The sequence below is a fragment of the Myodes glareolus genome, chromosome 26 (genome assembly GCF_982192425.1).
Source record: "Myodes glareolus chromosome 26, mMyoGla1.1, whole genome shotgun sequence".
In the NCBI taxonomy this organism is placed as follows: domain Eukaryota; kingdom Metazoa; phylum Chordata; class Mammalia; order Rodentia; family Cricetidae; genus Myodes; species Myodes glareolus.
Genome location: NC_142051.1, coordinates 41,153,902 through 41,289,238, shown reverse-complemented (window position 1 = coordinate 41,289,238; position 135,337 = coordinate 41,153,902). Strand labels below are relative to the sequence as shown.

Below are 135,337 nucleotides of genomic sequence, written 5' to 3'. Positions count from 1 at the left end.
AGAGTGGAAGGACAGGACCTTAATCCCTGCACTCTCCCGATGAAGCCTTCACTAATACACATGCACGCCAGCCTTGGCTGGGAGAGCCCTGTCTGCCTGACTCCATCAAACACGATTGTGATGGGCTGGCTGTCTTATGCCACACAAGTGGATCTTCCAGGCAGCTGCCTGGTATGTGGCAAGACAAAAGACAGACAGATGCTGTCTCTGGCACCGCCTACCCTTCTCGTGTTGTTTCCTCTCTCCTCAGCTGCCTTGTTCCACCGATAACAGCGACATTCAGCGGGGACATTATTTTTCTCCCACGTGGCATCATCTCTTCGTTTGATCCACAATCCACCCTTCGCTGTGAGATAGGCTGTCGGGGTTCTGGTCTCGATGCCACTGCTATCCAGGTGGTATGGTTTGGGCAAATTAATTCTCTGCTTCCGTTTCCCCAACTCAACAATGAAGTCGTGAATGGAGCCGATCTTGTAAGGGTATCACGGGGATGAATTTTGGAGAGGTAACAGTGGGCTGTAGCTACCGTCATTAGTGTCTAGAGGTCCTCAATACAACCCCTTTCGAGTTATGATTTTTACCTTCTAAGTGGCCACCTGACCTGTGTTAGCCACATGTGACACACGGCAGTAATCCAAGGAAGGATTCCTTCCTTTCTTCCTCTTTTTCTCCCCTGTATCAGAATCAGTAACAAATCACATCTCCTCTACAACTTCATCCAAACGTATCTGCTTCTCCTCCTCTGTAGCCGCTACTCCAGTCTAGGCTACTCCCTTTCACCAGGATGAATGTCCCTGACCTTCCACCGGTGTCTTTGCTTCTACCATGGCTCTCCTGCAGACCACAACTTGCTACGGAGCTCCTTAAGACATCAAGCGGGTCAGGCCATCCTTTGGCTTTGAGCTCTCAATGTCTCTTGACTAAGCTTCAATGAAGTCTATCTTCTCACCCTGTTCATGAAGCTACCAGCGGGTCCCTTGCCCTTCTACCTTAGCTGACGATTCCTCTCAAGAGATTCCAGCTACATGCTAACTACGCTATTCTTTCTTCTGCTGTGGGAGCTTTGCACAGGCTGTCCCTGCTGCCTTTAGTGCTCTTCCCCTTGTCCTCCACCCGCCATGGCATAGCTGAGTGAGCTCCCCCTGCACCTGCCCTGACACCTCTGACCTGCAGCTGTGGTCAGTCACTGTTGCTCCCAGGCAGTTCTCTCAACAGCACCCTGCTGTGGAACAATGGTCTTGTACGCTGTAAAGGTTTGCCAGTTGTACTGGTTTAATCAAATGCTGATTGGCCAGGATCCAGGCAGGAAGTATAGGTGGCATGATCAGAACAGGAGGCTTCTGGGAAGAGGAAAGGCTCAGTCTTCAGTCGTCACAGAGGAAGGCAGACACAGAGGAAGCAAGACGTGACTGCCTCACTGATGAAAGGTACCAAGACACCAGGCTAACACAAACAAGAATTATGGGCTAATTTAAGATGTAAGAGTTAATAAAAAGCCTGAGCTAATAGGCAAATCAGATTATAATTAATGTAGACCTCTGTGTGTGTCTTTGGGATTGAACAGCTATGTGACCGGGCAGGGCAGAAACCTCTATCAACAGCACTCATCACACTTTTTCTAATTATTGTATGCGATCATTTCTCCACATGGTTCTGTTGCTCTTTTCTCTCTGCGTCTAATGAAACTTTCGTGAAGCCAATGGCCATGTCTTATTACCACAGTAGAATGTAAGAACAATTTGCATAACATAGCTCGAATGCCATTTGTCAAATACTTTTAAACTTTTAAAAGCCAACAAAATTCCTAACTGTATTCTAAATACTTGTCCTGACACCCACAGATAAATGTAAACTTTTGTCCTCATCAAAGAACCTTCCTTTTGCAATGATGGAGATGGAGACCAATGTAGAAAACCCCCAACTGGTCAAAATGCAGGGAACAACTGTTCATGAGGTGCCCACTCCCACTGGAAACATCTAGAACACAACTCCTGTCCCCCAAATGCAAGGAGAAGCAAGGAAGAGGGGGTGGAAAGACTGTAAGAGCAGGCGAATCAGGAAATCTGCAACATTGTGTGTGTCCTAGAAACCATGGGCAACTTCACCCAGAGTATTTCAACAGCATGACTGCCTGAAGAAAGAGGAAGTCTCACAGCCTCCGACTCCTACACAAAGAATTAAAGACAACTGAGTACCGCTCCTGTCTTCCCTAAGAATGAACCCCCACATGATCATGCCTGATTCATATACATATGAGCAACACTAGATGGACTCGGCAGATTGTTTTATATCCATGCAATTATATAAACCTACGTAGTCACAGCAAGTAGAGAACAGAAGCCACGAATTTGAGATGGAGCAAGAAGGGGTGGACATGGTACCCACGAGAAGGAAGAAAGGAAAAGGGGGAAATCATGTCATTATATTTTAATTAAAAACAAAAAACAATTATAGAATTTCAGAGTATCCATCAGGCCTTCTAAGTCCACTAGCCCCTCATTCACCAGATGAGGAAGGGGGTGGGTGTGACGACGAGGCTTGGAAAATATTTTGGGCATTTGCTCTGCGCTATGACTCCCTTCCCTGCTACCCACTTCTACTCTGCAGATCCCCCAGAACTCTCAGCCACCCCTCTCGGTGAGAAGCAAGGTTCACAACCTGTCCCACAAGATTACGTTCAAGTTCAGACTTGATCCCTTCTGGCCTGGGTCTTGCTTTCTCCGAATCGCATTCCTCCACTGGCCAAAGGAAAGCGAGAGCATTGCTGACTGAACAAGATGCTGTGAACAGAGCGAGCGAGCGAGCGAGCGCGGGATGTGTGCAACGCCTCTCACAGGGTCACAGCAGCCCCAGGGAGGGCTGCCTCAGCCACCCTCAGTACGATGACAGCCCTGGCCTGCTCCTGCCTCTGTGTTGGAGGGCTCCACACTAGGAATGCCCTGCCAGAGGCCTTGCCTAGCACCTCACACCACACCACTTCCTCCTTATCTGACACGCACGGAGCCTATGTGGCCGGCTGGTCATGCCGCCCTGCCCCAGGCACGCATCTGCCCAGGATCACAGACATGTCAGGGGAAGCTGCTCTGCCTTGATCTCTGGCACAACCTGACACTGGAATCTCTCATCAGGCAGCGGAGGAAACATGTGGGATAAATTAGCAGAACCAACCACGGAAGCAGGAGGCAGCTTCATCCGATTTTCCTAGGTTTCTGGACAACGAAATGGAGCAAGCTCACTTCACCCCAGCACTTCAGGGGGCTCCTTGCTACGCCTGAGCTCTTCAGCACCCAAGAGCTTCCCTTTGGCCAACCCTCAAGCCTAAACATGCTGGTTCACCACCGAGGGAGAGATTGACCTCTCTGTGTGTCTAAAGGAGCAGCAGGGACCTCAGGGGAGGGACAGACTCAGCCGACAGCTCCAAATTTGCCGGTCAGAAACGCAAGCAGGGAAGTCACAGCTTGGAATACTTGCAGCCACGGGCTGCATGCACCCAGGAGCGTGTCTTTTTCCGTCTCTCCTTGCCCACAGTTAAGCCTCTGTGCTGACACTGCTTAGGTAGTGTTTACAGCCACACATTCCTCTGAGCCCTGGAATTGTTACAGCCTTTTCCTCCTTAGATGGGCCATGCTGGCCCAGACCTTCAGCGTGCAGTGAGCTTTTCCGCTACTGCCCCAGCTGAGGGTAGGTTCTCCTTGGAGGCTTTGTCTGGCCAGGTGATCCCCAGGTTGAAAGCCACAGCCTGCCTGGCACTGCAGGTGCCTGCCAAGCACTTCTCCACACCCGCGGCGGAACATCCGCTGCTTCCTGGGTGCATGGTGATTACGGAGCACGGGGGGGGGGGGGGGGTGAGAAACAGGGTGTCCTCGTTTCCAAAAAGCACTTGAACTGTGCAGGGATGGCACTCTCCCATCTGTCTGGCTGCCAGGCACAGCTAAAGACACTTCTGCGGACCCAGCGGCTCCTGACCAAGTGGAATGACTCTCTCTCCTCCGGGGAGAAGTGCTTGCGTGCAACAGTCTTCAGGGAATCATCGTGATGACGTCATAATGCATGCATATAGTATCTGTGCACGCTAATACCATAATGGACCCATTTAATTGGTGCAATTAGTATGTGTCAATAATTTTTAACACATATATGGAAGGCAGAAACTTAGAACAAGATTAAATACAACCAGCCCTGGAACCTTGGGGGAGAAAAAAAAAACAACTTTAGAAACTGCATTCCTTCTGTTCTCCTCAGAGCTCCACATCCCCATTCCCTGCCAGTGTGTGTGTGTGTGTGTGTGTGTGTGTGTGTGTGTGTGTGTGTCCCATTTTCCGCAGCTCCTCCAGTCCCGTTCCAAAGGTGATGCTCCCCACCGAGGCTGTCTCTATGATGGATGCTGCTCTCATTCATCCCTTCCCAGGAGCTTCCAACTCCAAATGTACCTAAGACGCACGCAGGAGAAAGAATGTGTTCCGGAGAACCGGCCTTACCCCCCGGGGTCAGGGAGAGCACGCGGATGCTGGGAAGTATGGAACACAGAAAACCACAGAGTTCCATTTCACACAGGCTTCCAGGAAGAGGAAGCCAAAGGGTCCATGGAGGTCTGCCTGGCCTGACTTCATGGGGGAGGGACCTGGATGGTGTGGACTTCCTTTCCTTTCTTTATCACTTTTAAATGTATGGTAAAATAAGCAGAGCATAATATTTACACCATTAGCCCCCTTTAAGTGCACAACTTGGCAACTTTGCCGTTCTCACCGTTGGACAACCGTCACCCCTGCGGTCTCTCCCTGTTCTTTCTTGTCTTCTTCTCGTCTTCTTCAGATGAAACTGCCTATCAAACACTAGCGCTCCATAATCCACCGTCTCAGGTCCTGAAATCTGTCCATAGATTTAGCTAATTCTGCATGCCATAGAGTAGAAATGATATCATATTTGCCCTTTTATGTGTCTGGTTTATCCCTTTGGGTATAGTGTCTTCAAAGTATCGTGATTCAGACCAGACTTCCCAGGCAAGGCTATGTGGTCCTCAATCGTATGTCTATGCCATAGCACTTGGGTTGTTTCTATTTATGACTGTTGGGACCAAGGCTGCCGTGAGCTTAGATGTCTATGCAGTATCTCAAGACTCTGCTGGTGGTGCACTTGGGGTCTGTACCCCGCAATGAAAGTAACTGATCTTGTGCTATCTGGTGTTAATGGTTTCTTAAAACCACCTCGCTGTTCTCTATTAGTGGAACCATCGTAAATTCCACCAGTAGCACAATTTACAATTTCTATGCGTTCTTACCGATGCATGTTATCTTCTGCTGTTTTTATATTTGTTTCAAAAAAAGGGATTTCTCTTTTCTTTTTTCCTTTTGTCTTCGTGGGAGAAGCATCAATCTATCCATCTTATCAATGACAGTCTATTACTCAATATATATTGTATCTAAATTTGTTACATGTGTGTATACATACGAGATGTATTCAATAAATATTGCACTGTATACTCAAATCTAGATATCCACACACATTGTTTGGGGTTCATAAATGTGCCATGGCAGTCAATTCAAGCATACTAAAAGGCAGTTTTGCCTAGTGGTCAGTGCTTGGCAGTTGAAATGAATTATGGATAGATGTTGTTTTGTGTCCATTTGTCTTCTATCTTTTTTGGAGAAAATAGAGTGCTGTTGCTAGGAGCCAACCTGTCTCTTTTTGTTATAATTTTTTTAATGTTTAAGCATTTAAATGCCGTATTCCCTGGATCTCTTAGTAGTTGAGGGCTGTCTAAGGGGTATAGATAAGTTATAACTACAGCATAGAATCTGCCTGGAGAGCTGGGTCCAATCTTGACTGTACTGGCTCTCAACTCAACAGGTAAAGCAGGGTTGGATTAAGAGACTTAGAAGTACATACCAATTGAAAACATGGGACCTATTGCTTTGTAGTCTAGAATGAGATGCAATGAACAGACAGTTATGATATTTAACAGTAAACATAGGTGCATTTAAGTTACATGCATCTACACACATACACAGAGTGAGTAGGAATTGGATTTTAGTAAAACCTGCCACTGCTGAAGGTCTCAAGTCTTTACAACATGACACATTCTCGGCATGATGCTGGGTCAAGAGTCATAGCAACTGGCTTGATACGTCCTCAGCAGTTCCTTATCAGAACATAAATCTACAGCTCCTGCATTTGAACCCTACAGCCTACCTGTCTCACTATATAGCAACCAGAATCCTTGTTGACAAATGGTCTGTTTTACCACCTGGGATACAAGGCTATTTGCAGCCCTTGTTAAAACCTTCCCTCCCATTTGTGTGGACTGTTTCTCTATCCCATTTACCAAGTCCCAGTAGAGATGTCTAGACTTGGCAAATTGGAACTCTGTCTGATTAGTTAATGTGCTCACTGGAAACCTGCAGACGATGTTTGAAAATCTTAATGCACTGGTACCCATTGCTATGGGGAAAACAATTGGAACCTGAATGGTGTGTGAAACCCCCCAAAATTATATGTTGAAACCTAACCTTAAGACACCGGGCTTGTGAGATCTGGGGCCTTTGTGAAGGAATTAGTCCCATGAAGGCAGAACCCACACAAATAGGATACGAACTCTTTTACGAACAAGAACTCCTCAAACTGCTATGTTCTTTCCATTGCATGAGGCCACAGTGAGGAAGTAGCATCCATGCATCTGGGAGTAGCCACTGCACAGCTGCAGAATCTACCTGGGCTATTAGCATGGGGAGAAGTAAATGTCTGCTCTGCAGGCCCAGAGGATGCTTCAGATGGAGCGGACAGACTGGATGCGGGGACCTTTCCCAAACTCCACTCTGTGACCTCAAGGCGCTGGTTTGTCACCTAGGGTAGATGCTCTTCTTCCCCTTCTCCCCATGCCTTTCTCAGTGACCTGCGCAGCTTGCCAGGACCATCATGCATTATGCTGCAATGCTCAAGTCAAAGCTGCTATCTGTGTATTTTCACAGAGGAAGAGATCGGTGGATAAACTGAAACCCACTCAAGGATGGCATAATTTTTCTGCGACGGTGAGTCCAGACCTGAGCTCACTCTGAATGACTACGAGGGTTGTGTTTTTGCTTTTATTTCATTGAGGAAAAAAAAATTTGTTTTGTTTTGTTTTTGTTTTTGAGCGCTAGACCGGCAAAGCTATCCACCACTGACGGAAGAGTCTCTATTTTTCAGCGTGGAGCATTACTGCTGACAGAACACAGTTTAATAAGTAAGATTCCTTCTCTTATTCACAGAGTGATTCATGTCACACACTTCAGTTTTGACTCATATGGTACGTCACAACAGGCTTTGTAAGGCTTGTAATTACTGAGGCTATTTTTATGTCTCTGTTCGCTGCCTTTTCCCCACCCTCTCTGCATTAATAACCAGCTCTCCCCCACCCCCACCTCACTTCGTTATTTAGGACCCAAGCAAATAGAACTGGTGTCAGCCAATCAGCATCTTGTATGATGACTCATTTTTAGGCAAAGGCTTAAAAACATGGGTCCTTAGCAACAGAAATTAAGCCTGTGGCTACACTGTTACTGCGGTAGGTCCGGGGAAACTAGGAAATAAGACAGGGACATATTACTTCTGTGTTAAGACCCTTTCTATCACGGAGAATTGTATTTGGGTACAAAATGATTACTGCCACCAGATTGACAGTGTATAAAAATCATTGTTTTTAGTTAGAATCATGTGATCAGTACACTAAGCAAAGGACTTTCCCATTATTGGATCCTTTTAACAGATCAAGCTCCTGAGGCTCAAATCAAAAAGTCAGGCCCCATGTGATTCTGACTTTGCACAGCCATAGCTAAAAGTAAATAAATAAATATCTCTGCATGCATCTGTTCAGTCTAGGATTTTATTCCCAGAATATATAGGTTAAAAGATTGTGGAATGCCATCAAAGAATAATCCTGGGTTTCTTATGCCAGGATCACGAAGAGGTGGGGAGCTTGTTGAATGGCTTGTTTTTAAACACACCTCCTGGGTTGACCAAGTCAGGAGGTAGCTTCACAGCCCCAGCAGGTGATCCTGCAGCCCACAGAAGTCTGAGCATACAGACACAGGTCCATGGCAAGCAGCATCAAGGGAAGGGCTCATTGTCCCAAGCAACGAAGTGAACAAGCTGGATTTTGTCCATCCCGCGTTCATCCTCGCTCATTCCATAAGTTCCCATTGAATTCTTATCTACATGATACCATGAGACAACCACTAGCCAAGCATCTTAGAGACCCCTCCCTGGATCCCCTGGCACCTTGCACCTCTGCTACACCGTCACCAGCTCTGATAAGATGCTGGCCGCAGCAGCCGGAAGTCAGTTTCTTGGGAAGCCAGGCACATTGAATTTAATTCCAGACACCGTCTGCTGTCAGCTGCCAAGATCTGCTTCTTCCTCTGTGAGATGCTCCTCAATGAGTTACACCAAGGTCCTAAACAAACAGCATATGGCAAAAATCAACGGTTGGACAAGAAGCTAGGGGACGCAAGTTCAAATCCTGTCTCAGCCACTGTAGTTGTCACACCTATGCCATTGAGGCCCACTTTGGCTAGCTGGGAGGTGGGCATGGTGGTATTCACCGTGAAACCACGGGAGCGTCTCAGCTCTTGAAGGGATTTCCTTCTCTACGGATCTTGTTTGCCTGGTTCCACTCATCTGTTCCTCCTGCTCTCCTCAGCCAGGCTAAGCTTTCCTACCTCACTGATTGATTACGGGTTGGAGGACCGCTGCCTCTCTGCTTCCAGTTTAGAAAGGCCGGTCATTTCCCATCTAAAGTTTAGAAGTCCCAAATGTCTCCAAATCCAAAATCTTCTGAGAGCCTACCCAGAAACCACAAAGGCAAAGTGTACTCCTGAGCTCAGGGGGGTTGGAGGGGGTGGCGGTGGGGTCACAGTTCATCAAACTCAAGCTCCCCAAGAGCATTTTATAAACTTTAGTTTGGGCCTTGCGCATAATGCGGACACAAGACATCACTGATGTTGTTTAGACCTGGGTCTGATACTGAAGGGACCTCGTGACGCATACTGAAAAAAACACCTGTATTCGCAAGCATTTCAGATAAGGGAAGCTCAGTCTTAGCAGGCAGCAGACACTGGGTACTTTCTTGGATTATACTTTTTAAGTCCTTAGCAAGTACTGTCGTATTTGTCAAAATTCTTTTTGGTGGGGCTGTCATGATACAAACGAGGAAAGTGAGTCACACAACGTTATGTAACTCACTGAAGAACTCATGGCTGCTTTTGTTATGAATGCGAGGCAAGCTGAATGTAGAAACAGTGTCTTCGTGTCTGAATGTAAAAATAATGTTTTATGCCAGCTTCTTTCACGTCACCACAAAGGTTTAGGCCTCTCCCTCTAGTCTGTATTTCAAAGTGGAGCTGGATTGGCCCAGCCACGGGCAGGGCCTGGTGTCTCTCAGTGCAGACAGAAGTGGGCTGTGCTCACAGAGCAGAGGGCCCTGGGTACCACTGTGCGTCCTACAAATTAGCTCTTCATGACTCTTCTGCATTCAGCCAAGTGATTTCCTAAGTTCCTTCTCATTGTTATCTGATTCTTCCAACATAAAATGAAGGTGTCTAAGGGTATTTTTATTATATTAATTGATATTTTCTAATTTCTTGAACATGTAGTGAGAAACCCTGGCCCCTACGATGCTGTATACACAATGACTCCTGAGTTCCAATGCACAATGCTGTTACTGCCAAGCTCCTCTTAGACATTCAATTTGAACTCATAAATGCCTAAGGCTCTCAGAAGTCCTTTGGAGATATCACATGCTTACCCTTTTTTATTTAATTTTTTGAGGATTTAGTAGTGTTATATTTACATAATTGTCATTCCTCCCTCTTCTGCCTCTGAGTGTTCCCAGTTTCCCCTTCTACTCCCTCTCAAATTCCACCTTCTTTATTATTATGTATATATGTATGTATGCATGCACATTATGTACATTATGATATATATAATGTATACATGTATGTAGACACACACAAAATCTACTGCATATATTTAGTGCTGCACTTGCGCATATATGCTCAGGGCTGGCCATTTGGGACTGGATAACCTAGCAGAGGGCTCATCCTCAGAGATTACCCAGTCTCCCTCTCTAAGCACCATTGATCATTTATAGCTCTATAGCTCTTCATTTGGGGTAGGGCCTGCTGAATGTCCCCCATCCATGTTGACGTGTTGACTGGAGGTATTACGGTTGTTGCGATTTTATGAATGCAGCCTCACCGTCACGTCTAAAAGATGCTATCTTGCCGCAGGCATCCTGGTTCTCCACCTTTTAGAATCTTTTTGCCTCTTCTTCCGTGGTGTTCCTGGAGCCTTGGGTGTAGGAGTTGCATCGTAGATGTACCAGCTGGGCTTAGGGACCTGGTATATGTTGACTCTTAACTCAATTTCCCAAACAGTTCCACCCACAGAAGAGGCTCCTTTACCCTTCCTCCAGAAACTGAATCTCGTATTTCAGAAACTGAAAGGTGTTCTAGGAGGAAAGTCACCAACTTCCCACCATATCCCTCAGATCCACTGATGTCTGATGTGGGATTCCCCTCTGTATACTGTGAGTGTGTTTTGTTTCCATTGGTTAGTAAAGAATCTGCTTTGGACCCATGGCAGAGTATAACAAGAAATTCCAAGTAGAGCTAGAGGAGAAAAGAAGATGGAGTCAGGGAGATTCCATGTAGCTGTGGAAGGAGACAGACGCCAGAACTTTACCTGGTAAGCCACAGCCTTGTGGCAATACACAGAATAAGAGAAATGGGTTAATTTAAGATGTAAGAGTTAGTTAATAAGAAACCTAAGCTAATAGGCCAAGCTGTGTTGTAATTAATACAGTTTCTGTGTGATTATTTCGGGTCTGGATGGTTGGGAAACAAAAAAGGAGCTTCTGCCAACAGACCTCTCTAAGTCCCCCCCTAGTTTCCCTTGCTGTTTATAACAGCAGAGCTTCTCCTTGAGGCTCTAACACTCATAGATCAGGGCCTCACCCTTCTCTGCTTTTGCAATTACCTTACATTATTAATTTCACCTCTCTTTACTGTTTTCAAGAGGTATCCCTACCTACTGCTCCACCATGAACCATTGAAAAATGGTCAAGTACCTCATCCTAAGCAAAAATTCTCCTTGGCCCCCTTCTCCTTCCAAGAGTCTCTTTACTTCTCTTCTCTCCAGGCCCACTTTTTCAAGAGACAGACACTCTTTAGTTCATATCTTTTCCCACACATTCGTCCAGGTTTTCAACCTGACTTTCAGCGCAATACATCCTACTTCCAAAGCAGTTCCTGCTGGGGTCATCTATGGCCCCCATTTCACTAAGTTCAAAGGGCAATCTGGTGTCGTCTCTGTTGTTCGAAGCACCAAGAATCAAGCCCCCCTTTTCAAGGTCTGTTCTTCCTATGGCTTAAAGAATGCTTCTTTGTGCCCCCAGCCTGCCTTTCTCTTGATGAGCAACCCCCAAGATGTGTGTGGTGTGGGAGAATTATCTGTATTCTGTCAATCATGTACTTTAATAAAACGCTGATTGGCCAGGCAGGAAGTATAAGTGGGTCAACCAGTCAGGAAGTAGAGGTGGGGCGATGAGAACAGGAATATTCTGGAAAGCAGGAAGCTCCCTCCGCCATTCCTGCCCAGATCACTGAAGAAGTAACATGTGAGCTGCCCAGCTAGAAAAGGTACTGAGCCATGTGGCTAATGTAGATAAGGATAATGGGGTAACATAAGTTATAAGAGATAATAAGTAGCCTGACCTAATGGGCCAATCAGTTTATAACCTAATGTAGACTCCGTGTGATTTTCTTTGGGGTATGCCGGCTGTGGGGTGCCGGGAGGGACAGATACACCAACAAGCAGGCCCCTTCTTTCTACATGTGTGACTTTCTATCTCACTGAAAAATGTTAGAGTCTCTCATAGTTACTCCTTTCCATGCCCAAAGCTCCTGTTCCAGTACTCTCCAGAAGAATGCATTCCTCTGAGCACCAACCTGCTATCTGCCCACCGGCCTTTATCCCTTGAGACTTCATGTGCTCCTCTGGTTCATCACAGCCAGAGCATCACCTCCTTCCCCAATTCGACCCCTCTCCAATATTCCAAAGACATTGAGCCAACAGTGCTTGTGGTCTCTTCTTGGCCTCACCATCTCTTCATCCCTGTTCTGCCCCCCCCCCAACCACAGCACCATCTTCTAACTTGTTGCTTCTAACAGAGCTCGAGTAGGCCTGGGCCCCTCTGCTTCTGATTTCTGCTCTCTCACTGAAGCTGCCATGAGTTATCAGCTGCCTGACTGTGATCTTGCCCAGTTTCTTCTCACAACGCTCTGCCCCACTTCTTTCTCCAGATTCCGGCTTCAATTATCCCAAACTCTAACTGGTTGGGTTACTTCCCGGTGTTTTAGAATGAAAATCAAAACCCTTCACGTGGCCTCTAAGACCCCTCCTCCTCATTGGGTCCTGGCTACAGCTTCAGTTGCTTCTCAACTTCTCACTGCCACAGGTATTGGTCTCTCTTCTCTGCAGGGTGCCAGTGTGAGAGCAGGAAGGTCTTAGGAGGAGGGCTTTAGTGGGGGGTTCTTAGGCAAATTTGAAGTATTCCTCCAAAAGAGATTTTGAGACTCCAAGGCCCCATTACTTTCTCTCTGGTAATTTAATATCTTCCGTACACACATACTCCTGCCAAGAAGATGTGATGTGCCAGCCAGGAGGGCCCTCATGTGATCTAAGCCAGTGTCAATGCCATATGCTTTAGCTTAAGTAAAACTTTTTATGTGTTTTTTCTTTTCTACTTATTCTTCTTTCATATGTTACATCCCAACCACAGTTTCTCAGTCCCTCCCATACCTCCCCTCTCTCCCGGAGCCACTCCTCCTTCTTTCCCCTCAGAAAAGGACAAGCCTCCCAGGGATATCCACCAAACACGGCATATCAGGTTCTGATAAGAATAGGCACATTCTTTCATATTAGGGCTGGACATGGCAACCCAGTGGGAGAAAAAGGATCCCAAAGCAGGCAAAAGAGTTGGAAATAGCCCCCCATTCCACTGTCCTTTGTAAAGTTACCCCAACTCTGGTATTCTACTAGAGCAACAAAACACAGGTGAATTACCTATCTAGTCCTTCAGACTTAACTCTACACACACTCCCTCGTTTCTGTGATATTGAATGGAAAGACACACAACAGAGGAGGATCAGTTCATGGGAACATTCTCAAAACAAAGAATTACCCAGTCATGAAGATAAATAGTGTCAAGTCCATAAACCCCACATCAAAGCTAGGAATCAGCTGACAATCGACTGAAAATCTTGGCTTGGGCTGACGAGATGACTCATAGGTAAAAGCAATTTTCCCACAAGCCTGACACCTGAGTTCAACCCCCTCAACTCTGGGTGGAAAGACAGAACTCCAGAAAAATTTGTCCTCTTATATGTGCACTAGCTCGTGCATATCTGTACACACACACACACACACACACACACACACTCACAAACCATATACACAAAAATAAACATGCACCGTATACATAATAATAATTTTCTAAATCAAAAATAAAAGTCCGGGCTTAGCCAATCACCTTGCGTATCATACTGACTACTTTTAAAATTCCTTCAGCAAAATATCTGACAAAAGCAAATTGAGAAACTAAGAGTTTATTTTGTGGGCCGGTTGGCACAGTCGGTTCATTACTGCGGGAAGGTCATGGCAGCGAGACTCTGAGGCGGCTTTGCAGGTTGTATCCATTGTCAGGAAGAGCAGAAGAAGGAAGCCAGTGCTCAGACCCCTTTCTCCACCTTATTCAGTAGTGCTCCCCTCCCCGTTGGGTGATTCTCCCCACATTTGGGGTGGGAAGATCCACCCACCCTAACTAATCCAATTTAGAAACTCCGCCACAGTCAGTTTTGATGGTGTCTTCTAGGTGATCTTAGATCCTGTCACCGGGCAATCAGAATTAGCTATGACAGGCACCTAGCTAGCGCTGCGATTGATCCAGAAATGAGTACATGTCCTAGATTATCTCAAGAGGACTACAAAGTTCTTCCTCTCATTCCGTGGCTGAAGGAATCTCCACCCGTCCATTCCTTCTTCCCTCCCCACCCATTGGTTGGAAATAAGAAAGAAAGTGCCCAACGTACTACTGACAAGCACTTTTAAAAATCCAAGAATGCAATACCCTAAGGATGATAATACACAGGGAAAACACAATCCAGAGTAAGGTGATAAAATAGACAAGAATAAAGTGAACTTGGTGACACTGTTGAACTAAACGAGTCTCCATCCTTTGAACTTATTACATTAAATAAATAAATGTATCGGTGCATTTGCTAATTTGTGTCTATGTTACCTGGGAGATACATCAAATTGACCTATATAATTGTTTTCAGTCCATAGTTAAATGAGCTTACGATTCTAAGTTTGGCTCAGACCAGTTCCAGGTATCTTCTGCAGAAGGGTAAACAATCTAGAAAGTACTGGTAGGAGATGCCAGTGTGGGTGACATTTTTAACACACAAAAGACTGCTTCTTTGCCCACTTCCTCTTGGGGTATTCACATTTTCTCTTCTTTCCAGAACCCTCGCTAATGCGTTCGAGGCATAACAGAGGGAAGATCATTTATTTCACTAAGTTGATGACAGGTGTGTTTGTGACCTCGTTGCCCCTGCCTTCTGCCTTTTCCTATGGGTTCGGCCCTACACAGCTACTTCTTCCCACTTCTCACACGCTGGACGTTAGGAACCACCTGTCCCCAGGCATCACCATCTATCAAGCCTCCTCTACAGAACCTGGGATGACAGCCAGGAGACAGCTGTGGCTACCACCTGTTTTGACTGGGAGGCGGTGTTTTATCCTACACTACCTTGCTGTACTTCCTGCTAGAGCAGCATTTGAATGACATGAGTAATGCCGATGGCCGTTGCACACCTGAGATAATGAACTCAGAGCTCTGAAGGTCATTCCTCTCTCACTGAAGCTCAGCCTACTCTAGTGCAGGCACTATTGAAAGCCCTGGTTTCCCCATGAGGTAATGGGCCAAAGGAGGTGAAATAGTTTGCCAAAGTCCACACAGCTGGTAAAGGAAGCCCCTACTTCCTGGATCATAGAGAATAAAGGTAGAAAAACTGGGCCCTGTGATCTATTTTGTTTTAATTAAATCAGTCTTTTCTAAAAGTTGCAATGAAAAACAATGGATATGAAAAGCAACCAGACCAAATAACAGAAGCTCCTTGGGCTAGTCAGCCCCCTCTGCTTGTCTCATCCTGCCTGCAAGAATTACCAGTGCTAGATGGTTCTGGAACATTTTTACAAAAATGTGCAAAAAAAAAATTAAACATGTCCTTTCTCTTTTCAGGCCATCTCTTCCTCTCCTTCCCCTTTCTGCAAGGCAACTGTGTCTTGTCCTCAGTTTGGCTCCGGAATATGGCTCCCTTTCTCCACTCCAGGCCTCTTCACCCCTTCCCAGAGAACATCAAACTGCCCATTGCCAACTTCCACACGACCCTTGCAGTGTAATCACTATGACCATCGCAGCTGCCTGCACCTTGTGCTGAGAGAAGGGGAAAAAAAACCTGAAAAGCGGAGCTTCCTCAATCGTCCCTCTCCCAGCCCTGCTGGGAAACTGCCCTTTCCCCTGTCTGGGTTGTCACTATAAATCTAGAGTTCTGCCTCATGCTGAAATGTCAGGATGAACTTTTAGCTGGACAGTTAAATAAACTTGCAAGGTCACTGGCAAGGACAGACGCTCACAAGGCTCGCTTCTGGGACTTTCCAAGTGAAGACGCGTCCCTGTGTTAATTTGGGGCCTTGCCCTTCGTTCTGCTTAACTTTGGCTGTTTAAAACCTCAGTGTGGTTCTCTTAAAGAAACTCTAGCAAAGGCCTTTTGAAGAGAGCTTTCAAGTGCATTACTTTTTCCAGACATTGTCTCTGTCTGTCAGTTGTGTGATGAGGGTCCTGCCTGCGGCAAACCCAAGCCCATTATACATATCTGCATGGCATACCTCAACAGTATCACCCTAGTACAGCAAGTGACAAGCTCTCCCTAAAGTTGGAAAGAACTTGGGCAATGGGCTAGGGAGTCTCTGTCAGGCCAGACCCAATGCTGTTCATGGCAGAGAAAGAGGCTAGGCTGTAACTCAGGGAAATAACATGAGGATGCTAACAACACCTAGGTAACTGGGAGGTTTTTTGAATCAGCACTGAGTCCATTATGATTTTGGACTTGATAACTAAGGTCTCTCCTTCTAAGGTAAGTTATAAATACAAAAATCTAACCTTGTTTGAGAGAATTCTCCCCATCTTAATGCTTTCTGGGGTAGTTTGAACATAAAACATAATTGGTCTCCATGATCTCATAGTGAGTGGCACTATTAGGAGGTATGGCTTTGTTGAACTGGGTACAGCCTTGTTGGAGAAAGTATGTCACTCTGGCGGTGGGCTTTGAGGTTTCCTATGCTCAGGATACTGCCCAGTGTCTCAATCAACTTCCTGTTCCCTGCAAGCCAAGGATGCAGCCAGCAGCATGTCTGCCTGTATGCCGCCCATGCTACTGCCATGATGATGATGAAACCCCTGAAAACTGTCAATGAGCCACCCCAATTAACTGTTTCCTTTGGAAGAGTTGCCATGGTCACGGTGTCTCTTCACAGCAACAGAAACCCTACCTAAGACAACATGTTGGTATTGGAGACTGGGGTATTGTTGTAATGCTCCCGAACTTGTTTTCGTTTGGGATAATATGGATTGGGGAAATATGCGTTAAGAAACCGGTGGGATGCTTTAAGCACTGCTTAGTGGACCATACTAGTGGGAGCATGGAAGACAGTGGTGCTGAATGTGATTTCATGAACTGTGGGGGGTCAGGAGCGTTCAGAGGAGAAGAATTTTAGCATGTTGCCTAAAGATCATTCTTGTGATATTTTGGTGAAGAAAGCTGTCTTTTGCCCTCGGCCAAAGAGCTTGCCTGAGGCTAAAGTGAATTCATTCCACTGGCATAAGAAATCTCAAAGCAACCCAATATAGACACTGTTATATGGTTGTTACTGGTGATTCTAATGAAGATTTACACTGAAAATGAATAGGCTGAGCAGGATAAATTACAAAATGTGTGTAAATTTTGAGAAGAAAAAAAGAACACCAGGAAGTGGAATGAAGCTAGACAAATTAAGAAATAGAATAAAGGGAGTGGTGACCTCAGGGCAAGATCCCACCTAGCTGAGTTGTTCAACTTGTAGGAAGGAACTAAAGGAAAAGTTAGAGTTTGGTATAGTGGTATACACCTTTAGTCCAGCACTTGGAAGGCAGAGGCTGGGGGAATCTCTGAGTTTGAAGCCAGGCTTGTTTAGAGATCCAGTTTCAGGACAACCAAGCTTAGGTAGCAAAGAACAGAAAACTGGTGAAGATGTAATTGAAGGAGGGGGCCATGTTCCAGTCCCAGTAAGTAGCAGAACTTGGCAGCTTTGACCACTGGCCATGTGGTTCTGGGTTTAGAGATAAGGACAGAAGAAAGACATTGTAGAATAAGGCTGCTGAGACCAGGCATGTGTCAGGGTGTCCCTGAATGGAGGCCCAGTTGAGAAGCCATTGCATGAAACTGAGTTTGAACCTTGGATTACCTTGGAGACCCCAAGATGCTAGAGATGCCAAAGTCATGGGATACCTACCAAAGATAGCTGCGAACAGGAAGTAGAACCAGCCCAAGAGAAAGACATGTGTTGCAGTTCACAACGCTCTTTGGAGAGCCAAGAGTATTTTGACATCAGACATGAAGATGTAGAGTTTGGAGTTTGCCCAGTTGATTTTTGGTCTTGCATGGGTCCAGTATTTCCTCCCTATGCTCCCTTCCCTGCATTTTTGAATGGTAATGTATATCCTGTGCCATTATATGTTGTAATTATGTGAATTTTTTTAATTTCTCTTTATAGGGGATTACTGTAGGGAAAAGGGCCAGCGAAAGAAACACACCCTGACCAGAGCCAAGGAAACTAATATAATAATAATATAATATAATACTTTGACCTTCTAACCAGAGCCAACAAAATACACCCTGACCCTAAAACCAGATCCAAAGAAACACACTTTAGCCCTAGAATCAGAGCCAGTGAAAGAAATGTGCTCTGGCCAGTGAAAGAAATACACTTCAGCCCTGAAACCAGAGTCAAATCTGCCCCTGACCAACTAAGCAGAAAAAAAAAAGCCCACCAATCCCTGAGAAGGAAAATGAACCAATCCATTAAGAGAAAACCAACCAATCCCTGAGCATGAGATCTAGCCAATCTGAGCTCAAGGGACTGAACTCTGACCAATTCCCACTCTGAAAATTTCTTTGGAGAAGCTCCACCCCTAAGAAACCCTATGCCTGTGCCTGTTCAGTTTGCTGCTGTGTTCTACTCTGGTGGAGGCAGCCACTCTCCTGGATTCCTCCTGCCCAGGAAATCTCTTAACTGAGGTTTGGATGAAGACCTTCTTTCCTAGGAGCAGAGATGGAGCCTGCATGAAGAGGAGGGGAGCAGGATTATAACACTTCCGCTGGGGAAGCCTTCCCCTAGCAGCTCTGAGCTGCCACAACCTCATTGCAGAAGCTGTAGACAGAGGAACAGGGTAGAGCAGGACTGTAACACTTTTGCTAGGAAAGCCAGAGTGGCGTTGTTACAATTCCTGAACCGGAACTGAACTGCAACAACTTTGCTAGGGAAGCTTGCCCCTGCTGGAGTAGAGCTGTTACATTGGGGAAGTCTTTTCCCACAGCAGGGTCATAAGCCGCTATGCTTACTGTGACCTGTTGTACTCTGTGGCCCTCAGTTGTCAGAATATAGTTTCATCAGAGCTGTAATACTTAGTATTCTCTGGTTCTCCAATACCAGAATACTTTTCTATCTGAGCTGTAACACTTACAATTACAGTTAAGAGATTGCATGGATCTCAGAAGAGATTTTGAACTTTGGACTTTTAAACATTGTAATGACTGTTATAGACTATAGAGACTTTTAAAGTTAGACTAAACACATTTTTGCTTATGATATTGTTGCAAACTTATGGGGGCCAGGGAGTGGAATGTGGTCATTTGAATGTAATTGAACCCCATAATCTCATAGGGAGTGGCACTCTGTGTAGCTATGACCTTGATGGATGGCCTGTGTCACTGTGGGGGTGGGCCTTATGGTTTCCTATGCTTGCAATACCACTCACTGCCTCAGTGGACTTCTCTGATTCAAGACAGAAAAACTATGATTCATTCATAAGTCTATCATTGGAACCCTAAAGAAGAGGATTGCTAGAAAATTTATTCTCTCCTTAATATTTTCCTGATATTTATCATTTCCAAAATTGAGGTATTTATTTATTCCACATTATTTATTGGCTGATACTGTGCCCAGGCAACATTGTTGGCATTTCATATCTATTAGTGAATAGTACAGACAGACTTTGACCTTATGCATGTGATATTTGTGGAACCCAGTAGATAGAAAACATAATGAAAATGGAGACAGAGTAGACAATTTGACCTCACAGATGAATAAATTATACATGAAAAAGTAGGGGCAATTAAATCAAGGTCTAAAGAGACCAAAAATATTGAAGCATCAGACTAATGTTTAAAATTAAATATTTGGAAAGGGCTCAGTGAAAAACTGGTCAAACTGAGGCACAGTGTCTTCATCCTTGTCTGCTTGTGTAAGAAGGAGGTGTACGGAGTGACTGAGGTAATGTGGAATGGAGGAGGAAGGAGGAGACAGGAGAATGCTGATGTTGGCTGATCTAAAGAAACACTAAAGAAACTTACCAACTGTTGGACAGAGGTATCTGCTCTTTTTCCCCCTTTTCCCCTGTAACCTATGTCCCATCTTTCACGTTCCCCAGTTTTTATGTCTCTCTTCTATACTCAGCCTATATGCCTTAGATAACAAGCCCAGTGAAATTTGATCATGCAAATCAGGAATACCCAGGTCTGGGGAGTCAATGCCTTGGTCCTTGTGTGTGGTCTCAAAGTAGACATTGGACCTTTGTCAATCCTAAAATTCAGTCCTTAGATTTTTGCTGAACTTGGCCTGATTTGTGCTGTTGACCGAGCAACTTCTGTGACCATGTGAAGCAGACTTGAGGCCACCACAATGGAACCAAGAATCTAGGAGGAGAGAAACAAGGATTCCTGGTGACATCATTTGAACAGTTGGATTCATCGCTATCTGACTCTAGAATGCCTAAGATTTTGGGTTATGTGGTAGTGATTCTCCTTTTGATCTTGAAGTCCCCAGGGTTTCTCTTTCTGAGTGGAGAGAGTCCTGATGAGAATGCTAATGAATACATACTGAGTTCTCTTTCACAGTGATCTTAGTGTAATTACCAAAAGATCAATTAATGGAAAGGGAGAGGCCAAGGGGTCGATGTGAGTTACCAGGTAAGGTTTAAGAGAAATTTGGATCCCGTTGATTACATTGCCATGAGTGTCTCTTCTGTTCTATTTCATCTCAGCCTAAAACTTTCATATGCAAATATGGAAATTATTAGGGACTCAATCTTAGGAATGTACTAACTCTTAGACCTAAGCCCTTCTTTCTTCTGGTAGCCTCTCTTAACAGTTTTTAGTCCTGCTCCCCTAACAGTCTGAAGTCCTGGAGAATTCCTTTCCTTTTCCTGTACCTCAACTTCCCTGTGACAATGCCCAGTCGATTACATTGTTAGCCCCAATACTTAGTTATTTCTCCCCTACCACTCACTGTGGCCTCTCTGTGAATGGAACATATTTTATTTCCCATGAATAAATGGTTCAGTCATGTGGCTTACCCTAACCATGGCTATGGGTAGAAATGTCAGTGTGCCGGTCCTAAACTTTGACTTCAAGTGGCCTTGCATATCTCAATTTGTCGTTTTGTGCCTTAGAAGACCATGTCCCAGCTGTTCCACCGGTCTTAGGAGAAAGAAGAGAGCTAACAGGTACCTTATGCTAAACCACTCCGACTGAATCACAGATCTCCAGCAACAGACAGCTACTCACCCTCCTCATGCATCCTAGACGGACAAAGGACACAGAATCTAGCAACAGTCAATGACGGCTATCTCAAGATTCAGAAGTTTAGTGTCTTTGCTATACAGCGGTTGCTAACTAATATACCTACTTTGTAGCATCTGCTACCACAGCAATCCTCGGAGTAAGCGCTTTAGACTCTATGAAGAAAGAGCTCTACTTTCCTGACTGTAGAATTTCTAGACAAAACAAAGGATGCCTAGTTTAACCAAAATTTCAAGCAAAAACTGAATATTTTGGTATAAACATGCCCCAGGCATCAGATCCAAACATTTGTTCCCAAATAAAATTATCCAGACCTTCTGCAATCCGTTTTGCTAAATATGGCGATTGCATTCCTTCAGTACTCAGTCTGACTGATTTTAGAGAAACAGGACACCCTAGCTCTCTTCACTGGAAGTTTAGACTTTCCATTCTATCACTGCTGCATGGGAGAGCTACTTTTAGTGAAAGCTTGGGCTACTTGTTTAGACATGGGGCCTGTGTGTTCTCTCCAAATTCTTAGATAAAGAATAGAAGCCAGTTGTTTGGTGGTGTTGATCGTTTTTTAATCCCAGCACTTGGGAGGCAGTGGCAGGCCGATCTCTGTGAGTTCAAGGCCAGTCTGGTCCACAAAGTGAATTTCAGGACAGTCAGGATTGAACACAGAGAAACACTGTCTCAAAAAAACAAACAAACAAACAAAAAAGGAACAGAGGTTGTGTGAAGTGGGTTCTACTGCACGTTCAGTGAAGTGGAACCATTCATCCCATTTTGCAATAGATTATGAAAGTGTTTCTATCCGCAACAAACTTGGGGGTGAAACAGAGTTGAATGCGCACAGCCGTGGCTTCCGTTGGCAAATGGCTGCTCATCACACTCAACTCATAGAAGGACTGCGTCTCTTATTGTCAGCTTGATTAAAGGCTTCAACTCCAGAATCAAGCTCCTATCCAAGACACTTTTATTTTTGATAAATGGGTATAAATCATTTTTCCTTAATGTTATTCCAAATTCCATTGTGTTAGAATGGTGTTTTCCTGAAGCCTCGCAAACATTTGAAGGCTATGTGTTTGCTAACAGCCCCAGCTGTGCTCTCCTGGGTAGACATGATCCTGGTCCAGCAAAGACTCAAGAAACTTTCTAGAAAAAAAAAACACTCAAGAAATATGCCTATTGTCTCTGGCCAGTAGAAGCCCAGAGAAGGATAGACACAAGGTTGGGATGTAAATTCTTTGTCAGAGGGCTGGTGAGCCTGTTCAGTAGGTGGCGGAGCTTGGTGCAGCAATTATGTCCTTTTTATAGTCTTGTTTCTAGCCATTGTTTGTTTATTATTGTTTTTATTAGATATTTTTGAAGTAATATCAGTTATTAGACCACTCACCTGTATACAACAGCGTTTTCTCTATTACTTTAAAAACTCTATGATCAAAGGACTATAACATGATGTGATTATCACTCCATTCTTTGTTAAGTGTACAGTTCAGTGCCCTTAAATCTATTTGCACGGATGTGTAACCATTGCTGTCGCAGTCCTAGTTGTTTTCTATTTATAGGATAAATACCATAAGCAAAATCAACTTGTAGAGGAAAGGCCTTATTTGACTTCCACATCCTCCTCACAGCCAATCACAGAGGGAAGCCAAGACAGGAACTCAAGTAGGCAGGTCCTGGCAGCAGGAACTGAAGCAGTGGCCATGGAGGAATGTTATTCGCTGGCTTCTCCTCATGACTTGTTCAGTTTGCCAGGACCATTTGCCAAGGGATGGCACTTCCCGAAGTGGGCTGTGCCTTCCCACATAAATTAATAATCACGAAACTTTCCCCACAGACATGCCCCTAGGTCAGCTTGGTGGATACAATTCCTCTATTGATCTTTTCTCATCTATGATGACTCCAGCTTGTACCAAATTGACAAAATCTAAACACAAGTATTATCCATCTCTAAAATTATCGTTGACTTCCTAGACTGAAATGTTGTGTCTATTCAGCATGAATTTCTAGCTAACCTCTCCCAGCCATTGGGAACTACTTTTCTGCTTTCTGTTTCCAGGGAATTGACAATTCCCTATGGAGAAATACCTTGGTCAGCCCGCATACAGGGGCGATGGGTTTGGTCCTGCCTCAACTTCATATGCCAGGCTTTGTTGACTTCCCATGGGAGTTATTACCCTCTCTGAGGAGTAGATGGGGGTGGGATAAGAGGGAGAAGGGGGGAGCAGGAGGAGGACAGAGAGGGGGAACTGGGATTGGTATGTAGAATAAAAGAAAAGGTTGCTTAAAACTCTTGATGTGTGATGTGGTGTGTGTTGGTGGGGTAGGGAGTTACCAACTGGATATCACTGCTTCAGCCCCAACCCTTCTAGCACCATAATTACAGTTATGCACTACCACACCTGACCAGTGTTGGGGTTTCTACCGTGGTTCATTCTGTGTCTTCTCACAGTCTTGAACGTCAAATCCAGATCCTTGTGCAGGCAGGAGAAGGACTCTCTACCCATGAGCAACCTCTCCAACCCACTATGGTCTCTTAAAGAGGGATATTCTGGGGGAAGTGCTGAAGATCCCTACTAAAGGGACTAGAGCTCATGCGAGATGCTATAGGCCTAGAATAGAGTGTGTAGCTCAGAGAATGATTCGGCTTTGGATAAAGGAGAGGAAGGATAATTCAGATCGTGAAACTAAGACGCAAAGGCCAAACCAAGAGAAAAAGCAGGAGAGAATCTTTCCCAAAGAGTAGGAGGAACCCTGGTCAAACTTAAAAATGACTGCCTACAGCAGGTGTATATTTATTCTGCTCTCTTTTATATGAACACATGCATAGGAGGTATTCTATACCTGCCGTATCATAGGCTGGGCGTGAAAAGAGCAGATCACTTGCTCCTTGGACACAGATAAAAATGATACCCAAGTGACTGGAACCAATGACATAATGAGATGAACCTGGGCACCTAGGAAAAGGTTGATTGTATTTCACATAAAGATGGGAAGGAGTTCTTATATCCAGATGGAAGATTATGGAGGAACGTACTTTTCACGGTAGTTGATTCTATAATTCCCAAACTTTCAATGGAACCTAAACATCCATCTTCACCTGGTGTATGTTGCTAGAACTTAACAACTGGGGCTGGGTAATTAATATTGAATAGAAATGTATCATGATCCCACGTCCATGATAATGTCATTAAAGCATTCATGGTGGCAATGTTTTTACGATCTAAATATCTCTTAAAGGTCTTGCCTATTAATTAAGCTAAAGGAGATCAAATTTCAACATGGGTTTGGTAGAGGGCAAACTTCAAACCACAGTGCTGCTCTGCCAAGCGCAATGCAGGATGACTTCTGAGCCTATGTCATCCCTATGTGACCCTTCTGCCTTGCTATCTTGGGACATATATTCTTAGAGTGGAGGCACCATCCTATGAGGAAATCCAAGAAGGTCCCTGTTGAAATCACTAACCATGTGGGTAAGCAGGAAGTGAATGTTCCAATCTTAGAAGACCCATCCTAGTTGACGTCACGTGGAGAAGGAACAAACCCTCTCCATTGAACTCCGGCAATATTACAGGCCTGTGATCAAAATAATGCCTGCTGCTTCTTAAGCTATTATTTTAGAGAGTCCATTTATCACATAGCAATGAATGATTAAAACGCTTAGCAAATGATGGTACTCCCAAAGGCATTCTGATTCCAGAAATGTTTCATTGTTTGGGTCCCTACCTGGAACAATGTGAGTGTGTGTGTGTGTGTGTGTGTGTGTGTGTGTGTGTGTGTGTGTAACTATTACCTACAAATGACTCCCAGCGCTGAGGCTGAAGAGAACCTTATGGCTCAAGGTCATGACCTTTTCAAGAATAGCCTGTACCAGTTGATGCATTGATATAAAAGCTGGAAGTCTTACTCCAACTGGAACCAACTATGCAGGATACCCAGGCCTCAGTGCCTGCTGCAGGGTCAGTCGAGGCCTACTTGCTCCCGTACAGGAGTCTAACTTCTCTTTATTCCTGGCGTCCTTCTTTCACTTCCTCTGCAGAGCCTGTTCCTTGGAGAACTAGCCCTGAACTCTTGCACACACATCTCCACTGTGGACTCTCCTCTAGGAGGTCCCTCTGCAGCGCTGCCCTGGGCCCTGCTGAGAAAGGGAGTGGAATGAGATGCTTAAAAGGGCAGCCAATTGCAGACACTCAGCTGCAGCGCTTCACAGGAAGGATGAAGGGAACCGGGTGCGTGTTAGCAACTTGTGCTCTGCATCTATTGCCTAGTGTGAATCCAAAGATAGAAGGCTACATCAGTCTAGAAAAGTTTAGCATCTAATAACAGGTATAGGCAAAGGAACAAACATTCAAGACAGAGTAATAAACATTAACACAGGGAAGGAAAACATCACGTTCATGGGCCCCCAGACAGCCAAGCTTCTGAACTTGATAATACAGAAGGTGAAGTCCATGCAGGGATCAGTGAATATGGCTGAAGACACAAAATCACAGGAAGCGGAAAACAATGTAGCTAGAAAATCCGACGGGCATGTGGCACACATATTTTACTTTATAGGAAAATAAAGCATTACTCACGAACTGGTTTCAAGAAATGGGTGATCAGGAGCTAGGGGAGGTGACTCAGAGGGTAAGAATACTTGCTGGTATGAACACCAAGTTCAAATCACTACCAGCTTCACACAAAAAATGGGCATGGTCTGAAGGTTCCAAGCCCAGCTTTTAGTGAGGTTGAGGGAGCGGCAGATCCCATGGGTTCACTGAGTGGGCAGCCTAGTAGAAAAGGCAAGCTTCTGTTTCAGAGGGAGACTGTTTCGAGGTAACAAGTGGACAGCAACAGAGGAAAACATTTAGTGTTCTGGCTTCCACACGTGTGTACATAGGCACACGTACTTGAATACTCACATGTGTGTGCATACACACAGAGGAAGAATTGGATCATTTACGTCAAACCTGTGTTTTACAAGGATCACTACAGCCACACATCTTTACAGACAATGTAAAAGTGCATGCTTCAGACAGGGAACGTGTTCAGGGTCCTTTTGCAATATTTGTCATTATCATTTAGTGACTCCAAACAAAGACAGATGGGGACTCTGCAACTGTGGCCCTACTCCTAGAAAACAAAGCAACCAAACACTAAACAAACAAACAACAAACACCCCTTTATCTCAGATGTGGCTCTCTGTGCTGCATGAATTGAGCAACTAGCTGATTAATCCCATCTTCCATGTGGAGGCTGAGACAGCAGGAAAAAGCAGTTTGCCAGTTTCATAAGAATGAATTAGTTCCTCTAGTCCTAGCTCCCTGGAGATAGCACCAGTTCCTCAAAATGAGGAGCCATGCCAAACAGACACTTTCTGCACCACAACACCCAGGCAAATGTTGCAATGTTCTGGGGACCCCAGAGAATGACTGGTCAAATGTGCCTTAGCCAGTTCAAGGACTTTGTTCAGAGATGAGCATATTGATGCTCACAGCGCACTCTCAAGAGCAGTTCATATGAAGCTCAAGGGATGGTTCAGTGGTTAAGAGCATGGCTGCTCTTGCAGACGAAGCAGGTTCAAATCCCAGCACCTACAGTGAAGGTTCATGGCCATCTGTAACTCCTGTTCCAGACGGTCCTATGCTCTCATCTGACCTCCATGGGCACCAGGCAAACATACAGTACACATACATACATGTAGACAACCATTTATACACACACATACATGAAGACAGCCACTTACACACATAAGATCAAACAAATGATTTTTAAATAAGAGCATTTAGACTAGTCTGAGCCAGAATTTGTCATTTGTCATTTGAGTTTGTTTTGACACTTTTCGGCTACTGTCTTGGAGTCACCGGCAAGAATCAGCTATTGAATAAATCAATCGAGAGAACAAGAAAGCTCCTGGCAGTCATGACTGCTCTGAGAGGCCACCCTCCTATTGAGTTGGAGGGGAATAATCCCAACACCAGGGCATTGTCACTGTCCCTTGGGATTCAACTTCCTTAGGATTAGAAAGTAGGAAACAGATACTTGATGTGGGATGTCCTTCTGTATATGTGTTGCTTTTTATTGATTGATGAAAAAAGCTGTTTCTGCCAATGACTTAGCAGAGCAAAGCCAGGTGGGAAATCTGAACAGAGAGAGAGGGAGAGAGAGAGAGAGAGAGAGAGAGAGAGAGAGAGAGAGAGAGAGAAAGAGAGAGAGAGAGAGAACAGAGTCAGAGAGATGCCATGTAGCTGCCAAAGGAGTCAGATACCAGAACCTCGCTGGAACCTTACCAGTAGGCCACAGTCTCATGATGATACATAGAGTAATAGAAATATGTTAATCTAAGATATAATAGCTAACTAAAAAGACGCCTAAGCTGTTGGCTGAACAGTGTTGCAATTAATATAGTTTCTGTGTGATTATTTGGGTCTGAGCAGTCAGGAAACAAACAAGCAGTCTCTGTTTACAAAATGGCACCCTTACCTTTGGGGCTAATCCTCATGGCCAGCTACACACTTTGGGTCTGAGTGTTTGTATGTCTGCTCAGGGTTGTATGCCCACTTGGGGAGCAGTCGGGAAAGAAACGTGCAGTCTCCATTTACAGGTACTGGGAGAAATTTGTGTTTTAGAAGTTACACATTATACATCAGTCATCAGACTTTCAATCTGCTCAAAACTTTAAATTCTTAAATTAAATATGAACATTTTTTAAAATCGCATAATAAAACAGATTATGATTTTAAAATGATTCTCTTCTATCTTGTCTGCCTTTTCTATTTTCAGTTTGCCTGGCAAGGCAATCAATCATTGTTTCTAGTTTCTCGCTACCTTTTCAGTGATACCCTATGCACAGGTGAAAGAATGCATATCAATACACATTTCGTAAAAGGCAGCATAGTGCTCTATCCAAAACATGATGCGTGGGAAATGCAAAGTCCTAGCTAGAGCTACGCATGGACAGGGGCACCAGCGGTTTGCAATCAACAGCAACAATACTTATTATCAACTCCGTCTTAGGCTTGCTAATTTAGGGGGGGTGCTGAAGAACACAGAGCTGTCAGGTCTTTGGAAGAGGTCAGGGGGACCTGGGGCAGAAGATCATCTTTGACGATCTCACGTGTTGATCTAGGGCAGAGTCTGGTCCAAGACAAGAAGCAACTGCGCAGCAAGGGTTTCGTCACAAGGCTGCAAATGTTCCGCCACTGTGATTTATGGACGGGTTTTGTTTTGCAGATGGTCTGTTTTCATAGTAAAGAGTTTCATTCCCGGAGCACTCATTAATGGAGGTATGTGTGTTATAAAAACAGAAAGAAAGCCATGTCCACCCTGGTTCAACCCATGTAGCCTTCTCTCTCTCTTTTCTGCATAGCATTGATGGGAGGAAGTTTCTATTCTCTAATTTAGCTCTCAGCTATAGGTGCCCTTCGTAACAGCTATTTAAATCTGTTTTCATCTCATCCTCTTATATTTTCCTCCTTGTTTTAAGCATGGGATCCTGTTTGTTTTTAAGAAAAAAAAACAAAAAACAAAAAACCTGAGCAATCAAAACACGAGCTCCTCCATCCACAAACCGTTCTCCTCAGCCGCCATCCCTGCACCTCGCTTATCTTCTCTGTTCATCTCCAGCTCAGGGAGTTCCCGCCCTCCATTTTTCTTGTGTCCTGTGCTTCTCAGAACTTCACTGCGTTTCTCTGACACGACCGGAGAAGGATTTCCAAACTCAGTCCACATTTGAACTAAAAGGTTTTTGTTCTTATTCGCTGACGCTGGTTCCTGGTTTCTTTAATCTCTCAGTCGACAGAATTCACCATCATCTCTACCTCTGCATTATTTCCCAACTGCCTACATGTGCTTCCATCCAACACATCACAGATATGTTCTCCATTAGCGCCTTCTCAGGTTTAATTAGCCTTCTCCTTATTCAGACTCTCTGACCAGTGCTCTCAGAGGTACGAACAGACCATCAACTGGGATCTTGTTAGACATGAACTTCTGGACCCCATCCCAGATCTCCTGGAGGTGAAGCCCAGAAATTTGTCCTTTATCAAGTATCTCCAGTAATTCTGATGCACATTTTTAATTTAAGTTCCTTATTGCTAACCTTCCCCCACCTCTCTCTCTCTCTCTCTCTCTCTCTCTCTCTCTCTCTCTCTCTCTCTCTCTCTCTTTCTGTGTGTGTGTGTGTGCATGTGATATACATGAGTGCCTGGACGTGTACATATATGCATGTACACATAAAGGCCAGAAGAGGATGCAAAGTGTCCTCCTCTGTCATCTCTTCCCTGTTGTCTTGTGACAGGGTCACTCACTAACCAGAAGTTCACAGTCTGGTCTACTCCAGCGGCCCAGAAACTCCCAGGATGTACCTATGTCCTCTCTCCAGTGCTGGCATACAGGCACGTGTACCAGGCCTGGCTTTTTACACAGATGCTGGGCTTTCAAACTTAAATCCCCCTGCTTGCAGAACAGGCACTCTTACACACTGAGCCCTTTCTGTGCCCCTCTTCTTCTCTGACACTCTTTCCTCTACTTTCCTCTCCTCCACATCTTAAGCAGTTCTTTGCTGACTCTGCCCCTGACCGTTCATTAGATATGTTTGTTCTCTAGTCTTCTATGTCCTGTTCTGCCACAGGACTGCACCTGTTCAGATCTCTTCAGTAACAACTTATATTAGTCTGAATTCTGTTGTTTGTAAATGACTGAAAGCCTGATTAAAGTTAAGCAAGATTGAGCAGAATTAAAGAAAAGACAGATTTTTTTTTAAACCACTGTTACATGCCTGCCTTGATCCAAGTTCTTAAATAAGGCCACCAGGACCTGACTATAATCTTTTTGCCTGTTTCCATTTGAATTGGCATTGCTTTTGGTCCAGGTCCCTTCAGATGGTACGGGGAAGTCTCCAAAACACACGCTCACACTTCTGGGTTTAGATGTCTTACTGAAGCCATCACTGCTGCTGACAGGGTGGAAATGCTGACTTCCTTAAGCTGGAGTGACGCTGCTGTGTCTGAGGTAGGCATGAGGAAAACTTTACTCACCATGTGACAAGTCTTGTTCTTGGTCCCCAAATACAATGGCAAACAAAAAAGTCCATAGCCTAATGGAACTGATATTCCAGAGGGAGATATAGATAATAAACAAAAGAAATGTGCGAAAATCAGCTGATGAAAACTTGCAGAGAAGGAGGATGCAGTACAGAGGGATTGGACTACCGACGGGAGAGTGGAGATTACTTCCCTGAGAGTTTCGAGATGGGGCTGGCAGCAGGTTAATGGGTTCTTAGTAGACAAAGCCAATAATCATCCTCTATAATTCCAAGCTCTACTTCTTAACACTGTTACATCCAGTTGCCAGTGGACACCATTCTTGCCGACGGAAATGGAAACGTCTCAAACGGAAATTAGCATCTTCCTTCCCTCGCTTTGCTTTGCATTTCTTTGCTTAAAGAAGACGTTTGCACACGTTTACCAGGAGCCGGCATCTTGGCTCGGTCCTCTCATCCTGAAGATTACAGGGACAGACAGCAGAACGGAAGCTGCAAAATTCAGCGGAAAAGTGAACCATCAGGAACGACTCTTGCGAATGCTGAAGATGATTGGGAAAAGGGTGGGCAGGGCAGAGAGTGGGCTTCCCAGTAAATCTTCTCCGAGGAAGCATTCTGGGTAAAACCCTAAATTTAGAAACGACTGCCTTCCACCCATTTCTGCCCGTTTCCACCTGGTAAGCACAGATGCAGGCAAAGGGAATGGTCCCAGCTAATACCACTTACCAAATCCTGCCTAGCATGTTCCCAGGGGCTCACATAACTGTGCCCTCCTCTCTAACCCATGCCCCACCACGGTTCTTTGTCCTTTGTTGTTTGTCTAAACCTCTTGTCTGAACTCTAGCCGGTCATTGTCTTCTAGTTTTATCATCTCTTTGAATGCTCTCCCTGCCAGTCCTGGAAAGGTCTTTGATTTTAGTTGTTCTGAATGAAGACTGGAGAAAGCCAGTCGGACCTCTAAAGTGAAGCCACTCAACCAGATTTTGTATCCTCCCACTTCGGATGCACAAGCGCAAGAATGAAGGTGACAGAAACCGAGTGGGGTTCGTTTTGACAAAAATGGGGAGCGGGGAATGGGCAAATTAGATCTACACAGGCACTGGATTGAATGAATGAGTCCTGGAATTTAAGTCGGTAAATTGGCCGAGGAGAAAATGAGCAGGGAGGCCGAGTAGAAGCAAAGAATGGGGACCTCGGTAAAGATCAAGGAAGATTGAAGATGGATTACTATTCAATAGAACATATAAAATCGGATGGTTCAATTGAAGGTTTTTGGGAGCAATGCAGCTAAAAGTCTGTAGTATGAGAATGAAGATTAAAAGCTGAGGTAGGGTGGAGGGACAGAAAATTAAATGCAAATGAATGAAGGAGTCGAGAAGATACTCAGCCACGTGACTGTGTCGATGGATGCCAACGTACTAAAGAATGTTAATAGGAACATCGACGAAAGGAAAAGTAGCATCCAGACAATCCCCTCTTCATGAAGGAGCATACCGCCTCAGAAGACCATGGACAAGGGCGTCTGTGGGAGGAAGACGGTCTCTCCTCCCAGCTGGCGATCCAGAGAAGCGGGAGACAGAACTGTGGAGGGCCCAAAGCTCATTTTGAAAATAGTCATAGAAAATGAGAAAGACACCTCTTCATCCTCTCCAGACCCTGGGTATGTGAAATACAAAAAGAAGGATAATAACCAGCCCCCCCAAGATGCATAAAAGTCAATAAGCCAAAAGGGCTTCAGAGCCAAAGGAGGAAGTAAGAGTAGAGGAAGACGTGGGAGGAGATTCTGCTGATCCCGTGCTCTGGGTTCCAGAGAGCACAGTGGACAGGGCAGGGGGGGAGGGCACAGACGAAGACAGATTAAGAGATGTACAGGATAGTATTGGGGGGTGTCAGGATGAAATGTGACGAGAGACTAAACAGTGTGGAGTTCGTCTGTGCAAAGGCAATAAGTGACAGTTCTGATTGCGGCCTCCCTTTTGAGATTAGTTTTAAAAGCAGTTTTCAGTGTGTGTGTGTGTGGTGTGTGTGGGGGAGCACAGTCTTGCTAGGACACATGGAGAGCTCGGTAGTCTTCTGGGAAACATCCAGCAGTTTGTAGCCCGTACTGAACTCACCTCCTGATCCACCAGTCTCTGCTTCTTGAGTCCTGTGATTACCATCACGGCCCACCACAGCCTCAGCCTGTCCCAGTCTTAGATAGACTGCAGAGCCAGAACGGATCACTGGCATGCTGGAGGCCAGAGAACCGAGTGACGCCTATAGGTCTTGTCCCAACCTCGCCAATACTTTATTTTGGGAACCTCATCTTTCTTTTATTAACATACTACTTTACTCTCTGTCCTTGAATTATCTTGAAGCTTGGCCTATTTCTCAAAAGTCTTTTTTAATAATTTTTTTTATTTTAGTATGGCCTCTTTTCTGAGGGCAGAAATGCAAAGAAGTATTTTCCCCAAACAGTTACCGCTCCTGTTTTTCCATACAGTGTGCATTAGCGAATATGAAATACCCATTTCTTCTTCCTTGTTTCCTTGCCCAGTTGGGGTCACTGCACCCAATTTTCATATGAAATCAGTAAAAAGATGGACTTCATACTGTTTCTGACTCAGGCTCCTTCCCAGCCTAACGTTTCAACAATCTACAAGTATTCTGGTTTTTAAATGAGGATGCAAAGTGACTGGTTTCCTTTCTGTATTTTCACACACACACTGTGTTTGGTTAGTCCTCCTCTCCCCCACTCCACCACTTCTCCACCTGTACCTTAAAAACTCCAGCATTTCTCTCCCTACTTCCATGACACATGTGGTCTGTTACCCTCTCTCCTCCCTCTCTTAAAGTCTCTTTTTCCCTTCTTGTTACCCTTTTTAGTTTCATAATCTTTACCCACATTTGCTCCCAAGTAACTGCAGATAGATAGATAGATAGATAGATAGATAGATAGATAGATAGATAGATAGATAGATATTAGAAGCAATAGATGCATCTGAGAAAGAATATGTGGTTATTTGTCTTTCTGATTCTGGGTTAGTTCGCTTAATGTGTTTTCCAACTTAATCCATTGTTTTCTGCAAATTTCAGTTCCACATTTTTTTATGGGTGAATAAAATTCCTTGTGCAGATGTACCACATTTTCATTACCCATTCATCAATCGATGCACATCTAGCTTGGTCCCGTTTCTTTACTGTTGTGAATGGAACAGTGATATGCATGAATATTTAAATATCTCTGTTCTAGGACACATACTCCTTTGGGCATATACCCAGTGATGGTACAGTTGGTCATGTAGTAGTTCCATTTTTAGTTTTTTGAGCAACTTCCAAACTCACTTCCTTATTGGCTGCACCAGTTGCATCTGTACCAACAATGAAAACTACTTTCTCCTTCCCTAGAGTTTGTCACTATTTGGGTCCCCCCTCCACTGTCAATCATAACCATTCCAAACTGGGGGGAGATGGACTATCAAAGTGTTCTTACTTTGCTAAACTGTGGTTTAAATGCTTTCTGAATATACTTGGTGTAAAGACATTCATTATCATTATGTTTCCCCTTTGGAGAAGCATCAAAGATGCTGTACTTTTGACATTAGTCTTGAAATGATCTTCCCTGGCTGAAGACGTGGACCTTCTATTGCTCCTGTCCACCCATCCCGAGTAACACAATGGCAGGACTTGTTCTAAATGTCGAACTTCCATTTTTCTAGTCTCTTCCTTGAGACCAGGTACACAGGCTTCAGTACAAGAAGGGAAGATGGCTGTGGATTTCTGGAGCACTCTTAATAAACGCCTAGATACAGAAACTGGGATTCAACCTGAAGATCAGAAAAGCAAAACAGCCAGTCACTGGCTCTTACCTCTACCTCAGTCTGAAATGGCGATCCTGCCTCCAGGAATCTCAGAATGAGACTATCTGAGAGCTGTCTCCTCCCATTTTATAATCCTCTCTAGGGCTGGGATTAAAGGTGTGCACCACTACCACCCAGTTTCTATGGCAAACTAGTGTGGCTACTGGGATTAAAGGTGTGTGTCCCCACTGCCTGGTCTGTAAGGCTGACCAGTGTGGCTTTTACTCTCTGAACTTCAGGCAAACTTTATTTATTAAAACACAAATGAGATATCACTACAGGTTTCAGTAACTGAAGTCAGTGTCTCCAGCACTCCGGAGTAAAATGAAAAGAAGCATTTGTTGCATTCCTCTAGGTCAGTGGGTCTCAACCTTCCTAATGCAGCGACCCTTTGATACAGTTCCTCATGTTGTGGGGACCTCCCAACCATAATAAGATTATTTTCATTGCTACTTCCTTGTAGAAGGAGGCTGCTTGTTCGTCCCAGCTACCCAGAACCAAAATAACCACATAGAAACTATATTATTTAAAACACTGCTTGGCCCATTAGCTCTAACTTCTTATTGGGTAACTCTTACATCTTAATTTAAGTCATTTCTAGTAAGCTGTATATTATTACATGGCCTTGGCTTACTGGCAAGATTCCAACCAGTGTCTGTCTCTGGTGGGCAACAAAACTTCTCTCTAACGCCTCCTTCTTTCTCCCAGCATTTCATTTAATTTTTCCCTGCCTAGTTCTGTTCCCCTATAGCTTTGCTATAGGCCCAAAGCAATTCCTTTATTAACCAATGATATTCACAGCACACAGAGGGAAATCCCACATCACTTCATTACTATACTTTTGTAATATAAACATCTGCTGTACAACCCCTGTGAAAGGACTGTTGGATCCCCAAAGGGGTTGAGACCCACAGGTTGAGAACTGATGTTCTAGATGTTAAGAGTTTTAGAAACTGCCTGGTTGGCTGTCACTTAAATTTTATTTGTTGTGATTTCTTGTTTTTCAAAATAGCTATCCACCTGCTTCTAACAAAATTTTGGTGCGATTTCACAGGGTAAGTTATTTTTCACTACAAATGGGCCAAGGTAATCATAGTCGTGAAATGACGGTGCTTAAGGCATTAATGACTTAGATTCCAAATTTTAACAAAATAAATGAGTCCATAGCCCAAAGAAATCAAAACTACATGTTAAAAGCATATGTCTATGGCTACAATGCACTAGCTAGACGATTAACAGAACAACAAAGTCAAACGCCCCAACATCCACTTTTAAGCAGTACTTTGGGTTCTTCCCCGTGAAGGAAAATCCTTAATTTCTATTCTACTGCAATCAGATGTGTAGAAATCCTAAGCACTCGCAAACCAACTCCCTACAGCTGCGAAACTTCAAAACGTAAAAGTGAAAGAAAGTTCAATCCAACAATGGTGTGGTTAGCGGGAGGGGAGGAGTGAGGTAGCAGCTGGACAGGGCAGCAGATGCAAGCCAGAAGATGGACCGTGGTACCTGTGTGAGCGTAAGGTTGCTGAAGGAGAGAGGGGCGCGGGATTCGGGTTGCTGGGTCAAAGGTCACAGCAACCACTTTCGCTTTGGGTTTCTAGGAGGCGTCTTATCAAAGTGCTCAATGCCATGGCCATTTCGGCACTTGGTAGCAGGACACGGTGACTGAGAGCTGTACTTCTAAAAGTGCGCCGACGAAAGTGATGGGGTTTAGGACATTCTATCCCCAAGCACGGTACCTTGGCAATTTAGGAAACAGCGGAACCTTTAGATCTCTCAATACCTGCCACCTTCTCTGAATCAAGTCAGGATGTGTTAAAGGCAATGGAGATGGGTCTGAGGTGAAGAGACTTCCTCAGTTTCCCCAGACCATCACTTTTGTGCTCCCACTGTTACCAAGCTTTCCCGATCCCATCATACCTCTGTCTTCCCATCATGCCCCTGTCTTCCCATCACTTCGGGACCACCCGTTCTTTATCAAACCTAACAAAGATGCCTATCCTTGTCTGTGCTGGGAGCTTCATTCCCAAAGCGTGTTAAATAAGGGAGGGGTGGAAAGTGTACAGTTTTCAGGTGTGAAAGTAAAAAACTACAAATGTATCTTAAAGAAATATATGAAAATGTTTATCCTGCCTCTAAATGAGTTCTGGCTGATAGCAGTATGAGCAGGTAAAGACGCAAAATTATGGTAATTAAATAGACACCAGGAAAAGCTTTAAAATCACCTTGCTAAATGAATGTGTATGCTTTTGTTGGTCTGCATTTTGCTATACAGCAATAAGTTCAGCATAGGTAAAAAAAAGATTTTTCTTTCTCCTGCACAAGAGAGTAACAAATCCAAAGGTGACCTCCGGGGAAAAAAAACCCAAATCAGAAAATTAGGGAAGCAAGACAGAAATGGGTCCCCTGCTCCCTCAGACAGGGTCATCTGTGGGTCATCCGCACTGTGTCTCCTACTTAGCCCTCACTAAGCCAGTTGACTGGGCTAGCCCACCACTGTCACTTGGCTGTATCTGCTCTGTTGTGCTTAGACTTTTTTGAAATTGTTTCTGCTCACTTTTTAACCTCATCCTCACTACACACACACACACACACACACAAACACAGACACATACACAAAGACTCAGGCACACTTCCTAGACTGTAAGCGGAGTGAATTGGTGACGTCCTGGTTCTCACGGGACCCTCAGTATCTAGCCGTGTCCAGTGTGTCGGATGACCCCAGAAACATGACGTGATGAGGTCAGGAATGATGCCTCGCTGAGTGAACTGAGTGGTCAGCTGTAATGCATTCCTGACGGAAAGGAACCCGACCCACACTCTACTCAGAACTGGCAAGGAAAACGTCAATAGGGGATACTGAGTGAGTCTGCACATAGGAAATGTAAGTAAACAGTAGCTTTGCCTCCGTGTCATTGGTTTCCAAGGAACACTGCCGTGTCCTCCCTTCCCAGGTCAGACTCTGAGGTGCCTTTGTTATCTTGCTTAAAAACATAAATAAATATAAAAACCAACAAAAGCCATTTCCCAAAAACGTGTAGCTCCACTGATACCTATTCAGTCTTTAGTATGAGTCCTGCCCTGTATAGAAAGTTCTATAGAGGGAAAATAATGTGTATTTTTCATTGTTTACCTAGTTCTTGGTATGTTGTATATTATGAATAGTAACTGTTTTGTGAATGAAGCCATGGGTAAATGTATAAATGAATATATGCATATGTGCACACATGCATGCAAAAGAGACAAGGCATGACAAAGATAAAGTGACACAGGGATTCACAGGAATAAACTATCATGTCTAGCTTCTGTAGCATATGTGGCGTGTCTCAGGCATGTCACAGAAGATACAACAGGAAGCTTGACGAAGCCCACTCAACAAATATGTCAGGCTTGCCGTCCAAAGAGCTGGAGGCCAGGTGGAGATGGAAATCCTTGAGCAGGAGCTAAGGACACAGGCAGCACTGCATAGCTTCAGTCCAGTCAATAGTCCAGTGTGGCTGAGCGATAGGTGAGGTACACAAAGCCTTGTGTTTTCTTACAATTCTCAGTCAAACTTAGCAGCAAAAAGCTTGGGATGCGGCCCCAATTCCACGGTGTCACCAAAGAGAGGCTGATGGAATTCAACACATCACACTCTGGAACAAAGAACATTTTGAAGCAGGTCTCTGTGGTCTAGAAATCTGCACGCTGTGTGTTTTAAGCATTCTATCTGTGTGTGTGTGTGTGTGTGTGTGTGTGTGTGTGTGTGTATGCATACACACACACGCACACATGTGTATAGGCCTAAGGTCAGCATCAGGTACTTTCCTTGACCTCTTTTTTTTTTTTAAGGCAGGGTCTCTCACCGAATGTGGAAATCACAGGTCCAGCTTCTAGCTTTCCTCAGTGACCCTCCCATCTCTCCCACCCCAGCTTCAGGATGAAAGGAACGCACCACCTGTCTGGCTCGTCATGGGGGTACCAGGGATTTGAACTCAGATGCTCTTGTTTGAGCCGCATTTTACAAGCCATACCATCTCCTCGGCTTCAAATATATGCTGCACTTTTCTTTTGTAAGGCAAATCGAGCGTGTTTTGCCACCTGCATATTAGCACATGAGCAAAAATGCGAAGAGTTAACATTTCATAGGAATGGCCTATACTAAGGGGAGGAGTTACTTTGTTATTTTTTAAACAGAAGTGTAATTACCTAATAAAAACATAGTTCTTTTTAGAGGAACTCATTAGAAGCTGCTTACAAGTAACGGACCAGAGTCTAAAATTTAAGCCGTAAATCAATGCATCTGTTTCTGAAGGTATAATCCGTTAAACAGTTGGCTCTCACACAGGCCAGTCACTCAGTGGCACTACTGCGGTCCAGTCTGAATCTGCCTTCCATCCCCTAAGCCTCCTTGACAATGACACCAAGTTTGGCCCTAAATGGGAATGCCTTGCTACAGGGCTCAGAGGGGACAGAAGTATCCAGGATGGAAACTTCTGCTCCCTTGTACTTTCTTGACTGCTTATTTCTCCCTTCTCTTCTTTCTCGTCTCTACTTTTCTCAATACACCTCCTCACTTTGTTTGGCTTGGTTTGAAAATAAAATTAGACTTACAGTACCGAAAGAATGAGACTTAGCCTTATTATCTCAGATCTATCAAATCTCAAGTGTGTCCCTGACTCGATTTCTGAAGTCAAGCTTCCTGGCCCGGGCAAAAACTTCTCCTCTGCTCGCAGCAAAGGGTTATAGCACCGTGAACATCTGGAAAACATATTCAGCTTCTTTACACGATTCCCGGAGACCTAATCCCCTTGGGTTTTCGGACTATAAAACGTGTTAACATAGCCATGCCACACACAGGATTTTGTCCCATAACATTTGTTTAAGAGAGCCAGCGAGAGCTCTGTGCCGTGCGGTAGCGCCGGGCACCCATGGAGCCCAGTGTGGCCTTCCCTGCGCCCTTTATGGACTGAACTGACTTAACTTGCAGGGTCCTGGGCTACATCAAGTGATTCTCCAAGTTGTGTAGTTTAACAGCTGTCAGAGTTTTCTCTCTTTTGGGGGTGACCCCAGCTTTCTACAGGAGTGATAGGACTGCCCCAGCCATGAGCTGCCTCCTCCGACCAATGACTGAAGTCATGGCTTTCCCTAGAATTCCCCAGGGTAGGATAAACACACTGTTAGCATTGGCATGCTGTGACACAGGTGCCCCTGAAATATTCCTCAAGGGTTCAGTAGAGACCCGGTGGAAAGGGTATCTTGCTGCCGAAAGGCACGGGGATGGCCATTAGTACCAAACACTGATGACTGTCATTGGAGCTCTTTGTGACATCATTTAGCATCTGTTCTGGGTTTATTCCTCCCACTGTAAAGATTCCATTCAGCCCCTAGGGCCTTTTTTAAGTCATGCTTGTTTTATATTGGGTCATGAGAGTAGCTTGGTTGCTCTAAGGACAGCACCTGGCAAATGATGATTTCATTGGCATTATCTGCAAAATCCCCAGAAGTTAGAGATTTGGTAAAGGCCAGATGTCAGGAGGTTTGACCTCAAAAGCCCCTTGGTAGAAACCGAGGTCCTCACTCAGAAGCCTCAAGGTTCTCCCAACTGCCTAAACACTACAATCATCTGGGGATGTCTCTTGTTTTGCCAACCAGTGGAGTGAGATTAACAATCCTGGCACCTTGCGGAGGAGCTCGCCAAGGCCAGGATGTGGGATCACTACCTTGATGGGAGCCAAAGTGGGAAAAGAGCCTGCCAGTTGGGTTGGCAGGACTCTAACTCCAGCAAGATCCAAATCTGAAGTCACCATTTTCCTTGTGAAGAATCAGGGATGTGAAGCCAGGGTTGATTCGAGGGAGCCAGTTCAGCAAGTACTCATTAGACAGGAAAAGCAAGACAGGATGGAGTTAGGGTGCAGAGGGACCACAAAGATTACCTGGATTCTTTAGCCTTAGGAAATCCGACCAGCAAAACAAAGAGGGTGTTTTTCCTGAGTCTAACTCTCTGAGAAGCGGGGTGGTCATCAAGTAGGCCCACGTGTCAGAACAGGTCGGCAGAGTACTGCTTAGCATCCGATTTGCTTACTGCAGCTCCCCACACCTAAAGTTCTGAGAAGGTTACACTGATGGAAGCCCAGCCTTTATTCTTACCAGAAAAAGCATAAGTGCTTTTTCGAGCAAGTTGAACTTCAACTCTGAAGTTTTGGTTTGGGCTCCTGCACTTCTTCCTTCTGGAAAATGATTGCCTAACTGTGGTGCTCTGAGCGCCTTGTTTTAGTAAATGCAGTCCACTGTGAGAGAAAGCCTGTCGGAACCAGAAGGAAGAAGCTAGATTAAATCTGAGGCCTGTGATTTACTCTCTACACATTAGCAAAAGCACTTACCTTCTTCCACCTCTCTTCATGAGTCCCCCAACTTCTTCAAGAGTACAGATTCCTAGAACCGCGCTAAGCCCTTTCTAAGTGAAAACGAAAATTGAATATTCCACTAACGTACACGAGAATTGAATGAGGGCATTAAAATAAGATGAAGTAATGAATTGGATATAATATGCACTCAGTCATGGTAGTGGTAGTATATTTATTAATTGACCTGTTCTATTAAACAGCCGTTAAACACCTAGCCATATATTCAGAGCTAAGGATGTGTGGATAAACAGTAACAACTTAGTTGTGAATCTGCCATACTGGGAACGAGCAACGGATGAGGTTGCTGAGGAAGGGGAATCTGTGGAAGCTATGAAGATTTGATGGGGATTGCACTGAATCTGCAGATTGCTTTCGGTAGGATTGCCATTTGTATCATGTTGATCCTATCTATCCAAGAGCATGGGAGATCGTTCCATTGTCTGGTGTCTTCTTCATTTCTTTCTTCAAAGACTTAAAGTTCTTATCATACAGGTCTTTCACCTGTTTAGCTAGAGTTAACCCAAGATATTTTGTGTTATTTGTGGCTATTGTGAAGGATGATGTTTCTCTGATTTCTTTCTCGGCCTGTTTATCATTGGAGGGCTACTGATTTTTTTTTTTTTAGTTAATCTTGTGTCCTGCCATATTACTGAAGGTGTTTGCCAGCTGTAGGAGTTCCCTGGTGGAGTTTTCGGGGTCACTTATGTATACTATCATATCATCTGCAAATAGTGAAAGTTTGACTTCTTTCTTTTCTGGTCTGTATCCCCTTGATCTCCTTTTGTTGTCTTATTGCTCTAGCTAGAACTTCCAGTACTACCTTGAATAGATAACTCATGAAATTTGTAGACAATTGGATGGAACTAGAAAAAAACAGTCATTCTGAGTGAGGTAACCCAGACCCAGGAAGATACGGTACATGCAAACTCATAGGTGGTTATTAGGAGTAGAGCATAGGATAACCAACCTACAGTCCACAGTCCCAGAGAGGTTAGATAATGGGGGCCCAAAGAGGGATGCATGGATTTCCCTGGAAGAGGAAGTAGAAATGGTCTCTTGTGTAAACTGGGGGCAGATGGGAGAAATGGGAACTAGAGAGGGGAGGTTGGGAGGGCTGAGTGCTGGAGGCAGGATGGAGGGGGAGGGTAACAAAAGAGACATCTTGATGGGGGAGGAGTATTTCTGGAGAAAACTGGTGCCGGGGAAACCCTCAGGAACCCAAAAGGATGACCCCCCAGCTAAGACTCCTAGCAATGGTGGAGAGGGTGCCTGAACTGGCCACCTACTGTAAGCAGATTGGTGACTTCCCTAATTCCCATCACAGACACTTAATCCAGTAAATGATGGAGGCAGAGGCAGATATTCACAGACAAGCACTGTTCTAAGTTCCCAGAGTCTTGGAGAAGAAAAGGAAGGAGGGTTTGTACCAGCTAGGGGATTATGACGGGGAACCCCAGAGAGACAGCTGACCCGAGCTCATGGGAGCTCACAGACGCTGGACCGACGGTTCGGGAGCCTGAATGGTACCGACCTAGGCTCTCTGCATGAGTTTGACAATCGGGTAACTTAGTCACTTAGTAAGGGTTCTAACACTGAGAGCAGGACCTCTCCCTGGCACTTAACTGGTTTGGGGGTTTTGGTTCCATATGCTGGATTACCTGGCCCCACCTTGACATAAGAGGAGGAGCTTGGTCCTGCCTCAACTTTATGTGCCCTGCTTTGTACAAACTCATGGGAGACCTGTCCCTTGCTGAATGAACATGGAGGAGAGGGGGAGGGACAGCAGGAGAGGGGAACTGGTTGGTACATAAAATAAATGGAAAAAAATGTATTTAAATTAAATAAAAAAAAAGTTAGTAGGATGGCTTAAATGAACCAAAGGACTCTAAGACCCCACCTCACTGCCTGAAGAAGTATGAGACCCTTGAACATACGATGTTAGGTAAACGGCTTCAGCTACCACTCACTGGCTGCATTGCCACACAATAATGAGGCATTGATGGATCCAGTGGAGGAGGCTGAAGGGAAATAGAAAGGGAAGGACTGGGTCTTATGAACATCACAAGAGAGAATGGAAGAATAGCAGTGGGGTTTGATGAGTTAAGTCCCTAGGAATATCCCAAAAGTCACCCGAGACCAGCCTCACCCTCCGGGAGGTCCAGACCCCTTGAAGAACAGAGAGGAAAACTGAGAAACTAAATGTGCACCCACCAAATGGACCTATCTACAAGAGTTTCGGCTGACATTAATAACAAGAGTGTCTATAGCACCGAGCAGCAGAAAAGGAAGCTTTAAGTCACAGTCGAGATACCTGCTCAGCGGGAAAGAAAATGGGAAACGCAGAAAAAACATCGCGAATGCGAGCAACCTCTTGTCACTCAGCTACTCAAAACCTCACGACCCAAACAAGGCCAGGCTAGAGTCAGCCTCTGAAGGGAAGGATTCGCCTAGCCTTACCCCAAATGCTACCTTAGTCCTGAGAATGAATCCCGCCACCGATGCGAGCCGCAGATTGTGCTGTGAGGGAACAGATAGACTTCACCTTGTCTAGAAAAACTGAGCTCAGCTGTTTAACTGGGTGCATGTGTCTGAGCGGTGTGAAGTGTGTGTGCTTTATGCATATTTATTTCCTTCTGTGTAAAAGAAAAAAAAATCTCAAACCACCATCACCAGTAAGCAGCACCCTTGTAAAGTGTTAAGGGCCTGACTAGACTGAGCAAAGGCCACAGAGGGCTCCCTTCTAGCAATAGCCGAGCAGCTATAAGGGAGGGAGCAAAGGGTTGAGAAAAATGCATGGATGGAAGCTCAAAATCGGAAAACATGGGCCATTCGCTTGAGATGTCTTTTTTTGTAACTTGGAAAAGATTGTTATTGTCTTGATAATCTTATTTTGTTACATTTATTATTTTTATTATCCATTTTTAGGGAGGGTACCTTTGAGAGCCGTTGGTGATAGGGTTAACGCTATGGGTTGACTTAGCTAAGTCACAGCCCCTCGATACTTACTCAAATGTCATTACGTGTTACTGTGTTTTTTTTTCTTTAATTTCCTTGGTATTTATTTAGTGTGTGTGCACTTCTGTGTGTATGTGCTCGTGTGTTTGCGTGCATGCTGGCACACATAAGCATGCCTGTGCATATAAAGACACCTTGAGGGAGTTGGTTCTTCACTGAGTGGTACCTGGGATGCACCTCAGGTTGTCGGGTACCTTTACCAAGTACCTTTTACCTACTGCTCCATCTCACTGGTCTTCCTGGGATTGTTTTTTAAAGAAATATTAATGTTGAAGTCAGATTTTTAGTGAAGCTGATTTGTATCCACAGTGTGGCTCTGCCTTATCCAGTTAATCAAAGGCCTAGCTAGAGAATGGCTGGCCTTCTTAGACGAAAAAGAGGGAACTGCGATATCAAACTGCTTTGCTTTAAATGACAAACCTTCCTTGGCTTCCAAGCTTACTTATCTACCCTGTAGAGTTGAGATATCTAGCCCCCAATATCTGTATAAGTCAGTTCCAGAAAAGGAAAAGTCTACATGGATACATTATATTTCTGTAAGGAATCTTGACTAATGCAATTCTGTTAGATTTTTATTAAATTTAGTATTGAGTTGTATTAAATAATATTCATTCTATGAAAGAACATGAGGCCTTCACTAAGAGGTTATAAAATGGAACAAGAAATATACAGTAAGCACATTTGTGTCTGTAAGGGGCTGATCCCAGGCTCAAAGAAAGGGATAAAAGGACTCCACTGTCCAGGGTGGCAGCTTCATCTCCCATGTCACCCCAACATTTGAAACCTTCCCTTCTCATGTAGTTCTGCTCACACTGTCCCCAGTGCCTGGGACAGCCTTCCTAGTCCCAGCCTAGCCTAGCCTGCCTAGCCTAGCCTTCCTGCATGGACGTGAGCTTGCTGGTGCTTCAAGAGCACACGCTGATCAAGTGGCGGATCACCAAAGACCCCAGTAGATACAAAGTCTCCATTTTAATCAAGTACTCAAACATTTGTCCATGCAAGGGACCCCTCCATTTTAATCAAGTACTAAAAGGTTCCCAAGAGTCTCCTGGATGGTTAAAAAAAATGAGATCAGAGGCCATGTTGCCTGTCTCAAAGAGCGTGATAAAATGTCTTAACCACGTGAAGAGGTGGATGAACTGAGAAATCAGGCTTCCTGGACAGCTCAGGGCTTCACGGAAATTAGACCTTTTCACCTCAACTCTTACAGCATTATCATGTAGAATACTTTCTTTTTCCATAACAATCTATTTCCCAATATGTAAGCATTGCAACTGAGTTTTTCAAAACGGAATAGCTGGGAACACTGTGGAGTGACCCGCCAGCGCTCATTTCAACCCAGGGCTGCTGAAACCGACCTGGGTTCGATGTAACCTGACTCTGTGTTAAGGTAATTCTTGATCATCAGCCTCATGGACTCTGGAGTCTGTAGGGACACACCTCTGCGGGGGCCTCTGAGGGCATTGCCAGAAAGGTTGTCTGAGGGGAGAAGACCCTGCACAGCAATGGGGACCCCTTCAAGTGGCAGCCCAGGCCCTGGAGAGACCCTTGTTGCCTTGCCTGCTTGTCTTCGCTTCTCATTTGCGAATAACCTATTCTGTAGATGCCCCCGTTGCCTTCATTAACATCAAAATCTACTTCTCCAGTCTTCCAATGGGGACAGAAGACAAGCAGCTCTCTGGAAACCCTCCAGCGTTCAGGACCAGACAAAAGGTTGCATCTAGCTTAGTGGGCTGTGGAGCTACAGGGCTCTGAGCTTCTCAAGTGCCATGGTTGAACTACTGAGCCCGTAGCATGTAGGCCAATCCAGTACAGCACCCCTCTTAGTATGTGTCCACCCCCATCAGTTCTGTCCCTCCAGAAACCCCTGACCAACACGGTCCATTACTGCACAGTGTGTTGAGAAGTTCTATGTTGTTCCCAGGACTTATTACATGTTTACATAGTGAACAAATCTTCATGCACAGGCAAACATGAGGGATTGAGACTGTCCTCCATTTGTTCCAGGAAGCTGTCAGTGGGGGAGGGGACCAAAGGAACCCCACAACTAACACAATGTGTCGATGGCAACAGCCTCATTACCATGTCACCCCAACCCTTGGAACTCCCCGTTCCCACTTCTTTCTGCTCGCACTGTCACCCATACATTGAACAGCCTTTGTTGAGTTCCAGCCTGGAAGTCAGTTTGTGCTTCAAGCCCTAATACAATACCAGCTTGTGGCAACTCCTCCAGACCCTTCCAAAGACCGGTTTGAAACATAGCTGAGGCTTACTGAAGTCTAAATTAACTGAAATGCAATGAGCTCATTCGTAAGGTGTCCTTGTTCTAAATATCCATGGTCTTTGTTCTCAGTACTTGTCTTGTGGCTGCCATTTGTTTTCCCAGCACAATAACATGTCACGTGATGCAAACCTCCAATACTAGACTTCCGCACCTCATCCACACACTAACATAACTGTTGAATGTCCATAGTACTATTTCCCTTGTTTAAATGTATTTTTTCTTAAAAACTCATAGCTCAAGACTTGAATACCTATGTTTTAATGCTCGACTTTCATTATTTATTCTAAGATCAAGCTCAGAGGGACATAAATTACATGTTTTTTTCTTATAGGCAGACTCTGGATTTAATGGTGTGTGTGTGTGTGTGTGTGTGTGTGTGTGTGTGTGAAAGAGAAAGAGAATGAGACTAGAAAGGGCATGCATGAGAGAAAGGAAAGAAGAACTGGGAAACAAAAGGAAGGATTATTTAGAGCCAAAAGAGGAGCAGGGGCACAAGGGGAAGACAAGAGCCAAATAAGAACAAAATATAATGACTTCTATGTATGAAAAAACCAAGGTGAAACCCATTGCTTTGTATGCCAACTTTAAAAATAAAGTAATTCATTCCTAGAAAAGAATAGCATGTTTATTCTAAGTCCAGCATTCCTGACCTCAAATAGGAGTTCCTAAAAACATATTCCTGAAACAAACTTTTTAAAATTTAATAATCTTAAATGCTCACGTTGATGGCATGAAATATCATGACTAGTAACGTGGAATCGATATTTCTGAATTCTGGCTGGAAGCTGCCGCCTAGAAGAACCGTGGACTTGAGGTCTACTTCCCCTTTGTTACATATGGGCAAGCAAGATGGGGGTGGCGCTGGGGTCAGAGCAAAACTTTCTTCTTCGTAGATTCAGGAGAGAAAGAGGGTTAAAAATGGAAACACCTCTGTACCTAGGGAGTCTTTGACACTAGGTGGCTCTAACCCACATTTTGAAAACGCAGGTGTCAGAAAGCGCGAAGAGGACACAGGAAGACTGAATCCCAGCTGTGCTTGGGAGCACCTAAATTTAGGTTTCATTCAATGCATCATTTTTCTACCCAGCGGTCCATACACCCGTGTCATTTTTCTTAGGAAATGAGAAGGCTGGTTGTTTTACTTAGTGGGTTTGTGACTTTGGACAGTACGTTACTTTAATCACCATTTATTTTCCGTACTCTGAGTCTTTTAGCACCATGTTCTGAGCTTATACCAGCAGACTGGGCGTGAAGAAGACATCTGTGAAGTTTCTGCTATTTCTTTGTTCCTCAGCACTTCACCCCCATTTAAATGACAGGGTGGCGAATACTTGCACCTTTATTCAAAAGGTTTAGTTAAGTAGATACATGCAGCTTATATATGAATCCAGGACTTCACACACACACACACACACACACACACACACACACACACACACTCCTTCCAGACACGTGTCCAGTGAAGATTAAAATGGTAGTTTCCAAAATGACCACTAGAGGGCACACACATTTTCTTTTTTCTTTCTGTCTTTCTTCTCTCTCTCTCTCTCTCTCTCTCTCTGTGTCTCTGTCTCTGTCTCTGTCTCTCTTCCCTTTTTCCTTTTCTTTTCTTTTTTTTTTTTTAATTTCCAAGGAAAGAGCCTGTGTGGGTTCTAGCCCTGAGGTTCGGAACTGAAGTGTCCTTGCCCACTTTCTGTTTGACCTGGGACAAGTACAGGGAGCACTCAGGTTCTCTCTCCTCACCAAACCACGTTTGCCCCCTGGAGGTGACGCTTCCTCCACTATAAGAAGACTGCTTGGCTCACAAACCCACATCGATTTGGTTTCTCTTTCCAGTATTTGCCTGTTAGTTATTTTAGCAGAAATCGAATCCAAGTTCGATGCTGAGAAGAAACACTGATTTTGTGTGTGTGTGAATTGATTTGTCTTCCAATTTCCCCCTTGCTGTGAGGAAAATGTCCCTTCAAGCAGTTACAGCGGCTCCCTGGCTACAGACCATCTTTGTGGGTTCAACGGGAGCCTCCTGAGCAGAAGGCTTGGAAAATCTAGCGGGTCCCTTCTCTTTGGCATGTTGAGTTTTGGATACCTCTAAGTCCTATATTCAGGATACAAGTTCTTCACCTCAGGCATAGGCTCACACTCCAGAGCAACCGTCCCTACAAAGAAAGACCCAAGAGAGACACCAAGATCTTCACCAAGGCCTCTGCCTGGTGGCCTTTGGGACAACAGAGCCCCCTTCGTCCAAATCTCTACCCGGAACTTCTCTTCTCCTCTCCACTCTGCCTTGCTCTCCTCTCTTGGCCCTAAGTAGTTCTTCTACTCTCAGGTCACGTGTTTCCCATTGTCCTCCTTTTCTTCTCTTCCCCTTTATTCCAGACATTTCTCTCCTTGAACATTCCTTTCTACTTCCACGCATACACACACACATACACACACATACACATACACACATACATTGACATTAATGTCAGTAACAGCAGTAAAGACAAAAATTTATATGCCGAACAGGGCAAACATGCAACGTGCCCTTGGATGGTGACCCCTCCCCAAGGAACACAGAGAGAACTGGCACCCTGACTCAAGCAAAAAGACCAGGGCACCAGGTAGTGCCCCATTTTCGGCGGCTCTCAAGCAATCCACACTTTCTGAGAATGAACAAGTTCGTTTTATTTATCTTTTAACGAAAGGTGTCAGAAGCCTTCCGGAGCTGTAGCTTTATGCAAATAGACCACGCAAGTCAAAGACTGGAGCAGAGGGCTATTTATAGCCACCCGACAGGCATTACACATGCGAAAGGTGAGACTCTGAGCCTGCTGCTCCGGAGTGGATGTTCTCATGATGAGCGCATCTTTGCAGCTAGCTATTTTTGTGGCTCACGGTTCCCATAGCTGTTAGATCCTTTTTCCAGACAGACAACCATATAAGCATCTGGTAACTTCAGAATGACCACAGACAGTCCTCTGCAGGGGGTTTCCTGACCTGATCTCTTCCTAGGTGCTAAAATTACTACCGCCCTAAGCTTCAGCAGTAGATTCGTACCCTGTTCTCTCCCCTAAATAGGTACCCATCACTAAAGACCCTTCCATCTTCACATCGACTCCTGGACTTTACAAAGAAAATGGACATTTCCCCGGGAATCATGGCCCCCTGCTCTGTTGCTAGCTCACCCTCCCTGCTAACACAGATGATTCTTCGGTCTGAAATGGATGTGAACCCCTTCAGAAAACTGCACCCCCAACCACCACCATAGAACACTGATAGTCCACATCAGAATGTTTCCACTGCACAGCGGATGAGAATTATGATGCACGGAAATTCAGTTGTCTTTGATAGGAACATAAACTGGGACATAAATTAAAACTCAATTATCCTTTAAGGATAATTATATAAAGCCCAGTGGATCCCTGTGTTGTTGACACTACCCGAGTGTGGAAGGGTCTGTGTTCTGTCCTCAAAGCGGCCTTTCAGATGAAGCGGCCAAGGATAAATGATCTGTGATAGGCACAGCATGACATCACAGCACTGCATGGCACAGCACAGCACTGCATGGCACGGCACTGCACAGCACTGCATGGCACAGCACGGCACTGCACAGCACTGCATGGCACCACATAGCACTGCATGGCACAGCACGGCACAGCACAGCACTGCATGGCACAGCACGGCACAGCACAGCACTGCATGGCACCACGTAGCACTGCATGGCACAGCACAGCACTGCATGGCACCACATAGCACTGCATGGCACAGTACAGTATATTACTGCACAACACAGAACAGCGTAGTACTACACAACACAGTAAAGCATGGCACTGCACAGCACAGCACTGCACAGCACAGCACAGTGCTCAGAAAGCATAGGAGCCAGAGACACAAACTTGAAGAAGAATAAGCTTCCAGAATGTACTGAGACAACTGCACTGGGAAGAGGTGATTGGTAGTGCTTGTTTACCTGTGAAGCCACCCAGCGGTAGAACAAGGAAGGGGCTGCTACCTGGACTCCAGCCTGGATTTGAATTCTCCTGCTGGAGAAACTAAGAAGCTCTCAACAGGTCTTTGGTTCCATGTTATGTACATCATCAAAGTCCTTAAGAGGAGGATGGGTTTTTTTAATGAAAAAGAAAATGATCTCTATAAGTTGTCATAAATCAAGGGCTCAATGAGGGCTTGCTAGAGGAAGCCTTGGGTTACTCAGTGTGCAGGATTGCCCACACAGCTGCAGACATGCCAAGAATATCTGGTGATGCTGCAGGACTGCCCACACAGCTGCAGACATGCCAGGACCACCTGGTGATGCTGCAGGATTGCCCACACAGCTGCAGACATGCCAAGAATATCTGGTGATGCTGCAGGGTTGCTCACACAGCTGCAGACAAGCCAGGAATATCTGGTGATGCTGCAGGACTGCCCACACAGCTGCAGACATGCCAGGACCACCTGGTGATGCTGCAGGATTGCCTACATAGCTGCAGACATGCCAGAAATATCTGGTGATGCTGCAGGATTGCCCACACAGCAGCAGACATGCCGGACCACCTAGTGATGCTGCAGGATTGCCCACCCAGCTACAGACATACCGGGACTACCTGGTGATGCTGCAGGATTGCCCACACAGCTGCAGACATGCTGGGACCACCTGGTGATATTGCAGGATTGCCTACCCAGGTACAGACATACCGGGACTACCTGGTGATGCTGCAGGACTGCCCACACAGCTGCAGACATGCCAGGACCACCTGGTGATGCTGCAGGATTGCCCACACAGCTGCAGACATGCCAGGACCACCTGGTGATGCTGCAGTTTCATGTGTTCTCTGGGTCAATTCCAGGCCCATGCCTCTCACAATACATTCTCTCCTCCCTCATCCTCCAAAAGAGATTTTCACTCCCACCTTCCTGAGAAATTGTTGCCCCCTCCCACTGTGCATTGCTCATATATCTTAAAGCCACACATGCTCCACACATGGCAGTGAAATTTCTCTCTGCCTTCCTGTTTTGTGTTCCCTTTTGCTTCTCTAGAGGTATCTGTAATTGTGCACATAGTAGGTACCCTCATCAAATGATACTAACATCACCCACCACTGCACCAATCCAACTCTGGGTTTCCAGTGTCTGTGTCTGAAAGGTAAACATTGCTATAAAGTATTGACCACACTGAGGGTTGGAACAAGCCCAAACCCCTTGCAAAACCAAGCTGGTTTCATTTAAGGACATCCACCTCTCCAAGCAGATTTCCAGCCATGGGCAGCAGAATGAGGCCGTGTATAGCTTCCAGCCGACCTCTGTCTCCACTGATGTGCCAATATCTTCAAATCCCCCCAGAGTCATAAGAAAGCGAGGGAAGTCAGACTTGGCTCATTTCCATCCCCCCCGGGAAACCACACCTAGACAGACATCCAAGGAAAGCACACTGTCTAACCGGGGCTTTGGTAGCTTTCTTTCGTAATTTGCTTCCTTATCTATTGCCTCTCTAAAGCACTGAGAAATAGGTACAAACCGTATCGACGAAAGATCAGAACATGATTCTCTACGGCAAAGGCAAGTGAGTATACATTATAAATAGTGAAGCAATCAGCTTGAACCATGCTGCCAGCCACTTTACCCAGTGGAGGAATCTGAATGACATCATAACTCTGGAGAGGGTATCGCTAGCCAGCTGGTATTATTTGGAATACACACACATAAAAAAATGGAGAAAGAAAACATAGCCACCACACATACACACACACACACACACACACACACACACATGCCGAAAAAATATGGACAATAGTGTGTGTGTGTGTGTGTGTGTGTGTGTGTGTGTGTGTGTTTGTGTGACATACTGTTTCTTTGGGGTTGAGGAGGTGACAGGCAGCTGGCTTTGTTGAAAAATAAGATCTTTTTATTTGTCAGTTGGTTTCAGAGCTCAGCATAGTCTTTTTCTCTGCACAAAGCGTGATCCAGTGTCCTAATGAGAGCCAGCCCGCTGCTGCCTGCCTGTCTATAGGTTTTAGGAAATGAGATCATTCCCCTCGCTTGGCAAGTAGGGCGAGGGGTCAGTGGAGCCCTGGCTTTCCTACCAGCTCAGCCTGGTCACTTCAGGGTTAACATCATCGGACTTTCTGGAGACGATCTTTTCTTCCTTTTTTTTTTTTCCTTCTTTCTCAAATTCGGTATTTGCCCTAAAATATAAAATTGCTCCGCTACCCCACTTAGATCCTCTGATCCCGGTAAGGTGTATTGGCAGGCACGTGTCCCTTCGTGCCCTGTGGAAAGTTAATCTGAGAACAGACCCTATTCTCTATGGCAGCATCAGTATTTAATGTCTGCTAACCCTGTCGGTAACACACATTCTTTTAAGGGGAGAAAGAAAATGCTTCTGTGCTCCAGTTTTGAAAAGCAAAGGTATGATGTTATTTTGTCACGGTGCCCAAAAAAGTCCTTACTCGATAACTTTGCCAGAAGAGGGAGAGAGAGAAGGCGAATGCTCCCCCAGCTGCTTCCTGTCTACAGCGTCTGTGTTTTGTAGATAAATGTGAGGATTTTCTCTAAATCCCTCTTCTGTTTGCTAAACCTCACTGTCACTGCTAAATTCGGAGCAGATAGAGCCTGCGCAATGGAATAAAGTCCTCAAAATTGAAATGTGACATTGCTCTAACATCTCTCGTCTCTCTGGATTTCTTTTTGCCTCATTATTCCTGCTCACCAATTCATTTCCAGACTTTGCACTTCAGAAGCGATGGGAAAAGTCACCAGTCTTCCTCCTCAGTTACTTAAGTGCTGCTTCTGTGATTTCTTGAAGGTAAATATCTCTTATTCTTTGGAGTCATTGGGGAATTGTCTCTAAACTGTGCGCTGTTTCCTTTTGCCTAGAATTGTTATTCGCTTTAGAATTTGCATTGTTTCAGAAACGGGGAGTTATTTACAAATTGCTGAATGTGCAGTTCTGCGCGGGGCTGTGGAAAGAGCTCCGGGAGATGAATGCAATTGCAGAGATATCTGTACGGGTAGAAACTATGGCAAGGTACTTATGCTAAACCCTCCACTTCCACAGGGCTTCCGTGCTGCCGTTTTAAGAGGTTCCTTTAAATCTTGCCTATGGCTCGGGGCTAGAAAGCCTGGATGTGAACTTGGGGTGTGCTTTTCTCTCACAGGTGCAGGCGTTTGCTTTTTAAGACCGTGTCCGTGTGTGTGTGTGCCTATGCATGTGTGTGGAATTTGTCAGGACTTTATTTACGAGGCGTGTCACAGATTAAAAGTTACATTTTAGACGATAGGAACGCTGTTTAAAAATGCTTTTTGGAGCCAAGAATCAGGAATTCTTTGCACTTATGCCCAGCAAGTCAAAGTTAAAGTGAAGTTTAATTTGCTTTCCTGAGGAAAAAGGAGCACTTAGAGAACTTGCTGTCTCTGCGTATTCGGGAAATTTAAACAGATCCACGCTGTGCTCGGAGAGCGGGAGCGTTCTGGCGGCTGCTTGTCCAACTTTTCTCTTTGGAAGGGGACTTTTGTGGACTGAGTTTGGGCTTGGATTTCGGGCTGTAAGCCTCTGCTCTTACACGGGGCGCAGTAAAGTGTCTTTAGGTGAATCTGGCTGCGGCTGCCGCTGTCAACACACTGACTTCTCCTTTCTGATCACTGGCTCTGGTTCAAGTTTCCAGTCTCAGCAAAATTATATCCTTCCAGACTTGTGTTTTGTTTTGTTTTTTTTTTTTTTTTCAGTTTGCAAGCACTTTTAAGCCGCTGTCACTGGCTCCTTGGGGGCAGTTGCCGGAGGGCTTAATTCATAAAAGATCCCAGCCACAGAGCGCAGCATTCCTTCGCTGCTGCGGACTTTTTCTTAGGCAAGTAAGTGGTTTGGGAGTTAGGGAGACAACCTTGTCAAGCACCTAGCTCTGCCATCCTTGAGATGCCCGCGGGCTTCAGCCACCTTGCAGTTATGAAGTCAGCGTTCGTGTACGCTGTGTGGTCTGGCAGCTGGGCTTGTGTCTTCCTCTTTAAAAGGTTTATCAGAGAGGCTGTGGCATGTTACCTTGGCATTCACTGCAAGTTTGGAAAATCGTCTCCAAATGAACTTTCTTTCCATGCTAGGTCTGCAAGGCATTTCCGAAGTGGAGCTAGCAACAAGGCTTCAACTTTTTTCTGTCCTTGCAGCAGGAGTTGGTTGAGGGGAGCTGCTGCGTGGTGGTCTTTGAAATGTAATTCAATGAACTGAGGTCAACCGCCCTTGAGCAGTGCCCAGAGGGCACAGGCTGGCTTTGTGCTCTGGGGCTCAAGGTATTTCCCAGGACTTGAGTCAGGGGAAGGTGGGGAAGGAGCTGGAACGTAGGTCACTATTCTGGGTAGCTAAGATACATAGCATACAATGGAAATCAGTGGCTTCACTGTGGAGCGGGGCGGGGGGGGGGGGGGGGGATGTCGGGAGTAAGGGGGGGGGATTGACTCAACTCCCAGCTAACTCCCAGCTGTGCAATTTGCTCATTGTTTGAATGGACAAAAGGCAGTTTACCCAGGCTGGTAGCATACCTGCCTGGGTGTCCAAATGTAACTAGATGCTTTCACAAACCCCACCCACAAAACAGCACATGTTTTTAAGTCCTGGGTTTTCTATTCACATCGGCCTCATAATACCCCACCCTGACCTGCTGTGAAAACGGCTTGGGACATACCCAAATGACCGCACCTCCAGTGAGTACCTTCTCGCGGCTCCGACCCTCGCGCTTCTGCCGGGCATTCTCAGGGTCGGCCAGACAACTGGAATCAATTGCTCTCCCACTCGGTTAACACACAGAGGTCTTTGGAAATGTGGATTTGTGGATGCTCTTTGAGGAAAGCGTTCTGAGTTCAGGATTGGGTTTTTTTCACCCTCTCTTTCCCAGGCTCTTCCTTGACCTCTTCCTAGCGCATCTATACCTTCTCTCTAGTCGTTTTCCCTGTGGTGGATGAAACAGGGGGCCGAGGAAATGGAGAACATATGGGGAGACTTGTTTTGAACTTTTCTTAGCTCCTAAGCAAGTTCGATATTGTTTTCTGTTTGGGGAACACGGTGTGATAAACTCCGACTCCCTGTGGGTGTGCTGGACTGGTCTCTGAGCTAAAGGAAAATGTACCAGAGGTCCTAGAATTGTAAGTACTGATACTTATCAGTGTTTTATTTAGTATAATTCCCAAATCCCATGCAGAAAGGAAGAGGAAAATTGGTAAAAAGCAATTTTCAGTTTTTAGATTCTAGAGATGTATATGCCTCGCTGGACTTAAACGTACTCTCCCTTGAACTATTAAAATGTAGTCTGTGGCAGCTCGTGGCCGTCTAAATTCACAAAGGCTGTGAGACTGAGTAATAGCTCCCGTGGCATTGGTCCAAACTAACCATTGCAGGTGCCTGGCCTTCACCACTATCCAAAATAATTCCGCAGGGCTAGGGGGCGGTGTTTCATGACCGGGTTTGCTGAAGAGTTATTCATTCTAGAGCGGACCTGCTGCCAGAGTGGAGGGGCATGTTCCCTAAGGCCAATTATGGGAATTACAGGGCTGCTCCTTTCACAAAACCCAGAAGCCCTGTTGCGTTGGATCTGTTCAGGTTTCCACAAGGAATACTAAAAGGGAACTCCCTTCGTTCTTTTCATGACCAAGAGAAATGAGTACTTGTTAGCTCATTTCTAGGAAACCTGTGTCTTTGGTTATGTAGAGATGGAGGGCTTCCATGCCGAAGTCTTACCAAGGGCTTAACTGAGGCCATCCCTCCTCCGTAATTACATGTCCTCTCTCATGAGGCTCTGTCACTCCAGAGTCCTCCTATCATCTTTAGCTGCTTTCCAAGCACTTATTGAATATTTACCTTGTGCTCTCGAGAATCAGGGACTTGGCTCCCTGCCCCCTCCAAAAGCAAGGCTGAAGAAGACCTAGCCACAGAATTGGAAATTTGTCTAAAATAATTGAGCAACATTTGCCAGGGATGCAGAACCACCAAGTTGAGAGCTCACATAGGACAGAGAAAGTGACAATAAACGAAATACCTGGGTCTCAATCTCCAAACCAGATGGGATTGATGGAACTTTCCCCAACTGCGAGGTTCAAAAAAAAACATCTTTTTAAGAAAACCTAGCTTCCAGGCCCCTCTGTGACCCCCTCACACCGAGCAGGTCACCTGATCCCATGTCAGGGACTCCTTCCATGCCACTGAAGTGTGTGTGTCTGAAGGAGGCAGAGCTGCTCACCTTGGGAGCCTCCCTGGAAGGAAACTCACGCCGGCTCCACAGTGGCGATGTGGAAAAGTACTTGTCTGTCTTCCTGTCTGTCTGCTTCTTAGAAGGAAGAGAGACCTGAGTCGCTGGAGCCCTGACTTTGGCAGGGTTGCTGCTTGGCTCTCGACCATTGACTAGCTTGTGCCAACCGGAGGTCCCTTGATAGATTTTGTTATAAAATTGATAGAATGACACATGAATGCCTCCCAGAGATTAAGTCAGAATTCCCGTTGCTCAACCTAAAGGCTCTTGCAGGTTTTTAAGCCCAGTGCCCTGCATTGTCTGTGTGGACCTCTCTGGTAGTGAGCTGGAGGAGAAGGACTTTGGAATGTAAGAACTACCTTTATTTCCTGTTAAAGCTCCGAAAAATGATTGCTAAGCTCCCTGATCTTCTGTCATCCTCCCCTTTCCTGCTTGTCACTCTCCCCCCAAGGCGGGTACAGAAACTAGAGACCCTCTTCCCAAGGCAGCCATAAAACACGGACATTTGCTTCTAACCTCCCCGGACTTTCTGTCGAGGAGCTGGCCAAAGCAGACTCGGCTGGCTGCCTTGTCTGATGACAGATCATTGGCCCCTTGTTCCAGAGCGGCCCTGAAGCCTATACTCAGGACTTAGGAATGTTTCCCAAAGGGGCAGAGGATAATCAGGAGGGGCAAGGCTTGCTGGGGGTCCCACCCAAGGCTGCTGCCATTAGACCCTAACTCTACCCACAGTTCATTCTCCATTGAACTGAAGCTTGGACGTAGCAGCAGCAATCAGAGGGTTTTCCCTCATTTTGGAGCCTTTCTCCTGATGGCTCTTTCCTCACCTCACCCTTTAGTTAATAAATAAGGACACCGTGACTTTCTCTTGTCACCCTGCATTTTGGTATAGAGTTTCAGACTATATGACCTTCGTGGTGCTTTAAGGAAAGGCATCAGACCTTTCTGTCACTGTGCTGTGTGAGAGGTGATGTCATGTTTTCCCCTGTTTCTGGATTGTTTGTTTGGTTTCCACTTATGGCTGTGTTGTTCGCTAACATTCTCAGGTAAGTCACCTCTCCCCCCACCCTCACGCTTCCTCCCTCTCTCAGCCCCTCTCGGTCTCTGAAAAGCTGTAAGGATGTGTATTTTCACAATTCCTTTCCGGCCAGTATAAAAAAAAAAAATCTTCTTAATCTATGGACAGAAGATGATGCCCTGGTTAATTTAGTATTTTTGATCAATAACAGATATGAGTATATGTACCATCTGCAGGTGTCCACGCTTTAGAACACTTAAAACAGTGCGACCGCAAAGCTGAGCGTATTTAACTTTTGATAATCAAGATGCTTTATTGGGCTCTCAGAATTGCATGGGAATCCCCTCACTAAAATAACTGCCATCTCTTGTCACCCAGCAAATGTTTGTAGTCTTTTACCCCATTTATTTGTAATGGGAAGTCATAAAAACCGCAGGAGGCTTGCAGAAAAATCAAAGGGACTAAACGTGGGGTGTCTGATGTCAAGACTGGCTCAGGCCAGGACTTGCAGGGGCCTCCAAGCCTCTTCACACCACATTGCTCTTCTAGCCCAGATAGTCTTGTTGAATGGTGGCAAGGGGAGCCCGAGAGTCAAGGTGTTCATGTCCCACCAGGTTTCCTGACCCTCTGCTCTTTCCTCTCCGGCAGATAAAGATGCACACCATGTCGTCCTCCCATCTCTTCTACCTGGCCCTCTGCTTGCTCACCTTCACCAGCTCTGCCACAGCTGGACCGGAGACCCTCTGCGGGGCCGAGCTGGTGGACGCTCTTCAGTTCGTGTGTGGACCAAGGGGCTTTTATTTCAGTGAGTAGCCCCTCCCACGCCCACTCCCATCACCCTTCTTCTCTGGGCTACTGCAGCTCTCAGGTGTATGGTTTTGTGGGTTCTCAACTGCAGGGACTTGGGGGATAACAGGATGACTGCCCCTGGCTGGCAGCCATCCTCAGCCCCTGAGGTCCCTCCCCTTCCTCAGCCCCTGAGGTCCCTTCCCTTAAAGGACGCATATCATTTCAGCAGGACGTTGGTAGGTTTGGGGGTGGAATTTTCTTCCGTAAAAGTTTGTCTTTAACTGCTTCCTCTTCCTCGTGAACCCTTCTCCAACTTATATGGAGTACCCCCACTCTCCTATCCCTTCTAACAAAGGCTAGGACAGAGCAACCCTGGAGTAGTGGAGATTTCATTCTTAGACCTTTGGGCACCTCTATAAACATATGGGGGACATACAGGACTACTTTGAGTGTTCCGTGATTCAGAGGGAAACGATAAGGCTCCCCTACCCCCAAATTCATGCAAACTTGAGAAACAAATTAAATTGAGAACAAACTAGATGTCTACAAAGTCACCATGAGTTGACAAAAGGCGATCTCCGCCAAGACATGGTGGCAAACTTGTAGGCCTCTTTAATTGCACACTGGGGTAGCATACCAATACACAAATTGACCTTGATAGTTTAATCATTGGTTCCCTTTGATATAGCTCTTCCCTGGGTGCTATATCCACCTGGAGAGGACTCTTTGAAAAACCCAATGGCGTATATTATACGTAGGTCTCAGACAATAAGAAAGTCAATAGTTGGTGGAAAAGAGGCCCGGAAGTCAATGTCTGTAACTAACACATCCCAAGGCCAGTGATCACTTGAAAACAATCCACCTCACACATATCCATTTCACAGTATGTTACAAGGCAGCGGGGCACCGAAAGACAGGTGTGATCTCTATACATGCTTTTGGAAGTTTAAAGGGTTTCCAGAAACTGGGCATGGCTCCTTCTCCAGGGTTCCCATCACACACGTGCAGACAGATTACCTCGGTGACCTGCCATGCTTCACACGGCTCCGGTGAAGATTAATATTCAAAAGTCTCTCATGTTCCTTCCAAAAGTCAGTTCTCTCTTGAGCAGGTGGTCATGGTGGTGGCTTGTGGGATGTGATATGGGGTGTGTGTGTGTGTGTGTGTGTGTGTGTGTGCGCAAGAATGAGACAAAAGTTTATGCCTACAGTCTGGAGGTGGGCAAGGGAAGTACTAAGGAGGCTGTTAATGTGTATTTACCGTGGTTTTGGCAAAATAAACTGAAAAAGACACGTGGAAGAATATCATCAAAGAGTCAAACATGCTTTTAACTGCAGGGGAAAATGGTCACTTTTGCTTCCAGACAGTCCTTTATTTGAATAAATCCACTTAAAATTCCAGCGATAAAATAGTTTCATCTAGTTCTTGGTTGCAGGCTAAGTGAATAAGTTCATCGGGTGGGGGATTTTAAAAAAAAAAACAAACATTTAAAAAAAATGCCTTTAAAATCATTCCATAGGAGGTGAACATGAGTCATCCGCACGACGGAACAGTGAGCTGTGGCCATGCTATAGTTTGTTGTGACTGAGCCACGTTTTCACTTTGAAAAGTGTGAACGGTTCTCACCGCTGATTCCCAAGGACTTTGTCTTTCCTTGGCGACCTGCTTGTGCAAGTTCCTTTCACCCAGCTCACTGATAATTTCCACACCTATAAGTGCCCTCTGCCTAGTGCCAGGCTGCACTGTAAAGGTCACCATGACGTCCTCCAGGGCTTCCAAGTGAGGACCGTGACCCCTGGGCTTCTCTATGCCTGTGATGGGTACAGTAGATGTGTTTACGTCAGGCTTAATAATTTAAAATGAAAAGAATCCATAGAGCCACTTGATATTTCAAGGAGGAGTCTGATCGTGTGTATTTACCACGGTTTGGGCAAGCTAAAATACGAAAAGACAACCGACAACATCATCAGAGAATTCTGGGTCGAGAAATGGCTTTGTGAGCCATGCTATTGTCAATTCTGTCATTAAAAGTGTGTATTTTTTGTCTAAGTCACATGCTGTCTTATAGGCTTCCAGGATTTAAGCTAAATCCCCTGCCTGCTTTGTTCATTAAGCACAAAGGTATTCCTGATAGGTTTCTGTCCAACACCACAGTCCTTTCTACCTGAGAAAAGCTGGTCCTTTTCAGGTGTTTTAGCTTACATCAGAACACTGGGGGGGGGGGGGGGGGTGACTGTGCTGTGCACAAGGCACAACTTGACAATGAGTGAGAGACCGACCTTGCCTTTAAAGCAAGAGTCTAGCCTAGAAGAAAGTGGGTATGCCATAGGCTGCAGGAGAGAAGAACCTTGGGAGAAGCATTAAGAAAGTTCTTAATGCTTTTCTTGAATATTCCATCTCACTTATGACATGTCTCTATGAGGCTCTGTCCTCTAAATAATTAATAAATAGCTGTAGCTACTCATTGTTGAAGACTGGTGTCACGTTCAATGCCTGACTGTTACAGTAGCTGCTGGTACTACTGTATTTGATAACGGCAAGGTGGAATCCAGGTAAACCTAATAGAACTGCATCTGTGAGACTCTCATAGTAAGAACCACCAAGAATTATGACAGCCAAGCATGTTGGGACATACCACTCTCCTCATACCTTCCCAGTTATTTGACGAAACTGTTTTGTTTTTTTCCCACTGGATGCAATGTGTGGATACCAACAAGAACTTAGAAGCTGAACTTTGGCCATCCCTAAGCTATGCTGATGGCCCGTTTTGTGCCCGAGCCAATTATTCTTACAGGCATTAACTGTTGTCAACAAATTTTAATGAGTTTCCTTTTCGTCCCCTGAGATTTACTGCGTGTGGCAAAGTCAGCCCCAAGCATCTCCAGCCTTCGAAGCACCTTTTAAAGGGAAGCAGTCTCCACGTTTCTGTCCCTCCACTTAGCACGTACTGGATTTTCTTTCTAGTTTCAAAGTTTTATTGTGCCCATACCATTTTATTGAAGCAATTTCAACTCAATTTGGAAGTATGTATTTCTAGTAATAATGAAAGATAGTGTCTGATGTTGGGTTGATATCAAAACATCTGAAAAAAATTTGCCTCTGTCTTTATATATTGGCTAATACAAAATGTTTAACAAGGAGGAGTTTTGAATCCTATTACAATTGTCCTAAGTAAGTTTGTTTTTGGAGGGGGGATCTTTTCTGGTAATTCTTGCTTTGTGTGGATCGATCCAATTTTGCAAATGAGTGCTCACTCCCCTTCAAGCCCAAGTTCTATGAGAGAGCGGCAGACATAGCCTCCTGGATGGTAGGGTGTGAGTATCTCCCCAGCGTAAGTAGAACACCTGATCCAAACCTGATGCAGCTGCCCAAGATGTTTCACAAAATGAAGGGACCAATGAAGAGCGCTCTTTACAGATTCTTCCCCAGGTGCCAGAGAAAGAGCATGTTAATCAGGCTGATGGCTCTTGTGGTCCTGTGAGGAGAGCAGGGTCATCGTGGAGGCGAAAGTTCACTAGGAAAGAGCTCTGTTACCTCAGCCAAGTGCTGGCACCCACTCACAGGCGGCCCCTCTCTAACTTTGTTTTGTCTGAAGCACACCGAAGGGTAAAATGAAATGGGAGACGTTAGGTTTGTCAGAGGCATAGTTTTTGACAGCTATGGCGATTAAACCATTTTAACAATGCTGTTCGGGAACTCCTGGAATTTTTCCCCTTTGAGGTCTTTAAAAAAAAAAAAAAGTTGACCCGCAACCAACCATCTTGAATGGTTTCAATTAAGAACAACCAGAAGAAAGAGAGGTTCTGGGGTCCTTTTTAGTTTAAGAGTCTATAAACAGTCCCTTAAATAAACTGTATATGCTTACCTCGGGCGGTCTGGGCAAAGGAGACGTAAATCAGTTAGAAAAGAAAGTTGGAAACCCTCCCGGCTGCCTAGATTTACGGCTTTTGTAAAACATCCCTACAATGCATGCTTATTAAGACCAGATCTGAACGAACGGGATCCTGTATGTGTCAAAGCACACTGCTCTTAAAGAGTTTAAGTAAAACTTTGCAATTAGCTTTCATTGTTATTGACTGCACATGCCTTCCTAGGTTTAGGTTATTCTTAAGAACTCGGGCCTCTTTCCTTTGATAAACAGAGCTCAGAAAACTACCCCCAGACCTGTCCATCATTATTTATGTGACTTTGGCAGGCACTTAAATGCCCTGGACTGAAATGTCCCTGTCAATAAAACAAGGGGATTTTGTTGAAGTAAATGACGTTTAATCTCCACAGCCAAGGTCTAACTTGTGAGCAACAAGCCCCTGCGCTATTGAAGGAAGGAGAATCCTGGTTGTAACTAGTGACCGAGAAACATTTAGCTTCTTTTGTCTTCTTGGCATCATTTTGGTTGGTCCTCAAAGGTAGGCAAACCACTCACTTTGAGAACTAACAGCCAGCTGCTCTCCTGTATTTCAATGTGGCCTTGAGGTCTCCAAGGATGGAACAGAAACTCAGACGCGGCCACAAACTCCCAGGTCCTGGGCCCGAGGTTATCACCTCTCTCTGATATCAAGGACGGTCTTTGCTCTTCCACACGGCCTCAGCTTTCAGAAGCAGGGAAGACTTCGTTCATTAGCACAGAAGAGGACTCTCTGAGTCGACCCAGAGCCTTTCGGCAGCTTATCAGGTACAGCCTGTCCAACGACAGACGAGGAGAGTATTCAAAAAGAGACGTGCCACTAGCTCTGCTCTGGGCCAGCATGGATTTTGAGCTGCACCCATGTGCATTCCTTTGTGTGGCACCCATCTGGGGATGCCAGGCTCGCATTTGTGCGAGCGCTGGTCCAAGTTAGGCGAGTTAGGTGAGTATAGCGACAGCAGTGGAAAAACTATTCTCTTTGAAATTGATACATCTGGACTTGACCTTATGACCTTGCCCTCATTAGTACATGGAGCTAATAGGCCATAGATATGATTTGAAAGAAAGAAAGAAAGAAAGAAAGAAAGAAAGAAAGAAAGAAAGAAAGAAAGAAAGAAAGACGGAAAGAAAGAAAGAAAGATGGAAAGAAAGAAAGAAAGAAAGGAAGAAAGATGGAAAGAAAGAAAGAAAGAAAGGAAGGAAGGAAGGAAGGAAGGAAGGAAGAAAGAAAGATGGAAAGAAAGAAAGAAAGAAAGAAAGAAAGAAAGAAAGGAAGGAAGGAAGGAAGAAAGGAAGGAAGAAAGAAAGATGGAAAGAAAGAAAGAAAGAAAGAAAGAAAGAAAGAAAGAAAGAAAGAAAGGAAGGAAGGAAGGAAGGAAGAAAGGAAGGAAGAAAGCAAGCACTGGGCTTTTATCTTGACCCACAAATGCTTGCAACCACTTTTAAAAATATTCCCCAGAAGACTGTCTGTGGGACTAAGGAAAGAATGGTTTCTGTGTGAAATTAGAAAGTAACTTCCAATTTTATGGCCTGCTAATATATAATTGTTAAATATGACTCTGTCTGGATGGAGTACTATCAACAGGAGAATGAGGAGTTCAAGAGCCAAAGTGTGGCCTCATTTGATTAGAATCCAGGGTCGAGCATTATTAGCTCACTCTGCAAGACCTTGAGCAAGCTCATTACCCAGCCCTCAATCTCTCCATTTGTAAAATGGGACCTCTTTAAAGTGTTGCTATTAGGGTTAAATGGGCTACTAGATTAGAATGTCAGTTTTGACTAGGACCAGATACACGACAGCCTCACACCCATTATCTAGGGCATTTATTTACTCTCTCCTTAGACTCAGTTGCAGAATCCACTGTAAAAATAACAAGATATCGGAAAAAGTCTGGGTAGCTATACGCTCATTTTTTTCCACTTGGAACAGCTGATAAAATTATTAATAGTAGCAATGATGTCCACTGTCTTAGTGTTAATGAACCAAAAAAAAAAAAAAAACCAATCTGCTTGTAACAGATTTACGTTTCCAAAATCTATTTGACCGCCCACTTCGTCTGTATTCTCATGCTGACAGGCTAAGCTGATTATTGCCTTAGACAAACTAGGAGTGTAAGACACAGGCTGGGGAAATGTAAGCCATGGACACATGTGTCACGCAAGGAGGAAGACGGGAAGTCAGATGTAGTGACACAAGCCTACAGCTCTAGTGTCCCAATAAGGCGGCACAGGAAGCAGAAACAGGAAAAGCCTTAGCAGTCTATGGCCTAGCTGCTCTGACATACGCTGAGACAAGAGACCCTGCCTCAAACAAGGTGGGAGGTTGGGGCTTACACCCGTGGCTGACCTCTGAACTCCACACATATGCTATGGCATGCATGCTCGAACTCACACACTGAATAAACACACAGCACACACATAGACACATAAAATGGAATGAAAGGTATGGACTTTGGAAACCTGATGGATCAAAACCCAAACCATCAGCTTCTCATCTCTGGGCACTATGCTCAGTTAGTTACTCATACTGTGTAGAAGCCCACAGTTTTGTAGTCTAGGGAAATGCTCCCCAAATCACAGACATCCTCTGGAAAATAAGGAGCAAGAGCCCTGGGAGAAGGCAACTGGTTTTCAACATTTTCTTGACACGAGGTATGTGTGGAGGGAGATATGTCCATGTAATGAACCTACAGTTTAGTCCTGGGACCACTGAGGAAATACCAACGGGATTTCCTCAGAGTAGAGAAGAATGTTTCCTTTGATTAGAGACAGCCACTGTAGACGAAACTTTACCAGACATGCTGAGATGGTGTATGGCCCTTTACCGTGAGCACTATGAAGCCCCATGTTCTGGGAGCCTTACCTACCACTTACTGGTCTGTGTTTTCTGTTTCTATTAGAAAACCTCAAATGTTTCATTTCCTGAAGGTTTTTTTTTTATGTTGGTTTTGTTTTGTTTTGTTTTTTCAATGAATTACCAAAAGGCTATTTACTTGGCCCAAACAGCTCTGTGGTAGCAAAGGTTATGAAGTCCTATGATGCATGGGGAGATAGCCTTGCAATGGTGGGAATGGCCAGTGTTCTATCTGTGCCATGAGTCCCTTACCAAGCTGCTTAAAAACCATGGCATCAGAAGGTCTCACATCAACAGTGGCAGGTAGACGTTTGAGATCCAAGAAAGAAACTGAGCATTACATGGCTTCAGGGTTCTTCCAACTACCTTGTCCAGATACCATGTGCTGTACCAGCATCCCTTGCGCTCTCCATCAGAGCCAACCCCATCTCTCCACGGAGAAGCCCTCCTTTGGATCTCAAAGCCCACAGGGAAGAGCCAGGCACACTGACAACAGGCACAAGGTCTCTCCATGTTCTCCATAACCGGCCATGGAGGCTTTGATCTTTCCTGCAGCCAGAAGTCTTTGACAATCCTGGTGGCAGCTCATCCCGTTTGCCCTGAGCTGATACCCTGGCACCCACCCATCCCACACCTTTCCATGCATCTTTGGAAGGTCTTATATCCCAAAGGATTGTTTCGGTTGTTGGGAAAGTTTGAACCTCTTATTAACCTGTTAGGCCAAGGAGACGACGGAGCGGAGCTTTGCTTATCTCTATCTGTATGTGAGATTGTGCTGAAAGCACAACAGAGAACTGTTATTTGACATGCAGCTCCCTAACTGCAGCAAGTTGTAGGCCTGTCTAACGCACTGTTTAGTCTCACATTGGCTAGAGCCATTTCAAGAGGCACTTGGCAAGCTCCGGGTTCCCATTCTTGGCATCACGGCCCCGTTGAGTTTTCCGCTGAACCTTAGCTACCAAGAAAAGTCCTGCGCTTGCTTTACATCTGGCATACTGCTTTATGTGTTGCACCAGACCTTCTGCACGTGGCCCTCTGTATTTGTCCTAAGGTAATTAATGGCTTTGCAATATTTGATCAGCAGAAGCGGAGACACAAAGAGAAGTTGTGCAACCCAGAAGAGACCACACAGTCTTTTAAATTAAAACCTTTCGCCTTCAACGTTCAGGCATTCTGCAGGAAGAGCCATTTCCATTTCAAAAGAAAACGTAGGCTGACATCCCGGGAAGATACTTAAAGAACTTGATCATTGATCAGATGTGTGTACTTCGAGCTCTCGTTTAAAGCTACCTGTTTAATGAAAGGGGAGAACATTAAACCCTGCTATAAGCTTGAAAAACCTTTGAAAATAATCTTATCAACATTAAAACCGAAACCCAGAGGGAAGTGATGTGCTCAAGGTCACAGAGCTAATTAGTGGCAGTAGGAGCTATGTTGATTTCGTTTTTTTTTTTTTTTTTTGATCCCAATGCAGCCTTCCTCCACTAGGCAGCAATTAATCATGCCTATGCAAAATTACTTGGTAACTTAAAAATGACCAGGGGAGGCATAAAATCAAGTTCATCCAAATGAACAGTGCTGGGCAACCCTTGATTCTAATAAACTCACTTGAGAGCTAACAATTTGTTCCCTATTGCAGAAGTATCCATAAATTAAAGCCATTCCGTCTGTCTGTATCATGGTGTACAATGCCTTCAGAGGGACTTTGGGCATTGAAGTTCACTTACGGTTGTAATTTAGACTATTACTGTATATTATGATTTTCCGGTCCTCTGGCTTCTCTCTCCAAGGTCAACTTTGGCGGAATGACTTAGCAAAGTTACAGTCCTGGAAAATCTGAAACACCTTGATGAGTTGTAGGATGATGTGAGTTTTCTTCTTCTTCTTCTTCTTCTTCTTCTTCTTCTTCTTCTTCTTCTTCTTCTTCTTCTTCTTCTTCTTCTTCTTCTCCTTCTCCTCCTCCTCCTCCTCCTCCTTCTCCTCCTCCTTCTTCTCCTCTTCTTCCTCCTCCTCCTCCTTCTCCTCCTCCTCCTCCTCCTCTTCCTCCTCCTCCTCCTCCTCCCCTTTTTTCTTTTTTTAAAAAATAATTATCTATCTCAAGCTAAAAGAAATTTACACCTGACTTTTTTTCAGACAAGCAAATACTGCCCAAATCTAACTGGTTTTTGTTTTGTTCGTGGCCTTTATGGGGGCTAGGGAAGGCTGCTGTCTGAAGGGCATGTTTAAGTTGCCGCCATTTGGTTGCACTGTGTAAGAACTGTCGTCAGTCAGTTCTGGGTTTCTGGGAAGATGGCCCTGCCTCTGTGCCATTTACCCTGATGAAATGTGTCTTTCATCAGAGGCAAGCAATTTAGAAAGACTGTGTGTAGCCAACCACGTGGAGCCAACTCCTGACCGTCCATGGAACTGGGCAAAGGAGCACAGCAGTTAGAACCCTGGTTTAAACTGATGAGGGGACCCTGAGGGGTTCTTTCCTTCCTCCCCCCTGCCACTTTGGGAATCCAGGTAACGTGTTTTGGAACCATACTTCATTCTTAAAACAGCCCTTCCTTTTCCTGGCAGTATTATTAGCCATAGGAGTTTTAACTGCAGGTCTACTGAAGTTTGGGGTCTGGTAACTTCTACTGAAAGAGAGGCCAGTGCATTACAATAGGTACAGTGAAATACATTCGGTTCCTGCCAATGCCAGGAATCCCAGTATTCCAAATGGAATGGGCTCAAACTACTCCAGATATTTTCTAACATACTTGGGGAACAAAATCACCCCCAATTCAGAACTACTATACTAGAAAACCTCTAGAAGAGAAACAACTAACAAAGAGGAGAAAAATGATGCATAAAATTAAAATAACACACTAAAAGTGTTACTTAGTGTCTTATTTAGCCTTCCTAAATGGCAGGATTATGGACTCAGTTCTTGGTCCCTGAATCAGAAGTGACGAGGGCCCATGGGCTAGAGTAAGCAATGGGAGGACTCGATGGAGTTTCAATAACTTTCTGTAGAAATGAATTGCTCTTTCTGCAAGGCAACTGGAAATCCTTCACAGCTCTCCTTGTTGTCTTATAGCCATAGAACCCATTTGTTTTTGGAGAGAGAAGCAAGGGCGAAGAGGAATTGTCAATGCAAAGCTGTAGGCTGTTGAAGTTAGACTGAGATCACCTGAGTCAGCGTGAAGAAAGATGGTGACACAGAGGAAAGTCACTTCGGTGACTGTGGCTGTTCCTTCCTTAGGCTCAGAATAAATAAACTCTCTACTCTTTGCCAGGAAAAGGCCTAGTTCTAAGTAAATGGCCCTGCTCCCCTCTGCCTCTGGGTGTTTTCCTGGATATCATCAGACTCATTTTATTGCCCAGAAAGACAACAGTCCATGGTTGAGTCCAACCCATGTCACCTACCGAACAGCTCTGTGATCTCAGGAAAGTCAATACCATCGTAAGCCTTACGTTCCCCATCTTAAAATATGACCAGAAATATTACTCTTCAGAACCGTTCTGAGGTGCAGCCCCAGAAGGTCTTCGGAAGCTGAAGGGGCTACCCAATATGTCACTTCCAAGGGACTGAATGAGAGGCTTTGCTATCTGTTTTTCCTCACACCTGACAATTTGGTGCAGTGGTTCGATTTCTGTAAAACTTTCTGCATTAATCATAATCTAGAAAAGTCAATTCAGCCGTGTATTTTCCTCTAACTTCTTAATTAAAAATAACAGCGTGCCAGGGTGTCTTTCTCACCCATCTGTTTTTAAGATGGCCGTTTGGGGAGAGTGCCTGTTGGTAACACATTGCTTTTGACTTTTTCTTGCTGGAAGAAGCAAGATGAAGCCTATTATGTCACTGCACAGAGGCTGCTGAGTTTGTCCACCAGGAGGTGGTCAGGTAGTCACTGAAGTAGCATACGTAGGCAAAAGGCATCTGTTCCCTTGAGTCAGCTGTTAGGGAGTCCTGCTTAGCCTCAAAACAGAGTGGTCAGCAGAGGGGATTTATTTCTAGGCTGGAAAGTCTCTTTGTCTCTCAAGTTGCCCATCCAGAGTGTTTTCATTATTGCCTGACTTAGACAGTAGTTTAAAGAAGCAGCTTTTTGTTTAAGCATGGCTTTGATACAATAACAAGTGTGAGTTGTTTTGCCATATGGACCAGTAACAAGGTGTTTTGCTCTCTCAGGGGCTCTATATCCAGTCACTCCTAGAGACACAGATTTGATGTAGTAAAAATATTTCTAAAGTCCACAATGAAATACTGGCTGCTGTGCTGTGGATTTTTGTCCTATTTTACAGCACACTGGGAAAAACAAAGACTACGCTCCCATTTTCCCGTCCTTCACAGTAGCCAGGGTAGAACACATACTAAGACTCCTGACTTGATATTGAAAAAGTCATTCTAAAACCTATTTTCTTCTTTCCATCACCAGAATAAACTTTTTACTTTCCATTGGCAGCCACTGTCATTGTGTATCTGAGGCTGAAAGAATAGAAAAGACAAGTCTCTGGGTGTACCTGAGATGTCCGCTCAGGACTAAACTTGTGGGCACTCTTCAAAGGCTGCCAGACCCTTGCTAGTATGTCCTACCGATTCTGAAAACTGTTATTCCACTCTTCTCTCTTGTTCTTCTTGGTTTATTTTAAAGAAACCCATTCTAGACCAGAGTAGTGATGAACCCCTGGCATAAAATTCAAAAGCTAGATAGCACAGCTGGCCGACACGCCCTTGGGAAACACCACAGTGCATTTCTATTTGCCAAAGCAGAGCCGGAGAACTGGAGAGCTATGGAGAACCGCAGGCAGCAATTGGTTCCAGGAAACCAAGCACCAGAGGAAACCTCCCGTGCACCAGGTCCTAAAGTAGACCAGTGGGGAAAAGGGCAGAGCGGCAATTCAGCCACCCACAACCAGTGCCGAGAACTCCTGAACGAGTGGGCACATTAAGTGTAACCTGAAAACCTCACGTCTAGTAGTCCTAGCGACCACAGTTCCCGCCCTCGCAATGAACCACCAGGCCACATCTGCCGCTCCGTGAATGAGACTGCTCATTGACACACCAGGTCCCCACGCACTCAGAAAACATTCTACCAACTTCTTCCAACCAGCTTCCAAAGTCTGTTTTGGTCCCATCAGTGTGACTACGGTACACCGCAGATATCCTCATAAAGCTATGAAACTTGATAGATTGGAGGCTTCAGATAAAAAGGGAGCAGGTTAAAAGGTACTTTTTGTCTGAGTCAATTTACCGTGAAGGCACGCCACCTGGCTGGCTACTTACTAACATTTTCTATTGCATGCTGGGAGAAGCTACCCAAAGCAAAAAGTGCTTAGACACATTCGCAGCATTCCTGACCTGCCAGTCTTCCAGGAAGGCCTTCCATGAAGGAGCTTTAGATTTCCTATGCATTTTGAGTTTTATAGCTATTTCCTTTCAAGTCTCCAATTGTTCATAGACTTATTTAGTTTGGCAGAGAGCAATGTGGATTCATGTAATGAAGACATTTGAAGGCAAAGCTACTGAAAGTGAGTCTAATTTCTTAGGGTAATTTGGAAGCGAGAAATTGGTCATCCGTCTTCTTTCTTTTCTGGTTTCCCCAGCTGCCATACCGCCATAACCATTGGGTCCATGCAGATGCTTTGCCATTCCCGAAACACATTCTAACCCTGAGCTGCAACTATAGCTAATAGAGTAGAAGGTAAAAAAACTAGAGTTGTCTGATTCTTCTTGGCCGAGCACCCTCAGTTAATGGCTACTGAGTTAAAAAACAGGACCAAATTGGAATTTTTGTTATGTCCCTCCCTGTGGATCCAACCTTTTCACTGTGAGTGTGTCAGGTACAGTGAATGTTCCCTATTGAGAGGATGGATATATCTTCAGCACAGATGCAAATGTCATTGGCTTGTACCTCAGAGTTCCACTCTCTGAGTTTAGTTGTAGAGATAGTTTTGTGTTCCTGGGGATTCTTTCTTTTCTGCTAGGTCCTTACCTCCAAGCATGGAACAGACACTTGGAGACAATGTCTTAGACAGTCAATTACATAGTCACACAGTAGGCTTCCCTTACAGTAGATTTTTGAGGGTCCTAAAGTTGTAGGAATCCCAAGACTTTGAAAAGTGTTAGACCCCTAAGTCTGGTTGGCATTCCTGTAGGCTTATCACAATGATTCTTTGCATGAAATTATGAAATTCATTTTAATTGCTAAGACACAGGCCAGGAACTAGGCAAAAGCCCTGTGATGTAGAAGCTAAACACAGAGACAGGCTTATTTCTAGCTGGTTCTGAACCAGACACTTGCCACTCGGAGCATTAAAGTCACTGGATGGATGGTTGGTTTCAAGATGAATGTCTTTAATCCCTCCTTCCCCCACACACATTAAAAGCATGGCAATATTAAATAATAAAAAATCTATCCCTTTGGGGGGGATGTGATTGGTTGCTATAGAAAGTGTTTTATAATAAGAAATAATCTCTTATTTACATTGGGTCAGTAATGTTTGGTTAGCAAATGCTCTCGAAGGTGCATACTACTGCTGCTGGGTGTACCAAGGTGGATCTGGAGGCAGGCTGCTCTAGATACCCTGGGCAATTATTAGAGATGCTTTGTCAGGGGTGGCTAGCACCCCAAAAGACCTCAAATCTACATGTTAGCCAGATACCCTGGAATGTACGTGCCCTGGAGTTTGAGGTATCTTGTTCCCGAAGAGAGAGAACAGAAATGAAGCAAAGCCCAAACTTTTACTGAAACTGCTTATGGACCACTACACAAGGAGAAGCAGCAGTATCCAGCCCCTCTTCCCTCAAGTCAGCGGAGTTTACTGCGAAGCAAATACAGAAAGGCTCCAAGGATAACCCTCTGGCCTGATTCTCTGTGAACTAGAAATTGGAACTCATAATTGCTGTGGCTGCAATCTTCAGACCTGTCACCAGGGCCAGGACCTCAGCGCTAGGCCTTAAACGCTTGCCAGTTTCTCTTTCGATAGTCAGTTTCCAAAAACAGCCTAGCAACGGTGCTGTGTATGTGCGCATATCTGCATTTGTACACATATATGACTGTTTACATGTGCATATTATATAAAATTGAGTGGGAAACCATCACGACTCCTATTTCAGTTTAAGATAAATGAATGACAATGAGAACAGTGTATTTCTGCCACCTAGCAGAAAGCAAAGGATAAACTTTAAAACCGTGTCTCGAGGTGACACCCAAGTTTCCACAAGACCATTCTAGAACATGACAATTCCCTTCTATGAGAATAATAGCAGTAATGCCAGGAATATAAAAGACAGCCTCCTGGGGACATGGTCCTGTGGCAGAGCACGTAGAGGTGAAAGCCACCCAGCTTGGACCAATGATATCCGAATGATGCTAGAAACAGATGAGGGTCTTTACATTGCACAGTTAGGTCTTGGGTCTACTCAGAACTAAATAACCCAGTAAGTGTAGTGGTTAAACTTGCTGAAGAAGGAACAGTGGTATAAGACAGAGCAAGGCAGTCTGCCTCTGAAATGGGTGATTGTGATCGCTTTTCTCTGTTTTTCAGGGAGAAAAATAGACAATCGATACAATTTCATGTTTTTCTATCTGCATTTTCCTCTGGTTCCTCAATATCTCTTGAGGACAGTCTGTCTAGGATAACTGATACTCTTCTTAGAGGAAAACTTTACATCTGATTTGTTCAGACCCACTTCGTACTATTTGAATACAATGGCAGCCCCGAATCAACATCTCCATGAGACACAATCTCTCCAACCTTTGCTGGAATGAGCAGCTAATCTTCCACCCAAATCTCTTTAATCCTGCTTTAAAAACTCCCATTAGATACAGAGCTTACCATTAGCTTCCGTTGCCGCTAGCGCTCTTCTCTCATCAACTCTTACTTGCTACTCTGATACAAACAGAGAGAAGTTAAATGACAGCTACCACCAGTTTCACTGTAGGATCGGTCGCTGAGCGTCAGCTGTGTTCTGAATGGGATCCAAGATGCACCCTGCCTTGACAGAAGCTTAGCCCTGGTGCACGGGGACCCCTTCAATATCCAGTTTACAACCCAGGTTTCAGAAAGATGGGAATCCTTCTCCCATCTCTTTATTTCCCATTTTGAGAAGGCCCCCTGCTTGGCCACATGCTGGTGGGCAAAAGGGTTAACACAACTACTGCCCTCACAAGAGTTTGCAAGCAGGTGTCAGAAGACAGACGGCAGTCACCACTCATGAGCTGCCTAATTATAACCCACATACATGAATTCTTTATATATATATATATAGATAGATATAGATAGATAGATAGATAGATATAGATATGTGTACATCTATCTATCTATCTATATATGTCTTTATTACTAATCAAGATGTTTTCAGCAAAAGTGGGAACTAACATAGAGTGACATAGTATGACAGGGCCTATTTTTCCTTTGTCTGAACCCTTCAGTGAATGGATTGTGACCCTAGCATTTTCCAGTGTCCTTGAGGGATTGCTTTTTGTTTACATCCCCCTTTAGCCTGTGCCCTGCTGTTTCTGCTTGGCTCCCTGTGTCTGGGAAAGACCCACCTTTCTATCGTTCAATCCAGCCCGCGCTCGCTATCCTTGTCCTATCTCCTCCTCACTCGGCGAACCTCTGCTGACTCAGAGGGATACCACACAGACTTTATCTTTGCACAACTCCGCAGCTCTCCCCGGACATACCAGAGGGTACGACTCATGGAGAATTTGTAAAATATCAGGCTCTCCTGATTAGAGGAAGAACCCGAGCCTGAAATCCCAAACACTGAATAATTTCGAGATCATCAAAGGGATGTTCCTTCAAGAGCGAGTGGAGAATTTGGCCAGTGGCCTTGTCCAGCAGGAAAGGCCAGGTTCCCAGCCAAGGCGATGGATGGTTTATGCAATCGCCCGGCGTGTTTAGGACAGTGCAGACCATCAAACCCGACTCTTTCGGCAAAGCAAGCTGTAGCTTATAGTTTGTTTTGCACCAAGATCCAGAACAGCTGTTACCAATTGACTGGGCTATTCCACATGTCCCTCCATCCAGCCCCATCGCCATTGAGATCCTCCTCATCACTCACCAAAACTATTGCAACAGCCTCCTCAATGATCGCTCTGAGTCCAATCCTGCTTGACACCAGGCATCCCACCCAGGAGATTCATCTTCATAAACACAGTTCTAATCACTTTAGTCCTTCCCTAAACAACTTTCCAGTGACCACGCATGGCTGAATAAGTTGAGCCCAAATTCCTCAGTTTGACAGAAAGGCAGGCATATTGAGGAATGCCACTCTCTGGCTTTCTCCAGTTGCTTTTCTTAACGTTTCCCTACAGCCGCGCTCACAGAACAGAAGTCTGTATGTCGTAGCCAGTCTTAGTAAATATTTCACTTGGCAAAGACAGTATTTTGATAAAAATTTGAATGATCTGCTATTGAAAAACTCTTTTCTTCACATCGGCATGTCCTTCTGCCTCACCAAAACCTCCACTCTCTCAACTGTCTCATTCTGGCCTATTTCACTTCTTAGATGACTTGCCTTAAGCAAAGAGTCACAGAATCAACTGGCTCGTTGGGTCCACTGATGCCCCCTACAGCTTTCAGCATCCAGCCTGTGTGACATGCCACCATGGTATCTTCCTAAACTTCCCTCCTGTCCCCTCAACTGTCACCGAGTCCGTACAATCTTTAGCAGCTGCCAGCTCTCTTCTGAAGCAGGAAAGCGATAGTATTACTCCAGGTGCCTTTGTAATATGTTCTCTTTCATGGAGTTTGTTTGGCTGGTTGGTTGAGTGTGTGTGTGTGTGTGTGTGTGTGTGTGTGTGTGTGTGTGTGTATGTAAATGTTTGTGTCTTCCACTATCTATTTAGGAAAAACTTGTTGGAGGTGAAGGTTATATCTTATTAGTTTCTGTCAGAGTTCCAGAGCTCCATTGCCCATGAATTCATTAAGCTACTCATTTTTTCCCCTCTGGACCCACAGGCCTAGGTCAGCTGTATATGCATGGAAGAAGGCAGTAACTCATTTGACTCAGACCTGGCTGGGTTGGAGGCTCATTCTGAACTTTTAGGCATTTTCAAGTAGACAGTGAGAAGTGATGTATCAAAACAAGACTGCTGAGGGAATTTAGGTAAATAGAACATGATCCTTTTTGTTGGAAGCTCTCTATGATCTCCAGACTAAAACACCATGGCGTGTCTCACAAGGAATAACGTCTAGGATTATGGGAGTCTGTCCATCCCTAGGGCCCCTGCTGAAAGCTGTGCATTGAGCCAATGCCAGGTAAAACACAAAGATCACAGAAAAGAGGAATGCAAAAGAGCTCTGTCTCCTACTTCAGAAAGGGTCTTTTTCTATAGTTTTGGGGATACCCGGAGAAAGGGACTCTCATCCACACCTTCTCTGAGAACATGGAGAGGTGTGTTACTTACCATCAGATTGTAGATGAACATGTTCCAGAAATGCGCTCAAAATAATGAATTTTGACTGGAGCGGCCAGTTGTAAAATGCTGTAGAGAGAAAAGAAAATGTCTGTTATAAATTTAAAGTCTGCAATATTTTATGAACTACTATTTATTTGTTATAGAGTTAGAGTAGACAAGAAAGCTAGATTAATAAAGACAGAGAGCCGCATTGCTGCTAATGGGCACCTATCTTATTACAAAGTCTATCTTAAGGCTCTCAGTCAGGCTTAAAGATAATCCTTAGCTATATAGAGAAAGAAGCATCATAACCTACTATTAAATATGATAAATTAAAAATAATATTTCTTTTTCCCTTTCGCCTCCACATGGAAGATTTTAAACCATATTATGGAATTTCCAGATCAATATCAAGAATTTTTATTTTACTCTCTTTGTACATAATCTTGTATGTTCATGTTTACACGTAAGATGTTTACGTGTAAGATGGAATGTCTTACTTCTGAGCACTCTTTGCTTAGGTCCTTGGTGAAGTCAAGGCTGGATATGGATGTGCAGGATATAGATCCTGAAAGAGGCTGGAAATGCTGCACGGACAAAGCTGATCTGAGTAGGAAGTGCTGGGAAGGTCATCTAGGAGACTTGCTGGGCCAGCCTTTCCCACGTAAAGTCAATACCTTCCAAATTCTACCTAGAGCTATAATGTTCATCTCCCACCCAATCGCTGTCCTACAATACAGAACGTATGATCATTGTTAGTTTCTCAAAGCATAAAGATTTTTCCCCCTAAATTAAGCAGAGAGCCAATGTGAATGCCTGTGCACATTGAAGTAACATTTATTTCACCACCAGAAAGACAACCTCATGAATATGAAAAGGAACTCTTAACGTAAGGTTATGGGGTCTGGTCATCGTGGAGGCTTTGAAGGAGCTCGTTATGAGCTGGGGAACTTCAGGCCATTTTCTCCCTTTAAAACGGGGAGACAGACTTTCTACCTGTCTACCAAAGGGTGTGAGATGACAACCACAGAGTTGTTACCAAATACTCAGACCCAAGGCTCTCTACTGACTTCTAGAAATGATTTGCATAACAAGGCCTCAGGACAGAAGGCGTATTAGACTATGTATAACCCACGCTGAAGCAGAAAGTGGGTTAGCTTAGGTGGCCCTCACGGCCTTTTCTCTAGAGCTTGTGGACTACCATTTCTTATTTTGGGTCATGTATGATTTCTTTTGACTGGAATGACGAGGGAAAAATTAGGAGATATTATATTATTGGTCATCCCTTTGAACATCCCACCACCCCTTGAGTGGGGATAAGAGGTTAATTACATACATCTCTCGGGCAACAGAAACGATCAAGGCTGCCCTGGAATACGGTTGCTTCAAAAAAAACTAGGCTTTTGTTTCATGGGATATCTCCCACAGAGAAACATGGGAAGCGAAGGAGAACTATAAATAAGACTGCCATTTATGTCAATTATAAATAGACGCGTTCCCTTTTGATTAGAAGATGAACGGTAGCTGGAAGTCTACACTTGAGCAGACATGAAGGAAGAGCCTCTGACAAAATATTATTCCCTGCCAACAGGTTTGCTGATATTTTAGTCTCTCTGACTTTCTCTAAATGAAGTTTTTTCTTTCTCTTTTCAGTTTTGAATTCAGCACAGTCTTTGAAGCCCAGTTGTTCACACTCAATAGTTTCCTATCCCCCTCTTTACCCTCTAGACTAGGCAACATATTTGCACATACCCCTCATCAAATAAATCAAGTGTTAGTATTATAAATTCAAAAGGGGGTAAAACTATGTCCTCAGATGCTCCCAAGATGACAACTGTGCACTTTTAAAGCACTCATTCTGCTGGTGAAGTCAATCCTTCACCACGTTACTAAGCACCTGTGGGTCCTTGTGAGCCTATTCACAGTGAGTAACAAAACCGGGGTCTAACAGAAACTATCGCTAGGGGGACATCTACTTCTCATGCCAGAACGCTTGCTGGATAAGGAATGATGATCCCCTTTCATTCTGAAGGGGGCAAGATCTAGAGGGATCCCAGCTCTTCATGTCTGGTTTGCCAGTTTCTCGTCCTCTGCTGATGCTCATGACCCATCCTGTCCCGGTGTCAGGGTGAGAAATGGCAACTTCTTATCCAGGCTGTCTGCTGACGTCACCTGGGATGAGGACAGAGCGGCTGTGTGCTTCCGGGCTTTGCCGGGCTCTCCTCCGTGCAATGCGGGGCATGCAACTCCTCTCTGTTAGGATGCGGGGACAGGGCATCCTGACAAGTCTCCCTATCTTGGTGCATTGAGGGTTTTGACTATAGGCACCTTAGATGAGGCATTGTTGTTGGAGGCTGCTAGTTCATTCCTGGCTGCCCAAACCCGAAATTATCACACGGAAAGTATATTATTTGCAATACTCTTTGGCCAATAGCTTAAGCATATTTCTAGCTTGCTCTTATATCGTAAACTAACCCATCTCCATTAATCTGTGCATCACCATGAGGTCGTGGCCTACCGGCAAGGTTCTAACACATCTGTCTCCAATGCAGGCTACATGGCTTCTCCTCACTCTGCCTTCTTCCTCCCAGCATTCAGTTTAGTTTTCCCCCAGCCTAGTTCTGTTCTGCCCTGTTACAGCTCCAAAGCAGTTTCTTCATAATCAATGGTAATCACAGCATTCGGAGGGGAATCCCACATCAGGATATTAAAGAAGGAGCTGTAGATAAAGGTAGCTGGGAGGTGGGGGCTGATACAATGGGCAGTGATCTCTCTGAGAAACTCACACACACCTGAAATGGTCTCCTCTGCTTTCACTGTGGGATATATTTTAAATGCATTTAACTCATCAGCTTGAAATTCACTTTTTGACAGAAACAAAACAGACTAGGTGTTGGAAAAGCCTAGCTCCCAACACATAAAAATATGTATAAAACATTTTAAATATAAACTCTTAGAACTGTTGAACAGGTTGTTGTGTATGGATTCTCTCTCCAAGTGGCATTGCTCAACACCCGTCAGAAAACTGGTATGCTGTTGTGTAACCCACAGTAATGTCACTCTGATAGCTGAACTTGCCCTGCATTCAAGCTTTGAGTCAGAAGTTCCAAGCAAGACCATTCCCCCGGAACCCAGGCCCTTCATTCCTCTTAAAAGTCAACATATCTTTGGATCTTACAAGTCAACACTATTCGATCTAGTATTTTCCTAATCAAAACCTAGAAATGGCACCGTGGGTGGCTGGAGCCATGTCCTCCATTCCTTTCTTATCCCTCCCTCTGCACCCCAATCCAAGATTCTTCAGACTTTGCCAGACCTGAAAGTGACAAAGCAATTCAAGTCCCCATGTGGCCAGCCCTCAGCCTCCCTGCCAAGCACTACATTAATGGCAGCCTCTGACTCAGTGGGATGTGAAGACATGGGTCTGGCTACACCAATTTGTTCCCAGACTGTTAGGTAAACAGCAGACAAGAGACACCCTCCAGTCGTCCCTGTAAGATATCTGGGCTGCATCCAACGGCCTGACTTTCTAGCCAGTGTTGACCTCTAACTTGATTGGCCTCTTGATGAGGAATCTTTCACCTCTGCTGAACCAGTCATCTGGCTCTGTCTATGAGCTGTCTTCATAATTGAGGACATGAGGCTTTTTCTATTCTTAAATAAGCTGTCTTATTAGCATGTGCTCGGAGGTTTCGGAAAGAGCACCAAGTCCTGGCTTGTTCACAGAGATGGACATGGCCTTTAGACTCGGTGAAGCCAAACATTGGCACATGCCACATGTCAGTGACCGACTGATAGGAATGTTTGTCTTGTTCCTTTAATATTGCTGTCATCTTTCAGGGAAATCTAGGAATAGCAGGAAGATGAGCATGCGTTTTTCCCTTCTATGTGTTCTCCTCTCTGAGGATAAAAAATCTGGGCCTTTCTCTGACCCTATGAGTCACTCAGAAGAGTCAGTATCAGCCCGGGTAACTCTGAGGCCCATGATATACAATGAGAATCTTCATGTTCCTCTGGAATTCATAGCTAGTGGTTAAAGTAGAACATAGGAGTTGATAGGTGGAGATGTTTGGGTGAGAATGAGAAGGGAGTGTATAGAGATCAAAGCATAGAATGTGTAGGTAGGGCACCCAAGACATCGGGGCAATAATCTACACATTAGACTTTTTGGCAAAATAAGCCAAAGACGTAAGTTGGTACAACCTTTACATTGAAGAATAGTAACTACCATATTCTGAGGTCTCATTACAAGCACAGCACTGTTCTAAGCACTTCTGTGCGTGATAAACACCTCTCATTCTCAGCCACGTCTGTAAAACAGGAACTATCATTACTGTTACAAGTGAGTCCACCGAGAAACACAAGCACACATATGCCTATGGGAGCCCAGCAATCTAAGTGCGACAGTGAAGGTCTTCATACAGGCAACCAACTAGACAACCTGAGGTATCCAATGGGTCTTTAGTCCTTTGCTCTCTTTCCATTTCGTTCCTGGATGTAACCCCTATGGCTGAAACCATCTATCCCTTGCTTAGTATGTTTTCTTGGGCTATTAGTAAGAAACATCTCCTACATATTCTGGGCATCTCTTTATTTGTACATAGGAAAAAATCCCCTTGTACATTTGTAATAGAGTTAAGTATTTATTTATTCATAAACTTCATACAGCCAGAATTGATGGTGTACCCTTCTGGATACCCTTAGAATTTGAGACAATGGTCAGCACAGAGGAATCACACAGTTAGAATTTACTGAATTAGGCTGAATGGCAGAGCTTCTGGCTAAGGCTACAGAAACAGGCTTTCCTACTATAATATGTCCTTAAGATTATCTTTTCAAATTCAAATCAAAACCCAAAGAGAAGAAAGCACCTGAGAAATGCTGAATGCTACAGGGGACCCACTCTAAAGTATTTGGAAGGGCACAGTGTAGGCATTCCTGGGCTACAACCAAGTACACCATTCCAGGCCTAGCCACTCATGGTGGTAAAAGAATGCCATTGGCCACAATGCTTCTAGAGGCAAAACTGCGTCCACATGTGGATGATTTGTCTTACCAAGGGCTATGGGGTCCCAAGATTTTCTAGAAGGCTTCCTTCAACCTCATAAAATTCTCAGCATCCCAGCCCCTAAACCTGAACACCCCTGAGGGAGAGTAAAAAACATCCAATTTAATTGAAACCTCTTTTGTTTTTTTCACATTGAAGTCACAGGTTTTCACAGGGTACGATGTGCTGCCAATCTAGCATTTTCCAAACTACCTCAGTCGCAGTTTTCTTTCGCAGGCCCCTGTCCTTAAATTCCTTTGCAGCTTAGATGTCTCTAAGGTTACAACTTCTCTGAAAGATTCCAACCTATGATCTCTCTCTCTCTCTCTCTCTCTCTCTCTCTCTCTCTCTCTCATCCAAATCTTTTCAGGATTCTTTGCGCTATAGATGAGGTTACCAGTAGGAAGACAATGTCATGTCACCTTCTAAACACGCATTGCTAAGATTTGCCATTCGTTGTCTTAACTCGGCAAACCAATAACGATAGTAAGGGTGTCAATTGGCCTACAATGATCTAACTTACTGGACCAACCTAAGTAGCCAGTGTTCCAGATGTGCGAAACTGAGTCCTGGTAAGGTACACGGATGGATAACAAGCAGCTACTGACAGTATGGGTTGTGGAAACCGGACTGACAGGATTTCTGTCACGGGTGCACAGGTGGGCAGCGCTAAAGACAACCAGAAAGGGAAGGAGCCCTGTCTGCTGGAATCACCTGATTGGAAAAGTTGGAAAGCTCACTGCGTATAGTTCCCAAGCTTCCTTTCTTTCCCAGTGATTGGAATATGTGCCTGATCAATCCCCTATCTTCTTCATCTCTCTTTCTCTCCCTATGAACTTCTGCACGCACTGATGCAGACCCTCTGCTATAGGAAGGGATCGGGCTTCCCGTGGTGAGGGAGCTTCACTTTAGGCTCTTGCTTGTTCCTCTCATCTCACCTCCCCAAAGGAGACACGCCGGTCCATGTCTGGAATCACTCTGTGCTCCCTCTTTCCCTTGTACTTTGGGACATTCTGAGTGCCTTTCACTTGTCATGAGAACGCCCAGAGTTCTGGAAGTGTCAAGAGAAGGTCTCTTGGCACCCTGATCTAGAACTTTTGGCATTGCCAATTTTATTACCATGGTTTTATAAATGCTATGTTTGCCATGATTTGAAAACAAAGAAGACAGATAATGATGCGTGGTCGCTCTCGTAGTGTTTGTCTGAGGGATACTGACCTGAGAGCACTCAGCTCACATCCTTGAAGATAGAGTGCAGAAAGAAATCAGAGGGATGAATAGAACTTTATCCATCAAGTCAGTGTCCTGCCTTGGAGTTAAATGGTATGTCTGCATGGCGTCTGGGAGAATACAAGCTAGTCTAGATGTGTGGAACCCACTGATCAAATTCCATAGAGGAGACTTGGACTCACTGGATACACTTTGGAGTGTTTTGATCTTAGCTTATTTTCTCACCAGAAGGCTTCGCAATTTTACAAAACCTGTTTCCTGTTTATCTTTAAATACCATTAGAGTAACCCACTAAAATAGAGAAAGGTCCTCTAAGTTGTCTCTTAGGGCTTGTCTGTGACTCTGTTTCCCTAGTACCCAAATTCTAGCTCTAATTATTAGAGGCTTGAGAGAAATGAACTCAAGACACTCCTCTGACAACCTACCCAAGGTATCATGGAAGTCTAATTAAAATTAGACATATTGACTCAAAAGTAGATAAATAGATGGAAAGATACTATTGGTGAAAAGAATGTAAATATGGAAAACATGTAACTAAAAATATCAAGAGAACTTACCTCAATGTACCAAATAAGTTATTATATATATGTAAGATATATATAATATATGTATACATAACAAATAAATGACAAATGTATCCTCTATTGGTATTGTTCATATAGAGAATTATATGATTACTCTTAGCCTTCAAACAGAAGGTGAAGAGGAGATGCAGGAACCCCTCAAAAGCAATACTTTGTCAGGTCTAGTTTAGTTCCAGGGCCTTTGGGAGGGAGGCCGTTTGTCTCTATGTGAAGCGTTACTTGGTGGCAATGTTTCCGTTCATGGCAAAATTTGCTTGCGTTATGGAGCAAGTGAGGCTTTACCAAGTCACAGAACAGGTCCCCAAGGAAAGTGTCATCCCCGTTGTATCCAAAATAGTTGCTTAGATCTCTGTGCTATTTTCTACCTCTTTGTCATGGAAAGAGCTCATGTCAAAAATAGAAGTAGATTTATTCTAGTCCAGCCAATGTGGCAGTTGGGAAAAGAAAAAATAAAAACAAATGCTGGCCAAGATGTGGACAAAAGGAGACCCATTTATGCTGCCTATTAGAAAATAAACCAACCCGGATACTATGGAAATCAGGATGGAGGCTCCCCGTAAATCTAAAAGGAGATCTACCATATCCAGCTAGACCACTCATGAGTATTCTCCTGATGGACCCAAATCAACATATTGCAGAGACATTTACACATCAATGCTTGTTGATAGCACTGCTCACAATAGCTGAGTTATAGAGCCCAACCTAAACGCTCAACAACAAAGGGATGGATAAAGAAACCACGGTATATACACAGTACGAGAAGCAAGTTAGGTTGTTTCCAGGAAATGGAAGCAACCTAGGAATAATAAAGACAGTTAAGGAAGTCTTGTCGGTGAATACCATGTTTTCTCATTTGCAGTTCCTAGATTTTATATAGATACATAAAATCATGCATGTATCTATGACATGAAAGTAGAAGCCAAGCTGTCCAGAAGGACAAGGGGGCTAATAAAGGGAAAGGAGAAGAGTATAGTGGGAAGTCGAGTTCGAGAGCCATACACGCTCACACCAAAACGCCTGTGCAGCATGGCACCGTGAGCAAAGAACAGACACAATGAAGATTGAGAACAAAAAATAGGACCTCAGAATCAAAGAGCTAGAAAGACCTTCCACCTCATAAATACCTCTACAGAGCAGACAGTTGCTTCCCCCACATCCTGAAAGAGGCCTGTGCTGGAGCTTCTCCACGGATGGGGACCAGAAACAACTCCACTGCTCCCCTGTTCTGCAAACAGAAATGCGCATTGATGCAACGTCAAACTCGCCCATAGGACAAGGACTCAGCTGAGCGCCTTCTCAGAACCTCCTTGCCCTCACCTGCTAAGGCACTCAACTTCATTCTCTTTTATTTTAGTTACTTATGGGTGATGTCTTCTCTACTAGGTCATAGACTCCTTGAGGATCACGGTTTTCACTTACTCAGCCATTTTCACAATGCACATCATTGGGATTTGGCTCCCTGAATGTGGCAGGTAACCCATGGGTTACCCAGGCCTTTGCTTGCTTTTAACGACTGCAAATTGGCTAACAGCTTAGCTCTGCAAGAAGACAATAAGGTTAGAAGCAATTTTGTCATGTTCACTGAGTTGGATAGACTTTGGGTCCTGTTAATTTTGGTCTGGGGTGTTTTTTATAAATTTACAAGACTTTTATAATAAAGTTTATTAAAAAATTTTGAAATTAAAAAAATAATTTTGTCACCATACATTCAAATTTCCTTACAATTGAATCCACTGAAAGCATTCTTGACATGGTAGACTATAAATAATTTGAATGAACTTATGAATGAATAAATAAATGAATGACTAGTCATAGTGGCTATTGTTCCATTTCCCTGTGAAGCTGAAGCACAAAAGCTGCTCCAGAATCATCTGTTTTGTGCCTCTGCTTGCTCTGTGCACCCACTCTTGAGCTATTGTATGTCTTCCCAGAATCTCCACATAAACACATCCTAATTCACTAGGCTAAAGACGCAATGGTGACTGGTAGCCTCCAAGTCACTGTTTCCTTCTTCACTGAAGAGGTAAGCAGAGGCAGTATCTTAAACTGGCGTCAATAAGATGAAAGTCAGTCTCTCACCTATAAGTTTAAAGCTACTTAGTTCAACACTGTTAAATTCCCTGCTAGGCAAATGTCTCTGTGCCTCAATATACTTGAGAATCCAGCTCTCAGGACAGCCAGGCAGCAGGTAAAGGCACACTGGCCCTGCAGTCCTGATGAACTGAGGTTAATCTCCAGAACCCACATAGTGATGGAGTGGTGGAAGAAGAAAACTGGCTGCAAAGTGGTCCTCAGACATCCACAAGCATGCTGTGGTATGTGTGCATACACACACATACACAAACACACACACAACAACCCACAAACACACACACACACACACACACACAGCAACACACAGAAGCAAAACACATATATAATAATAACAAAGTTAACAAAGTTGGGTTTTTATGTTTGCTTGCTTGCTTGCTTGCTTGCTTGCTTGTTTGTTTTACAAAGAATCCAGTTCTGTATTCTATTTCACCATCCTGTGTTGAAGTCCTCACCTCTGTGGCCACAGATAGTTCAGCGTTCTAACCATGCTACATCCAACAGAAAGATGAGAGAGAGAGAGAGAGAGAGAGAGAGAGAGAGAGAGAGAGAAGAGGGTTTCTGGTTGGCCTTTAAGGAAGTATCCCAAAGGTTTTAGATGATGTTTTAAACTTTTATTTGTTTACACAGAACTTTAGAAAAAACAGTCAAATGTAGCTGCAAGGGAGGCTGACAAATGTAGTCATCTAAAGGAGTTCTATTATCACCAAAAAAAAAAAAAAAAAGGATCCTGGACAATGGGTAGGAATAATGGGTAGGAATATTGTAAGAACAGAAATTCTTAAGCTCTTTAAAATATATGAGTTAGATACCCAACCTTGAAGCACTGTAAAATCTTCAGATGCTCTCATGTCTGTCCAATCTATCCTTACACCTCGTCTTTTGGCATCATTTATTAAGTTATGTGATTTTTTTCGAACCATTTCCTAGGCTTCCAAAAATTAAACCAAAAACCGCTTTCTTCGGTCCCTGTGGAATGGTATGGGTCCCTGTGGAACGATATGGGATGATCAGGGATGCCTAGACCAGTGAGAGGCATGGAGAGACGATAAGATCACATTTATGACTTTTATAATTCCGCCTGCATGCAAGGCTGGCTCTGCTCCAGACTCTAAAGCAACCTGAGCATGGAAATATTCCCAAAGTTCCTGACAGCTGTGTTTTCCTGAGCAATTTTGCACCCTATCCATTCACCAGATGCATGTGAGCAATGGGCAGCTGCTCGAGAGAGAGTCATTATCCTGATCTCCCCTTCCCTTCCCATCTTTGCTGGGTGCTATTGAACCAGACAGAAGAAACTAATACACTTCTCAGAGATAAAAGAAATAATGATTAGAATCGTAAATATACAAAAAAAAACCAAAAAGAATAAGGGAGGGGGCTTTTCAGAATGCAGACAGCATTCTTTTCCACTTCACTCTCTTCCTCCAGTCAAGAAAACTGATATGGACAGCCACTATCAAAGGTTAGAGAAATTGCACCTTTTTAGCATTGTTTACTGTGTCATATCAGGTAAATGGTTACAAAATTTGATTTTTTTTATTGTTTCACGCTAAATGTTTCTTAGGGGATGTCCTAAGAGGCAGTGAGAGCATGCTATTGACTTGTAACTAGTCAGGAAGTCTCTACTTAAGGCAAGAGACAATGTAGTTGAATGAATTGGTGCTTAGAAGGATCCTACTGTGAGTTCTGGCTAAACCGTTGACTAGACAGGTGAACTAGAGACACGTTATTAAACTTGTCTAAGCTTCAGCATCCTCAACAATAAATGAAGCAAATAATAGTTTCCTTACTATAAGATTCTTATGAGAGATAAATGACCCAGCCATATCTAAACCAGATGTCCCCAGGGCTGTCAGTCTCCTCAGGTCATATGTCTGTCCAGTATCTACACAAGATGGCTCATGATTTCTCTCTATTTTCTATTTTTTTAATCTTCCTAGGTCACCCCACTTAACACTCAGATTTCCAGCTGCATTCCACTCCCCATTTTCACTCTTGACCTCTAACACCGGCACCCTATCACTTGTCTCCTTTGCCCTGGGTTTCCCCAAATGATAGGAAGAAGACGGGGGAGGGGATCACAAGGAAGAGGCAATAGAAAGTCGAAAGGAGCCATGAGACCTGTCACAGAAGATGTGTAGCGATAGACTACCTATAGAACGGAGTCAAACAGAACTGTCAGACTTTGAGTCTGGATAAACAAGAAGAAATGTCAAATCCAAAAGACTTGACTTGATCAACTTGGCTTTAATTGGTAGCAAAGATGTTGATTTTGGTTTTAAAGATACTGAGCCACAAAGGACAGGCAATTCTCATGGGTTATTAAGATAATAATCCGCTGGGTGGTGGTGGCACACGCCTTGAATCCCAGCGCTCAGGAGGCAGAGGCAGGTGGATCTACGTGAATTCGAGGCCAGCCTGGTCTATAAGAGCTAGTTCCAGGACAGGTTCCTAAGTTACAGAGAAACCCTGTCTCGAAAAACTCAAAAAAAAAAAAAAAAGATAATAATCCAACACTGAGAGAGGCTATTACAGAAGAGCTGGCTTAGACATTTCTCGTACAGACAACAGCCGCCACAGACCCTTCAATCTGCTCCGCAAACACGAAAGAAAAAATACCTTATTTAAAATGGAGACATCTTCCCTTGGTAGCATGTTTGCTGCACCAACAAGAAGACCAAGGATCCAGGTCTACATCAGTGGCTTGAGGTGTGACAGAGACAGACAAGCCCTGAAGCTCACTGGTTAGCCCACTCTGTTTCATTGAATCAATGATGCTCAGGTTCAATGAGAAATTCTGCCTTAAAGTCTAAATGGAGAGTCATTGAAGCCGTTAGCCTCCACTGACAGTACATATGTCACACACACAGCATGCCATGCACACACAAATTGTTTTCAAAAATAATAAGAAGAAAAATGTCTATTTTAGAGTCCCAAAAAGATTGAACATCACTTGATTGCTTAAACGATCTTCTTAAAAAAAAAAAAAAAAAACTTTCGGCTAAGTTTCGGCTAAAAAAACTAAGGTGGTGGTGGCACACACCTTTAATCCCAGGACTTGTGAAGCAGAGGCAGGCAGATCTATGTGAGTTCAAGGCCAGGTGGTCTAAAAGAGCCAGTTCAGGAGAGGCTCCAAAGCTACAGAGAAACCCTGTCTCAACCCCTCTCTCCCCAAAAGAAGTCATCCATTGGACCATAAACTGAATATCTTCCCATTATTATGTGTGAAACTATGATTTGGAATGACAGGATATAACATGTTGCCATTGGTAAAGCATTTTAATTCTCTTGTTCCAGATGCCTCTCTTGTGTATGAGGAAGAGAACACCGGCAGTAATTCTATATGTGTTCTTTCTTCCTCACTGTCTCATTTTGAGTTCAGCTACTTCAGATATTAGACGCTTAATCTTCACTGAAAATATTCTAAGTACAGACACAGGTAACAAGTAGACCTTATGGATTAAGAGGTTTACAATTCAGCCCCATGCAAGAGGAACCCACTGGATTCCTTGAGAGCTGTTTTCCCTATGAAGTTCTTAGTCTGAGTAACAAAGGGGATTGATCAAGACTGGACCTCAACTGTCTTGGAGATCTGGCATCCTTTGACTGGGTCCAGTTGCACCCACTTTCCAATCCCACACAAGATGGAGAGGCATGCTGCTCCAACACATGCTAGGGGCCCCAACAGGACAAACTCTGGCCTCTCTCTGTGGGGGCTGGAAAAGGGAAACAGCTGAAGCAACACTCTCGGTTTCCTTCCAGTACAGGGAAGAACAATTGAGCTCCTCCCAAGGGAAGCCATTCAGAGCTGGACAGTGTGGGTTCTGTCCTGTGATGGGAATGGAGGATTACTAAAGACTAGGGGAGCTTAGTGGCCATGATTCTCTAAACACAGACTCAAAGACGGAAGGAAAGCCAAGAGGTCCTTAGGTCCAGTCCCCTGCCTCTATCTAAGCCTTCCAAAGCAGATGGTTGTCATTCTACATTTAGGGGTCTCCAGGGTAGCAATTGCTTAGCTTCCCACAGGCCCTGGTTCAGCGTGTTCCTCCTGTTTAATCAAGTCTTCCTGATCCTAAATGGGAATACACTGAGTGTGAACTGATCCTATTTATCCATGTCTAGTCCTCAGCAGAGATAAAGAGACAACTACCAGGTGGTCACAGTCTGTCTTACACCTCCCCACAGTGATCTTAGCCTTGTCTCTCTAGGGGACCTACATATTCACGTTGTTTCCCACCCTGTTAATCATCTTCTTAATCTTGCTGGAACGTCTCCAGCTTCTCCAAATGAATACTAAAACAGGGTGAAATCTGAGTTCCTACTCTAGCCAAAACCTTAGCAATGGCGGGTTTCGCGGAAAGATAAAGCCTCTAGGCTTCGGTGCCGTAATTCCTCCCACGAGCCCTCCTCATATTCCAGTGTGCTGTAGTACTTTCTTGCCCACCCAGAGCTCACAGAGATTTTGCTATAGCGCTTGTCTTTGCCAGGTGGAGCCCGTTTCTGTCCATTTTAAACATCTTTCTGTTTACAGTTGACTTGTCTTGGAGTAGTTAAAGATCTCTTTAAATTCTAATCCTACCTTCAACAATTTTGAAGATCTGTTTCCGATGCAAGACGATTGAAAAAAAAATATTCTTTGCTATTATCTGTCATGGAGGAAGGAGTTTAGATTTGCACCAATCCCCTGAAGGGTTGGGGTATCACTCACTTCTTCCTTTTCCTGTAAACATGGGTTAAGCATAGAAAATACTGCAAATTACCCCTCTCCCTTCACCTATGCAACCATCACCTTTTGAGAGCTAAAGATGCACACGGGGGTACGAGAATAAAGAAATCAACTTCTCGATCCATTTGTTAACTTGACTATGCGTGCATTAAAGGGTGTTCATTAAGCACTGACTCTCTGCAGAGCTATTCTGGCTGCTGTGGCTAGAGCAGCGAGGGCATAGTAAAAGCCTCCTGGCTTCATAGGCTTCCCACTCTCACTGATTTGAGGGCAAAAGGAGAAAAAGTGTCCAAGTCAGCATACAAATAAAGGGGATCATGTCTACTTTTGATAAATGTGTTGAAAGAAACAAGAGGATCATGGTCTTGAGAGTGGAGGACTTAGGTAGGGTGGACAGTAGGGGCCCTCTTTGGGTGGAATGCCCTGTGGACATTAGCATCTAAGGAAGTCCTGATACTCTGAGCCAATCCCCTTTAGCAAACTAACCCTTCTGTTTTCTCTGACCCAGAACTTTTAATGGGAGGGTAATGTTTGGAAACACATTGTTCCCCGGCTAATTATTAACGTGCCCAATGGATTCTTGGAGGACTTTTAATCAGAGGTGATAAACAGGGAATTTCGAGATCGAGGGCCCTGTTGCTTGAAGAGGTAACATCTATTACCTCTGAAAAACAGGAGTATGGTGTCACTAGGTGCAGAGCAAGTGACATCAGAGAGGCTTCACCGTGGAACTTCCCACGAGCTCAGGACTCTCAAACCTGCCTGTGCAGACGATCTGAAGATTTTTATATGAAATCTCATCTTTTGAGCAACAAATACTCTTTTATGAATGATGGCCTAAAGGAACATCTTGGATCTCTGTGTGCCTTTTAGGAGTATAGTGGGATATGATGCCTGGTGGGCAGGCAAGCCCTCAATATCTTAGAAAAGATTGCAGTGGACCACTGGGTTCTTACTGACTGCTTCGGTGTCTCTGTGAGGATGGGCCTGCCCTTCTCCAGTTTCTCTGCATGATGGAGCCTTTTGAATTGCTAAATTTCCTCTATCTTAGATAATCCACAGACGTATAGTTATGTACCATGCAAAGGGTGCCAAGTAGAAGCATGTACTAAAAGATTTCTGAGGAATTTGTATTTTGAATTTTGAATAAGCCTTTGCTTTTGAATCCTGCTGCCTTCTACGTGAGTGGTTCTCAACAGTCTTAATACAGCGCCCTTTCATCCAGTCCCTCATGCTGTGGGGACACCTAACCATGACATTGCTACATTGTAACTACGAGTTTGCTACTGTTATGAACTGCAATATAAATACTTTGGGGTTTTCCAAAGAGATCGAGACACACAAGTTGGGAACCACAGTTCTAGGCCATGATTTTTAGCAGCCTTTGACCATTTTGGGGCCAGATCAAGTGTTTCACTGCCCTTCAAACTCTTTTCAGCCTTGGTGAAATACTTACTTATTAAGAAATGCTCATATATATTTCCGTACCTGCGACAGGTCCTCCCTAGAGGGTCTTGAGAACTCTTTTGAGAAACCAATAAGGAAGATGTGGCAGTGTCTCGACACAGAGATGCCAGTCATCCTTGGGGATCTGTAACAGACTCCTTGTTGAACAAATGAGACCGCTTTTCTCTTATCTATCCCAGAAGTAGATCTGGGAAGGAGACATGTAAAATGTCTCAGAAAGGGAAAGTAGATAGCTGGAAAAAGAACCATTAAAAACCCTAGTGTGTTTGTTTGTTTGTTTGTTTGGGGGATGTTGTTGGGTTTTTTTTTCCTCAAGAGGAAAATGCCAAGTGGAACTCAAAGGGGTTGGAGTCTCTTCACTAGGGGCAATGTCTGCCTTCCTAGATAACCTCAGGAGGAGGGCTTGGAAATTAAATGAAACATTGTTTGTCCCTTCCTGTCACTTCTCTATGGAAGCAATTGTATTAATTGATCCTGCTTCCACAGCAAGACTGATGCTAATCCTTTGAGAAATGTTGAAAAATATCATATATATTTATCTTGATATCAATCTATATCTATATCTATATACACATCTTGACTGATGAACAGAAAATTACCTTTCTTACTGCACAGGTGCATGCCCTCTAGTTAGCCCCACGGTGGTTCTGTGAGCAATCACAACTGGTCTGCTTCCCTTTCACCCACTTTTCCTCCAGTTCTGAATAATCCCTGAAAGGATATTTTGATGACACACAACCCTGAATGTGTGTCATAAGCCCACCCCCACGTGTTATTTTTCTTATTTATTACTTCTCTATATTACCCTAGGGGGTAATAAAGGTGGAAGGCATAGAAAAGGGGGGGCACAGGTTCCTGTGAATGCCATCTTCTGGGCTGGAGCTTACAACCGAGCGGGGTGGCTTGAATTCCCAGTGCAGAATTTCGAATGCTTAAGAAAGAACAACTGGAACTCAGAGAACGCAGTCTTTGGTATCAGAAGGCATCACTGTGTCTCCAGGTTTCTGTTTGGCTACCTTGTTAAGGTTCTAACTTCCTACACTGAGACTGAGCATCTTGTCTTCAGGGGTGCTCACTGGAATCCAGAATGACACAGGCTAAGGAAAGTGAAAGCCCACTGAAGGGGGCGAGGGCAGCGTGTGCTTTTGTTTCAGTTCCTTCCTTTGGAAGGTTTTGATGTTTTTATTTTCCTCTCTTTGTGTCTCTGATTTGCAATAAAATTGGTTCTGCCACCAGACTAACAACATATGGATACCTTTACTAGGCAATCAACAAAAGAGATATGAAAACACTCTGGCATATTTCAAGTGTTTGAAAGCAGTCTTTCTGGGAACTGCAGTTTGCAATGGCTCTTGTTGTATATAAGGATAATCGCTATACTTATCCCTGCGTCCTATCTGTAACTAGGCAGCTGGCATCACGCAGAAGCAACGATATCAACTGAGAACTCGATGGAAATATAAATGCTCAGGCACTAGCGGCCGACAGAAACAGAGATGTCTCTCTGTGGGGTGTGGCCCACTGGCCCATGTTTTAACCGCCCCTCCGGGTACCATCCACACTGGTTTAAGTCTGAGAACCAGCGATGTGTATGTATCCTTGCGTATCCCAGACTGTGTTAGTCCTCTTGGGCGCTAGCTGCTGCAGGAACTTCCACAGAGTCATGGCTGTAAGGATCGATAGCTGGTTGATAGTTGGCTGGATGGGTCGATAATGCTGACGTGCATTCTGAACTGCTGGTTCCAGCGGGTGGGGGTGACGGGCAGGAACTCTGTCTCCTTTGTCCTTTTCTCCATTCAGAACCCTAAGTCTAGGCACATAATGGCCAATGACGAACTCGGCCAAGTGTCACTAACTAAACTGGTTAGGTGTTTAAGGCATCCATCCCAAGCCCTGTGAGGTGGTTGCCTTTTAGGATGAGCCCTGAGAGGTACAGTAGTGTACTCGGCTCACATAGCTTGAGATAGTGGAACCAAGGTCTCAACTCAAGAGAAGGTGTCCAGTGCCTGTGTTCAAACCAGATTGGCACAGCCCGCTCCCTTACTCAAGTCAGAATGGTGACAGCTAGGAGAGTGACCCGAGACGATGTCTTTCAGAGTAAGTTCCTGCTGTATGTCACCTACTGTGGCTCCATGCTGTCTTTGGACCTTAGTCTGATTACCCAGAGACGTAGGTACCGTTGTTATGCCTTTGACAGAGCGCCTTCAGATACAGACACTAGTGTCAGTACTCGGTGGGAGGGGTGTTTATTTGGCGGTGGTTGTTGTGAGTGGTGGTGGTAGTGGTGTGTGTGTGTGTGTGTTTGTGTGTGTGGTATTGGACTCAAACCCTGGACCCCATGTATGCATTTTATAGTACATTAAATGCTCAGTCCCTGATGTGAGGTTTCTTCCTTCCAATGCCCAGATGTTTTTCATATTGCTTCTCTTCGTGTGCTATTTGTGTGCCGGATGTGTCAATAGATCTACCAACGAGCATCTAGGAAATGCCCACCTATCTGAAGTTGTGGACTTAGCCATGGAAGCAGAGAGATGGAATTTCTGTCCTTCGGGTAGTTAAAAGCAAATTGGGAAAATGGGCTGGTCTTCAAAAAACAGAAGGCAAAGGCAATGATATAGTTCAATACAGCTTGACAGTTGTTACACATGTTCCAAGAGGTTAATGAAACCGAAATAGAGCAAAAAACACCCCAGGACCTGGAAGAAATTTCTTTTGCTGTACTGGACCTTAAACACTGTCTCCAAATGTTTGTCATTGAACTGTTGAACTCAGCATCCCTAACTCTCATAGCCATTAAAGCTGCCACAGTCACCAGGGTGGGTCTCAGGGGCTATTGAAATGTCCTCCTGTTTGTACTTTCTGTTGAGAATAATGTCTACATCATAGAGTAGGTGCTCCGTAAAAATCTATGAATGAAAGATCACAAGCAGAAGAAAAATGTGGTAGCAGAATAGCAAGAATGGTTGCCCAAATCTCCCTTTAGATGGGAAGGTAGATTGTCAGCATTCTCTGGAACCCTGCAGAAGGTTGAACAAGATCCGTATGCTCCATAGAGGATTTCACTCAAAGGAGCAGAGAGGCAGCACCTTTGTTAGTGGAAGGCAAAAGTCCACTCCTCCCCTGGGTGTAGTAGCATGGTGGCGGCTGTGGTCCACAGGCCCTCTCTAGGGAAGAGACCTCTTGGGTGCCAGATACTTTTGAAAACGGAGAAGCAGGATTTCTTGTCACCAATCTCATTTCCCTTGGTTTTTCTTCTACTCGGTACACCTTGGAAGGCCAAGCTCAAGCTTGGCTACACCTCCATGTTCCCTTCCTGAAAACAGCATTAGTAATTGAAAACAGGAAGTGGTTCCTTTGTTCTAATTCACGGGGCGCAGGTAAGCTTCCTGCTTGGACCTCTCCACCTTAGCTCTCTAACACTGGGAGAAAATCTGGACACAATTATCTGCTTCTGCGACTAAATTCTTTCTGGTTTTCGCAGTGAAAAAGCAGCCTCTCACCAGAATAGGAGGACTGTTGGAGAGTAGGCCCTTTGCCTCAACAAATCCTTTCCTGAGGCCTCGTTCTTATCAATGACCTATGCTTAGAGCATTATCTTTACAAGAACACTTAATTGCTGTGTTAGTTAAAACGATAATAAAACTGACAATAGCCAAGACATTTAGGAATATAAAAGGGCTTGAAGACAGTAAGGGTGATAAATCTACCCAATAAAATATTCTGCAGCTTTAAAATTATAACTTTGAAGATCAGGAAATGCTTGCAATAAAACATTAAGTGGAAGAAATACAACATTACGTTAAATTTTGGCTGTGATTGTAGCTATATCAAAATAATCTACCCCTGGAAGAGAATGAGGAAAAATTACAAATATTAAGGTAATGAAATTTGTTGGGATATTTGAATTATGGGTAAATTTTCACTATTTTACTATCAGTTAAAATTGTTATAACCTTTGGAAGTCAGTAGGATGGGAAGTCAACTTGCCTAACTATGTGACCGAGCTGAGCACCGTTCTGTACCCCCATCTGAAACTGAGTCATGGTTTTAGAAATGGGATATGAGTGTTCAATGCCCAAGCTGTGTCCGAAGTCTTCTCTCTCTTGTCAACACATTCCCCAGGAGAAGACTGTGAGATGCCAGTGCTTGAACCCTTGAGTTGAAGAGTCAGCTGTCCTCTTTATGAATGTTAGCATCCTGTGGTGTGGGAGTCTCACCAATGGTGTCAACTTCAGGATGGTTTCTTTTTTCTTATCCCAGGAAGGCAGCCTGGCTCTGCTACTTAATAGACTATGTTACTAGTTAATTTCCACAAATCTCAGCTGCCTGATAAGTTAAAAGGACTCAGGCATAACGCCCGCTCCATGTTGATGCTACAAAAATATGAAATAGTCATGCAAAGTAATAAGACATGAAAAGTTTAATAGAAACCACGTAAAGGAAAGCTGCTGTTGGCTCTATGTTGTTGCAGAGGCTTTGGTTTTCCTAAACGTCATGAAGAAAACGGTGTTTAATGAAAACATTTATAGCCTCTTCTGATTTTATTTTTGGATCCTCTCATAATGCCCTCTGGCTTGCTAGCTAGCCAATTTCCTATAGCTGTCAGTTGTCAGTATTCTTGTTTCTATGGAAGTATTTATCTACACTACTCTGTGTAAGGCAGGCTGAGAATTTAAACTTCAAAGAAGGTAACGTAGCCTCCTTAGTGACTACAACATTTGGAGACAGGCAACATTTCAAGTCAGGTAGGCAAACCGGAGCAACACTGATGGACGTGCCTCGGATGACTAACCCAGATGAGGGATCTGAGAAGACTCACATGCCAGGAGCCACGGCCAAGGACAAGAGAAGAATTTGGTTTGAAAGAAGAGTGTTAGGACATCCGCAGTCTGGAAGGAGCAGCGGAGGGTGATTTGTAGCCTGTTGAGTACCAAGGAAAAGGTTTGGCCAAAGAAGGCACAGATGTTCTGAAGAATGTGAGCAATTTATGGCATTTCATGGTCCCGCTGCAGGATGTGTCTGCCAAAGGCACGTCTCTGCAGAGCAAGTCTACTTGAGAGGAGACTGGGACTTCTCCACTGACCTTTATCTGAGTGTCTTCTTGACCCAGACACAGAAAAGATGGTGAGAAGTGAGGTCGGGAGCAACACGAACGGGGGAGCCTTCAGAAGAAGATGAAAGTGTTCCTTGTCTGCCCGCTTCCTGTCGTTCTTTTCTTTCAAGTCCTCCTCCGTGAGACAGGCTCACAGTCCGGGTGGGTTTGATTGGACTGCGAAGCCACACCCACAGCTTCGCAAGCTGCAGGTCTGGATTGTTGACAGGTGATTGGAGCATAAAGGCGTCAATATCACGAACGGATGAACCAGACAACGGTGCCTACACGGACTTATTCAGGGTTAGGTCTTGGTTTAAGGAAGGAGGTCTTCCACTGGAACATACTTTTGAAGGGAATAGCACATATATCCACATCTCCATGCTTCCCTCCCTTTTCCTCGCCCCCATCGCCACACACACATACTCTTCTCCCTCCCCCTCCTACTCCCTCTGTTTCGCCATCCCTTCGTGAGGTAAAATACCCTTTTCCATGACTTCCTAGCATGAGGCTTTCTGCCTCCCCACAGCAGCCACCTGAAAATAATGAAACCAGCTAATAGTGGACTAAAACCACAAGTCGAAAAATATATACTTCCTCTGTTGTAAGAGGCTGCTTATGTATTTTCCGACCTCCCACACTCCTGAAATAATCACACTGAAACTATATCATTTCCATCACTCCTTGGCCAATCACTTAAGCATATTTATGGCTTACTCTTATATCTTCAATTAACCCATTTCCATTATCTTATATTTTACCACGATGCTTATAGCCTACTGACAAGGTTCCAGCTGGCAGTTGGCATCTTTCCCCTCTGGTGACTGCATGGTGGCTCTCGGGTCCACCTTCTTCCTCCCAGCATTCAGTTTAGTTTTCCCGCCTAGTTCTACTCTGCTAAGCCACTGACCAAAAGCGATTCCTTATTCACTAACCAATAAAAGCAACACATATACAGGAGGACCTCCCACAGTGTTCCTCCCCCAGGTTGTTTCTTTCAGGTACCGTATCACAGTCAGAAGGTAACCAACACAGTGAAAAGAGCCTGGGGTGCTCTCTGTCTGTTCCGGAACTACTACTACTCAAAGTCGAAAGATTCGCCTCTCTCCTCTTTCTGCATTGTATGTCAGGCTTAGGAGACCTTAAGAGTCATTTCTAAAAGTTTATAGATGGAGTTCTTTCATGAATACACATGCATTTATCATGGTGGAGTCTATGGAGGCCATCCCCATCAATGGGTTCGTAGGCTTTAAACTGTCCTCTCTTCCAAAGACAAGAGAGATGCTTTGCATGGAATTAGAATGAAGAAGGTCCTAGAAGGCCAGCAGAGAAGTAGAATGCAAGCTTTCCTTCTGCAAGACTATATATTACAAGAGACTACTAGACCCCCATTTTCTGCTAAAGTAGGGACAGGATTTATTTCATCAGCGTCAACAGAGCATCCCTAACCCTGGACCAGAGCTAAAGAGAGGTCGCTGGAGGCAGTCAGGGGGAAGACAATGGCCCACAAGCAATCATGGCTGGTGTGGTGTCCCGCTGCACCACAGAGCCCTCCCAGCTGGGTGTCACATCAGGTCTCACATTTTCTTTCCTCCACGAAGCCAACTCATCCGGCAACTGTGAATAAGTTTTGCGAAGAACTGGAAAATGACTTCTGAGGCAACCGTCTCTAGTTCTCAGAAAGGAAATTCGCAGAAGTGAGGAACTGGTCAGAAGGCCAAAAGGCCATTGCCTCAGACCAAGTCCCAGGACACAGCACCATGGCCATGTTGTATGTAGGTTTATAGCAAAATAAATACAAATAAAAATGAGATTTCTCTATCAAACAGCACACCCCAAAGTGGGTTTTCTAAGCTGAATATAGTGAAATAATTAAAAGAATCAGATTATTTTTCCTTGGTGGATAATTATATTTGCTAAAAAGCATTTAATGACTTTTGGACTGTAGGCATGATATTGGTCCCAGATGAAATAAAGATGAGAACATCTTCTAACTTGGAGTCAAGTTATTACTTGACTCTCTAGTTCTCTCTCTTTCCCCCTCCTCCTCCCCTCTCTCTCTGTTTATTCATAGCTCACCTCGTTTGGGTGGGGCTAGGTTGGGAGTGGAAAGATCAAAGTTAACAGGCTTCATGATTGCCAAAAACTTGCTGAGAACCACTGTGGTTGACTCGGGTTTTGTTTTAATGCCTAAAGACATTTAAAAAAAAAACTGAAATGAAAGAATTTGAGGAAAACATATAAAGTCTCTTGATTGTATTTAGGAAATCAAATACTAGGAAAAAGGAGCAACCACCATGGCAGCGAAATTCCATAAAAAAAAGAGAAAAGTAATAATGGTCTAACAACAAGTCTACTTTTGTCTGAAATTTACTGAAATAATATAATTACTAGTTATATATATTTTTAGTATAATATCTACTGTTCTATAAATGAACCATCCGGCTTCAATTGCTTGCTTGGTACTTTGGCAAATAATATATTCTGACTTGTTTGAGAACTACTTGCATACATTTAAAAATGCTAGTAACCTTAGAAAGAATTGGTTTTACAGAGAGAGAGAGAGAGAGAGAGAGAGAGAGAGAGAGAGAGAATAAAATAAAGAAAAGAAGGGAGAGGGAGAATGAGATCAAGGGTGCACTTGAAAAACCATATTTGCTATCTATTATTGATACTGTCCCTGGGAACATGTTGAATGCCAGTGGCATTTATGGTGGCCTGCCTAGAAACCCAACCACATTCCCTAAGATGAAACACCATAAGTGGTAACTAGTCTTTTCTAAGGATCCATAATGCCCACCTGAAAAAAAGAAAATGTCACATAGGAGGCTGGAACACCATTGACAGGCGCCATGGCAACCGGGGAGGTACAACCCACACTGACTACCAGGAAATGTTCTGATCAACAATATCAATAGCATTCTAATCAATGATATTAACAACTTTCCCGCCTATGGCAGAGAGCCACTTATCCACCTCTTGAAGATGGAGTCTTGTGAAGAGTAACGATAAAAGGACCATTTCAAGGGGATTTGTATAGGGCTGGAGAGACGGCTCAGCAACTAAAAGTACTCAGTGCTCTTGCATAGGACCAGGATTCCATTCCCAGCGTCCACATGGTGGCTCACAGCTGTCTTTACCTTGAGTTCCCGGTGATCCAACACCTTTTTCTGACATCCATGGGCACCAGGCATGGTTATGATACATATGCACACATGCAGGGAAAACATTGATACACATAAAGTTTTTAAAAATTTATAGCAAGACTCATTTGCAAACTCCCAGTTTTAAATGAGAAGCATTCCTCTTCATTAAGATCTTGGTTATCAATGTTGTAGTTTGTTTCTTCCTATTGCTTCAATACCTCCAACAAATGACTTTCCTTTGGGTTCTTTCCTATTCTCCTTCCCGTGCACACCTGAACCCTACTTTGAAGGGCCTCTGCAATCCACACAGGTTTTCCTGTCTTTGTACCTTAGTCAAGTACCAGAACTTGACATTGTCTTCATTTTCCGTCATCGAGCCTAACGCTGGTCCTAACTATCCTTAAACTGAGATGATGAAATTTGCTTGCACCTGAAACTAATCAGAGACGACACTTCTGTTGTCTCTCTCTCTCTCTCTCTCTCTCTCTCTCTCTCTCTCTCTCTCTCTCCTTTGCTACACTTCCCTCTTTCTTCAGAAAGGCACGCATGTGCTGTATGCAAACATTATTTATCCCAAACATGGGAAGCCCAGACAGCTTGGTCCTGTTGAGAGTCATGCCTTTAGCGAGGGTGCCTGATGTTCTCCAGCGTTCAGTTTGTCCATGGGAGTGGCTCTCTGAGAGTTTGGGTGGCGTGTGAGTCCGCGAGAAGGCTCCCAGGCTGAGCTCCAGTGTTGCTCTCGACATACCACCATATGGCATCTCAAAATACTGCCATCTTCCATCTTCCTCTCCCCTCCGTGCCCATGGCCCAGCACTGGGTGCTAGAGAAACACTCCCTGGGATCTTGCAGTCTGAGAACACCAGCATGAAAGGGCTATCATGCACAACCCCTGGCTTCTGAGTACACACACACCAGCACACCAGGCAGCTATTTATGCCTTTAACACCCAAACTGGCTCCTCCTGCCCACCCTCCTCCTTTTCTCTCTCTCTCTGTTTCAATCTGTCACTGACTCTGGCTGCCTTTTCCCCTGCCATGGTGCCAAGAGCTGTCTCTGCTGCTGCAGAGGCCACCTTCCAACAGTTTTCTCCCTGCTGCAGGCCTGGATTCCCCTCTTTTCAGGGCCTCCACCTCGCAGGGCTCTCCCTTCCGCCACGCCAGACTTCCTCGGCAGCTGTCACCCCTTTACCTGCCATGCTGACCCTGTCACACCTGCCTCCAGGAAAAGGTCCAGATGTGCACCCAGCAAAAAAGAAAAAGAAAGAAAGGAAATTAAGTCTCAGTAGAGGAGATTGACAGGGAGCAGGGCTCCTGAGAATACAGGGCAGGTGTCAAGTTGCACAGCAAAGAGAAATGATAGACTCCAGAGTAAAACTAAAAATGAGGAGGGTGTGTTTAATGCCCCCTTGGCCAATTTGTCTCTCGGTGGCACCAGAAAGAGAGGTGCTGCCCTCCAGTTATGAAAGTCTTGTGGTTTTTGTTTGTTTGCTTGTTTGTTTCCAAGACAAGGTTTCTCTGTAGCTTTGGTGCCTGTCCTAGAACTAGCTCTTGTAGACCAGACTGGCCTTGAACTCACAGAGATCTGCCTGTCTCTGCCTCCCAAACGTTGGGATTAAAGGCGAGCGCCACCACCGCCCTGCGAAAGTCTTGTGCTTTGACCATGAGGTTCCTTCCTCAACTGAGAGTGCACTAGAATTGAAACTATATGCATAGGCAATAATACCAACAACCAGGCTACTATCTCCAGATTAGAGCCAGATTCTCTGCCAATTTTTGTCCCAATCTTTCAGAGAGGGAAAAGCAGGGAGGAGGACACTGAAACTCACGCATGTGATCCTCAGCGCCCTTCTTATTCCTTCTCTTATAGTGTCTACTGCATCCAGGCACAAGTCCAAGACAGAGTAGCGATTAGCAGTCTGATAATTCTGAGACCTTGATGACGACTCATTCCCAAAGCAGGCCTGGCAAGGAGGAAGTCCTAACTTTCAATGAGCCAAGGCAGGAGCTAGGATCTAATTCCCAGCTTACCACGAACTCAGTATGGCATGAGTGTCCAGCCTGATAGCCATTAGTGAGGAAAAAGAAACCACCACTGGCTTTCCTTATCAAACAAGGGAAATGAAGAGGAAGGGAGGAGAGGAAGGCGAGATAGACAAGAGAAGGACACGAAGTGTTGAAAGTGAGAAGGGCCCCTCTCTATTTGTGTGTTCCACCCACACCCATCGCACGCCTTCCCACTGGAAGTAAGCTGGACACTGAAAAGCAATGGTTTGACCCATAGATTATTTGAGAGAAACCAACAGTAGTGATAGGCAAAGATAAACATATCTGGCATCATATTATGTGACCTGGCAGCAGGACCCGTCCTTGCCATCAACCCAGGCCTGCTCATGGTGTTTGCACACATGTAGTTTAGCTATGCTTCCAAGGGAACAGTTACTCATTCACCTTAATGCAGACAGCCCTGTCTTTCTAGAAAATCTGTTTCGAATAAACTTCCCTTTGGGTGGGAGGGAGTGCATTTTAGAACAGTCAGTGAGGAAGACAAATTCTTGCCCAGTGTGGTGCGTTCATCAACAAAACTGAGTTCATGCAGACAGCCCATGTTTATGTAGTTTACTGCAGGCCAGACGTTAGGCCATGAGCTACTTAGTCCTCACGGCATTTCTAGGATACATTTTTCGATATGACTAATCTACATATGAAGATCAGACTCTTAGAAGATTGGGTTCCATCCCAAATGCAGGCAATTGAATAAGATGTGGGTGAGTCTGAACTGTCTGGCTCTACCCCTTGTGCTTTAAGCACTTGGTACACTGCCTCCCCGGGCATCCACGGAACAGGTATTGTGGAGATGTTCTAATTATTGTCAATGGAGGGAACTGCCTAACTAGTTAATGAGAGCTAACTTCCATAGAAAACTCCACTGAGACAATTTCAACGACCTCTTGGTATGTCATTACCCCTTTTACCTTAGACATTGATAAACCAAAACCATCCCCTCAGGACAACAGTTCTGAGCTGTGAAGCATTCCTCTCGCCAAAGTATAATTTTGTTGGCTATATCTCTCTTCTTCCAGCCTTGGAAGAAGCCCCAAACTAGTAAATTCTGCTGTCCTGGCAAGATGCTCATCCTCCAGGGCCTTGTAGCCGGCGAGAGTAATACATCACGCTGTTTCCCACTCTGTCAGCCCATTTCTCTAAAGAGTCTTAAAACAGCAGTGTTTCGGCTTTGAATCTCAGCCGTTCTTGATTCAAACAGTACCCTTCCCATGCCTGCCCTTGAGTTGGGGCTTCCAAAAGAACAGAGACTTTCCAGAAGGAAGCAGCCTCCCGATGTTGTATTTCGTTCCTTTTAGACCCGGAGATACATAGACATTGACAAGATTGGGTAACGAGGAGACTTTGATCTTTGGCATTATAGGGGTTTAGTAGCTGAGAAAGGGCTGCTGAGTGGTGGGGGTGGGGTGGGTCACACAGGGTCACGATTCCTAGAAAAGATGACTTCATCCAATTGAGAAGGAGTGGAACTAGCAAACACTGCCAATTAAAAATTAACACAGGCCAAAAGTGAAATCGATGCCTACGTTTGATAGGTCGCTGAGACTGTTTCTGACACACAGTTCATAGAAAAGAGAACATTTTCCTGGTGTCCACTTTTACAGATACCAAAGGTCAAGCTTTGGAAAGACCCTTTCACAGAAATGCAGCCCTCAATACAAGTATCTAGACGAGGGCCAATCAGGCATGATTTCTAAATAAAGGTTTTAAAGCTGTTGCTGCAACTAATCCTAATTTGAAAATCTTTACTATTGATGTGGATTGGCTTTATTCTGATACACATGATTCCGTAAGTACACACCCGTGTGAACATAAATAAATTCCCTTTCCCCACCTTTACCAAACATATAGTCGCACACACAGCTCATTAACGTATTTCAATTAAATATGACTTCTATAAAGCTTTTAAGAGATAATGTAAGTCTTATGAGTACAGAAAATATCAACTATACAATGTTTGTTTGCTTGTTTGTTTGTTTGTTTGTTTGTTTGAGACAGGGTTTCTCTGAGTAGCCCTGAATGTCCTGGGACTCACTTTACATAGACCAGGCAGACCTTGAATTTAGAGATCAGACCTGCCTCTGCCTCCCAAGTGCTGGGATTAAACACACGTGCCACCACCATCCAGCTAACGATGTTTTATCATCGTTTCCCTTATATTAGGAATCATGAAACAAGCCAATTTTTCATAGGAAGCTATCAGAAGTAGGAGAGATCGGGAAATAACTTCCAACAATAATAAATATAATAATAAATATAAATATAATAAACCAACAATCCCAGCACTCAATGAGACCGGAGTTCATGAGTTCAAGATTAAGGTTAGTCTGAGCTTTGTAGCAAAATCCTGTCTCCAAGGAAACAAGGAAGAAAGAATGGAAAGCAAAAAGGAAAGAAGGAAGAAAGAAAGGGGGAGAGGGAGCAAGGGAACAAGGAAGGAAGGACACTGAAATGCTAAAACACGAGGCTAGGGGCTTACATCAGTAGCACAATGCGTCCCAGTATGCATGGGGCCTTGTGGCCTTTCCTCAGGTCAACAAAAGAAATATTATTGGGCAGCTGCAAGACTACTACTAATACAATTTCAGAACTTTCCTACTAATATCCAAGGCAAGTTGAAGTCAGCCAAATTAATTTTCCTTAGACAAGGTTGCTCACGGATCAACACTGACTTAAGAATCCAATCACGCTGAGATATTCTTAATGGTCAGCAAATACAGAGGTTGGCAAAAAACAAACAAACAAACAAAAAAACAATTTGTATAAGAAAACCAATGTTCTGATTCCTACAGATCTTAACTATGGTATTTGGTTGTATAATCAATCTTCAGCTAATAATAGTTAAGGGCAGATTGTTTATTATCTAGCAATTCCATTTATGTTCTCTACCATACATGTGACTGAGAATTTTCTAGAAACAGCCTCCAAGCCCCATTTTGAATTTTCTTGCCTCTTCGCCTTGTTCTCAATTTTTGATAATTAGTTAATTAATTAACAGTACATAGAATCTACTTTGGCACCTCTTCCTCCTATCAGCAACTGTTTGAGAGAATTGCTGTATTCTTTGTAACCTAGAGAAGAACAAGTATAGATCTTCAAAAGCAGGCGATGTTCCTATTTTGAAAGTGTTTGCATTTGTCATTATTTAAATATTGATTCACAAATCAATGTTCACTCCTTCCAACGGGGAGTTTTAAAAGCTTTCTCAGCAAGAAAAGGGGAAGTTTCACAGGGAATCAGAGTTAGTGTGATGTCTCAAGCACATTTCCAGAAACTGATGAGGAGCACAAATCCCTGCAGACAGGTAGAGGTAGTTTTACTCATGATGAAAGGGCAGAACTCTGGGCTCCAGAAATAATGACCACAGCTAAATCTCCGAAGTGCATCCGTCTCATCAGAGATGGAGGGGAGTGACTCACTTGCATCCCTGTCCAAATGTGATACTCTGCTAATTAGTGTGGTTTTGATGATACCACAGTTCTGCCCCCAAACCCTTGTAACTAGCAAGTTTGCTCTGCATATTATTGAATTACTACAGTGACTACGCATTATTTAAAGGGAACTGCTGCTATTATAGAAGTCAGCTCTTCAGCTACTTGAAGATTGTGTGTTGGCCCATGCTTAAAAGAGAGCCATGTGTTAGACCTAAACCTTATGTCTACTGGACTCAAAGTCTGGGTTAAGTGATGACCAGCTGCCTTTGATCTATATGCTAGACGACCTCTGAACCAAGACACTGACAAAATAAGTTTGTTACTATAAATTTTCAATGTTAAGACTTTGTCATCAAAACATCTGCAGAATGCTACATAGTCCAACGGTTAAGTGTGTAGGCAGTAAGAGAATTCTCCAATCATGTCTCATTGTGCAGAGGACTGTCCTGGTCACCTGTCTTTTGCTGTTGCATTGGGTAAAATCAGGGAAGTGTTGTGAGCATTCTGGAGAACACAAACGATAATTAGAAAATAAATGTCCATCTGCTAAGTTTAAAAATATGTGAAACTCTTTCTTGAAGACAATGTGTTTCCCAACTATGCTGAATATTTAGCCAAGATTTTTCTAGAAAAACTCCAGAATAGAAAGAAACACAATAGCCACCCACTGTCCACTGTAGGATCTGCCCCTAAGGTCAGGGACAGGTATTTGTACAGTCTTTACTTAGCTGCTTCCTGCAGCATGGAGTTCACTACATTCCAAAAAAAAGTCTGTTTAACATTTTTCTTCAAATTGTTTAAAGTCTTTTTATGGTAACACAATTTTGTTTTCTGCTTTCCTGATAATTCTGATTCTACCAATCAGAATAAAAATATTACAAGGAGTTTTTATAAGCAGTGGTGTAGCAACCAGTTCTATCTCATTAAAAAAAATAATCAAATGACTGAAACTTGCAGCAAATTTTTAAGTAATTAAAATAATACTTATATCAATACATGCTGGGGAGGATGGCTTGAATGCCTGGCTGGTAAACTGTATTGCCCAAGGCTTCCTGTTTTAGACCGGAACAGTAAATACTTTTATTGTGGTTCTAAAAAAGAGACTTATATGAGATAGTTGAAGAGAAAACCTAAAATGGTCCCTTGATTACAGAGAAGTAATGCTTGCTGAAATCAAGCCTTTAGGATACTTCAAAAAATTAATTAAAAAGCAATAGGTAAACATTTGTTGTATTCATAAATCCTGAATAAAGTATGAGTCCATTGTAACCATCATGAATTGACAAAGGAAAACATTCCCCTAGAATTGACAGCGTGAGCAAACTGGTTCATGGGAAAATTCCCATGTATATCCCTACTCCAATAACATTCCAAAAAGATGCATATACAAGATAAAATCAAACTCCTTAATAGAACATTATATAAAAATCCTAAAGCTCTCTGCTTCGAATCCTTCAGCTTGTGGGCTGGAGAGCACAGGTCCCTTTAGAATAAACTACATCAAACTCCAAGCTCTTCTGAGACGTGCAGCAAGCTGGGTACCACAGAGTGTGCTCTTCTTGGCTGTGGTGATGGCTATTGTCTATTTCAGAAGATTAAATGGAGCTGTGGTGGTCTCATGGCTCTTGAGAGTCACCAAGAAGGGTCAAGCAGTGCATGGGGGAATGCTTTTTGCTCTCCCAAGATAATGGCTAGCATCTTTTCCTTGGAGCAAGCTTGGATCACAGAATTAAGATTGAGAAGTGCTTGGAATAGAAATTTTAAATAGGTCCTAGAATCCCCAATCCATTCCTTTCCACTTTTAATTCATAAGTTTGAGCTGTGAAAATAGCTGTATCTGAACTGGTCAGGTTTGGAAGTTTCTAGAATTTCTACAACTCTACTCTCAATTATCAACCAACTGTTCCATAATCAGCAAGTGATTCTTTATGCATATTCTCTAAGAAATGCATATATAGACAAAGGACAGCAATTACCTGAAGGTTACTATTGTAATAGATACAACCAAGAGACAGGTTCCTGCTCTCCTTTTCCCCACCTGCAAAGGGAACCCAAATGCATCCCCTGATCCTAATTGGCTAGCCAGATAGAAACTATGTAGAAGGCCTTCGTGAGTTACGAGAGCCATGCACATCCATTTGTGGCTTTCCTCGAATTTATAGTCCCAGGAAAAGATTATTTAAAAAACTAAGAAAACAAAAAACATTGCATTGCCCAGGGGATCAGTTGAGTTTCAACTTGCCAGGGCCTGGCTGGGAGGCAAAAGCCCAGAGTCTATGTCCATGTTAGTCTCCCCTCCAATGGCAAGTAAAAGCCCTACTGATACTCCACTGAGCTCAGCTGCCTGGTCCCTCCCCAAGCCTACAACCACAAGAAGCCCACAGGCTCTACCATGAGGGAGAGCGGCCGCAGACCTTTCCTTCCTAGAGAGACCGCAAAGGAACCGTCACAAAGTTCCTATCTCCAGCCGCCCTGAGAATAAACCTTCCTTGTGTGAGGAAGCAGCAACAAGGTTGCTGTGCCAAGCATCAGGAAAACATTTGGGTTCTTAGAGAACTCCATAAAACAGTTGGCCTTTGGAGCAGGGAGGCAGCCAAACAAGAGAGACAGTGACAGCAGACTATGGCCCTGGATCTGCTCTCCCCTCAACAAGGAAGCTGGAAATATGGATGAAAACTGTGACATTACTTATTGTGTCATGGTTTATGTGACTTTAAGACTTTATTTAATGTCATGCCTTTCTTGGGCCCGGAATTAAGATTAAGCATATATCAGGTTGTCAATTGGATTCTTAGAGGTCAGTGCTTCACACGTTTCTTTCATGAAGTAGCCTACCTCCCAGTGGACATAAAGGAGATGGGAACAGATCAAAATCATATTCCCCTGTCTAAGACAGCCCAGCTTCTTGTTTTGTATGTTTGATACACTACTGCGTAGACAACATTTGATTTAACAAAAGTCCTATGGTGCCAAAAAAGGGATAATTTTTGTGTATGTCAAGGTCTATGTAAGCTTGCTTGACCTTTTCTGAATTCTGAAAGCCAGTAAAAGTGTGGTCAAAAACATAATCCAATCAAACCAAGACCTAGCCAAGTAAAGAGCTCTAACGGTTTGTAAGTATCAAAAGATGTTGGATATCAGTGTTCCCACTGGCATTTAGTTCCTTCTGTACCAGCCCAATCGTTATACTCCGAGGAAACAGAAATGGTTGTGCCACACTTTCTGGGGTGGTGTGCAAGCCTCGTGTCACTGGTATTGTAATCAGTTGTGAGTTTCTTGGCTTCTGGGTATGGTCAATGGTAATGATAGTTTTCCATAGATCATTTAAGACCTTGAAAAAGATGCATAGTTAAGATCTCTTCTGTACCAGGCACTGTGCGTTATTTTATTTAACATGTTGTTTCATCTTATCCTCAATTCTGGAAAGAAAGAGCAAGAAAGAGCTTCGGGGACTTTTCTGGAGTTACACACCGATATCTTCTGGGCTCCGTAAAGCTCTTGAGTGTAACAGCAAGTAGATTGGCGTTAAAATCCTGACTCCCCCAATTACTGCATGAATGACCTTCGTCAAGCCATTCAAACCCTTGAGCCTCAGGGTTCTCATCAATAAAATAAGGATATGTTTCTAGACTTCAAATTTTGCCTATGTGTGATTTGATTTTATGATAGAAATTGTTCAGAACAATTGAGATGACCAGTGTACAAAAACTGTATGTCTTTACTAATGCCATTAAGGAGACTCAGTTTTTCCAAGATCATGGTGTTCTTGCTCAAATGTTTGAGATAATGAACAATCTAAATACTTTCATTTGATCATTACATAGTATATATGTATTCCAAAGTATCATACTGTACCCTCCCAATATGTACAATTAACTTGTCAATCTAACAATGAAACGGTATGTTTACAAAATTTTAAGAAGCTTGATCTGTAATTTTGTTTTAGGTAGCACTTCTAAAGGTCTCTCAGCAAAGACAATAGACAGAGAAGTGATGGGACTGGACAGAAACAAGATCCTCCAATACAGTTTGTTGAAAACATGGTCAGAGTCAATACAAACAAAAGTGTTTGGTGAATGAGTTCTTGCAGGAGTGTAGTTTAACTCCAGGAAACACACTGGAATCTAATGGAGCATAATAGATCAGATATTGCTGGAGATAGTTCAGGAAAAGGGTGACGTGTTGGAGTAGTAGAGACTTGATGTAGTTAAAAGAGAGGCATCTGGGATTCAATGGGGGCTCTGTGGATGCAGGCAGCTCTGTCTAACTTCAGGACCGCTCTGCTTTGTGCAGACAAGCCCACAGGCTACGGCTCCAGCATTCGGAGGGCACCTCAGACAGGCATCGTGGATGAGTGCTGCTTCCGGAGCTGTGATCTGAGAAGGCTGGAGATGTACTGTGCTCCCCTCAAGCCTACGAAATCAGCCCGCTCTATCCGTGCCCAGCGCCACACTGACATGCCCAAGACTCAGAAGGTACGTGTGTGTGGTTGGGATGCAGTCATTCTTGAGTGTTCTTTCATACATGGGGGGGGTACGTGGGACGCAGATGGAAATTCTGTCCTATATTTCCTAGATGACAGGTCAAAGGGCTCCAATGCCACCAATTGGATGGCTTACAGATCCATCCTTCCAATCACTCGCTACTGCAATTTATCTTTTTCATTGCCCTGGACAATCTGACACTTGAAAGATGGTGGAAAACAAGGACTAAACCTGTCAAAACTCAAGTTGCCCAATGAGGCCTCTTTGCCAAATAGCATCCCAAGTCTTAGTTCTCAGTGTGGTAATGATCACATATAGTGCACAAGTTGTCAGAATTCAATAAGTTAGTATACTCTTAGACATATTCCATGTACAAGTGGAGTGCCTACACCAAGTAACTGTCAGACAAGATTAACATCTGCCATAAGTGTATCTAATAACAAAATCTTGTAAGTCCTGGGGTTCTACCTATTTGAAATTCATGGTGGTAAGTGTACATGAAAGAGAAGGACACACTGAAAATGGACATACTCTGGCTGTAGAAATGCTTAGATGTTTCTAGTGGTCAAAAAGCAAGGCATGCTTTGTCCAAGCATTTATTGTAAAGCAACCTCAGAAGCACCATCTGTGTAATCAGAAACACATAAAACATCAATGCATGTTGGCTACTTTATATACTTGTTAGTGAAGGAAGGAAAGAAGGAAAGAAGGAAGGAAGGAAAGAAGGAATATGTCAGAGCCTAAGTAAAATTATAGTCTTTACATAGAAATAAGGAGAAGAGAAGGAAAGGGGAAGAAAGAACAGCCCTCTCTCGGATATTCTGAGGAGTCCTGCTGAAAAAAAGAAAAAAGTGAGCATGTCGATTCTATCCTTGAAGCAAAGCTAGCATTGTGCAGAGACACAATAATAAGAGACCTAAACGTTCACAGTGACACCTGTGTGTTTCCTGGTCCTCAACCACAGCTGAGGCTGGAGGAGGACCTTGGCGTCTTAGGGGAGACATCACCCCAGTGAGTGACCTAAGGGATGCAGGGGACTGTCCAGGCCTTGGTGGGTGTCCACAGAACACAGCAGGCACGGGAGTCAGAAAGTGTGTGTGTGAATGAAGAGCAAAGGAGTGTTCATTAGTTCTAGTTGAAGAGGATGTGGGTATGAGAGGCAAGGCCCAAGGCTCTGTAATGCCAGCTCCGGCGCCTGAGTTGTAGACCCCTCTGCAAGCCTGGCTCCTTTTTTCTGGGGAGCCCAGGCCTGCTTGCTAGACTCAAAGACTGTCTTTGGCACAGGAACCGTCTATTCTCAATGCAATTATTTTTGTGATGTTTGCAGTCCCAGCCCCTATCCACGAACAAGAAAATGAAGCCTCAAAGGAGAAGGAGAGGTGAGCCAAAGACACACCCTGGAGGGAAGGAGGGGCCAGAGGTGACTCAGCAAATCAGAGGAGAGGAGGAGGCAGCGTGAAGCTAGGAATTGTGAACAGAGGCCAAAGGGGAAGTGGCAGAGGCAAGACTAAGAGAGGCGCAGAGTGCAACTCAGAAAAGCTCTAGAGGAAATGAGGAAGGGTAGCCCCAGCTGAGCTAGGGAATGCCTGGGATGGAAGGAAAAATAAGCTACTACGGATTGTGGAAAGAATTGGAAAGGAAAATCTAACATCACAAAGTACAGAGTGACAAGGACAGAACACCAAGAACAACAACAGCAAAAAAAAAAAAAAAAAAATTAAAAACATGCCAACGAGATGCACCCCCTTCTTCAAAAAACCAAATCAGAATAAAAAATATGCAAATAAAGTTCGCGTCTTCTGCGCGCATGCTAAATTTTGCACAAATCTATTAGAGAAGAATCGCCCATGTAAATATATGTTCAGAGTTAAATATTAACACAGATTCACAGCGACCTGTTTATGCCATAGTCGTTCCCAGATTTCTGCCCTGGATTTCATACATGACTCTGTTCCTCAGTCAAGTTCAGGGTTTAGGCCAAAGAGCATCCTGTACTTACATAAACGCCTGTGAGGTAACCTTTCAAAGGTCTCTGAACTTTTATTTTGTACTTTGATATCAGACATAAAAGATGTATTAGCTTGCTATGGCTGACATAACGAAGTATCACAGACTACAGAGTGAGTGGCTTGACCCACAGAAGCACTTCTTTTCTTGTGGTTCTCAAGAGTGGAAATCTACATTCAAGGTGTCAGTCCCTTGGAGGGGCCCCCTCCTGTGTCTTCACGATCTTTCCTTAGTGACCACTTTGTTTTCATTAGGGTATCAGTGAGACTACATTGGGGCTTACCCTAAGGAACTCATTTGAATTTGATGGCCTCCATCATACTATGTATCTATGTGTACTCTATTTTAGAGATACTAGGAATTGAGATCATATGCATGAATTTAGGGGTTCAGGATAGCAACTATCCCACAATGAATATATCTGATATCAACCTATATCATTTGATTGCTTCTCCTAAGGAAAAACATATTATTTTCAACCATCCATCTATCTGTTCTCTCCCTTCTCTTCCTCACTACTTCACTCTTCCTGCACACACACACACACACACACACACACACACAGAGAGAGAGAGAGAGAGAGAGAGAGAGAGAGAGAGAGAGAGATCTTGAGAACTTAATCCTATGAGCGTCTCCTTCATTAGAAACCTCCTAGGACCATGCTATTTTTTGCACTGGCAAAGGCCTTAGAAGCCATTTGCTTCTGTCTCTTTGTTTTAAAGACCAGGAGATCTGGACATAGGTGAAAATGTTCTTGGTTTCTAAGCTTCTTCTGGGCGGACAACAAAACTTTGTCAAAGTGAATCAAATACCAAAGAAAGGGGGGGAGTAGAACTGGCCATGGGAAGTGACCCCCGAATCTGATACTTTTCTGTCAGAAGAAAGGTTGTGAATGCAATCAGAAAAGCTGCGTTTTCTGCAGGTGAAGGTGACATCCAACGTGCAGGAAGTGGGTCGCAGTGACCTTTGCCCTTACTTCCCTTGATTTAATCAGTGCAAGCAAGATCTTCATGGAGCAGAAAGCAAAAATCTCAATATTATCCAAATAGTGAGTCCCCTCTCTAAGAGAGTGTAAAAGGCAGCAGTCCTCAGCCAGGCTCCTGGTGACCTTTGAGGTGGTAAAATGACCAAAGCCACAGTAGGTAACCTACTTCAAGAAGTCCTGCCTAGTCCTTCATGTTCCTGATGGTTTTTTTCTACTCCCAGATCACCTTTTCTCCAAGGCTCACTGAAAATCTTGTATTTCTTCAATATTATAGAGATATTCGGAGCTCAAAGTAGGATCAAAAGGTTTAGGTCGAGGTATGTGTTAAAAGCCCCAGTGAAAGCTAACCTACTTCTGGTATCTTTGCAAACTGATCCTAGATTATCAGGCGATACTACATTCTGCTAAGACAGCACTCTTTGGGGCCAGCCTCAGGCAAAAGCTGACACTAAAGCCACATTATTTTCGGAGGGCCTTCAGACACAGACAGCTCTTCTGCAGACCATATCTCAGCAAAGGCATTCAGAGTTTATGCCCTGGGGAAAGGTTTGGGTGGTTGTATCTAATTATAAACTTCATTCTAGGAAAAGTGAAATCAATAGGGTTTTCTAGCTAAAAATAAGTTCTCACAGCCCTAGACCTCAGTCCAGGATGCATTTCTTTTTGAAATGTGTTTTATCCATTTAAAAGCAATCCTTAACATGCCAACATGTCATTGCCATGTAATAGGGATCAGGAAAACATAATCAAGCATTGTCCTTTCCTTTCATTTTAATAGTAATACCCAAGGACTGCGAGGTATACCAGATGGATGAAAGAATGCATGGATGAATAGATAGATGGACAGATGGGAGATGGGTGGATGGGTGGATGGGTGGATGGATGGATGGATGGATGAACAGATGGATGGAAAGACAGATAAATGCTTGGATAGATAAGTGAGTGATATAGGCAAACTCACTCTAGTAGAACGAGAGACCACAAAAAGGAAGTAAAACTCTTGAGCCTAAATGATTCCTCCTTTCCTACCAAGGATAGCAAGGCAATCACAGAACAAACCAGGAAAGGGAGAAGAGGTTTGCTGACATCTCGCAAATTTGGAATGTCCTTCTTAGGCTTACATTGAAAGTGCTCAGGGACTCAATGTAACAGTTGTGGTTAGCTAAATGCTTCACAGGGAATATCACCCATCCACTCAGGGTTTTCTTGGAGCACGTAGCATGCTAATTCTTATTCACAACCCCCACATTTCAGCTTCAAGTGTGTCTGTTAGTGAAAATTGGTAATTGTGCTTAAAACTAGTAAAAACACACAATTCTGACAAATTGACTGTAGATGTCTAGACAAGTCATAGAGCTTACAATTTGGAGAAGCAGGATAGGATCATCACTTAGAACACAGAGTACCATCAGACGGCCTCAGTGAACATCAAAGCTTTTACTAGCTGCCTTCTCATGGGCAAATTGTCCAGCCTGCCTATACCTCAGTTTCCTCATCTCCCAACATGGTAACAACTCTCCCATCCATATGGTGATGCTCTCCCATACTGCTGTTGCGAGGGCTTATTGACAATTTATATAGATATATCTGTGTTCATGCATACATATACGTATAAGTGTATGTGTGTGTGTGTGTGTGTGCGTGTGTGTGCTCAAAATGGAGGAGAAGTATCTCTATTGCCAATAATGCCAAGCCCAAGTTCGACAACAGTTCCTTTAATGTATGTCTTCTCCAACATACGGTAGAAGAGAACTCAGTTGTCTAAGATTCCTTCCACCTGGGAGAATATATTATTTTGTGGATAATTAGGATTTAAATGGTTAGTCCAGTTCTTCCACATAAATGTTGATATTTATTTCAGGGTCATACAATGAACTTTTCAGAAAAACCACCATTTTTTCCCTCAACCAGTTAAAATCAAATGTAATACGGGATTTTGTTCCATAGTGCCTGGGGAAATTTTAACTGTGACATGGATTCTAGATCTTAATAGTTTAAAATTGCCAAAATAAATAGAAGCATGGGCTACTTCCGGGCTCTCACAGCTTCCGGGACACTTCGGTTTCTCAGGATGCCAACCTAGCACCTTTCACCAGCATCTGAGGTTGATAGCCTGAAATTAAAACAAGGGCTTTCAGAAGCAATGGAAAGGTTGACACTTTTGGATGAAGTACTGTTCATTTTTATGAGTTTTAGAAGATCATACTGTAGAACTTCTTCCCTTAAATGTTACCTCGGGGCCGAAAGGCCAGTTATTGGTTCCTGTGACCTAAGTAAGAAAGGACACCTGATGAAAGTTAGAGAAGATTCTTCAGGAGCCACCAAACATGCAAAAATGACATCAACTTCCCTTCTTCCAAGGGCCTGCTTGAAATCAGAATTCTTCTCTGCTGCTCACATGTTTGGGAACCCGTCTTTAATGAGGTTTCTCAATGCAGCAACCAAGATATATAATCAAGAAATGTCGGGGGCTAGAGAGATGGCTCAGTAGTTAAGAGCATTGCCTGCTTTTCCAAAGGTCTTGAGTTCAATTCCCAGCAACCATATGGTGGCTCACAACCATCTGTAATGAGATCTGGTGCCCTCCCTGGGCTGCAGGCAGATATTGAATGCATAATAAATGAATAAATATTTAAAAAAAAGAAATGTCAACGTGGGTTTATGTTCTAGAAAACAGAATGGGTGCTGTCAATAGGAGAACTGATGAGAGATATGTCTGATACACAGCACCTCTGAGAAAGTTCCCACCACACTGGGCGCTCAGAAACAGCTCCTGAAGTCTACTGGAAGAGTCCCAAGAACTAGGAACTGTTCTGTGAGGAAGGGGGGAAGTCCCAGCTTCATTAACCATTATGGTTATAGTTTTAGAAAGCGTAGGTCAGGAGAGTTTAAAAATAGAGGGCTGCTAGTTAGAAATAAGAATGCGAGATGTACTTGCAGTCAGGCCTAATTCTAAATATCTTTGGTCAGAACTTAAACTCTGAAGTCAACCACAGTAAACAGTCTTGAGAGACGAGAAAGAAAGCTACGTGTGTGTTCAAAGGAGCACAAGTAAACACGTACATCTATGATGTGTGTGTTGGTGCAGCTTCGTTTGACACAGTAGGGTGTGTGGGTGAATGACTTTCCAAAATCGTGGGCAAATACCAGGGCGGGTTGCTGTCTTTCAGTGAATATAAATTCCTTTGTAAGCATCCCTTGTCATCCACAAAATCTCAAGATTCCTTTGTCTTCTGGAAAAATTCTGGGAGATAGCCCTACAGTAAGTATTATTCAGGAGATAAAGAGAGCGTTTTTGGTAGGGGAGAAGGAAGTTGGTTTTTGACTTCATACTATCGTTTAGGGAAGCAGGGTTCAATCACTTCCCATCTGATGTCCAGGGAACAGTCTACAGCTCTCTTCTACCTGTAGTTTTCCATAGAATGAAGTAGTAACTTGGGAAACTGGATCCAAGTCTAATTCTTGACCCCATGGGTGGTTCCACGCGTTCAGTCAATGCTCCCACATCATCCTGCTGTGCTCAGAGATTAAGATTATTGGCCACAACTGCTCCAGGCTTCTGCTATCTCTTTCCCCATTCCTTTAAAGTTTTAAAATTATGTCTATTTGTTCAGGGAAAGGGTCTATGCCACAGTGTGCATATGGTGGCTGGAGAATAACTTGACAGAATCGGTCCTCTCTTCCTACCATGACATTCCTAGGGATCAAACTCGGGTTGTTAGACTCGGTGGCAATTGCCTTTGCCCTGTAAGCCAATTCTCCAGCCCCGGTCTTTTCTTTCTTAGCCATTTTCCAATGCCCTCTCCCCATTTTGGAATATCTGCTTTTATTCTATAACAATCTAAGCATGATAGCTAACAACACTCTTATCCCTGCTAAAATGACTCCAAAGTTCCAAGGGAAAGACTCAAAATTTTAAATCAAACTTAAACTGGCTGAGTGGCCCTGACTTCCAAGCAAGGATTCATATGCCAAATTTTTTTTACAAAATCCTGTAAAGTCTAGAAACGTTCACATGGAGCTTTCTGTCTGGCCAACACCAAGAAGTTAAGTAATCAAAGACCAACCAGCCCTGCCATCTGTGAAAATATGATGGGCTATTTTCACAGCTGTAGATAACAATTATGGCAGGACAGAAATTTCAAATAATTAAGAGCAAGAGTATGGCAGGTCGAGGGTTGGGGAAGATTCCTAATCGCCTGTCAATGGTGCCCTTGGAAATGTGTGATGTTGATGTCGTGGCAAGGCATGTTTAAAAGTTCATGGGACATTACAAGACAAGCCAAAAAAGATGTGTAGCTGGAGCAATAAATGCATGGCATCATTATTGCTCTTCCATCCATGTTCACCGACCGGGTCTCCATTAAACTCTCTTTGCCTCTGTGAATAAAATTTGTATTCTTCAAAAGAACACAGGCTAGAGTAGAGGTGCTCAGCACCACAAAGGGATTCTAAAGTTTTAAAACTGCTTGCAGGAACCATTCTCGTAGCTTGTTCTGCCTTGGAAAAGCACTGGCTGGCATTCCCAATGTTTACTTTTATATGCCGAAGGCTCCCATCAACCTCAAACAGATGCAAATCACTTCAACCTGTCATAGTGTTATTTTGTTCATCCGAAACGTTTGGGAGAGTCTTCTAAGCGTCCAAAATTTCTCTCAATTCAATGAGAAGGAAAATTCAGAACACAGAGTTTGAATGTTCTGCCCAGAATTGTCACAACACTCAAAGAATTGAGTGGAAGAGGGCAACACCCTTTCTTACTAACCCTGTGAACTCATCACTGGTACACTGAGCTGACACCAGAGGCTTTTCAGGGCCTCGGGTCTCTCAAGGACATCGCGCTACACACACTAGCTCAACAGTCATCTAAGTCAAATGCCAGTTGGAACAATGACATTCTGAAAGCATAAAGAGACAAGCATCAGAACTAGTTTTCAGGTGAGAGAGGTGCAAATGTCAGGAAGTCGCCGAAATCTGGTATTGCACTTTTGAAAGGTCACATCTGAGCCTTTCGGCAATTCCAAAGTCAACTCCTCCCTCAGGGAACAATGGTATGGTTAGGCTTATTTATGACCACTATTATTATTATTATTATTATTATTATTATTATTATTATTATTACTATCACAAACAAAAATAACCAAACCAACTGTCCGTAAAATCTAGTCTAAACAGCTCTGAAACTGCAGAATTTTTACAACATCCTTCTAGACTTTTAAAGACAATATGAATAAATAAATACTTTCTGCTACCTAAGGAAGAAAGCCCTTTAGTATAGACTTTTAAAGACAATATAAATAAATAAATAAATAAATAAATAAATAAATAAATTCTGCTGCCTAAGGAAGGAAGCCCTTTAGAATTCTCTTCTTCTATTTCCCTCTGGCCTTTTAAACGATGAGCCAGAGGTTTCTTACATCACAGAAAGAGATGCTGGAAGTCAAATCAGGTGGTTGTTGGAAGAGGGAGAAAGGGCATAACTCAAGCTAACCTTGAAGTGACGGGCTGGATGCATTCAAGTTCCCCCAACAACCCAGCATTTAAGGAATGCATCATTCCTTAAAGGAGAAAAGGAAAACGAGCTGCAGGCATGCTCTCCCAGCAGCATTCATGGGCACACTGAAAACCCAGGTAGTTTTGCCTATAATCAGAAGAAAAAGAGTAACATTCAAGTACAGAACGTGCCTTGGTAGCAGTAACTGTTAAAGACTGGATAGTGATAATAGCGAGTGTTTACCCAATGCATGTGAGTCGCTTCACTCAGTCATCAGAAGCCTATATGGTAAATACTATCATTTTTTTTTCTGCTGTGGAGATAAGAAAACTAAATGTCTTGTCAAGGCCTTGTTCTCGCATCTGGCCGAGTCAGAACACACACCCAAGATGAACCCCAACCATTAACCGGGCACCTCACTACTCCTCCCATTTCCTCCTAATGCACAGAGTAGACCTCGTGACTCTCACTCAGCTCGGCTACCAGATGAGTAAGGCTCATCCGACTCTCTTAGGATTTGAACTTGGGATTCCTTGAAGTCAACAGATGTCAAAGCTGATACCAAGACATCTAAATCATCCTCCACAATGCCATGTGTTCCCAAGAGAGTCAGAAAAAAAAAAAGAACACCAACACATCCTTTTCAACAAGTGAAGGGTTGATGTCTGGGCTACCTCTCAATCATCCACTGTTTCTTCTTCTTCTTCTTCTTCTTCTTCTTCTTCTTCTTCTTCTTCTTCTTCTTCTTCTTCTTCTTCTTCTTCTTCTTCTTTTCTATTTTCCCTTTGTGGAGAAGGTCAGTGCTGAGTTAGTACTTTGTGCTGTAAATAAGCTGCTAATATTCTATGTTGGGCATCATTTCCTCCGATGCTTTTTTATAGGATGCCAGGCCTTTCCTAGACTATGCCCCACAATACTTAACTTGTTTGCAGTGGGAGGAAGATGGAAACAGTCTATTGAAAATATCAACCCTTCCTTCCTGAAGTTTAAAGAGCCTAGCATCTTTCTTTTACATTCTGCCCTGCAGGCAAAAATCCACCCCCTAACCCAAATAGGCATGGTATACAAGGAGTTAACCCTTGCTAACTGAAAATATAAACAGCCACGCCAATGTGACTTAGCTTCCACATTTGGTCAGGAAGGCTACCCACCCTCTTAGCTTAGAGTCATTGACCCCTGAGGTTCTACCTTCATCTGTGAACCAGCTGGGGGGGGTGGTTAAGATTATGAGCTACTGCCATTAGAAAGAGAGCTGGACTTAGAGGCATGAGGTTCCGTTTCTCCTCTTGGTGGGCTAGGTAGCAGGGCAACAGGCCAGCCCCAGAACCACAAGGATCTTCAACAAACCCAAAGCAGAAATCCAGCTCAACTCTAAGAAACACCGGCTTGTTTGTTTTTAACCCTTTCAAAGGATTCCTTAAAGGTCCAATGGTCAAGATGCCTGTGCCCATCCTGAGGACCACTGTGAGAATAAATGAGAAGACACGGGGACATGTATGAACTAATCCTTAGCATACTATCGATGCGCAGGGGATGGCGCCTGTTATTTCTGCTCTTAGTTCTAACAGCCTGTCCCTCTGTAGCCTGACACACATCGCTACATCTTAGCAAGCCTTAGCCTGGAAATGGAGTGGGTACAAATGAGGTCACCTTGCCAAAATGGCTGTGAGGAGCCAGCGAGAGCATTTTCTCACTGTAGAGCCCCAGCAGGTGTCAGACAAGATTACTGCGCTGTTTGTTGTTATTAACCTTTGATGATCTCCGCCCTCCAAAGGTCTTCGGATAACTTTCCAGAGGAAAGTCGGAGAGCTATGGAAGAAAGCAAATGGCCTCTATTACAAATTAATCCCTTCCCCAGCTGATCCTTTAATAAGCTGGTTAGCCCTTCCTTCAGAAGGGTCAGTTTATTCCATCAACCTCAGTGAGCTGGAAGACCGGCATATTTTTTTTTTTTTAATAATCTTACCTTCTCTGGTGTCAATAGGAAATAATATTTACTCACTACCGTTTTCCTTTCAAAACGCTGTCTAGCTGCGTACTAGAAACAGTTTCGGCTGCTTTGTTTGTCTTGGACAAGGTGCTGAAGTGAAAAGTTTTTGCTTGGCTGCGTGCGAGAAACTGTTTCATAACCCTTCAAGAAGGGCACTGGAGGTGGGCGCCGGCTCCAAGGACAGCTGCCCCTCACGGGCCTCTGCCTGCAGCCTATTGTCAAGGGTAGCCAGCATAATTAAATTAAGACAATGAGTGAAGCAACAGATGCAACTGAAACCCAAGGGCCTGAGTGCTTTTGTTCGCCCCGTCATTGTCTGCAACAAAGAAATCACATGTGAGCGCCCGGGAAGAGAGCCAAAAGCAAACCAGACACACAGCTGGTCCTAAGTGGGTTCTCTGAGCCCGTGTGCTGGGGAAGCATGCTACTCAGGGCAGTGGCGGGCACACCGCTTCAGCTCATAGCTCTGCTGGATGCTCAGGCAGACCCCCAAGAAAACCACCAGGGGACACTTCTGCCCAACCTCATCCTGTCTACCTTCGGCTTTTAGAGAGAAGAGAAAGGGCTGGAAGACAGAGATCTGTAAGACAGTCAATCTAACCTCACTTTCCCCTTTTAATGGCTGTACAGCCCTCCTACACTTTGAGCGTAAAGGATAGAAGAGACCCGAAGGTGTTCTGTGGCAAATTCGTAACTCAGCCTGAGAACAGGAAATGCGAGAGATTGTGGGGTTCCTTTCATCGTTACCAGCTCATTCCTGAATTTAGTGTGTGCATTTTGGAGTCCCTGTTCTTTATTTCTAAGCCAGTGCACATATTAAATAGGGGAAAAGGCATAATTCAAAAGTATACTCCCCTAGTAAATGTGGTTAATAAATATGTAGAATAATACTGTCGCTATTAAAGCTATTTGGCAAGATGGATTCAATGGGTTGACATGTGGCTTCAAATGGTTTGGGAACTCTAATGATCTTCTCCCCACCACAGATGACTTCATTTGTCTAGAAAACGATTATAAGACGTAAGGAGCAGATGTTCACCGGTAGATTAATGTCTACCGCGTTGCCCAGTATTGAAAGCATGTTAAGTGAACTTTGATAAAGTCATATGCTATAAAGAAGGAAAGTCTCAGTATTTTAAGCTGATGGCATTTGGAGATGCTCTGCCCAAGGTCCCACTTTTATCCGTGCCTGCTTCTTAAACAATTGGGTGCGGACCTGGTATTTTCAAGAGTGTTTTTACGAGATGACACCCCCTGTCTTCTGTTTGGTCAATGTGATATGGACTCACAAAGTTCCCTTTCACATCCCATGAAGGACTCAGTGGTGGAAGTCGTGTTCCTGGCAGTGCTGATCAACATGTGTCAGAGAAATAGCCACATGCCTAAGAGTCTTGGTTGAGAGGTATTGGTTCCAAGGAACAGTAGAGTTCATCAATATTAAATCCTGACCCTTCCTAGGTCTCCGAAGTCCTTTAGTTCCTAACACAATTGAGATTTAGTAGGCATTACCTTAAGCAGAAAAGTCTGGCACTTCTGGCTGCTAGTGTGAGGATAACTGTTGGTCTTGACAGAATTATATCCCCAGTGAGGAGGGACCCTGGTGGCATCTGAAGTTCATTTCTGTACCTATAACTGTCTACGGCATCTTCCTACAGCTTCTGACCAGCGGTAAAGCACCTCCAACATCTTGAGCTAGAGTCTGAGCTTTCACAATCATGAGGCAGTGAGCCTGCTCTCTTAGGAATTCTGTTCCAAACAAAATTCTTATTTCTTCATTCCTTCATCGTCTTTATTTGTTGAGGAGGTGAAAATGGTAGCAACTCAAAGAACTGGGTGCTCAGGCCTTAGAATGGTTCCTTTCCAATTAATCTGGCACAACGGAGGCAGGGAAGGGGGGTCAGTCGGCTCAGTCAGTGAAGAGCCTATCATGAAGCATGAGAGTCCGAGTTCAGATTTCCTGGCATTTCTATGAAGAGCTGGCAGCCAGGCACTGGTGCTGAGGGAGTAGGGACAGGAGCACGCAGACCCCCTGAGCTTGCTGTTCAGTACTCTAGCCACACTCGGTGAAAAACTCTCTTTCCAAAAAATAAAAAGACTGCAGCTCGACAGGTCACCCACATGCATGTGTGTGCACTTGCTCATGTACATGCGTACACACATGAATACAAAGATGATATAACAAATAAAGAGAGAACATTAATGACAACATGCAATGCTCATGTTAATTATGATGCCTCCAGTCTAGGAAAAGGCTTTCGCGAATGCTCTCTCTTCAGTCTTATAGATACTAATGTTATTCTGTTATAGATACTAATGTTATTCTGTTACGCATGACAAAGAGATGCCTTGCACAAGTTCACATGGTTGGCAAATAGACTAGGGTGAGATTCGCGTAAGCTCGGCTCAGGAGGTTGTGATTTTTTTTTTTTTACCTGAACGTCTCAATCTTCTGCTTCAAGAATGCTGCCTCTCTCCATAGTAGAAAATGAACAAAAATGAAAAGCAACATCTTCTTTTTATAAAGCAACACTGGAAGACAAGTTTAACAAAACTCCTGAGGTAACCTCAGAGTCTGATGAGTCTGGGGTTTTGTTGCTACTGTTGCTTGGAGCTGTTTTGTTTTCTTTTGCTCACTGAAAGGAGGGTGTGCTTCCAGTCAGAAGGTTAGACTTCTCCATCCTGTGAATCCGAGACAGAGGCGGGTGGAGAGAGTGCCCTCTCTATGTGGTTACAGAGCAGCGGTACCTAGGCCGCAGAAGCTCGGAGAGCAAAGTCAAGTTTGGTTGAAGTAGCAACTGAAGGCCTGTCCATCTGTATGTTCCTCCAAGAATTCAAGACCCCAAACCTTCTTTTAGATGGTTGGTGAAGCATGAGACACAAAAGGATGAGACCCTGTGTTGGGAAGAGCTAGGCACGGTACCAAGGAAGAGTCAGCAGCCTCCTATAGCACAATGACAAAGGGAAAGGGGCTTCAAGTTTCAGAAATTTATTATTATACATCTTATAAAGAACTACAAGAGTGTGAAAATTACCAAAGTAAAGAAATAATAAAGTTTTAAAGGTATCGAAACACTACACAGCCTGTTTCGGTCGTCACACATCGTGTATGTATCTCGAGTTATCTATCAAATGGTGACTAATAAATGCACAGGCTGAATGGACTGTTTAAAGGCATGAATAGCTGTGTAAACACCAACTTAATGGGACCTTTTCTTCCTTCTTTGTAGGAAGTACATTTGAAGAACGCAAGTAGAGGGAGTGCGGGGAACAAGAACTACAGGATGTAGGAAGAGCCTCCCAAGAAGCAGAAAACGACATGTCACCGGCAGGATCCTTTGATCTGCATGAACCGCCTGCAAAACGTTGGAAAAAACCTACCAAACAATAATACGTTCAATAACATTTCAAAGATGGGCATTTCTCCCCCCCTCCCCCCGTGAAATATACACATAAACATTCCAATATTGTCATTAGGAGTGTTTGTTAAAAAACAAAACAAAACAAAACAAAACTTTGCATCTTGCAAAAATGGTCCTGAGTGGGTAGATTGCTGTTGATCCTTTATCAATAACGTTCTATAGAGAAAATATATATATATAATTATATCTCCTAGTCCCTGCCTCTCAAGAGCCGGAAATGCATGGGTGTTGTATAGATCCAGTTGCACTAAATTCCTCTCTGAAGCGTGGCTGCTGGAGCCATTCAGTCAGCAGCTGTGTAGAAGTGGTTCATGAATTACTCTCCTTATTTTCACTTTTCCCCACATAGCTCAAGCTGCTTGTTTTACCGAGTCCGATAATCTTGTCTATCCATCCCCAGGAGCCCTGCCCTGTCCCCGAGATGTGGATTTGTTCAATTTGGCCTCCTCAAAAGCAAATAGCGAGTTACATAGTCGACCGGCCCACCAAGTTTTAACCCATCCGATCCCATCCGTGGCATTTGTACCAAATATAAGTTGGATGCATTTTTTTTTAGACACAAAACTTTATTTTTCCACACCGAGTTATGACAAAAGACATAGAGTGACGGTAATTGCAGCTTTGAGGCCAATCAGTTTTAGGTGTGTGTTTGGAACATAGGACGTCTCTTCCGCTCTCGATGGTTCCTTTGAATGATAAGTTAGTCTGTAACCTAATTAGCAATTTCTCGTTTTATTTTTTTTCCATATAGAGCACTATGTAAATTTAGCATATCAATAATACAGGATCTATCAAACAGTATGTAAAACTCTGTTGTTGTTGTTGTTTTTTAGTACAATGGTGCTATTTTGTAGTTTGTCATATGAAAGAATCTGGTCAAAACGGTAAAAGGTGAAAGCAAAGCCAAAATGAAAGCCTGGAGCCTAAGATGACAAAATTAGGAAGGGAACTAAGAAAAAAAAATCCATCCTCTTGGGAGATGCAAAGGCCTCCCCAGCTATGCCTTCCAAGAGGAATTTAAGATATGAAGTCCACTAAGACACCCGTACTCAGCGAGTCCAGAGAGGACACTGTAGAGTGTGGGAAAAGCAAGAGGCTAGGGATTTTTCGGAGTCCTGGTTTCTTTTTACCACCGAAGAAATAAGTAGTTGCAACCTCTGCCACACAGACTCACACCTTGTGACCTTGATCAAGTCACTCCGACTCTTGGTGCCTCAGTTTCCTCATCTGCAAAATGGGGGCAATACGTCATCTACCTACCTCAAAGGGGTGGTATGAATATTAAAAAAGAGAGATCTTCAGATTTTTCCTCTGGGTTTCCAGGAGGGTGCAACATCAGAGCCCTTGAGTTGCTGGGCTACAAGGAGTGCTATGATTAACCCATTGACAATGTAGCTCCGTGGATTACCCGCCCATCACTGCGAGGCTACTGTGCTATCCGAGTTCTGATTGCGAGGCTACTGTGCTATCCGAGTTCTGATTGGAGAAGCTGTCCAATGACCTAACGGAGAACCGATGACTCCATCTCTCCAACGCGAGACAAGTAAGAGACACTTGATTCACAGTTTGATTTCACTTCTGCTCTGAATGTGCGCATATAAAGATGAGTGAAAAGACAGGAAGAGGGAGAAAGAGCAAGATCTTGGCCAATCAAAGAGAATTCTACTTGTCCCCTCCCACTCATCCTTCCAGGCACTTGGCATCTCGGAATAACTCTAATATTATCAGTGATAATCTACCCAGTTTGAAAACCACATTTTTCTTCCCTTTAGCATATGAAAACGGGCCCTAATAGTCTTAAGTTTTGAAATAATATCTATTAAAAAAAATCACAAGTTACTTTAGTGGACAGAGTCCTATACCCTTGCTTGTATATAGACATACTCAGTTTATATTGTGAAAATGTGCTGGCCAGAACTGCTAATTGAGAGGCAAAAATCTTTTTTCTCAACCCCAAGGTTCTCCCTAGCATTTGTTTATAAGGAAGAACCCAGCTTCCTGAAGATGTATTGGATGCATTCGACTGGGCATTGATACCCCCCCCAAAATAACAAAAACAAAAAACCTAGAAAGTGTTCCCTATTTGTGGAGCAAGATTGCCTCCCTCTTTAGAACAAAAAATTATTCAATACTCAGATAATCTTATTATCTGTAGCTTTTTCCTCATTTCCAGACTTCCTTAATATTCTTATAAAATGTTTAAGAAAAACGAAAAAAAGAGACATTTGAATAAGTGCAGGAAGCGCTGTTCAGCAGAGCCCTCAGAAAGCTTTGCGTGCGGAACGTGCCCTACGCACGACGGAGAGACGTCAATGGAATAGACCAGTTTCGCCTTCTTCCTGTTTCCCAAAGGAGTGGTGGGAAAAGTTGGACCCTCCCACACCCACAGTGGCACTCCTGGCGTTAGTTCTTGTTTCCAGTGTGTACCTTTTAAAATTGGTGATTCCCAGAAAACCTCATAGGCAGTCTTCTACAGATCTATGGGCTTCCTGCCGTGGTCGGATATAGGGATTCCGAGTGTCTGCCACAGATTTTGTTCATTTAATTCTATACGCAGTAGTTGAAAAAAATCTCTCAATGATGAACACTTAAATATGCAATCCTTTATCTGATACATAATTCTCTCCAAATCGATCAGAAATCAACTAATAAAATTTAATTCTACTAACATATCATTATGCTCTCAAAGAGATGGACTTCAAGGTAAACGTAAGATTAACGAACTGTACGATAAATCTACATAAACTCTGAAAACCAACTGATGGAGCAGAATGATTCATGACTGTTAGGAAGAGAGACTTCAGATTTGACAACTCTCAACTTCGGAAGCTTTGCCACAGGGTTAAACTGTTAGGTGTCTAAAAACGGGGCAACTTTAAGAGGTTCACAAAAGAACAATAAAGATAAGAAGGAAGGAGTTGTCACTTGATAGGCTTATTCCTGATTTAATTAAAAAAGACTCAGTATCTAGTCAAATTTTAGTCTCATTCTCCAAAGAGTATCAATTGTTTGAACATTGTAAGATGAGTCAGTCCTACTGAGAAAGTAAGTACTTCTCTCTGTTATAATCTGCTTTCCTAGGGTAAAAAATACATTTTTAATACCCACCCTATATGCATGTACCCTACACACACACACATACACCCCCCCACACACAAATACCTACTTACCATAAGAGACGCCAAATGGAATGATAAGAAATCGTTCTCTTGAAAATCTTATTTTTAACCAAAACAGCCCTGTCCCCTTGCGACTCCTTCCCCAACAATCCCAAGAAGGATTGTTGATGCGAAATGTGGAAATGTCTGTGTAGACGAAACCATCTCATACCCATGGCTCCAGGATTTCTGTTACTGGTTTGTGCATTTGGGAGGGTGGACGGGAGAGAGCACGTGGCAGGTTTTGCTTTCCCATTTATTGTTTGGCCAGCTATGCCAATGTGGTGCTATTGTTTCTTTAAGAAAGTACTTGACTATAAAAAAAAATGAAAAAAGAAAAAAAAAGAAAGCATAGACATATTTTTTTAAAGTATGAAAACAACAATCCTCTAGCTAGATGACTTAATAAGATAGTGTTAGATCTCGCCACCACCTTTCGACTCTGTGTCACTTATAAGTAGAATATCGTTCACCAAGTTGTGAGTTTGGGGGTTCAGAGACAGAGGATGGGAAGTGTTTAAAGTTAGAAGGCTCCATTATTTCATTGGCTCTCGAATTCAACAAAATTAGCAGTATTTTACCCCATCTGAAATGTTGGTCAAGAGCGTGGAGTAAACGTGGGAGGAGAAAAAAGAACTTGAGGCAAATGGCAGCAGAGGGTGAAGTTCCCTCGTGACTTTCTCTAGGTTGTTTGGGTTTCCTGTTTAGTTTTGGCTTTGATTTTAGTTTAGTGTGTAGGTGGGAGTGCGCGTATATGTGCATGCATGTGTGTGTGTGCGCGCGCGTGTGCGGGCGCGCTCTCCGCTCTGAAAAAAAATACTCAGAAAGTGGAGAAAATAAAAACAGAGGTTTTAAGAACATAGACGTGCCTATTTGTAGGAACACCTTCTGCCAGATCCTCTGGGGTGCACACTGATTTCTGGTTGGTAGAGGATGCTCTTTCGTCAGGCACCTCAAGGGGTGGCAGCTCTCCTAGAAGCGGTCATGGATCTCTTTGGGAAAGGTTAGAAGCTAGTTCCTTGTGAGCTGGGGATTATCTACCGACAGTGAAAGAAAAGAGCTCATGAGAAATTTTTTGAAGAAGATGGCTAACAGTCTGTGAAGATTTTGTTCTGTTTTGTGTTGGGTTTTATTGTTCACTTTTTACAGTCTTTCTGAATGGAAATCTTAACGTTCAAAAGTGACTCCGTCTTTTTCCTATGTCAGAGCAGAATGGAAGGTGATAAACTCACATAGACTCTTGGTAGGCTAGCTCGAAATGTATGGTTTGACTTATCAAATCAGACTATTTTAAGTGTCCCTTTCTATTTTCAATCATTGAAAGATTAGCTTAATTTATTAGAGTAGGCCCTACTTGGCTCCTCTCCCAAAGATGAGCATTTCCACTCAAAGCACATGGCTTGTCCCATGTTTTCAAAGATGAATGGTTAATATTAAGGAATTATTCACCTTGAAATACAGTAGAAGTGTGAGTCTCTGTCCCCACTCCCCCACGAAGGTCATGAAATTCTGAATCTGAGGGGGGAAAAAAAAAACTGAGGGAAATTTTTGTTGCTTGTTTTGTTCTCAAGGCTAGTGCTTAATCCTGCAGTGCGTATTTGCCTCCTGCTATTGTGATATTCCATACGACTTTCCTGTTAGGTGTTAGAAATTGCTATATAGATACCTTCTTTGTGTGGTTTCTATTTAAAAGAAAAGAGACAAGACTGTCTGAAGCTCAAGTGCATATGGTGCATGATATCAATTTAAATAACCACTTCACATCTGGTACAATCTTCTCTTTCTTGTCATTTTTAAGGAAAACTTCCCCAGATAAGACAGAGGCCCAGGGGACTTTGGAAACTGCCTTTGTTCCTCCAAGTTCTGTTTTTCCCCCGTAGTGATTGCCTCAGAATTTTACAGAGGCTGGCCAGACAAAATCCAACAACTAAAGGACTGCCTTTTAAAACACATTTCACATGTTCCCTTTTAATGTATGATTACATTGATTTCAAACATGATTTTTCTCTCTGTTTTTTTTATCTGTCACTGATTTGGGTTTTTAAGGAGAAAAAAAAATTATTAACGAAGAATGAGAAACAAGACAAAATTCAAATGTCACTGCCCAGTTGAAATAGCTAAAATGGAAATACTTTCTCCTACCAGGCTAAATCACCTTCAGCGTGACCTTTCGCAGTCTTTAGAATTGGCCTGTGTTTAAATCGCCTGAGCCGAAAAGCCAGCATTGTTCATTTATTTTCTTCTGTCCCAAACGCACTTTGTAAAGTAGGGCAATGAGAACGGAACTCTAAAACACGCCTTTCCGAGCGCCCCCTGGCTCCACTGCCCAGCTCATTGGAGAGTCTCTTCTGCTGATCCTCTGATCTCATTGTGTTTGAATATTTACCTTGTACCTACTGCAAAACACCCCGCAGGGGGACTCTGAAACCTCAAGCTGCCTCTTCACAGCTCTTATCTGTGTCCGTGTATCATGAAAATGTCTATTCAACATATCCAAAGTTTCTGAACATCATGCAGCTTGTATTCAATTTACATGAAAGCTCCAGATATCATATCAGATCAAATCTCTGTTTGCTAAAGTGTTAATGAGCTACGAGAATTTGGATGGCATCATGTGGTTTTGCTTCATTTATTCTTATCACACTTAACAGCCAAGGGTGATAATTAACTTACAGGCATTGAATTAATTTTCCTCCTGAAGCTGGAAAGTAATAATTGGTCATTCATTGTATCTCTTTTATTCAAGAACATCTTCTATCAAATTAATCCTGATTGTGTTTGAAATAATTATTACTCAATTCATTTATGATGAAACAATATCCATCCTAATGACTTCTAGACATGTAACTAACTGAATCATTATCTTACATTTACTGTTTAGCAAGCATATTTTGAAAATGTATGGCTAGAGTGTCATAATAAAATGTTATATCTTTCTTTAGTAATTACATTAAAATTAATCTTGTTTGATTAATTGCTTCCTTGATGTGGTGTGTCATTTCTTAAGAGGCTTACAGTTATGTCGTGTTTTTAGTAGGGACGGGGAGAGTAACGCACCAACACAGAAAACACCCAGAAAAAAACTTAGTCAAACATCACAGCAATATCTTAGAATTTGCAAGCATTTCAAAGGACTTATGGAAAGCATAGATGAGATTATTAATTGTATAATCCATCCAGGAGCAATGAAGCAGGTAGCTGAGACCCACCCCATCCACTGGGACCCAACAGTGACGTGTAACCCATGATGCAATTATTTGGGAGAACATTTTTCATGCCAGGAGATCCAACAGCATCCTAGAAAGCACATACACAAATAACACTGGTTGCACTCCCATGCGAGGAGATTTTGTATAATGTGATCTCTCAGCACTGATTATTTAAAGAAATCTACTGACTGAATACACACCATGGTATCCCACTCACACAAGCATTAGTAGAGGACAAGTTGTGGCTTATAGAACCTTCCCTCCTGTTCAAAAGAGTGCGACTCTATTTCCCTTTCTATAAACCTACCTTTAACTCTTTAGAATATCACCAAAAAGTAGATAGGAGTCATGTGATTTGCACTTGGGTTTAAGGAAATAAGGCAGATGCTTTCCTTACTATTGTCTCGCACACCCTTGGTACCTGACTTCAACTTAACTCCCAATCCTTGTTCCTTTCAAATTGCCATGGATTTTTCCACCAATATTCTGCAGCCCCTCTTTCAAATCCCGATGTGGCAAGAGTCTTCTATGTAGCTCTCTCTCTTCCTGCCTCCCAAGATGACACCTTTCCCCTCCATTCCCATCCACCTAACCTAGTTACACCCTTTTCCGAAATGTTTCGTGGATAATGAAGTGAGAGGTTGTGAGGCACGTGATAGAACGGGGTTTCCACTTCAACACCTAGCATCTTTAGTCCAAACCCACCAAGGAATTTCTGTCTCTTGCATGCAACTGGTTAAGACCTTGTTCTATTCTGAAACTCACCTGGGAAACACTTAACAAGCTTGCAAGAAAGTTCCGTTATGTTCTGGGAAGCAATCGATCACAGCTTGACCTATGTTTGGGGGTATGAGCAGACTGATTTACCTTTCAGTGTTGAATGTTGTTCAAAGCCACTTTTCCTTCTGAAGAGCTAGAGAAGTACTCTTCCCCTGGAAAGTTCTCCATGATTATCTGGGCCAAATCATTGCCTTTCATAAAGATAACATTCCTCACTTCTTGATGAATATCAGTGATAATTAGCACTAACCATAATGATAATAATGGCTGACAATAATAAGTTATTACTATGATCTATCTATACCGTGTCATTTATCCTTGTTAAAAAAAATCAAGCACTGTTATGAACCTTAAAACTAGGAATTGAGGCTCAAACTCACTGATACACTAAAAGTCAAAGATAGTCCAAGCAGACCTGAAGAGAATCTGAAGGCACAAAAGCCTGTGTACTTAAAACGTCATCATTTCATATTTGATTCAGATGTAAGAAGGACATAGCATATCAATGGATACTTCTTATTCAGGTTCATTTTCAACGTTAGAGGCAGGAATGTAGCTGCCTGTTTCTTTGGGTTCTAAGCCACATGGGAACACATCATCAGGGGAAATAAGCATTTCTGCACAGCAGCAACGTTTGTAAGCTCAACTCTCAACATTGCTGCTGCCCCTCTTCTGCTTGCTTAGGCCAGTGCTAATCCTTGAGAGCGCTCTGAATAGTGACTGGGTAATTCAAGGGTCAACCAGTCTCTGGATGCATTGAGGAGCAAGGTTATGCCTTAGACCCGCAATAGTCCAGGGATAACAATCCCTACATAAGGAAATGTATAAACTGATCGTGAAGACTCTTATCAGAGATTTTTCCCAAAAAAAGTTTTTTAAATTTTTTGAGGTCTCAAGGGCCAATGGTTGAATTGCAGGTTCTCGAGAAAAAAAAAACCATATCTTTATAGCCTGGAGTTTCATAACATCAACACACCTACACCTTTTCTTCTGCAGTTCACCTTAGCCAAGTCACATGAGAGGTTCCAAAATTTTAAAAACCTATGGAGTCACTCAGAGTGGTGAGAATCACAAGGGAACTGTTATTGGCATTTACTGAGCAGGACCAAGACTTCAGACATTTCATATGAATGAAAACATGTTTATCCTATTTCCCATCATCAAAACCTAGAATGCAACCTCAACTTATTACAAGTTTAAAGTATTTTTTTATGGTTCCAACTTAAGAGGAAGACAAGGATGAAATCACCATCCACTCAAGGGAAGGTCACAGTGTCCCTTGTTTGGAACCCTTGTATCCGCCGTTTTGGGAAATCACATCAGCAATGGTGACCCTTACTGGGTTATTGGCATCTGTATTACTCAACACCACTAGAGTTCTTCACATGGCTGCAAACACTGAGTGGCCTCGTGACATGTGTCAGAGGAATGGTGTCAGGCATTTTGATCTTGTGTGTATTTTGCTGTGCGTTCTGTCTCTCCCTGCCATTGCAGCCTGCGCATCTCTGCATCTGTTGAAACTGTATCTCTGATGTGGATTTTCACTTTGGGACAGCAACATGTCAAAACTAGTCATTACGAAATTTATCAGAACTGTGGTTCTGATAAAGCAGAAGACCCCAGGACTATCAATTATGACTCAACCTAGGTCATAATGGAAGATGGCTTACAGAGCATTTGTCCCCAAACAGTGAAGAGTCCTCCGTGCAAGGCTAAACTGAAAACCATCTCCCATTTATAGATAGAGACTAATTCTCCTTGGGATCCAGCAAAGGGGAGCAGTTATAGTTACTGCAACATCTGGTTTCCAGGGGTTCTTTCCTTCACCCTGTGAAGGCTGAGACAACTTTGAAAAGAACACAGCAGTCTCTGAAAGCAGAAACAGCTGTCAATCGGGTCTAAAACAATTGCAGCTGCGCATCAGAGTCAGAATTGCTTTTGGAGCGCAAGTAACTGGGAGATGCCCCTCTTCTTGGCATAAAGGAAGAGCTAAAGATTGAGTAACTCTCCTGCCGTTTCCCAATTCAGCTTCGCTTTTTTAACTCAATGCTCCTGCCTACCCCCAGCATCCCACAGAAGGGACAGAGGAGGACATTTCTTCTTCCAAACAGAAATTTGAGACTGGAGTTATAGCAACTTCTCCATTCAAATGCTGTAAAAAGAACCTAACATTCCACCCCATAAACATGGAACTATTCTCCCAAACCTCAAATCTCTAAAACATGGAAAAGGGGTGAGGGCGGATTTTTTGAGATACTGAAGTAGAAATCGGTAAGGAAAGCAGAGGCACTGTTCGTGACTCTGCCGCACTGCCTTGTTTGGCTCAGGACTTCTATTGAAGCCACCCTTATGTAACCTAAACTAGGCACAGTTAGAACTACCCCGGAATCAGATTTCTTCTTTTTTTCTCTCGGCTTTAAAGGTCATTTGGAAAGGGACATTCCTACCCTTCTCCCATAGCCAAACAGATTGATTCTCTTAGACTGCGGATACTGAGAAGAAGCCTCTGGTATCTCTAGGCCCCACTGCCGTGAAATGCTCTGCTTCTGATTGTGTTAGAATGTGCTGCTTCCTTGTTTGTGCTCACAACTACTGCTCAAAATGTTCTGCTTCAAACCTGCTTCCGTAAGGAACTGTATGCCACAGCATCTCTAGTCTCAGGTCTCTGGTTAAGTGTAGCCAACAGGAGGCCCTAACAAAGGGTGGAGGACTTCAGGAAGGAAGAAAGCAACATAGTTTCCCCCTTGCTGTCTTTTCCAAAGTAGCAGTTTGGTGACTAATTGCATCTCTTCTGTCCATGGTCTTTGCCGACCAGGACAAGAAGCACCTGTCCCCGCCCCCCCCCACCATAGAACTCTAGCCTCACGTCGTTTTCCCAGATAAAAGCACAGCCCCTCTCTGTCTCTCTAGCCTTGGGCGTGGTGACTTGCTGAGGCTCGTTCATCTTTGGGTTGCCTCTTCTTCATCTGGCTGTTCATCTCTTTCTCAGCTACATTAAATTCTCTCCTCAAACATCTAATGCAGTACCTGCTTTCCTCCGGGAACCCTACACAATAAAACCAGAGACAACAGGAAAAGAACAGTGCATGCCGACATCAAGCACACTGCGGTTTAGGGATGACACCATCACTCTCAGCCAGGTGCTTAGGGCGATCCACTGCACAGAGAAACCTTGTTGACAAGGTCTGAACTCTGCACTGATCTATGATTCTAGGGATACAAATTTAAGGGCTGTTTGATCCATTTAGCAGAATAATGATGGTAGGTTTATCCCTGGGGTCTGTGGGTTCTGCAATCATGGGTTCTTGTCCAGATGTTCAACCCAAGGCACGCCTTTCTTTCCAGCAGATCAGACCAGAGGTTCGATCAGAAATCACTTGGCTCCCCCCATGGCACTCTTGCTCCTGTTATAACCATAGGCATCTCTTGATGTGGCAGTCATTCGTGGCTCATGAGTCGCACAACTGGATGCAGTTGCTGATTACTTTCGTCCTGCAGCAGCCACCATAGCATCCTCCAGGAGTATGAAAGCTAGTTAACAAGGACAAAGCTTCCGGGTCAGCGCCATCTTGGTGTGCTGGCACCCAGGGCCCAAAGTGTGTGTGGCATTGAAGAGTTGAAGACAATAGAGTCTTACCATCAAGCTCTTACGGGACGTATGTGTGTGTGTGTGTGTGTGTGTGTGTGTGTGTGTGTGTACACATATATATAATGCATGTATATGCTTATATATACACACATATATGAAGTTTATAAAATATAGGTTCCCATACTGATTTTCAAATACTCTTACTGTTAGTCATCCCCCTTCTCCCTACCTCTTCCACACCCTCCCCTCCACAGGTGAGTCATATAAACATGACCTTCATTATCACCACTTCTCTTGTTACCAAGAATGAGAAAATAGTTAGATGTAGTGGCACATACATTTAACCCCAGCATCTCGGAGGCAGTGGCAAGTGGATCTCTGTGAGTTCGAGGCCCACCTAATCTATACAGCCAGTTCCAGGCCAGCAAAGGCTCTACAGTGATATCCCTGTCTAAAAAGGAGAGGGTGAGGGGTGAATGGAATAAAGGAAGAAAGAAATAACAAAGGAAGGGCATGACTGTTCCTAGGTATGATGGAGGAGGAGGTTTATTGTGGATATGAGGGAGAGCACAGCAGAGGCAGAGACAGAAACATCTGGGATAGTTTCTGTGCTGGGTCATGTGAGGGGGGGAGGGGAGAGCCAGATCAAGAGGCCATGAAAGTAAAGGGCCAGATAATATATAGGGAAGGGCAGCTGGAGGAAGGGCAGCCCGACCCCTGGGATAGAGAAGTTTAGTGTGCTTCTCACAGCTGACCCATCTCCATTGGCTTTCTCTGGCTTCTCCTATAAATGCACTGACTCATGATCCCAATTTTTCTCATACTAAACAAGTGACTGCTTTTTCTTTCCTAATCCTGTTCTCCTCAGCAACATCAGGTTAAAGTACTGGTAGGGATTCTTGTACCATGCTGTGGGATGATGCTCTTGCCCACTGTAAAGATTGGTCACTCATATTAGTTTAATGAAATGCTGATTGGCCAATAGCCAGGCAGGAAGTATAGGCAGGGTGACCAGACTAAGAGAATTCTGGGAGGGGGATGGCAGAAATGCAGTCACCAGCTAGACACAGAGGAAGCAAGATGAGAATACCTCACTGAGAAAAGGTACCAAGCCACATGGCTAAACATAGACAAGAATTATGTGTTAATTTAAGTATATAAGAGCTAGGTAATAATAAGCCTGAGCTAGTAGGCCAAACACTTTATAATTAACATAAGCCTCTGTGTGTTTCTTTGGGACTGAACAGCAGCAGGACTGGGCAGGGCAGATATCTTCCATCTACCCTACCACACAGCAAACACAGATTCCCAAGTCAGGTATTTTCTCATTGTGCTATTGCAGTTCTTTCTGTTTCCCCGCCCCATCCTGGGCAGAAGAGCTACTGCTTCTCAGTAAATGATCTCTAACTTCTGCTGTGATGGTGGCAGGATAACACCACATTATAACCCAAATAGGTGCGCCTGTAAGTGCAATCAACTCAACATATGTGAATCAGTTGCTCCTTGTTAGGTACAAACATGTATTTTTTTTCCAAACAGTTTTTTAATTAAATTCATTGACATGTTTCTGTAGTTATTCTGCATTTATTCTTTTACATTTACGCATTTATTCCATAGTATAGCCCTCTAAGGTATCAGTCTTACTTCTAGTAGCCTGTTCAATGATATTTGGCCTCTCACTCTGCAGCCTTCAGTGGTTTTATGTCCCCAGTGCAACAAACTCTAATTCCCCGAAAGAAAAGGCAGTCTGTTTTCAAGTCCATATTAAATCATGAACATTTCTTATGAGTCTTTCAAGATACATGAAATATTCTTCTGAATCCTTCTTGGGGGGAGAACTCATCCCTATGGGACCCTGCAATGTATCAGTTGGCTGGAAAGCAATTTGGGAACCTCTAAGATCAATTTTTGAAAATGCAGTATCCACAGAAACAGGCTTCAACTACTGCCCCCAACAAGCATTGCTAATGGTTTATATGGCAGAAGTCCTCTAGGTTCGTATCTCGGGGCTAATTTATAGATGCCATCATTCCTTCAGAAGGCATGGAATATTGGATGCTGTATCCTTGTATGACAACTGCCCACGAATTTTAGACGTGCATGTATATTCTCAGAAAGAGAAATGCACGGTATCATCCATCAAGGTGAAGCAGCCTGATGGGATGGGGAGAATCTGTCAGCGAAGGGTTTGCTTCCGGTCTTTAAGGCACACTCGCTGCTCTCCAGGATTTAATTGTATGTTACAAAGTCGGCTTTGGAAATCAAACAACAATACTCCTGCACGGGTAAGGAGATACTGACGGCAAAGACCCACGCATTCCTGGACCACCACACTGGCCCAGGAGCGCCAGACGGGAGTGCAGACGCATGTGATAGCTCCACGTGCATCTGGTTAGGAGACTGTCTCTGCAAATACCCTCTCCCAAGAGTTGAGCGAGAAAGGCAGATAGTGCTTCTCAAATCAGCAGCGCAGAGGAACCCGTCTGAACCTGTTTATTCCAGTGGCTTTAATGGACTGTACACGGCCACTCATACTTCCTCCCCAGGCCCTCTTGGGACAACGCTTCCCGGTTTTGAGACGGGCTAGATGGGATTAGGGGTGAAGTCTGTGAACCATGGAATGCCGTTTTCCTCTTCACGAAACTCACAGGGATCAA

The 135,337-nt window shown here is 43.9% G+C and overlaps 1 protein-coding gene across 8 annotated transcripts; it reads left to right on the top strand.

The window, feature by feature from the left end:
* The first annotated feature begins 51,035 nt into the window (after positions 1-51,035).
* Igf1 (insulin like growth factor 1) lies at positions 51,036-128,076 on the top strand. 8 transcript variants are annotated; one of them, XR_014999714.2, is made up of 7 exons: positions 51,664-51,917; positions 52,233-52,314; positions 57,405-57,561; positions 107,859-108,040; positions 109,377-109,428; positions 121,753-123,369; positions 123,401-128,076. XR_014999714.2 is itself a non-coding variant. In XM_087902138.1 (6 exons), exons 2-6 carry the CDS (start codon positions 52,252-52,254, stop codon positions 121,776-121,778), a joined length of 480 nt encoding a protein of 159 aa, XP_087758264.1. In that variant the 5' UTR covers positions 51,036-51,068; positions 52,233-52,251; the 3' UTR covers positions 121,779-128,076. The 8 variants fall into 8 exon arrangements, 7 of the variants coding, with proteins under 7 accessions (XP_087758264.1, XP_087758263.1, XP_048274732.1 ...); XM_087902138.1 differs by lacking the exon at positions 51,664-51,917 and adding an exon at positions 51,036-51,068 and having other exon boundaries at positions 121,753-128,076; XM_087902137.1 differs by lacking the exon at positions 51,664-51,917 and adding an exon at positions 51,054-51,072 and having other exon boundaries at positions 121,753-128,076.
* Positions 128,077-135,337: the final 7,261 nt, after the last annotated feature.

What these genes read in the sequence shown, in the direction of transcription:
- Igf1 (XM_048418775.3), top strand. Translation starts at nt 51,835, where the DNA reads ATGTCTGCTAACCCTGTCGGTAACACACATTCTTTTAAGGGGAGAAAG. An exon ending in GCTTCTGTGATTTCTTGAAG is followed by an intron (nt 52,315 to 57,404) that starts GTAAATATCTCT and finishes CCTCTCCGGCAG; the next exon opens with ATAAAGATGCACACCATGTC. An exon ending in GCCTCAAAGGAGAAGGAGAG is followed by an intron (nt 109,429 to 121,752) that starts GTGAGCCAAAGA and finishes CCTTCTTTGTAG; the next exon opens with GAAGTACATTTGAAGAACGC.